General features: G+C 44.1%; 1 protein-coding gene across 1 annotated transcript; it reads left to right on the forward strand.

Moving 5' to 3' along the window:
- Nucleotides 1–75,403: 75,403 nt before the first annotated feature.
- On the forward strand, nt 75,404–105,782 carry PRDM1 (PR/SET domain 1). Its single transcript, XM_074150729.1, has 7 exons — nt 75,404–75,463; nt 84,904–85,152; nt 91,865–91,984; nt 95,151–95,403; nt 102,413–103,521; nt 103,831–103,959; nt 104,372–105,782. The coding sequence occupies exons 1-7, from the start codon at nt 75,404–75,406 to the stop codon at nt 104,945–104,947; spliced, it is 2,496 nt and encodes an 831-aa protein (XP_074006830.1). The 3' UTR covers nt 104,948–105,782.
- The last annotated feature ends 28,856 nt before the right edge of the window (nt 105,783–134,638 follow it).

Consider the following 134,638-nt stretch of genomic DNA (forward strand, 5'->3'; position numbering starts at 1 on the left):
TGAGAGATTGTTTTCCTCCAGAAAGTAACCTTGCAAGATGCTGAGGTTATTGACTTTGGAGTGGGGAAGGAGGTGTCTGATAATCAGTTCACTCTCTATCTCCCTTAGATTTATAGATCAGGGCCTCCCTGTCACTCCTGAAAATATAATCATGCTGGCAATAAACCCTGAGGGAAGAATGAGACAGCAAGTGTTTATTCTCGGAGCTAACGCAGTGACCTTTGAGTTACACATTTAAACGAGCCGTGATGTTATAGCAAGCCCAGCACAGGTTTATTTGGTTGCCCTGTCTTGGCTAAGCTGCCCGAGAAGGTGCCAGAGCCGTCCCGGCTCATACAGGGCTGGCAGCGCTTCCCACACAGCCAACGCACGGTGCCTTCCTCTGGGTCAGAAACTGCTGCCACCAGGCACAGGGCTGGTTTTGAGATCCGTAGTTTGGGAAGGGGGAGAGGTATCAGCTTCACTTTGTTTCACCAGATGGGAAAACTGCACCAGAGGGACTGCTTTTTTTTTTCTTTTTTCTTTTTTTTATTATTATTTAGGTTTGTGTTGGGGTTTTTTTTGACAGAAACATTTCCTGTCTTCTTTGCAAAAATGTATTTTATGACCATTTTGTTGAGCAGACTTCTCCCTCTCTGGACATTGCACAGAGTAATGCAACACCTTCAATCTGTGGAGCAGATACCTCATGTTTTCTTTATCTCAGGACATGCCTTTGTCTCTCTTCGACCTGTTCTTGCTCTTCAGTGAAAACTCACCTTTTTACAAGCTGTCAAACGTAACACTAACAGCTGAGCATTCCTTGGGAGAAAAAAAAACCCAACATATTTACTTAAAAATCACTTAGTATTTATGGCTCCTTGATTTTTTATTAGCCTTTTAACAATGTCTCTCACTTTAACACTAATCCAGAGGGAAGGGGCTCTCTCCTGTGCCTGTAGCAGATATACCCAAACAGAGAAGGGGAAAAGAACTGTTTAATCACTTCTAGTGTTTCTGATATTTAAGGCCATTTTGGAACAAGCCAAAGACCCCGCTTCAGTGTGCCCTCTGTTAAAAAAAAACCTACTGTATCCAAATTCCATGGTCTAGCTGGTGATAAGCAGGATTCAAACAAATAGCACAAAAAGCTGCAAATGCAACTGGTCCTACAACCCGATTCCGCAGAGGAGGCACCATTTCCCAAGGGACCTCCATTTAACGAGGAAGAATGTAATCAGAAGATGAAAGTTTGGCCCTTTGACAGAAAGATGGCTCAGGCTTCCAAGCTCTCCTTCACTTTCTTTCCTAAACTCAGCTGAGTAACCCCCCTGACTGCCCACAGTCTGGCAGAGGAAAGGAGGCTAAGTGCAACTAAGTGGTATCCATCTTAAATGCGGCAAAGTGGTTACTTTGGCCAAATGCTTGACAGACCGAGGGGCATTTCAGAGAGGCCTGAGGCAGCCATGAGCATGGGTAAGAGCTTGGCAAATGTTAAACAGCAGACACAAGATTCAAAAAACACCTTGGCTGAATTGCCTCTCAATTTGCTGTAGCGACTCGGGATGAAAATCTGGACATCACTGTGGATAACACAGTGAAAACCTCTGGTCAAAGGGCAGCAACAGCAAAGGAAGCTAATTAAATATTGGCTTGCAAAGGAAAGGGGAGGCAGGCGTGGGAGAAAGATTTACATGAGCTTTGTCATCATGTAGATCAGCAGGAAGCCCCTGCCAGGAATAGGATCTCAAAAAGAAAAGAGCAGAAATAAAATGGCTCAGGGAAAAGCACCGCAAATTGTCAGTGAAACAGACAACACTGATATTTGAAAAGACCACAGCTGCTTTGGAGAATACGGGATAATCAGAGGGTAAGATGAATAAGACCGATATGTAAAATATAATGGGTGTAATATAAGGTAGGAACTTCTTGGCCATCCTCATGACTTTTATGAGTAATACATAAACAAGACAAGAGGAAATGGAAAAGAGATCTTAGGAATGTTCTGCACAAGGCATAGTTAACTTGTGGAACGCACTGTCATAAGATACCATTAAACGCAAGGTCTTGATGGAATTCAAAGAAAAAATATATATGGATAATGAAAGTTATATTACTAATGAAGACAATAATATTTTTGCATTATCACATTTAGAAGCAATGCAAATCGTCATCTTTAAGTCTAAATAATGGGATATTGGAAGAAACATGATTAATCTATAAATGCTTTTTTTGGGGGGGGCAGGTTTTGCAGCTTCCTCTGAAGTAGCCACCAGCAGCCATAATTTGAGGTTGAATTCTGGATACACCTTGGACTGAGCTAATATAAACATTCCCACATTTTTACATCTCTCCTGGAGCAGCTTTCTTTCCTGGACAGCTTTTAGCCCTGCTTGCTAACACCAAGTCTGGAACCGAATTCACGAAAGTGCCGAATACGACACCAAAATATTAAGTAGAACAAATCAAATAATGTTCCATCCTTTTCTCCATGTTCTTACGGCACCTATGTGAATTAGAATGTCTCATTGACTATAAAGACATTCAGTCTCCAGATTTTTGCAGATGGGACTGGAGAGCTTTTGAATCATTATCCACTGCCTAAATAATAATAATGCGTAAAGTATGAACTGTTTCCTCCTTGACCTATTCAAAATAAGAATCGTGACCATTTATCTGATTCTTCACATGTGGCAGAGTCAGTTTGACTTTCCCTTCCAATTCAAGTAATTGCTACAGGAAATCTTTATATTTGTGTTCTAATTGTGGGACTTAGATTTGTTTTTAGTGGAACTAGAAAAGAGTACAAGCATGCAATGTAAAATTTCTTTAAAACTACAAAGAGAAAAGTTCCACTCTTATTTTTGTTCCTTAACTTTTAATAACTTTAATTTAACACATCTGGACAGCTTGCAGACTATCAGATAGTGCCTGCATATCTGGTGTTCTAAGTACCCTGGACAAATACAGTGACTTAACAAATTAAAAAAAAAAAATCTCTCAAATTAAATAAACCCAAGAACAACCACTGACACTCATCAAATATCATTACTGACCTGCAACACTATTTATTTGCCCTGCCAAAACCCCATCTATTCTAGGCAAGGGGAAAAGAGTAGGGGGGTTGTACCCTGAAAGAAAATACCTTCAGTAAATTCAAGCTGTTTGAGGCCTAGAATGAAAATAAGCAGCAAATTTCCGGGACTCTAATATAGTGATTTCTCCCTCAGTACAGACAGAGCTTCAATACCAACACCTCTGCTGACTGAACTTTCAGAGGAAAGGAAATTTCTTAACTAGACTCCTTGCCACTTTGGATCAAGCACCTTCAACATAGGATTGCTGAAACAGGTTACAATCCTGGAAGCACCGATAGTTACTATTTCTGAGACATGGCGGACTGCTTGACAGAGAAATATTATTTACCTTGTACAGAAAAAGTAAGGCACAATGTCCTGCCTAAGGTTATAGGAAGCCTGTCTAGTTCAGGAACACAAAGCTCTCCTCTAATTCCCATAGGAAGCCCACCTTTTCCACACTGTATTTAATCCGCCCAGCCCACCTCACACAACGCCACACTTTTGTCACATTTTGTCCATACCAGTTGCCTTCATGGCCGAAGGACAAAAAAAAAAAAGGGTGTAGACTACCCCAAAGCACTTTTCCGTCAGCTCTTTTCTTCAGAACAGGATGCCGTTTAGACTCATGCATACCATTATCATAAATAACCTCAGAACTACTTAAATCACAAACAGAGTTTGCAAGCACTTGGAAACAAAAATATGTGCCAGGTACACGTTTTAACTTATCCTTCCGTCTCGTTTTTCACTTATAAACATTGGTAAATTAGAATATTGTGAAAACTATACGTAAAGGGACAGCTTTGGGTTTGCCCATCCCTCCCTTCACTGCTCAGCACCCTGGCGTGCCTTCTCTGTGTACCTGGACATGCAAACGTAGGCTTTGGTTGCCTCGGATTATTCCGCTATTGATCATTAAAATGTTTTTCAGCTGGGCAGCACTCCTCCCTGTAATTTTGAGGATGGAAAGCCTTTTAGGCAGTTGATTTAAAAATGTGTTTCACTTGTTTGAGACCACTTTTTCTGACGTTAAAAAAGCTAGCAAACAAACAAACAAAGCTCTGCAATTTACTTAAAACATCACGGGCACTTGATGGACACTTAACTTGATATTCCTTTAATTCTAGCCTTTTGTAAGCGGAGCTCTTTTAATTGCAAATATTTACATCAAAATGCCCTGAGATGAAAGTGTGATAACGAATAAGTAGGTTCATGCCTCTTTTTAAACTAAAAAAGAAAAAGTAAAGTTCCTTCCTCTCACTTTCTGTATTTTCCACCCTTTCCTTTTGTTTTCCGAGCATCCGAAGGTAATAGAGCTTGATAAAAATGCAGCGGGATGGGGCGTGGGGAAGATAACATTATTCCAGGCCCTTGCTCTGTTTTGTTAGGACAGATTTAATCTTTGGGCAGCATCAGAAGATAGGCCTGAATGACTGCCTGATCATTTCTTCACTCTCTCTTCTTTTATCTGGATTACTCTCGACTCTTTTCAGGGATGATATCTCGCTATTCTTATTTAGTAAATTAGGCTATTGTTTCCCTGTATTTCACTTATTGTAAAATATTTTCTTTCTTAACTTCAGGCCATTGTTCCTGGGTAGTGAGCATGCTGTCACTGGAGAGGGGATTCGAGGAGGGAACTATATAACTGGGGACAGATTCTGCCCTATTTTGCCAGTTAGCACTAGTTTGCTGTTCAGTGCTCTTGATTTCATGGGAGTTTCTAGCAGAAAAAAGCACAGATAAAAGGGGTCAAATTTGGCCTTGTGATCGAAGGGAAAATTAAGGAAAAATAATGAATATTATGGAATATGGAACAGTCTCAAACGACAATTTCATTTTCAAGTTAGCAAATACTCAGAATAACAGGCCATGCACTGGATGATTTTTGAGAGCATTTGTTCAGTCTGACTCGTCAGTGCTTCTCATTGCCTCATGATAAACACTAAAAAAAAGGAAGAAACACAACCAAAAATATTACGGTCATTTTTGTTCTCTCTAACAGCGAATCTCAAGGCTAATGGTTGTAGTTCAGAAGCAGAAACCTCAGGACAGAAAACTAGTATGTGTGGTGCTGGGACTTCATTTGTTGTCACTGGAATGCATATTCTGGGTGGTAATCTTTTATCTAACTGTGCTTTGAAAATAAACCCCCCCAAACAAAACCCACTGTAATTATATTTTGCTTGTTCACGCTGAGCAAAACACGCCAGACATTTGGGGAGGGCAGGCTGAGGTGCGGAGGAACCGAGCACGAGCACATGCTGGCAGCTTCACAGCGGGCGCAGCCTGATGGCTGGCACCGGCACCAGCCGAGCCTCGACAAAACCCAAGGGACTGCTGCTGTGTGCGCTTGTGACGAGGGCTTGGGTGAAGGTGGTTACAGGCCAGCTCATTACAGACGATGAACCCGTGTTGTGCCATGTTTGATGACTGTTGAGAGAAGGCCAGAGTGAAAGATCTTACATAAAAGCATTAGCAAGGACATAATGCCAGTTGACTCACTCGGCACAATGTTGTCCCTGCACAGAGCACATGAAGCCATAATTAGTGAAGTAAGTGCTGCCATGTCTTCCGGGAACTGTTGGGAGACACCAGCTCCGTTACGTGGTTAATGACCACCTGCCCACGAGCGCCATGCAAAGTGATGGGCATTTCACAGGAGGCACATGGAAAGCCTCTCCAGAGGAGGCTGCTGCTCTTTTCTGGCTCTCTCCCCTCTGGTTTGAATGGTACCAACATTTGGACCAGAGGTGCTGATGGAAAATCTCGTTCTTCATCCAGGAGGGCCATGTCCACGAGAGTGTGGTGCCTACAGAAAAAGAGGAGAGCAAGACAGTAGTCATAACTATTTAATTGCTCTTTCGAAATGAAGCAGGGAGGCAACAGCATTTAACATACTTAAACATACGCCTCCATACTTTAACATACGCCTCCCAACCCAGAAGTGTTTATTCAAAGCCCAAAGAAACCATGATGCTGGGCCAGATCCATCCCTGGCATAAAGGTGGGACATGGGACTTGCTGTTGGTGGGGTGTCCGTAGGTGTGGGTGCAGAGCCTTTTGACGGGACGTGGGAAGATGCTCAATGGAGGCACCGCCACGTCCGGTGCCAGACGCTGGAGATGGCCTGAGGCGACCAGCCCTGTGTAAGGCATGGCACCGGCTCTCCCGTGGGGTTTTCACCAGCTCCTTTAGATAAACTGACTGAAGGGATCAAGCAGGTTGAGGGGGGACAGGACGTACAGGAGATCAGTCCCACCAGAAGCTGGGGACTTCCAGAGCCTGCACCTCTGAAAGGCCCCACTCCCACCAGCCCCTGCCACAGCGTTACGTCCCCTTCCCCAGCCCGGAGCTCCCAGGGACCCGCTTATCTTTCTATTATTCTCCTTTATTTTTTCCTACTTATAAACCTGAGAGGTGGGCTGACACCGCTGGGGGGGCAGAGCCATCCCCGCCGCCCCCGCAGCGGGCCCAGGGGAGTCCCTGCACCCCGCCGGGCCTGAGGGGAAGCGGCTGACAAAGGCCGGGGGGGGGCTCCGCTCTCCCCCTCCCCAGCCCCCTCTGGAGCAGGGGCTCCCGTCCCCCGTGTCCCATCCCCCCGCCCAGGGCCAAAGTGAAAGCGAAGCGGCTCCCGAAGCCCTTCGGGGGTGGCGGCGGGCGCCATGTGACAGCCGGGAAGCGGCCCGGCCGCACGGGGCTGCGGAGGGCGATTAACGGGAGGCGGGGGTGGGAGCGTGGCTGTGTATGATTTCTAACGGCTGCGGTGCTCCCCCCGACCCCGCCCGCCCTCCCGCCGGAGCGGCCCCCCCACCGCCTCTGATCACCCTCCCCTCCTCTCCTCTCCCCGCCGTCCCGCTCCGCGGCCGGTCCCTGGGGACGACGGCGGCGGCGGCCGGGCAAGGCGGCAGGGCAGGGCGGGCGGCTCCCCCCTTCCCTCCCTGCCCCTCCCCTCCGCCGCGTCCCCCTCAGGCGGGGCAGGGCAGGAGCGCGCCCCGCAGCGCTGCCCCCGGGAGGAGGGACTCGCCGCTCCGGCATGGTCACGGCGGCTTATTAGGGTGGTCGCTTCCCCTCCCTATTTTTCTTTTAATTGCTTTTTTTTTGTTTTAAATAATTTCTCTCCTCCACCACCACCACCTCCTCCTCCTCCTCCTCCTGGCCGCCGCCGCGGCTGTCACCGCTCTCACCGTTACTCTTATCACCGCTCTTCCCGGGGCGGCCCTGCCCCTTTTGTGCCCGCCGCGATGAGGCGAGGGGCCGGCGGCCGGCGGGCGCGGCCGGCCCGGGGGCAGCGGCAGGTAAGCGGGGCGGGGGGCGGGCAGCGGCGGCGGCGAGGGACGGTCGGGGGCCAGGCAGGCCGGCCGGGAGGGCAGCCGGTGTTCACACCGGGCGAGGTGCCGGTGCGGAGGGCGCGGAGCCGGGCGGCGGTGCGGTGACACCCGATGGCCTCCTCCCCCCCCCCGCCTCCGCCCTCAGCCCGTCCGCCTCCGGAGCAGCCCGCTCCTCACTCTTCAGCCTTTGCTCCTTCCTTTGTTTTATTTAGGCTGTGTATAAAAACTTGTTATCGCCGCCACCCAAAACGACATCCCCTTCCCTTCCCTCCCCCCCCCAAGTTGAGATCTTTGGGGTCTCAGTCCGCTTTACCCCTTGCTTTAACTCTCCCTATCCCAATATTAAACCTGTCTCCTGCGTGTCTTCCCTCTCATCAGCCTGCCCGCCCTCTCCCGAGTCGTCCCCCCCTCCAAGCTTTGTGCCTGTTTTGATTTATTCCACCCCCTGCCTTCGGTTTCTAAGGGACTCCCCTCCAACCTGTCTGTAGGTATGTTTGTGTAACCAGACACTGAGAGTAGCTGTCTGCCGAGGAATTAACTCGGCAACCCCCAAAGCTTAGTTTGCATTCAATAGAGGTGTTTGTTTTTCAGGTTTAAACCTCCAGACGGGTCGAAGAAATCGCCCGAAAGAGGAACCACTTGGCAGATTTTTGTTTCCTCCCGTGAAATCCCACTGGACGTGGTGCAGGTGGGGGATCGGGAGGGGAGAGATTTTGGGGGGTGAGGGGGGGGGGATGTCGGATGGAGAGTGACCAGGGGCCGAGTGGTTTGGGAAGAGAAGGGAAAAGGACTTTAAAGTTGGGAGAGTGAAGCCGTGCTTTCCCCCATCTCTCCTCTGAGGGCAGGGAGGATAGCTCAAGGCTCTCACTCTTGTTCGTTAAAAATAAATACTACAGAAGTTGGCAAATTCTGTAGTTTTAGAGAAGTGGATTCTCTCCAGGATTAACGTAAAAAAATGTTGATGTTTGAGGAACTGCTCTTGCTCAACCCGTAAATAAAGTGGAGATGTTGACAGTTTGTCTAGCCTCTGGTAAACGAGAACAAAAAAACCCATTTCATTTCTTGAAGGGCATCAATAATTGTGAGGGTGGGAGGGAGAGGAAGGAGTTTAACTATTAACCTGTATCTGGGATCGTAAATGAGTTGAAACTCGTGTTTCTGAAGCTTCTTTTACCCATTTGCTTTTCTGTTTTCCCCCCTCCGCGTTCCTTCCCTGGAGATGGTGAAAGGTAAATGAAAACGATGATGCTTGCATTAATTGGACAAGCAGGCGATTTTATGGCTCACCAGTAAAAAATAAATGCCACGGGAAAGTTGCTGTTTGTAGCGCAAGCGGTGGGAAAGTGGTCTGGAGAGCGTGTGGGGAGGGGGGACGGCAGAGCAGCGGGGCTGGCTGCGGGTTCTGCGGTTACTTTAGGGGGTTTTGGTTTTGTGTTTCCAGATCATTCACTTGAAGACGCCGGAGGACGGTTTGTGGAAGGTAAGAGAGCCTTTTCCCCAACAATTATATCCTCTGGGGCCACGTACCTGAGTGTTTGCCCGCCGCCCAGGCCCGCAGTGCCAGCACACTCCTGCCGGGAAGTGATAAATGGGAGAATGCGGAGCTGTTGCTGGCCATGGCGTGGATATTGGGAAGCACAGCATTTTTTTAGCAAACAAATAAGCTGCTTTTACGCACTGAGATGCTTGTTAAGCTGATGAATTTCTCCTTTCCAAAAAAGGGATACCCTTTCTTTTCTTAGTCGGGACATAGTTAGGAAAACAGGAGATGAAGAGTACAATGAAAAAGTTTCTGTTGCGACTGTTTTCTACACGTGGAAGTAATATGCCGAACTTAACATGTAGGTTGTTTCCAACAAAGATGTTAGTATTCATTTCGGTATGAATTGGGGAAAAAAAAAATCCTTGTACCTTCTTAATTTCAGCTTTCCCAAATGTGTTGTTATGTTACTTTGTGGCATGATTCCTGTCTGAAGTGAAATAAAATGACTCTTACTACTTCTGAAAATAAACTCTGTCCAGCCATCACAACTTTTCTCCTTCCTACAGGCTTAATGAAGTGAAAGCAGGAGATCTTGGGGAGGAGGCAAGGGTGGGAGAGATACAGGATCATAAAATTTGTCAGAGCAAGTGATTTGGGGGGGGGATATCTTTGTTAGTTTGTCGGCATTGCAGTTAAAAGCAAAATATGGTGTTCCAGTAAATGCAAATTCAAGTAATTTCAAATGAAAATTACAAAAATGTTTCCCCGTTATTTTTTTTTTTCCTTAGGAAGAGCAGCGTCTTTCACTTGATTGTCATTGTTTTGTCATTCTCTTGTCTAGGAATCAAAAATACAAAGACTGAATAATACTGCTTATTGCTTATGAGTTACTGTAGAAATCTGTACAGCACACTCAGTTCTGAGGGAGTTCCTCTTCCCCCCTTTTAAATGAGTCCCTGCCAGCAACAAGTGTGTTGATATACTGATCTGAAGGACTTGGGCACAATGCCAACTCAAGCAATTTAAATGACATGGTTAATGGTGTCTCTACTGTCCTTATCACACAGTAGTTGTCTTTAATAAACTCAGTGAACTTCCAAGTGATAATCGTGGATGACAAATTAACTCAAGTCCTAGCTCTCCTGTTCAGAAGAACTCTCTTTTGCTGTGATTGATAAATACCAAATGCTAATTTCAGATGAACTGTAAGAATTTGCAAAATACACCTCTCTCCTCTAAATATGTGGTTTCTTTCAGGCAAATAAGAGCCAATTAGATTATCTGAAGTAATTTTTTTGTTAAGTTTTTCTGTAGTAATAAATTTATGTGGGACACTGCATCCTTCAAATGAATACTTATAAAACATTTCAAAAGAGGAAATAATTTTGCATAAAGTAGGTAAGCCAGTATAATATGTCTATCAAATTCAGACACAGTGTAATTCCTGTAAAGCATTTTGGATGGAAGTGAAAATGATCGTTCCATCAATTTCAATTTGAAATAGGTAACCTTTAAAAAGCAGCTAATAGAATTTCAGAAGTACGCACACTGGCAAACAGTAAGCTGTTTCACAGTGGGAGTTTTTTGGGTACCTCCAGTTCTCTTACTGACTTTTCCCCTTGTAGAATTAAAAAATTACAACAAAATATGAAACTACAGAAGAAGAGTCAGAGTAGTACAATTGACAGTTTAACTGCAAATTGCATGTATGATTGCTGAGATGAAGACTTTTATTTTTTGATATATTTGATCCTAAAAATATCTTTGCTAGATCTCATTTTCCTGATTTCCAAACCTGCTAAATCTTGCCAAAAGCCGTAGTAACGCTCATGTTCTCAGCAGCTGTTAAGAGCTTGCTACAGCACTTAATAATGATGTGTTTCATGTCTTGTGGCTGTGATTGAAATGCAGTGCTTTGTGCTTAACCAGTAAGTTTGGAAATGCTGCTCTTAATGGCCAAGATTGTATTTTTGAAAATTAATACATGAATGCAGATTGTCTAATATTTCAGGTTTGATTTCTTGTGGCTTTGTTTGCAAAATTCATTCCTTTGAGACTAGTGAAAACTAACTAGATTATACCTATTTCTTAAAAGTGACAATAGATAAACAATAAAAATTGTCAATTACTTTCCTAAAACCTTGGTACAAATGAAGAAGCCCGACAGATATTTTTTTTTTTTTTTTTCCACTTTGTCTCACCAATTGTATTATAGCCACAACTACAATTATTAAGTGTTAGCTTTTGTAAAAGTGAAAGACCCAACCTGAAATAGTACTGAAATCTTATCATGAAACTGCTATGGCCCAGAGAATGGGGCAAAGAAGGGAATATGCCTTGATGTATATATTCACTATATATTAGACAGTTAATTTCAGTCATTCCTTGACAGTATGGATCTGCCCTATTTATTAAAACTAAATATTTTTTGGTTCCATGTAACATTTGGAAAGATACTCGATGATGTGAAGGCACGGTATATCTAGAAGGACTTTTTGATAGCTGATAGGTTACTCCTCCTTTTTGGATGCTCTGAGGTTATGATAGCGGCTTTCCGATATTCAGGATGTGAAGTTAAAAGTGATCTTCATTGTTAAGCCTTGTAATTTATGAGGTTTCTTCCCTGCAGCCCTCCTCAAACCTGATAGCTCTTTCAGTTTCACAGTTGGTCTCATGTTCCACTTTTCTTTTTGCTTTGAAGGCTGGGCGGAAGGCTTGTCAGGGTGTGCAGTTGTACTGTTCCGTGCGGGGCTGGGTGGCTGGGCTTGAAACCATATGGGTGTTGCTCTTCAAGAACTGTTGCCACCGTTCCCGATTCCTCTTTCTTATTAAAGCCAATGCTAAAAATCTCTTAATTAGCAGTGTATCACATTAGAAGCCACACGCTAAACATCATGTACTTGCATAATGACATTTTGAGAGATAAGGCTGTGAAGACTTGGGTGGGGGGGTTTGGTGAAAAGTGGGCAAGTTAAATGCACAAAAAAAGTGTTCAGGTTCAGAAAGATTTACAGATGTAGTATGTTTGAACCATTTCTCTGTAAAACATCTTTTTCTTTTATCCTCTCTTGTTTGCCGTGTTCAGCACTTAAGACCTGAAATTGCTAACGTGCATAATAAGCACAATCTTACTACTGTGAGGAATGCCACTGAACTAATTGGAATAATTTTTGGTGAAGCAGTGCCCTGTGTCTGCAGAACGGACTAGCCCTTGTCTTGTAAGCTCCGCAGGGCAGGGAATTGTCTTCGAAGTATTTTCTCTAAAGTGCCTGGCATGTCTGTGTGTGCCAAAAAATGATAAATAATAACAAACAGTAGTTGACAATTCATGTAGACTTTTTTTTTTTTTTGTTTTAGTTATTATTTTGGAATTTGCCTATAGGGTGCTTTCTAGCAAAAAGAAAAATACCAGAGTGGCTTCCAGCTGGGGCAAGATGTGCTCTGACAGCGAGAGCAGCTTTTAATCAAAATAGAACACACATTTGATCGATAGTATCTTCTGTGAAGCCATCAGGCCAAAACATCAACTGGTGTAAATCAGTGCATCTCCACTGAAGTCTGTAGAAACATGGCTGACTTACACCAGATGATGTGAGTGTCCTTTTTGGCTTTAACAGTTTTCCTTTAATCTTCTTGCCACTTAAACTTTTACTATGATCTGCCCACATTCCAGAAGTGTGGAATGAAGATGGGATAACGTTTCCTTACTTTCCTCCTCCTTTAAGCCTTTGGTGGCTTTTCTTCTGTATGATGTATGCTTTATCAGTTATATATGCTCTAGTCTCCCCTTCAAGCCTGTGAAGGTCGCTGTCCTCCTCAAAACTACTCCTGAAAAGGAGTGTCATTATTTTCAGAAACACTCCAGTCTTGTTTGGCTTGCCAGGTGCAGGTGTATTATAAATAGCTTCCGGATCATACTGTATTTGTTACCAAAGGTTCCTAAATACTGTTGTTAGTAACCCTCTTATTAGCAATTTGTGTCATGTGAAGAAGTTTAGAAACATTGCCCCCCACATCTATTTCCCAGAATAATATTATTGTGTCTGCCAAGTGTCTTAATGTTTTTAGTTACTAAACTACATCATCCATATGAAGTAATTGAAAATGCTGAGTGCGTACAGCTTGTGTGGTGGGAAGACTCAAATGAAATTTGGGCAGTAAAGAGGAGAAATAAGTGCTTTTTCTTTATCTTCCAAGCCTCTAATAAACAGTTTTGAATGCAGTGTTAGTAAACTAGTCCTTGTTAGACATGGGAAAACTGTGAGTAGAGCCGCTCACTTTCAAAAGTTCAAGCTAAATCTTGTTCTTTCCTATTGAAGTATTCTGCCATTTTTAAAATTTCAGAATAAATATTTTTAACAAAACTTGTTTTGTTAAGTACTGCAGAAAAGTAATCAAGTTTGTAAGATGATTGCCCAAAATTGATGGTTTTGAAGAAAGACAAGATACTTGTGAGAGAGAGTGTGTGTGTGTGTGTGTGTGCGCGTGTTCAGGTTTGGAAGCGAGAGAGAAATCATAAATCCTAACACATACACAGAGCAGCTACGAGGAGAACGTGATTAACTGCCTAATCATATATTTTTGCTCAAACGTCTTCTCACCCTATGCCCAGTTTTTTCCTGAGCTTTATAAACTAATAATATCTTCAGGGAAAAAAAAAAAAGTAATAAGATGAAAATATTGTGCCCAGATGCTGCACTGCAGAAGGTTACATAGAAATGTCTGTAGAGCCTGATAAAGAGTGGATTCTGCAAGTGGAAATGAGCATACTCCATTTCCTTTGAACTGACTGGAAAGTTACTTTCCTCTTTCCAGCTTGCCAGTTCTTCCAGAGCTATAAAGGATCGTAGTAACTAAACCTTTCAGCAACATTTTATTAAAGCAGGAAATATATGTAATTACAACATTTCAAGTGCCTCAATAAAGATACATAGAAAACCAATAATATATGCAATAATTTTAGTTCTTACAGGCACTCAGATGTCGATTTTCTTTTTTGTTTGTAGTTAGGAAAAACTTTGGATGGAAACGGGGCTGCAAAAGGGCAAGAGTTGATGCCAGAAAAGTAAAGCACGTTTCAGAGCCTGCCTTGTTTTTATTTTCTGTTGGTGACAGAGTCTTTGCAGAAAGTGAAAATATTCTAACAAACCTCTGAACTTGACTGTAAGGCTGTAAGAGCTGTTTTCAAAAATGCGTGTCTCTTCAGTAGACTTCCAAATTGTGCACGAAGACGTGTTTTCAGTCTTTTTTTTTTTTTTAATTTTATCTATTTTATTGTCAGAAACACTTTGCAGGTCTTAAATTAGTCCTAGTGGGACATCAGCTCCAGTTGAGTTATGACAGTTTATAGCAGCTGAGGAGCTGATATAATACCGACTTGAGAGCCTGGTCCTGCTAATAATGTAACATTCAATGAAGTCAGATTTCATAGATAGCATGTTATGGTAAGGAAAATTGAACTTCTACATTTTTATCCAAAAATTTCCTAAAAATATACATTTATAAGCTGCTTTCATAGGAGAGGGAAGTCCTGTTATTTCACCATTTTTAATGGTTTTCTTAAACGCCAGCTAATGATGAAGAATCAAATGCCATAAACTTGCATTGTAGTTTGCTATGTCTAATGGTGATTTTAGGGTTGCAAATACTTCACTGGCATTTAATTTATAGCTAAAATAAAATAATTTCTCTGTTCAGTTCCTTAAGATTGTAACAGCAGTTTATGAATTGGAGAATGATTTCATTGAAATATTTTTAAGTAACTTTTTTTTTTCCCACCTTTTTAATGAAATTGCAGAAAGGTACAAAACAGGGGGTAGATGTTGGGAAGTGATTTAGAGAAATTAAAAAAATAAAATAATTTTTTAAGTGAAGATCAGTAAAGCTAGAAATGATTGCTTTTGTATGAACTTTCTTCCTAAAGAGAAAAACACCCCTGAAAAGATTTTTTTTTTAAAGTTTTATAAATATTGTAAAACTGTGGAAGAAATTATATATTATGGTTTCCTTTTGTCTGTAGCGAGGATTTTTTAAAGCTAGATCTCAGAGGATTTTATATATTAACTACAGATCACTCCCAGCCAGTCACAACTCTGCATGATGCCTACTCTTGTAAGGTTTTTGTTTTGAAATCAAACTTTTTTTTTTTTTTTCTTCTGCATTATAAACAATTTGAGTAATGTATTGGACACTCTACATTGAATAGCAGAACACCCAAAAGTTTAGCGGATGAGGGATTTTTATCCTTCCACCCTTGCTCTGCAGTCGTGTTGGCGCAAGTTACGTGTCCAGTTGTGTGAATGTGCCGGCAGCGGGAGGGGAACACGGGGGACCGGGCGGACCGAAAGTTGTTCCTGTGGGAGTGTTGGCAGGATCAGAGCCTTGTACTGTAAACTGGCCCTCGTGATTTCAAAATGAAAGCATATTAACCTATAAGCTTAAAAATAGTTACCCTTAATTTTAATATGCATTGGCAGAATCCTAAAGCCTCCTAAGTGCTCTTCTGCTGTGACTTTGTATGCCGAGTTATCTATTATAGAACTTACTAATGAAATTTAAAAAACAAAAAATAAATAAAAAAAACCACAGAAAAATATATCTGATCAAAGCAATCGTTAGAAATGACACTATTTGATAAGATCATCTACTGAAAATAAAGGGGGAAATGAGATCTGACTGAGGTAAAACCAGGTAAATAGCTTTCAGCTCTGCTTTTGTTATTCAAGAAGAAAGAGAAACAATAGGTGCTGTTTAGAGTCAGGAGCTGCCCTTCTAACCTCTGCTGCTCTTAAAATGCCTGAAGGTTATTGCATGGTTCATGATGGCTTTTATGCTTGCAGTTCAACTTTTAATTTTCTAACAAAAGGGGATGCGGTACTGCTGATAAACACGGCTCAAAACAATCGGGGAGAAAAATGGAAAAATTCCTCATGCTTTTTTTCTCCTTTCCAGTTAGTGAAGTATACTGGCAGATTTTTAACAGAAAGAGAAGAGCACTGCCTTCTGTGTTAAGCTGCCAGAGCCGGAGACTGGTTTTTAAGAAGTATTTTCCACATTTATTTCTACAAGGATAGGATGTGCTTTTACATTCAGTAGCTCCATCCCAAACAAACGATCTGTTGCATGCTGTTATGGGGAGTGATCTGAACCTCCACAGGGGCCGTATCTATTTCAACAAGATGTCTGATTCTTGCCGCACTGGCAAAATCAAGTCGCTTTAGCCTTAAATCCAGCCATCTAAACTCCAGCTGCCTGGCTCAGAAGCGGTCCTGCTGAGCACCAGAAGCACCCTTTCCCTGCGAGCTGTAAAGCAGGGCATGGTATAAGTAACGTGGACAAATCTCAGCCCAGCACTTCGTCCCTGTACCTTATATGTGCTGCCTGGGTTTGTCAGGGTGATCATCACCCGTGTTCAGAATACCATGCTGGCAGCGACGCTTTGTACTCGGATACCGGTGCGATCAGAGGAGAGAAGGGGTCAACTTCTGAAGGTATTGTTTTCCAGCACAGCTGAAAGTAATGGAATGTAACAGTTTTAGGAATGTACACCTGTGAGTATATAATAAGAGAGTATCTGTTTGTGTATTTTCACTCTGACATTCAGATCAAAGGTTGTTGTAGTAAGAAAAAGGGAAAGGGGCCACATGTTTTGCCAACTCTGACCTGTTGTCTTGCTCGTTGTTTGCAAGTTTTCACTAGAAAATCAGTCGTGAGCCTGCTTCGATGAGGTGACTTACTTTCAGGGGTTCACTTGGTGCATATGGATATCCAGTTAAAACAAGCGGCAGATTCAGGTCTCAGTGATTAAAAGAAGAAATACTATCGGCAAGTGCTGCCAATTAAATATCAAAACTGATGCCCACTCTTGCATTGGACAGCACTGGGATATTGTCACCAGGACTTAAAAAAACCCCCACCATTGTGTTCTGAGGCAGTGAGTGTTACTCCTGGATGACTGATGCCAGAAAGACTGACAAGTAAGCTGAGAAACATCTTCAACTCTTTACGAACACATGCCAGCTTAAGCATCTTCGACCCTTTACAACTACATGCCAGCTAAAACAAAAAGCTGAGGAGGAGTCTGCCTCTTGCCTTCCAGCTTGCTTACAGCTAAAGGAAATGTATCCCAAATGGAGGGGGATCCCCCAGGCCCTGGAAGTTGTTTAATTAATCATCACTTTCAGCCTGCTCATTAAATGGCTTTTCTTTTCTCACATGGGCAAATGAAAAAGATTATTACACCTGGGAGAAACAATGACACCTGTTAAATCTTCCTCGGTTGTTAAGCAGAGTTTAAAAAAAAAAAAAAAATTTAGATTTAATTTTAGATATGCAGAATAAGTGGAACTATGCTTGCTTTATTTTTATGTAGGTTATGTGGGATTTGTACTGGCACACATTTGTCTCATAATAATGTATGCTACTACACCTGGCAGTGATTCTCATCTTCTTCAACTGAATTTGCTTAAATCAGAAATACTAGCTTTTTTTATTTAATTATTAAGGTAGAGACACTTTTACTGTCAAATTTTTGCTTGCTTCCATGACGCATCTGACTTGATTTCTGTAAAACAAAGGTGTTTTACATGAGAGTCAAAACTACCCTCAGCAGAGCCTTCAGTGGTTTTCTGCTTCTGTTGCATTAACATTTTGGTCATGATAGACGTCTTGGCAGCTTATGATGTAATTTATCATGTTGCTTCAGCGCTGGGGCTTTGTCAGCAACAGGGAATTTCAGGAAGAATTTTCCATTGGCTCAACAAAGCCCGCAGCAGCACTGTGAGAATTTTACATGGAAATCTTGAGTGTAGACATGGCCTAAGGGAAACGTACTTGTGTGTCTGATTTTGGGACACGTTTGGTAAGTACTAGGCCAGAGGTGTTGGGTAACTGTGGCCATCAAGAGCTTAGCTTGCTGTCCGTGCTCAATGTGCGTAAGATCTCTTGCAATCTTTTCTCAACATGTTGTGGAAAGTTATTAGTGCTTTGATAATACACATTTTTCTCTTTCCCTGTGGGCTCTGCAGCTCCGGTTTGCTCTGGATGAATTCCTGGGGCGCATTGTTTGCTTACTGTGCTGGGGCCTGGGAAATCAGTGTCTTACTAGGCGATAAAGACTGTTGTTCGGACAGTGATTTAAGATACTCTTTCCAAGATAGCAAGTCAGATCGAGTCCTCATTTTGCTTCATCCGGATTTATTCCACAGAAAATCACAAGCTGGGTATAATTTGCAAATGTTTGCTTTAGTTGCAGTTTTCACAGTGTGTTCTCCCAGTTTAAGGGTGGGGAAAATATGCAGTAAGGCCTGTGACACCATTTCACACAACCCTCGGCCACATGGTTTTATTTTATTTCTTGCTTTCTGTTGGCAGGCACTAAAGGGGGTGTTAATTCGTGGCCTGCTAATTTTGCTTAGAAGTTCTGTTCAGCCATCGGCACAAACAAAGGGTTACCAGCCTTGCTGTTGCCCATGGCAGCTGTGGTGCAACAGCAGCACGTGCTGCTGGGATCACAAGGCTGGACTACTGTCATTCCCTTGCACTAAAGCCACCAGCCCGGCTTCTCCTTCACTTGTCCACTGCTTCTTCAGAAGGTAGCAGCGTGGTTGCTTGTCAACCAGTGGTACTGTGCGCTTGCTGTGTCAGCCCTCTATTATTTTGGTTTGGCAAGTTATGAAGTGGTGACCTGACTTTAAGGTGGTGCTGCTGTATGTATTTCAGAGCTCCGTGGTAGGACCTAGTTACCTTAAAGATTGCTTCCTGGAGCGATGTCTGAAGGGTGTTTGCCTTCAGATGCTAGCCTGTTTAGCTTTCCCACCATTACATTGGCTGCGAGCAGGCGTGGTGAAATGTTTGCCTACTGGTCTTTGCCCTAGCCCATCAGGTTTATATCTGGTCCATCTTTGGTCGTTTGGCCTAAGTGGCATTGTTCCAAAAAGTTCAGGTCCGCAACAGCTTAAGCTCTCCCTTTCCATCCAGTTCCTGCCTTCTCCCTCGCTCTAGAGCTGGCTCACCTCTGATCCCATACGAGCCACCTTACAGCCGTGAATCTGCAGACTAAGCCACAGAAAATCAAGTAGCTTTCTGTAGGGTTATCTCCCCAGACTGGCTTTTCACCCGAGCAGCCACGCTCCGCCACCAGTAGCGAAGATGCGGTGGGAGCAGACAGCCTGGAGAAGGGGGAATGGTAGCACAGCCCTCACACTGGCACATTTTAGTCACCTCGTGTTGTAAAAATGCATCTCTTTCCTAGCGCTGCGGTTATTACACATATTTCGAAGCAGGAAAGCCTTTTCATTGTTTTATCACGTGTCTGTGCACATGAGAGAGCAAGACAAAAGCTAGGGACATTTTATGCATCACTGTTAAAGGGCCTGGGGGGTGGTGTTTATTTTAAATGTTATCAAAATCCTTGTGGCTGGCAGTGATTGAGAGCTGGTCTGTGTTGTCATATTATTTTTCTTTATGTTTGGAGATAGTATATCAGCATAACAATTTCCAAACTAGGAAACTACACCAATTTAAGTTAAACCCAAGGAACAAGCTCTATGCTTCTAATTCCTGCTTTCTGCAGAAGACTTGGCAATACCATGGCAGGCATTTTTGGCTGAGGCAAGGAGTCTATTTGCAGTATTTACGTAAATATTTTTTTTTCTGGAGGAAATGCCACTCACTGTACTTCATACTTAAGGTGATCAGCCAGTGGGAGAAAATGAGTTTGTTGCTGTTTAGCTTGCTAAAGAAGATAAAACACTTTCTGCCTTTTTTTTTTAACCTTTTAAATATCAGAAATTTTTATCTTCCCTGTTTGGTTTTTGTTTATTTTTTTTTTCTAAAACAAGGCTAAAGAACTAAAGTATGAGCTGTCTGAATCTGGAATTGGGAATGATAAATCTTTTATTAAATTTATTTTCTTGTTTTGCTTATCAGCTGAAAAAATTTGTTGAAAAAAATCAAAACCCCAAAACCTGAGTGTATGACATGCATAACTTAAAAAAAACAACAAAAGTCTGATTAAAATACCTTGCCCTGCCAATTGCTTAAGTTTTTATCTCTTGATATATGTGATGTTAAAACACAGCAAAAATAGCTAGTGAGGTGGAGAGTTCTAGGAGAGGAGAAAAAAAAGAAGAGAGAGAAAGGTGGATTTTGATACAAAAATAAACGCAGCACAAGCATAATGCCCTTCTGTCCTCAGAATAATGTTAAAATGGGTTTGTTTAAGTTTCATCCCCGGAGGGGCTTTGTTGTGTTCCAGTGACTTATAGGATGAAGTGATTTTTATGTCTTTTTCACTTAAATGTAAGTGGGATTTCTCTCAGGTAAACAAAGTAACACACACTCGAAGACTCTTTCTGCCCCATTTAAACACCCCGCCTTATCAAAACTCCATTTCCATGAGTGATGGATCTTGGCTCTGGATGGGAGAATGAAGTATTCAATTACCTTATTTTCATGTGCTAATGAAGCAGAATGTGGCTTTAGGGGGTTTCTTTTCAGCAAGGTAGCCTGTTTGGTTATGCACATGCCGCCTTCTTGTGTTTCCTTCCACGTCGCTGTCTACACTCAAGCGGTGGTCTTCATGGGCAACAGTGGCTAATCCGCCTGCCTGACAACAAGCCTTGGCCGCCTCCAGCCCAGCAGGAGCAGCCCTGGCCTGTAATTAGCGGAGCCATCAAACCAGCTGTTTGGCTCGAAATTATTTCTTTTGGCACCTCTTGCAACAACTTTATATGCTGAAAATCCGTGAAGGGGGGTGGTGGTTGGTTTTTTTGGTTTTTTTTTTTTTGTCTTTGCCTCACATAGTGCTGATGTGAGCTCTGCAGTCCCTCAGCCGGAGCGGCAGCGGATTTGTGCTCCCAAAACTCTGGCTGTCCTCAAAATGGGAAGCGCACGGTTTAAATATTTGCTGTAATTTGTTCATCTGAGCTTAAAAGTGCAGGTGCATTTGTGACTGAGTGTCACATGGTAAAGGCAAGTATTTTTTTATGGCAATGTCACGCTGCTGGCGGCGGCATCAGGCGCACGAGTGCCTCTTCAGTACTCACACCCCCTCCTCTGGCATCCCCAGCATAACTTCTGTCAGAGGTACTGGTTTAATGGGTGGGATCGTACATACTCTTGAAGCTATAATATACTTTAGGTGATAGCCCCTTAGCCGCAGTTGCACATCCTTTTAGCGCTGTATAATGAAAATTAACACATGGTGGGGGTTTTCCTAGCAACTGTATGCTAGGAATTACTGTGTCAGCTTCTCCACAATAGATGCTGGAGGGAAATAACCATCCAGGAGTTACTCACTGCCAGTTATGAAGTTGAGGAATTGGAAAAAGGCAACAAATTTCCCCTTTTTCCTTCCCCCAAAGAATAAAATTAGAAGGCTTTACAAAGCGCATTGAAACAAGTATCCAAGTTTGGATTTTTTATTATTTTTTTTTTCTTTCTGCGGAGACTTCTAAAGAAAGTGAAGAGCAACTTAAATGGCTGTGGTAGGTGTAAAGCAGTCACCTTCATTTCTCCTGTTAAAGCATTAACACAGAGAGGAATAGACTTTTAATATAATGTAAGTTACACTTTTTTCCCCTAAGATTCGTAAAGAATATTCCTAAGAATTATTCAGCATCATAATGAATCTCTGCTCCTGCTAATTAATGATAACTAGTAAGTAAAAGGAAAAAGTTAGTAGACAGTGGTAGCATGGGTTTTGTAAGGTGCCTCATGCTGCTGGGCATTCTCAATTCTCCTGAAGGAAAAATAGGGGAAAAGACACATATGAAAACAAAAATTGAAGCCCTCAGATGTTCTTTTAAGGTAATCTTTCATAAAGGTACTAAAGTAAGTGTAGTGGTAAAGTCCTGTCATGAATTAAAACAGGTGAAAAAAATAGGAGGCAAGCGATAATAGTCCTCAGCTCTCAACCTGGAGGAGACTGACATTTAAGTGGAGCTTTAAAAAACTGGTATTGGGAGGGGTGTGTATTCAGGCAGAGAGAGATGAAGACGCAGCCATGATCAGTGGGGTTACCTGGACAGTGGTTTGAAGTTCTGTATGTTAAGGCTGCTGGGGGAAGATAGCTCGAGAAGTACACGAGAAAATTAATAACACACATTATTAACTGTTGTGGTTGTAACTTAATAACACACGTTGTGATTGAAGTACATTACAAACCAGAGCTGCTGGATGCAGTGATGTTACCAGTTCCCCTTCGCAGAAATAAGGCTGATGCCGTGTTCTGCTGCAGCCATTGAATACGGCTTCCGTGGCAATGCCCCCGCCTGCGTGGCTCCCAGGAAATTCATCTCGTCTGAAGGAAATTCCCAGCATGCTTCCCCTCCCTCCAGCCTTCCTCCCCTTGGGGGGGAATTTCCCTGCCTCTCCCGGATCCTATCTCCAAAGTGATCTGGGGAAAACAAGGTGTAGCTGGAGCTCTGCAGAGCACCGGCTGCCTTTGGCAACCAGAGAAGCGCGCTGAGATCTGAACCAAGTTGCAGCAGCTCTTCTGTCCCTTAAATTTGGGGAAACAGTCCTGTGCTCTTCAGCTAAAGTAGGATAAAAGAGGTTTTCGTGACTAATATTTTGTATGCCAAAATGCGCTGTTCTGGAAAGGAAAGCAGTTAACTTGGTTGGTTATGAGTTCAATTTGTTGTTCTGGTTACGAGTTGGAGAGTTTTCAAGTTGAAACTTTTTAAAGTTTTTAATTTTTTTTAATCGTTCTCAAAGCTCAGCATCTCAGAGCGTCCTTTTCAAAATAAAGCATGGGTGATTTTTTTTTTTATATACCCAAATTTTCTTTGGGAACCGTTGAAGAGACATGTTTTATTTCACATTGCTTAACATTATTCAATTGTCCCAAAACAAAACTTTTTCACTGTGCAGAAAAAAAACCACCCTCCTGCCTTCTTAACTAGTTTTGAGACAACTCTCCTCCTCCTCCCTTCCACCCCCTTTTATATGTTCCTTTCTTGGATCTGAGTAGTAGGGCATCTGGTGTCTTAGTGTGGCTTGAAGTTACTGAAGCAAACTTTCCAGAGTTTTGAAAAAAATAAAGGGAAGCAATGTTGCAGAATGTCTCCTGACTTGGAAAAAGTAAACTTGTTTATACTGCTGCACTTGGCACTGGTCAGCTTGGCAAGGACACACACTTAACGTGCTTTTGGAGCTGGTAGTAAATTAAAGTTAATAGTAAACTGCGTATCTTTTACAAAAGTGTATTTCTTCTCAGAATAAAAAGAAGTTTGTTACTTCTTTAGTTACTTAGGTTTTTAGCTCATTTCCCGGGTGTTTCTCAATTGAGAACATCTCACTAAGGTTGTTCATTTTAACTTCTGTCTCACTTTCTGGTCCTCATACACCAGCATCTTGCTGCACCGCTTACACTGGAAACATAGCAGAGGTGTTTGTTTCTAGGAGCATGTTTACTGAACGTTTTAGAAGTTTGTAAACTGTTGTGTTTTGGAAGACTCTTCTCAGAAAAACTAAAATTTTCATCACTTTCCATTCTAGAATGGTGACATTGACAGGAAAGAGAAAAAACATTTTATGGTGGTAAAGGTAATATCTTCTGCATTATTTTATATCGAGGAGAAATGTTGAGTTCACTTTACAGTGAGATGTGTCTTGGGGACCATGGTACAGCTTTGTATATTTAAATATGCATAATTCCTAGGTATGAATTTTGTGTGAGAAGCAGTTATCTTACTGCATCTGATCTCACTGTAGAGGGAACTGTGAAAAATGTATGATCATACGGTGTACCTTTTGTATATAATAGGTATACACAGCATAACCACCAAATTCAGAGTACTGAATTGCAGTATTCAGTGCCTAACAGTTTATAAGAGATTCATGTGTTTATTACTTCAGAGATGAGCAGACTAGCAGCCCTCCTTCTGCTTGATTAATGTTAAATTTATCTTTACTAAGAAATATGAAGTCAACAGTCTCAATAACCGAGCAAAACCAGGACAAATTGAAAGAAGAGTACAAAAATAGCAAAAGTCATCTCAAGAAGGGAAGTCTCCCTTCCCAGTGAATTGATTGCCAACTGAAGATTAGCATTTAGATCATGCTGCTTCTTGCATACCAGTAATCTTATGCAGACATGGAGTGCCATTGATTTCTATTGCGGCAGTTTAGGCAGACGTGTCTTGGGGAAACTGAAAGCATCTACAGTTAAAAACCCATACCACTGCATTAAAGTCAACCTGCAAACCTCCATGCATAAGTAATCGTAGAGCCAGGCTTAAGGCTGTTGTGTGTTGGATTTCACTTCAGCTTCTGAGTGATCTCAAGGACCAGAGCAAGTAAAGCCACGACAACAGGCTGTTCTTGAGGTGACCAGAATATGGTAAATGTCAGAAATCCACATCTGAAATAAGAGGTCGCATGCTCTTTACCAAGCGCAGACAAAGAAAAAAGGCTCTTTGATGTGGCTCTAGCGTAGTATCAGCTTTGTCTCTAACAAGACCTCTGCGCTGCAAACTTGATTTGTGTATAAAAGGCTGTTCTGTTGGGTGGAAGGGCCGATACAGGCTTATCCTTCCTGTCGTCTCCACCCCCACCCACCTTCTGCACCTCTCCGTGATCTCTGTTTGGCTGGCTCGAGTCTCAGCCAGCTAGTCGTCATCCCAGCCCAATCACCTAAAAACCCCGGATAATCCCATTCCGGTGCATAAACCAGAGCAGCCATAACAGCGATAAACAGTTGCATAGCAGCTGCTTATTGCAGACGTACACCCACCGGAGATGCTTGGGGAGGCAGGGGGACCTCAGGTGCTGCTGCCCAGAGAGTAGCGCCTCAGGTGGCAAATGATGCCTCGGTGTCTCCCGCTGGTTCCCGGTGCACGTGGCGGTTCCTGTACCTACAGCAATTCATGCTTTTGCTAAATGTATAACCCCCTTTCTTAATATTAACATTGCCTTTCACCTCGCTGCTACTCCTGCCCCTTTCTGTGCCTGGGGCAATACCTACACAGTAAGTACCTAAGGGGCCCTCTTCTGTGCTTTGCTCTTGCACAGCCCGGGCATTTTGTCCCCGTAGAGGAGCTAATTTTGATATACCTGGTCTGGCAGCATAAAACAGGACAGTGCCCCTCTTTTCACTTATAATTATTTACGTATTAGATTTCTGTACATGGAGATGTGAATACGGTAAGCTTTCCAGGACTGTCTGTTGTAGACAGTGGATGTGGTAGGAAAATGGTGAAGGACGAAATAACTTCCAGTGGGGCAACTTCACTGCCCTTCTGCTTTACTCTTTTCACTGCCTTTTAAGTAGCTTTTTGTTTTAGAGAAAAGGGGTTAGGTGTTCTGCTAGGTATGAAATGTCCTTCCAGTCATATTAATGTAATTTACACGCTGCCTTACAAAACCCAGCACAGCATGCTTGAGCTCCTAGTGTAAACGAGTGAAAAGCAGCTATGAGGAGCACCTTCCAACAGGGGTTTCTTATAAATCAGAATTATGAACTTGAGATACCCGTGGTGCCCAGACCCCCATCACTCTCCTTGGCTGTGAGCGGAGCAACACAGGCCTCCTCCCCGCCTCGTCATTTGCTCAGCAAATGGAGAGAGGAGACCCCAGTGGAAAAGGTGACCAGCCTGGTTGCCGCAGTGGCACGTGGGCAGCCTGTGTGCTGCCAGTGCCTGCCTGCCCGCAGCTGGGGCTGAGAGCTGTCGCAGCCACCGACACGGGACGGGCTGAGGGAATTCAGACGGCAGTCTCTTCATTTGTGTCCCCTGGACTTCTCCCATCCCCGATGAGGGCTGTGTTCAGGGAAACAGGGCTGTTTATCAGGCCTCAGGTGGCACTTGTCAGCCAAGCGGTTGGGTTTTCCTAAATATTCCTTGGAGAGCAACATGTAACGTACAGTGAAGGAGGCTGTTTTCCCGTTTGTTTTTTTTTTTTAGTGTAAAAAGGCAATTAGTAATTTTAGAAGAGGTATCAATCAAAGGGGATTCATACCTCCTAGAAAATTAATCCACCCTGTAATCTTGTACTTTTGGTTACACAGTTTAATATCTTCGTATGGTGGAGCATTAGCTGTTTCACATGTTCACATCCCAAATCAGTCTGGTCAGTTCTGTGTCTGCTGTACACGCTCTTCAGATCACAGCTCACATGAAGGACTGCTCCTCCAGGTATCCTCCTGGGAATTGCTCCTCCATGCATCAGAAATCTGGCTTTTCTCTTACCTGGGTAAGGAACAAAAGAGGAGCTGATAGAAGTCTCTCTTCGCTGTTAGCCATGAGCAGCCGTGACCTTGTTTGTTTTGTGCTAGTTTTCGGTTGAAGAAAGCACTGACATTTCTTTCCCCTCCTTTTAGATTGATGGGTGGAAGCAGTCCTTGGGATTTGGCTATTTTCAAAACAAAATATTTGACCTGAGAGGTAATATTTATAGCAGGCAGCTAATAGAAAACACGCTTGCCCTCTCTCTGTCTCTCTTGTGTATGCGTGTGTGCACACCACGGGTTCCCTCCTGGTCCTGACCTCTGCCGCGCGCGCTGCGGCTCCATTGACTTCACCTTCTGTTCCCTTCTCTGGAGAAATGAATCACGGGCAGCAGCGGGGCTCGGTATGTGGGGAAGCGGGGTGCAGGAAGTTCACGGCAGTCCCGTGCCATTCTGACCCTCCGCAAATGCCCCCTCCTGACGGGAGTGATGGATGGCGCGGGGCTTCTGCGTCCCTCACTTGTGAACTCCGAAGGTTACCCGGGAGAGCGTTATTCTCCCTTCGGAAAGAGACCCTGGAGGGATGTTGATTTAGTGACATCTAGCAAGGACTGACCCTGTCAGTCAGTGCAGTAGTGTCGTAGCAGGGAATGGTGTTAGCGTTGGGTCACTGGACCTGAAGCAGGAGGAAATGATAGCTGGACCCCGTAAAAGCCCTCCTCCCAGGTCACTGATTGGATCTGGCAGGTGGGAAGGGGCTATTTTGGATGAGGTATCTGGCTGATGGAGCAACTGCAGTCCAGCTCCCTGGCGGCAGCAAGTGCTTTGCATTTAAGCGAGGGCTGGGTGAAGCCGCCTCGTTTGCTTCCAAACAGGCGCTCTCCCTTTTTTTCCTCAAGGAAGAAATGTCTTGTCAGCAGGGACAGTGGGATCTCTGGAGAGCTTAAAAATGTCCATATAAATAGAAATAGTGCCTGAAGTTTTTTAGGCTCCAGCTTCCTAGGAAGTTTGGATTTGAACAAACTTAACATGTTTGGACCCCTGTGCATCTCCGTAAATCCATTACTGTTCAGTGAGGATTTGCTGCGAGGGGAGGTGGCTCAGTGGACACGGAACAGGCAGTGAGGTGCCTACACCACTAAAATGAATATGGAGGGGTGGAAGCAAACCAGTTACAAAAGCGGCATTCGGGGTGAGGTGGGAAGAACCTGGGCTGAAACAAATACAATTCTGGTCTCCCTTCCCTGTTTCCCACAGTGCAGATCAGTACTTGTAGTCAGAAAACAGCCCCTACCCGAGGTACAGTGCCGATGGGCCTACCATCGAGGCATTCGCAATGCCACTGTATATAGTCTGGCCATAGCTGTGGACTTTTACCATATATTTCAAAACACATCATATTTTTTCCTGCCAAAATTGCTGATATACCAAACAGCAGTGGCTTCACAACAAACGTGAAGCTGGAGACCCAACATGAAAATCCAGCATTTCCCAAACATTATGAAGTTCCAGTTTTCAGTTCAGCCACTATGGGTTCGGAAACAGGGATCATACTCTAAACAAGTTGGAATTTGAGTGAATTTAAGCTGAGTATTTATTAAAGCTCTATTTAGACTGGGCCGTGATGAGGCTGGATTGCAGAGCTATAGGCTGCGATCAACACTCAGCAGGAGGTTATTTAGATTAAATACCAGCTGCGTTGGAATGGTGGGAAAAGTTTCAGACAGAAGTTTTATTTACTGTTTTTTGGGACAAAGTTGTGGGCTTGCAGTAATATTTCAGGAATTCCGCTGGACAGATAGTTTTCCTCCTTGAAGAAATGTTCTTTTTGCATTGCAGTGTTCTTGAATTCAGCTATTCCCTTGCATATCCTCTGATGAATACAGTTTATATCCAATTTGCTCCCCTCCCTTATCTCCTTACCGTGAGACTGTAATCATCTTTTTGCTTTCTTTTAGTCTGCCTTTTTTTTTTTCCCCCCTGGGAGAAAAACAAGACAAGGGAGAACTTTTGTTTGCGGGGGGGGGGGGAGGGAGAACAAAAGCTTCACAATTTTCTCAGTTTTCTTGAGGTTTTTCTCCCTTTTGCCTCTTCCCTTTTCCATTTTTCATGTTGACCTTCCCTCTCACCTTTCCTTTTCCTGTGTCCTAGCTAAAGGGTGGGCTCGCTCCTCCCTTCTCATCTACTCTTTTATTTTTGAAAATAAGAATGATGACTGATTGTTTTTCCCCCTCATCGTTTATCTACTTGTCCACACCTGTTTCTTTCACTCTGGTTTCCTTCAAGTTTTAGCACGTATTCTCTCTTGTTCTGCCTTTTGCTTTTCGTTTCTCCTCTGTGATTACGCCAGATCCCCTGGTCCCCCCTCTCCTCCTTTCCGAGCCCTGGGCTTGCTTCCTCCTCCCCAGCCAGGACAGAGGACTTTGCAGCCCCCGCTGCTGTTGTGGTGCCACGGACGCACTCCTGCCCTCCCATTTCTCCCAGTACAGTGGCATTCGGTTTGAGCACTAATGTGATTCGCACAGTTTTATTTCAGGGTCAGCCCTTTCAATAACTAAGGCACGTAGGAAGCACCGTAATGACTATGCTGCAGTGCTAGGCTTGAACTGCATAAAGCAGGGTCCACTGACTTACTTTCAGAATGAGTGCACAGTGTATAAAAATCACAGAGAGGAAAAATGATACTCATGCAGCTAATGTCCCTGTAAACAGAATGAGTGATTACGTAAACAAATGTGGCAAGCACCTCCCTAAAATTAAGAAAAACGCATGTTTCCTGTAATACTGCTTCGTGTTTATACGGGGTCTCTTGTCTATTTCTGGCTGCATAAAGTGAGCAATACAAAATACTGGAAATTATAGTTAGACTACTAAAGGTCTCCAGCCTTTCTCACTTAGGCAAGTAAGTGAGATTTCCTGTTTCTCATTGTCATCTGGCTATATGACGGAGGTATTCTGTACAATTGCTAATTTTATTTAAAAGGGTTTTTTTGTTTGTTTATTTTTTTTTAAGACGTTCTCAATTGCCACGAAGTTTTCCTGAAATTAGTTTTACTAATTGGTGTATTTCTTTTGCCTCAGTTACTTTTCTTGTATTGGAGCTTGGAGGTTCCAGGTGAGACGGTGCCTACCAAAACAGTCAATGGAGGTACACAGTCCTTGTCACACAGCACTGTGAAATAAATCACCCCACAAAGGGCTTTTAGCCCGTAATGGGGCTAAAAGCAGCTGCTCTCCGAAAGCCACAGGCACAGGCGTGCACTGCACACCAGCAGGGAACTGATTGGAAGGTGGAGGTCTTGCAAGCACAAGCTAATCAGAAAGAGTCAAATGCTAGAACAAAAAGACCCGGCCCCATGGCCAGTGCTTAGCAGATGGATTGGAGAGAGGTACAAAGGCTGAAGTGTTTTATCTGTGGAGGCGCAGTCTGAAAGGCTGGTGTGTGAAGCGTGGTACTGCCCAGCAGAAGCTGAGGAAGCCCAGGCGATCTCAATCACCAAGTGAACCCTACACATCCTTGTGTGAGCCCTGTGGGACAGGCTTGGCAGCTGGCATTCACTCACCCTGTTGTAAAAGTGACACAGGATTTGTACAATACAGATACTTTTCATGAATAATTTCAATAAAAGTCAAAATAGAAAAATTATAAAATTTGTTAAAACTGAAAATACTGAAAGCCTTTGATCAGAATCTACTCAAGCCCAAACTGAAACTGTCTTGTTTGATTTTTCCAGTGTCACAGTGAAACCAAATGCTCATTAAATCACTGTAACAGTATTTAACATCCTCGTGTCTTTTAAGTAGTCTGAAGAAGTTTTTGTTTCCAGCAAAATAATTTCATCAAAGTCACATTTATCACCTGAACTTTGCTAAGTAGGTTAATCAAATTGTAATTTAATATCCGAACCACAAACAACGTGTCAGTTGTGCAAAGCTCTCTGGTTACACTTTCAGGTCATATCATAGAATCACAGAATGGTTAGAGTTGGAAGGGACCTTAAAGATCATCTAGTTCCAAGCCCCCCTCCTGTCGGCAGGGACACCTCCCACTAGACCAGGTTGCTCAAAGCTCCATCCAGCCTGGCCTCGGGTCTTACATCCTAATTATCCTTACATCCTAATTATCCTTACATCCTAATCTCTTGGTCTTACATCCTAATTATTCCTCTTCGATCCTGCCCAACAAAGAAATGTTGTAATGCTTTAAAAGCTTATAGCTCTTAACCAGAAACTATAGGTGAACAATCTTGAGACACGTAGCACACTTTTAAATAGTGTCTCCTGCAGACCCGTGTAGTGCTTAAACACGGACTATTTCTTACAGCACCTGTCTCATATAAGCTTTTGGGGAGGGTACCATATGTAAGCAGGTTCATCTTCATATCCTGACAATGAAGAAACTGGAAACACCCATGCTATTTAGTTTTAAAAAGATGTCAACAGACATTGGAAATTTAAGATCGTTAAAAGGGGAAAAAAACATGAGTGAAAAAAGCTTCACAGGTCCTCAGCTCGTGCAGCACTCTAGTATCACAGGCGGCGGGACTGCAAAGTAGATGGCAGTGAGCTTCTCATGAGTCGCGTTCTGCAGGATAGAGAGAGACTGATCCTTGGCTGGTGTGCATTGACTTGCACAGTTTCCTCTTTCCCTGCAGAAGCTGTGACCAAAATGGCAAGCCATCTCAGGCGGTGCTAGATAAGATTACGGTGATTTAGGAATGACGCCTGGTGTTGGCCAAGCAGTAGCCACCACGGGAATGTGTACCATGGCAGCTCGGGTTTGTCAGCAGTGGGGCCCACGTTTGCAGGAGGTCCCAGTTAGTGCACTTCTGTTTGAAAATGTTTAAACAAAATTTGAAAGTAGTTTGGGACTTTGTGCCATGGTCTGTGAGCACCCCTCCGCCTGCCCCATCAAAATTTCCCATGAGAAAGGCCACTTTAGGAAGTGTGCTCTTCTACTGTTGTAACATCTCTACTTTCCAGAGAATTCAGCGTAAGACTATAATTTATATGATTATTAAAATTTAGGCACACAGCTCAGTTGCTAAAATGATTGCACATCACCAATAAAAAAAATAAATCCCTATACAATAAATACCATTTTCTCTTTTGCTAATCTAAAGAGAAACAGTCTTGTTCTTCATGTAAACAAGGCAGCTGTAGTTACCTTCCTATTTTGGATTTCATCAGTACGTCACAGTTTATTTTCCAAAATCTAATAAAACGGATGGGAAAAATTCTTTGGAACTCATTAAAATGAACCCTAATATATATCATTTAAAATGTGGTTTCTCCGCTTCTACAAGCTGTTTGCACGCTATGCTATACTACTGGTTTAAGATCTCTTAGATGAGGAAAAAGTGATGAATAGCAAAGCTGCAGCTTTCCCCAGCGTAGGGGTGACTGCAGGAGCAGAGATTTCTACCAACACAAAGAGAATTCCTGAGACGGCATAAGGCTGCTATTTGTTGTGGTAGCCTCTGAGCCTAAATAATAACTCTGCAAATTGAACGTAGAGGTCCCAAATTGCCACCTCATACCAATTCCCAGGAGGATATTTCACGTTTCAGCTGAAAACAAAACTCCAAAGTTTTCTTTTCCATGGGTTTCTGCAAATAATGTATCCAGTTGTGTCCGTGTCCTCACTTACAAATTTGGTCTTAGGCTCTGGCTCTGCACCCATGGCAAAATCGGGAAAGATAGAGTTTTAACTTGGCTTTGCACTGAGTCCATGAATTTTATTTTCAGTCATGAGATTTCAAGGCAAGATGAATTAATGCAAATTTTTAAGCTATCAACAATTTCACAGCACACACAAAAATCACGCAAAGGCGATTTATAGCTTATCACTTGCAGCATTGTCAAGAAAGTTTTATGTGGGCCTGAATTTGTTTCCTGTGCTCACAGTAAGCTCTGAACAGCGCAGCCTCCAACATTAAGCATCACAGAAGAAAGAAAATGTACATTTCTCTGTCACTATTAATTTGACACAGAGCTGTGATAGATTTATGAAAGAAGCTATATGTAAGAAGCACTATTTTTTTCTATATGGGTTACTGCAGGAAATGTAAAAGAAATGCTGTGGGGTTAGCACACTTTAGAAAAAAGTATGGGTTCAATGTATTGCACATATAAAGCATTATTTTCTTCTATTTTTTTTCCCCCCTCTAGATTAATATATTGTGTTTAGATGACAGGGAGATTATAAGTAAGGCTCCAGTTCTGCAAACATTCAATAGGATTGCCCATGGCAGCAAACCTAAGTATACTCATTTGTCAGATAGGCAATTTAGAGAGGTAGTAGGATTCATAACCGAGTGTTTTGTTTGCTTCCATGCTCATAAATGGTTTATTTTGGGCTGATCTTAGGTTGGCTGTGTGCAGAGAGCATCAAGCCATGTTCTGAGGCAAACCTGCTTTGTTACATTTGGAAAAAATGGTTTGGGTTACGGTTTTCCCTCAAATTATTAACAAGCACAAATGGTGTTTGATTTCACTTGCCTTTTATTTACATAATGATCAATGATAGGGCAATGTCTGAATTAGCTTGGAAATCATACAACTGTTTTTATTTGACCTGGTTTCTACGTTTGGATGAGTTTCCTTTTCCTGCATATAAATATCCATAAAAACATGTTGAAAATTTCAGGTCTCACCTAGTTACTCACTTTGTTGTGGCTACTGCTATCTTTATGAGTTTGATTCTACAAACACTTATGTACCGATGTTCCACTTGATGGCCTGTTAACACACATTGTGCAAATAAAAACCCCTCGGTTTCATCTAATTTTAATGTAATATTCTTCTCAGAGAATCACAGAAATAAGAGACAGAAAGGTGAATTTGTGCAAACTATTTGGCTGTGTAAGACTGTTCCCCAGTTCCTGACTCTCATCTAATGTTTCTTTTTGATTATTTTTATTACTTACCAGTTGTCATCTGTTGCTTAATAGATGGCCAGATACCACACGTTACTTAGGTCGAAGGCTTCCTTTGCCCCTGAAGCTCGAGCAGTTAGTCATGTTATTATTATCCACAGAACATTGTTTTTCCTATGGAAAGACTGGTAGCTGCGCTGTTTATAAGCTGGCTACTCAGAAGGCGTAAAACCCCATACAGTTCTGACTGTTCCTCTATACATGGAAAGTACAAAATAATTTAAGAACTGTGTTTCTCTTTTTTACTCAGGCGATGTTCCGAGTAAGATTTCAGCAGAATTGCTTTTGTGATGCAGCAAAAATAATAATAAAAAAAAAAAACCTGTCCAAGGACTCCACTGTTTGTCCTCTTTCTCTGTCTTTCTCTTTTTTACGCCCTGCAAACAGACCTCGCCATTACCCAAATTAACCTCTTCTGAGTTTGGCTTCCCCCCTCCCTGTATTTGGATTGGGCTTCCCTCTCTCTGGGTGGGGCGAAAAGTGAACTCTCCTAACATACAGTACAAATTAGGTCTTTTTAAAAACAAAGACTTCTCTTAAGAATAGCTGTATTTTATTTCTGACAAAAGAAGGGAAAACACAAGTGTGCACACTAAATCAAGAAGTCAAATGTGTGTAATCTGATGCCAAGTGTAAACATGTATGGACTTTACAAGGCTTGCCGACACTAGATACTCTGATTTTCTTTCATTTGAAAAAGTGCCTTTGAGTTTTCACAGTAGTGCTTGCAAGAGGCAGTCAAAATCGCAAAGTGAATAAGAGCAGGTCTACACAGCAGCTCATGCTGAATTGAGTAGTTTTTAATTTTTTATGGACATAGTATTTTCTGCTTAGAGTAGCTAATATAAATTTGGTAGATCTAGCTCCATGTGCAGCTGGCTTTTTGGCATAGTTTCTTAAGTGAATACTATAAAAATCTGCTAAAGAGTCAAAATATAGTCCCTCACATACTAACAAAACTGATTTCAAGGGAGGTTAAGGCACCTTACAACCTCGGGGTACTGGCCCTAAAGACCACCTGAATTCTCCTCCAGCACTGAAGGGCCTGAATACCTTTCTGTGTTCACTGAAGGAAAAATGGAGCGCAGAAGTTAGCAGTTTAACAAAGAAAGATGTTGTCTTGTCTTCACTGCTATATTCTATCAGGCGGCTGCTGTAACAAATCACGGTATTACTCCATCTGTGCAGAAGTACTGCTGTAAAACTGTAAATTTTCAGGCTGCTTAACATTTGTACTGAACGGTTCAAGCTGTGTTAATTATATATCTGTAAGCACTCTGGTACTGAACGTTGGTTGGGTAGATCCCAGAGGTCTGCCAAGGAATTTTTCACATAATCTTAATGTTAACAGTATTTTTGTAGCTGGGTATTTATTTTAAACGTATCACAGGGGTTTCTAGGCACTAAAAAAAATGGTGTTTGCAGTTATTGAGTGGGACTTCTGTTCTTCCGCCTTACCTCTAATTACACCACATGACTGTGAGAAAGGGTGTTTCATTTTCGCTTGTTCATGCTTTAGAGCAGTTACCAGATTGCTCCGATACTGTTGTGGGGAGGCAAATTACTTTAGCTCTTTACGTTTCTTCTGAAGACGGTGAGGCCTGTGATGATGGTCCTTATTTCTAGCGAAGAGGGAGATACTGATCAAAACGCAGTTAAAAGAGCTTTTCTGTGCTGAGAGACGGCGTGCCCCACAGTGGATGCTCCCAGCCTCTGCTGTCCCGGCACGCAGGGAAAGTGAAAGATCAAGGAGATGTTAACATCACCTTTCTTCCTTCCCTCCCTCCTCTTCCTCACTTGGCGGTGGCTGAGGGCTGGTTCAGCCTACCATGCCAGGTACAGCAGCCATAGGACCCGACCTACCTAAGCCACTTGGGACTTCTGAAAAATTGGGCACCAGAAGCCAACTGGAAGAGTTGATGAGTTGCAGCTCTGGAGAAGGAGCTGCTCTGGTAGCTCAGGATCGCCATACTAAACCAGTGCTCTTAATGATGGGCGTACCCTACGTAGGCCTTTAGACAGAAGGGGCCACAAGGTGCTGGCTTTACACCACCTGGGAGACACTCCGTGGCAGGCAAACTCCCACCTGCCCCACTCTGGACATGGAAGCAAATATAGCACTAGCCAAGTCCCCAGCCCTAAAAATGTCTAGGGAGGGCGGTGTGACTAATTCCTTAGGAAAGACTGACAAGAAGACATGGGATGGTGTGCTGCTGTCTGCTCTGCCTGTGCCACCATGCCTGAGGGACACCTTCTGAAGAATGATCTAGAAAAGCCTAGATGGACTCATACAGTGCTGCTTTTTCCCTCCCCTCCTCCCTCAAGCTTTTTCCATGTAAAAAAACCCAGAGAACTGGCTCCTAAAAGTCACTTGGATGAATATAAACTCTTGAAAGTGTCACGTAGCCCTTGGAATAATTCCAAATAAACCCCGGCTTATTTGGAAAAATTGCTCCTTGAAAGAAATGCACAAACATTGGTCTTGATCCAAAGCCATGAAATCAACAGGGAGACTCTCATTACAGAGGGCTTTGGATCTGGCCCGTTGGTGGCTATGACCAGAATGATGGTCTGTTACAATAAATCATTTTTAGATTCCTGTTTTACAAAGGCCTGCAAAGTTTTGGTGAGAGAAAAGAGAAAAGAACAACCTTCAGTTGCCTTCCAGTGAAATCTTCTCTTTTCCAAACTCTTTAAAACTATAATTTATGGACTGTCTTATTATTCTACTTCGAATCCAGTACCTTTTCTTCTCTCTTTTTACAAAGATTAGAGAGATATGTAACCATTTAGAATGAAGAGTGTATTAGCCAAGGACTTCTAATGCTCTTTATTTTCTTTTTGTGTTTTCCTTAACTGCTCAGTTTGTTGGATTATCTGAATCCATAGGTCATCTTATGTGAGCCAAATATCCATGACACAGAAGAAGAGAAAAGAGAGAACAGCAGGAACTGAAAGAAAAATTCTGTTTGTCCTAATTAATGTGTTATATATTGAGTTCTTCAGTGTGCTTTAGCAGAACAGAAGGTTGAAACTGCTTATTTGTTAGTATCATTTGCTTTGCATCCAGTTTTTTATCACTTGCGTCTGGGTTTTTTTTTACTGAGAACAGTGGGCACAGAGTACACTTGCTTTGTCAGAAAACCACAAGCTTCGCTAGAAGAGAGTCGCTAAATGCAATGAAGAGCAAAGCATTGGTCTAGAGGTTGGAGAAAGGAGTTTATTATGAGTTAGGGTATCAAGACAGAATTTTTTACCTGCAGAAATGCCAAGAAAAAAATTTAATTCGGTGGAGAAAATATGGGGTCTTTAGATTATAACTTGTAATATAATCAAACTGCAGCTTCTAAGAACTGTAAGTCAGGCTCTGAGGTCATGAAGTTGGCTTAAAAATCACAGGTTATGAAAGTAATATTTTGAGTTCTTTAATTAGCCTTCTGGGTTTGGTGCTATTAGATTTCGGTTTCAAGCCTTTCTTTGTCACCAAGAAGACTAGACACTTAATTTCTTTCTCTCATGAAGGCTGAGATTCCCACAAAATCACATTATTTTTTTAATATAAGGCTTTAAAAAAAAAGCCTGTCTTGTAAGACTCACAGTAGAATTCTTAAAAAGCTCACAGAACTGGTCTTGCGTAAAGTACGAGCTGATGGTAGATAAGCAGGGTCTCCAGATTGACTCCAATAAATACATTCTGTTCCTCATCTCATCTCATAGATATCATCTTAACATCCTTAAATATTGTGCTCATAAACTCTTAAGGAGCACCTGCTATCTTTAACTGTACAGGATAGTCTCTGCTGTGCCTGCAGTGGCAGAGTTTCTTCATCTCCCACACCAGGTTGGCAGCTCCAGGTGTGTCCTCTTCTCTGCTTTGTACTGAGAAAGGAGAAAGCAAGGGGCAAGAAGGTGCAAAGTGAGCTATGTCTGTCTCTCTAATTAGCAGCTCTAATTAGTTGTCTTTTCCCAGAAGCCGTGGAGGTGGTGGAGGGGTGCCAGTAATAATAGGTTTTCCTATTGACAAGTCTGGAAATTGAATAGAGACTGAAATTTTTCAGGTCATCCAGAGGAACGGGCAATAGTGGATCTGCGAAATTGATGCACTGGCAGAGAAGCAGCCCAGGACGCTCAGGTGGGTTTCATTGACTGGCCTGCTAGGGTTAAAAGTATGGCTGTATGGTGTTTAAGAGTTCCAGAGAGATGAATCAAATTCCACTCTTCTGTTAGACTCACAGTGAAGACAGCAATGTTCTGGAAATAGGATCAGATTTACAAATAAGTGCTACAGGCTTGTATCTTGGTCCAAACTTTGGGACTTATGTGACAGCAAGACCTCACAAGTGGCCTCTTGTTGCTCTTTTTGGAGGAGGTAAAAAAGCAGAAGAGAGAAGGTGATCCATATTTCTGCCCTTAATTTTGAAAAGAAATGACCATTTCAAGTAGAAAAGAGTTACAGCTGGGGTTGGGGCACCTGGGATAGGATGAGATTCTTACTTAGTCCCAAGTGAAGGAGGCTTGGCAGCCCTGAGCAAGAGACACACAGGTGATTTGAATGGCTGGGCCGTGACCTCCCTTTTCCATCAGTTTTTGTGGCTGGAGCAGGATAATAGCACAGTGCTGTGCAAAGGTGACATACTAATTCCTGATTTTGCTCGTGAGTACATCTTAGCATCTCCTTTTCCTGAGTGCATGAAGAAGTTGTGGCACTGAGATGGGGACTGATGTATGGGAGGTAAAAGGCTTCTTGGTCCCCTCTAACCAAGAAAATCCATACTGGGCCCCACTTGTGCAAGTTACTACCTCTGGTGTGAAGAAATGGTTGAACCAATGTGCATTGGTTTGGTTTGGTTGTTGATGTTTCAGGGGGGCTAGGGTGTTACACTTTTGAGAAGGTCTTCTTAATGCTGAATGTCCAGAGTCTACATGCTGTCATATACAGAAGTTGATGTGTTTTCTTTAATATTCTGCGTTCCTGCAAATACAGGATTATTTGCTTCCTGGCTTTTGAATGGATCAGTAGTATGTATATATATGTGTAGATGTGTTCACTTACAGTAAATGTGGAAATAGCGGAGACCTGAGAAGGATAAAAACGAAGAGTCAAAGTGAATTTCAGAGGAGATAAGTGGTGAAAATGGGTAAACAGAAGACTCCACTTCTGTGGGAAAACATGGAGGAACAAAACCACAAACAGGAGAGGAAACAGCCAAATCTAAACAATGAATTGCAGCAGCAAGCTGCAGCAAATGTGATTTTAAAGAACAGAGTGTTCACCACAGACATGCGTCACTGGTGAAGATCAAGTATGTGAGCACTGCTTTCCTGCTTCCCCATCCCCAGTACCTCCATGGAAAGCTCAGCCTCTCCTGTCCACCTTATTTGTTCAGTAGTGGACTTCATACGACTGATTCAGTTCTCATTAAACTGATTTACTGGGCTCGCTGGCTCTGCTCAGCTTCAGTTTATTCCTACTTTGTTTAAAATTCGGGAAGTGCTGGGGGAGGGGACAGGACACTAATGGCCGTTCTCGTGCAAGTGGAGTGGTAGCTGATTTATTGCAAAGGTTATAAAGGAAAAGTATTAAGTGTGTTCCATTCTGCTTGGCAAAGCCATCCTGCACAATGTCCAACAAAACCCTGAGAGCGCTGGTTTGTACCAAAAAAAAAAAAAGGAGGAGGGGTATGCGTGTGTGTGGAGGGGGGACGCTCCACCAAAGATGTGCTCTTCTTCTTTTGAGCATTAATTAAGACTGTAAATCACAGGCAACATGAAACAACTGTATTCGACGGAACGTGGACAGTTCTGGAGTTCTGCTGTGCTTGCACGATCAGTTTGAATACCTACACTGAAATGCTAATGGGAGAGCAAACTTCAAAGAGAAATTTTGGCATGAAGAAGCGGTCTGCAGGACCATTACACGGATAAAGTTGTAAAAGAGACTCCTCCGTGCAAACTGGGAAGGGAGGTGGAATGAAAGTTTGAAAGGTTTATAGGAGCTCAGGCTTCTTTTCCTATCATGCACAAAGTCAGTCCCACATTAATTTGTTCTTGTCTTGAAATAGGCTTGTGTATTTGTGTTGTGAATAAAAGGGGGGAGAGGAGGGTGACAGCAAGAAAAAATTGTACTTGGGTAATGAAAAGCTCAGTTAATAGTCTTTAATTTTCTTTTTCTAATAAATAGTTGAGGGATCTCTTTTGTCACATCATAAGTAATGGTGAGTCACATTCCCAGGATTATAAAATTTAAAGCCTAAATTTGTTATGATCAGGTAGTTTTATCTTCAGCAGAACATCAGTTATAGAAATTCACCCAGTAATTCCTGCACAGATTTCATGTCCTAAATGAATGTGCTAAAACTTGTTTTTAGGAAGCCACCTAATCTTGATTTAAAGGCATTAAGTAATTTTCAGATGCCCACACACACCCTCATGTCGGATTGTTTACTTTGTTATTATTTATTTAATATAAAACGTAATCTTTAAAATTCCACTTTATTTCTCTGTGACTTCACCTAGTTGCAGTTTCTTTCTAACGTGTCTGTACTGGGGTGCAGTGGAGCTGCTCTAGTGTAGTTGAGATGATTTTCACCCACTGTAGAATATGGTCCATTTGTTCCTCATTTTACTTTGGTCTAAAGCTACTGAATGCAAGTAACATCTTGATGAAAAATGGTCTGTCCTGAATAGTTAATTCACAAGCATCTTATTTCCCAGCAGAACATATTTACGTAATTATAAGTAGACTTCTGTCCAACTACTTGTCCGGGATTCCTCAAAGCATTTTTGGTTTGCCAAGTGTGGTTTGAGATGCAATTCATAACGTGGGGGATTCCAGAATGGCTGATGAGGTTCATTTTTTTGAGGTTCATTTTCCGTCTTGTAGAATATGATCTTGTAATAGAGATGCTCGCTTCAGATATGCAAGATGTTAAAAAAAATTGTAAAGAACAACTTTGGGAAAAAAATCTGGAGTTATTTATATTTAGTATATAGGAATCAGGAGCCCTGTTTGCAGCAATAGTCCCCATGCTTGCCATAAAGCTGCTTCTTCCACTGACCTTGTTAATTTTATGCCATCAAAGTATAACGGTCTGATGTCATGATGCTACTCTGAAGACTGTTCATTAATATAGATACACTATTTCTATATTTAAACATAGTATAAATGTTTATGCAATAAGCACAGAAAAGGAATTTGTTCTATTACAGGAATGTGCATGCTAGAGGGTTTATGGAATGAGAATTTGAGTGCCTTAAACCAAAGGTAGGGTTCAGAGTAATTGGTCTTGTTGTAACTTGCAGAAAGAGCCAATTTATCTTATGTTGTCAGAGAAAGTACTTGATGTAAAGCACAGTGTGTCCACTGCTTTGCCATGTACTAGTACTTCAAACCAGCAACTCTCCTTTCCTTAATGACAGAAAAAACACATTAACTGACCTTCTATTACATTTAAGACAGCATCTTTTTTCTTAATTGGGAACCAGGATTGTGCTGGCTTAGTGTGCGATGCCTTTCAGAGGTACTCGGATGGTCTCAAAACAAGAGTAAATGAATGCTGTTTGCTAAAATGTGTTGAACCATAGCACTGTCATGTGTTTGAAAAGGCTGACATGTATGTATAGCTTATGCTTGCGTGTCCAGATGTAAATAGTTTAAAGGGTGTGCAGTCTTGAACTGCACCTATGCTGGAAAAAAATAGCCTTGTCAAGAAGGCTGAGATAACAGCAGACACCTCGATTATTTACCCGCTGTTCTCTCTCTACCAAAGAAGGAGACCCAGCACAAATGAATGCTGCATTAATAATTCTTTTTTAAAAAATGAGATTTCAGTGTTATTACAGAAATTTATACAAAAGGCACGTTCTCGGCTTGCCGAACTTGGTGCATTGCTGTGGACCTAAACCAGTGTTTCTTACCCCCAGCCAGAGTGGCTGCATGCAGCTGCTAAGGATGTCATGTGCAGCCCCCATGCAAAAGCATACTTTCGTTATTCAGTTGTCTTTCTGGCGATGCTGTGGCTAGTTTACATTGGCTGCAGCTAAATATGTGGTTACAGGAAAAAACATGCATAAAAACTTCTGACCTGAAACGATTGGCAGACGCAAAGGATCTGTCCCAGGCTCTTTTAAAATGAGTGTACTATAACCTTGGTTCCCTAGTTGGCCTGCTGAATATATTCCTGCCAATTGTTGGATCATCCAGGAAGAATGCCTATCTATAGCCCAGGGGTTTATGTCAATTCACAGATACTTTATATGTACCGGGGAAGCAGACAAACATTTCTGAATGAGAGGTGATAAAGGGAAGAAAGAACTAAGGAAAGTGCTGGGGTTTCCATTTCTTGTTGACTTCAGATCAAGATCCAGTGGGTTCCTGGGAAATACACTCCATGCAAATGAAGTGGATGGAAGTACCAGCCAAGTGAGAAACACATAGTGCTATGTAAATGAATGGTCTTTCTGCCCATGACGGTGGAATCCATGATAGCAGAACAGCTGAGCAAACGCCCTTCCACAGCACCAATGTGGTTGCTCTTCCACAGGGATTTTGTATCTGTCTGTACACACAGGTAAGCGGGCTTTGAGTCTCATCCTGTGGCAGGCATATTGACTTGGAAGAGAGAAGATCCAAACTCAGTTTCATGGTCTGGGAGCTGGGGTGGCATATTTTTCACCCAGCTTCACATGCCTGAAATTGAGTCAGTTCTCTCAGAGCTGCCTTTACTCTCCATGGAGAAACAGCCAACAGTTTCAACACATTTATCAATCTCTTTCAGACATCTGCAACAGAGAGGTTTACGTTTAGTCAGATGAAACCAATGCTTAGCACCAGACTTTAAAATGCATTAAGATGTTCAGTGATGCAGAAGGAAACACACTGGATATACCAAAAGATGGTGGACATCGCTCTAGGCTGTTCTCTGTTCCCCAGAGAGACAAAATACCTGTAACAATCAGTCTCTGAGCCCCTGGGTTAATGATGCTAGCCTACTGGGCATAGGAGCCCTAAGTGCTGGAAATCTGTGCTACTAACTGGTGGGGGTGGTTGCTAGCAGTTTTGGTTGGGATGGTTGCTAGCAGTTTTGGCCTGACTCAACCAACACTCTTTTGGACAATTCCTGGGCACGGTTCGGGTGTTAAAGACGGAGCAGGGGTTGTTGCATGTGAGTGGGTTGGATGCAGCCCTGTTGTAGAGGCTAAAAGGTGCTGGTAGGGTGGACATAGACCCTTGTGGTCGAGCAGTCTGCAGTGCGTGGTTGCCACCATGGCTGTAGCCTGTGTGTCCCTGTTGCTTGTTTATTAAATCATGGCCATAGCGTTCCCTGTCTCGGAGTTGTTCATGAGAGTAAGTTGAAGCTCATGGCAGAGCACCCAGCCAGGGTAGTTTACAGCCGGAGCAGTTCCTTGATCCATTTTGCACACAGCTGTAGAGATGCTTGTGTCTTTATCTCTGGGGAAGGCTGGGGTGGGGGAAGGTAAATGTGTCTGCAGGTAGAAAGAGGGGGGTGGCAGCCACTGCTTTAAACCGGCATTGCTGCGAGAAACTTGTTCTTCAAATGACCCCCTGTCGACTTCACCTGCCAATCAGCGATCGTTTGCATAGTTCAGTATATTGGCTTCGGGAAGCCCCGGAACAAAGGCTATCCTTAAAAAACTCAGACCTTACTCAGAGAAAACTCCCACTCATGCCCCAGGGAGTTTTGCATGACGAAGGATTACGGGATGGTGTCTCAGCTTTGCAGTGTGTACTGCTTGTAGCTGCTTTTTACTTTTGTGGATGAGTAAGACTGTGCCCATTTAGAGGCAAACTTGATTTCCGTTTGCTCCCGCTCAGTTTGCTGGAAACAATGTAGGAATGGTAAAAGAGGTGGGGGTTTTGTGGAACCTACAGGTGAAGAGGAAGAGCACCCATCAGAAGGTGGGTGAATGTGGGGAAGGAGAGGGCTTTGAAGATCGTAGCAGGCATTTGAGTTTCCTAAATTGCCTATATTCCCACCCACGTGGGCCCCAAGGTTTTGGAGGCGAGGAGATGCTCAGCCCTGGCAGGACTGCTGTTAAGCCCCAGCTCAGCCCGTGAGTCTGTTCAGTGTCTGGGGATCCCGAGATGCTTTTTCCCCCCTCCTTTCCTGGTGTGGCAGGTATGCTGCATCATGCCTTTAGTGTCACTGATTCTGTGATTACTCATTGTTATTTTGTGTGAGCAAAGCAGGCAGATGTTACAAGACCTTCCTCGTCAGCATGTCCTGCAGTTTCTGTTTCTGTGGATGAAGCAGTAAAGCAGTCACTTCAGGGCCAGAGAACTGGGCCTTATTTCGTCAGCTGGAAGGTGACTAGTTAAAATCTAACTAGCAGTCTCACACCCAGTGCCTGACAGGAACAGTCTTTGAAGACTATTAAGAAAATAAAAATTCCCTGCTCTGTCATATAATGGAAATGAGTATACTTTAACAGCCATCCGCTCTAATCTGTTAGCCAGCCCTTAGCAGCTTACCAAGCCTGTATTTAACCTATTTCCCTAATGGCAATTAAGAAATGTTTTCATTTCCCAGGGAGAGGATTGCCAATGAAATCCCCCCCCTTCTCCCCCCCCCATCCCCATCCTGCGGCTCCGCTCTCTCCCTCCTCTTCCCCACACCCCAGCTCCTTCTTCCTTAGCCCAAGGCATCCAAAGCATTCCCCCTGTGTTTGGGTAGCATGCAGTGAGGAAGAAATGATTAAGCAGCTGAATGTTTGAAATCCAGCTAAATGCACCGATTATTATCTGCTTAGGGCTTTCTTATCTCGAACTGTGTGGTGCTTAATGGCAGGCCCATTGTTTTCAGCTCAAAGGTATTAATGAAGGAATCAGGGCAGCAGGCTGATGTCATAGGTGGCTGAAAGGTGACTTGCTGCACTGATTTCCCTTACTCCACCCCTTCGAGAGTCCCTTCCAACTAGTTCAGGAGAAGGGGTTAGTATTTTTAGAGTGGAGGGGGGGAAAAAAAAAAAAAAGCAGCCAGGTTGCATTTGTGTGTCTGGTAAAGGGATTGCAGAGGCTCCTAAATATCCTGCTTAAAAGATGTACTCTCTTAGCTTCTGCTCTACTTTCTCACTTGATAAAGGCTCTGAACTGCTGGCGTGGGTCTCAGTGTGAAAGCGGCCGGCCAGCCCCAGTTCACACCAGCCACTGGCCAGCAGACTACCTACCCTTCATGCTCTGACCCATAGCCAAGGTGAGGTTTTCGATGCGAAGAAAGAAGAGCTGTGAGTAAGTAGCTGCCACGAAGGGTCACTTCTTGAGGTGGACGCAGCGCCCAAGATGATGGACAACTTAAGGAAGTGCTTATGTAGTCTAGTGTCAGTTGTATTTTTTGTCACTCTTCTGAGTTAAATTACTTTTCTTTTTTTTTTTTAAAATGTACATAGTTATTAGGTGCAAAATAGCGGATGTAGAGTGAAGAGAAACTTCTTTCTCTGGGGTGGGATACTGTGAGTTCAGTTTTCTGTTACACAGCACAAGCAGGGAAAGAGGTGAATCTTCAGAGTAGATTAGATTTCATTGTCATTTGTGTTTTAATCATACATTGTTATTTCTGTAACATTTTGTGACAGATTTAATCTGACGTTCCCTTCTTTTTTATCATAGACTTGAAAAACATGCTGCTTTCTTTGACTTAAAGTTTAAGAATTAATAGTATAGCTCTACACCATAGAACTTGGCATCACACTGCCTACAGGAATGGTAAACACAAATAAGATTTCATCAAGTCGGTGGGTTTTTTTTATGGACCCAGCTAAGAATTTGAAGAAAGATCTGTTGCCGGAAACTGACTTGAGGAGCTTTTGTGATTTATGGAACAATAAAAAAAAAAAAAAAAGGCTTTTAGACAGTGGTGTCATAAGGTAGTAAGTAAAGAGTTCTTGTGTGCGTACATATCCAGGCAGGTCTCAGAGAAGAATAAAAAATACTGCTTTTTGTGTAATATGTCATTTAATAAGAGTCTTTGTGACTGCAGTTAATGTCTTTGCTGGCTTGTGATTAGTAAGTTAGGTTTTCTGTCTTAGCTAAAAGATTGAGTGAAGAGTTTACTCTTTTTTCTTATTTTTTTTTTCTTTTTTAATTTTTCTCCATTTCAGTTTAGTTTTAGTCTGGTGAATCAATAGTAGCTTTCACTGTTCAATAGAGTATTTTGTGCCTGCTGAAGGAGCTGTCTAAATAGCCCACTAGCAAAGGCTCAACCTCAGAAGAGAAACCAGAGGCAGAAAAAGCGTGGCACTGAATACCTGTACATGCATCAAAGCTGGCTGCTGTCTTGATGACTGAGATTAGCTTAACAGCAAATCATCAAACATGGAAATGTTGCCTTCAAATTTGTTTTTTTTCTAAGGAAAAAAACAAAACCCCAAACCTATATACCACTAGATTTATTTCTTCTTTTTTTTTTTTTTTTTCAACTTATTTGCTCATGGTTGTTGTGGGGTTTTTTGCTCTTGAAAATGAAATCAGCTAGCGAAGGAAAAACTGGAGAAATTTTAAAAGATGTTAGCTGAGGAGCTCCAAAAGGGTTGAGTGAACTGACCGGCACTTCCAGTCCTGTCCTCTCCCGTCCCCTCCCGTCCCCCCTCCCCATTTCTGTAGGTTCAGCAGTAAAAACCTATTGAAATGTGAGATTACCCAACTGAAGCAATCAGTCTGAAATGATTAAGGAAAACGACTATTCTGTTCTTCAGATGACCAAAAGTCATCTTGTTCAGAGTTTCTTATCTTCGATGTGCCATTTCACAACTGTTTCTGTCTTTCTAAGCTTGTATTTCCTGTTAAAATCTGGGAGTGCTTTACCTCATATGTAAGTTTGCATTAGAAACCATCACTAGTACTTACAAAAAGTGGGGTCTGCCTTACCCCTAAGAATAATTTGAGATTTTTTTTAAAGGAAAAAGTGTTTGTTTATTTCTTCAGTAATTTAGCAGATTATGTGTCAAGCCCAGGGTGAAATTTTGTTTGCTGAACTTATCTTAAACCTCAGGAGGGGAGGAAGGTTCCGTTTAAAGGTCAAAGTGTTTCAGGGTTTCAATTCAGTATATTTTTTACCTTTTAAAGTTTTCCCTTACCCCACCCAGACCTTGGACCTTAGAAGCTTTTTAGATGTCTTACATGCGTTCATCTTATATTGAAATTTTTGAAACAACTCTACGTTAAATCCCAGAATAGTTAAATATCCACGTAGGTATTACCATCCACTGTGCACAAACACTCGCTCTGGGAAGAAATTCGGTGTTTGAGGTTTGGGGAGAATGCTGGAGCTGACAAAATTCAGATGCTAATGATAATTAATTTATGTAGTGGCAAAGATAGGTGCACTGCCAGGTGCTTTACTGGCAGATAAGATCTGGTTTCTGCTTCAGTGAGTTTACAATCTGAGGCCCCGGTTTTGCAAATAGTTATGCACATGAGTTATGCCACCGAGTGCAGTGACACTACTCATGCATGTGAAGTTACTCACCTGCAGCGAGCGTATCTGTGTACAGTTTCAACTACGTTAGCTTTTCAATTGATTTCATGGTGAGTCAGTAATTGTCTGGTGTAATAATTGAAGTTATTAAATAAGCTCTCCAAGCCAGAAGTTAAAAGAAAATACAGGAGTCACCTTTCCATAAGGGAATTGAAAACTGAGATTTTTCTGGGAAGTTTTTTAGGATGCAAACAATCCATGTTAGATCTGGCACTTCCATGTCACACTGGCTTAAATTATGTCTATTTGCTTACAAATCACACAGGAGAAAAAAAAAAAAATCACCAGATAATTGGAAGGGAAAAGTGTTATTCTCCTTCCTCATTTGTCGTGATGCTGATCTTGGGGCCACATTAAGAGTGTTTCCAGTGAAATTACTTTCAAGTCTGGGAAAATTTAATCAGCAGAGGCCTTGGTAGCTGTAAATTTGTGGCAGCAGTCCCTAATTCATCTTGTAATTCTATGACAGGCTCTGAATTGCCCGTATTTGGCCAGGGATCACCTCAGTGGACAGTTAATGAAAGAGTAGAGGGAACTTGAAGGTCAGTCACACTGAATTCTTTTATCTTCCTGGATGTATCTTTTTTATTGCAACCTTTCTTCGTATAATTTATAAAACAAAGCCCTTTCTTTGTTTCCTGCAAAGGCAAATCTATTCCTCTTTGTTTATCTGCCTTCTTTCCTCGAAGCATTTGTAAAATAGCCCAAAATGTCTCAGAATAGATGTTTCTGTTGAAATTACTAGACAGAATTACATTCTAGCCAAGTGATGTGTATAGCATAACAGACTTACTGAAAATAAAATGGGAAAAATAAAAACAAAGAGAGGGGCATGGAATAAACAGCCTTTTCTTCTTTCTTATTTAATAAAGTGTGTGCCTATTTTCTGTTTTTCAGGATCTTTTCTTTCTTTTGAGGACATCAGCCTTACTTCTGGTTTTATTTCATTCACTGTTTCCCTCAGAGAACCTTGTGTCTTAATTTTCTCTCTCTAGCTTATTGCTCCACCCTTTTGCCTCCTTTTTCTGTCTGTTTCCTATTGCTTTTTTTTTTTCCTTCCTTAATTTTGACTTCTATTTCAAACGCATTTATCTTCCCACCTCAGAGTTCCCTTCCCCTGTTCAGCCTGTGTCAGAAGAAAATTTGGTGGGCTCACCATCATTTGACACTTGAAGATCAAGTGTTTTGAATGACCGCTCTGGCTTCAGAGGGAAAGGAAGTGTTGGTAGATGAAGTAGTGGTTTTTCAACACCTGAGCTCTTAGCATCCTTTCAGTCGCATCCTGCTGCTACCCCTCAGGTAGAATTCAAAATCCTTTGTAACTCTTGGGAAGCTTCATTTACTATTAAATTAAACCTACAAAGTGGGGAGAAACAGGAGGTATGAAAAGTGGGTAGAGAAGTCCACTTTTTATCTGGTATTAAAAAAAAAAAAAAAAAGATTTAGAGGTGAGTTTATTTTTCAAAGTACATTTAATTTAAACTAGCTATAAGAATTACCTGCGTTTTTATGGTTACCATCTAGTCAAGGATGCCCTTACTGTAAGTACAGTATAACAAGCTCTTCTATTTGTAAACTTAGGATTTCATGTCACTTGTTAATAGGCTTCTGAAGCCCAGGTCCATTTGAGTAGCTGTGACACAGCAGTGGTCATTACTCGCTGCAGGACCTGCTGCTTAGCGTGCACTAGCTGTGCCAGTCTCGGGTGGTGGGACATCTCTTGTGCACGGTGTGACTGTGACCACTGCTTGTCATTTACCAGCACCAGGGGATTTCCAGTCTCAGCGCTTTTGCAGATCACAGATGTGCTATGGGAGGCATGATGATGCCTTGGTCATGCTGTTGTGTCTGTGCAGACACGAGGGGGTTTTGCCCGGATTGAACCCTTTCAAAATGATGCCAACACAACGTCAGTCAAGTCCTGTGGAACAAAAATGGTCTTTGTTCTTGGACAAGACAATGTAGGGAGCAAGGTGGCCTCTCACATTGTAAGGAACACTGCATTTCTATACGTGCTGAGTTTCCAATATTTGTGCAAGAAACCACTGTGAGAAGGTTGATTAGAAGTGATCAGGATTGTTTTCCGTCTTGATTTTGTGTATTTCTGTTTAAATCAGAGTAAGTGGTCATATTTGAAATGCTGGAGTTGGCAGTAACTGCAGAGTAATGAAATTGCTTGAAGGAAGACATGAAAATCTTTTGTTTGTAGAAGGATATTGTTAATTTAATATAATTGGGTGTCTGCCTTCAAAAACCATCATATGCTATGTCTTTATAAAGTACTTTTCTTTAATGGTGTAAAAAATCCAGTAACAACCTAAAACTTCTCATTGTGAGAGGAGAAAAATATTAGTGCCTTTCCTGACAGGGCTTCTTTTCACGAGGGATTCCTCTATGGAGCACTAATCAAGTCCATTCAGAAAGGCCTTAATTAATTTAATTAAAATCTGTCAGATCAAACTGATTAGCCTGACATCCAGCCTGGCGGGAGGAAGGAGGCCGGTACACGCGCGTTGTAGCTGTGTCGAGGTGGGCTTGCTGTCTGCAATCAGAGGCGTACGGCCGCTGCCGTGATCAAAGCCGTCTTTCATTGTCCTCGGAATAAACACTGTGGCTCCCCCAGGCAAGTGATCCAGTTTCTTTTTTGTTAGAAAATATTTTATACCTGCGCATCCCCGGCGGCTGAGGAGGGGACGGCAGGTGCCTGGCAATGCGTGTGATTGAAGGGGAGCGCCAGGTCACCCCTCCTACCCTTCTGACAACGGGAATACAGATTAAACGTTGTTTTATCCCTCCGCCGTCCTCTGTCGTAGCCATTTGCCATGACCACTGCCACACTGGCGGGAGAGAGACAAGGGCCATGTTGAGGGGGTGGCTGTGGGTGTGGATGCTGAGCGTGGGTATCACCACAGCAGAGCCTTCCAAGGAATGCTGTGTCCATGCAGGGCATCTTCCTTTCGAGGACTGAAGTGGAAGCTGAGAATCTGCACCCTCTGCTATCTGTCTGTGCTCCTCCGAAACATGAGGAACTACCTCAACCACGTAGGCTTCTTAATCCTACAGCTGCTAATAATGATGCGCGGTTTCTATGGCAAACATAAGGGCAGCCAATGCAATCTGTGTCTCTAGCCCTTTCCACTTCCCCTACCCCACACATGTCCTTACGGAGTATCTCTCATCTTCAAAGCTTTTTTTATAAACACTTTTATCCATCGTTATAGTGGGGTGGATCCATCAAAACGGTAATAGCTAGTAAATGCTCAGGTTTTTAGGCCTCAATCCTGCAGGCGCTTAGGCATATGTTTTAGCTTTATGTACCGTAATTCAGGCTTCAGTGGAACCATTCACAGTGCATGAAGTTAAGCATATGTGTAAGTTAGGAACTGCAAAGATTAAACAGCATTCCTGTTTGCTAGAAATCAAAAGCTAGATGAAAACAGTGACCCCAGCTACAGAGGAACACCAGTTCCTGAAGGAAGATAAGCAGCAGCAGCAGCAGCTGACATGAAAGACTTGCCAACAGAAGACCTGCCAGTGGCATGTAAGTGTTCGGTCTTTGTGAGAAGGACGCTTGTCTTGGCAAAATGCTAACGGGCCAGTTTCTCCAAGGGAGGAAGGCACCTGGGGCATCCAGTCCCAGTTGCTTGAGCAGACACATGGTGAAAGCATCTTTCTACAGTTTAGCAGCACGTATCCAATTTTAGTACTTGGCCTTGACCAAACGTTTTGCCAGTGAGATGACAGAGATGCGTTGTTGGAAGAAATAGAATGCAAGTTTCATCTGCTGATATTTTTCCTGACTTTTATGTTCCCAATATTTTCTGCCAGTTGAATTGATACTGATATCCTTGAAACAGGGAAGGTAGCTTTAGTTTGAACCCTGAACCTGCAGAAAAAAGTGTATGTTTGGTCAGTTTAGGATCTTACCACTGGAGAAGCATGCTTTATGGAATGATTCAGGGTCATAAAGGTAGGGCAGGCAAATGCATAAGAAAATAAGCCACTAGGGAATACATTTGTCTTTTATGAAATTATGTAATATTTTGCCTTCTCTGCCATATAATCCTAAGGTTAGATGCGTGGACACATTTTCCCCTACCTGCCAAGGCATTCTTTGATCCTGATCTTGTATTATTTCTATGCTGGCCCAAGGACCCACCCATGATGAGATTTTTTTTGCAAGTGAATGTATTACTCGGTGTCTGCATGATCTCTGTTGATGGTGACTCAACTCTTAACAGTTTCTTCCTAGTGGAGTATCAGAGTCCATATTTTTTCACCATGGGTCCCTTCCCTGGCATCTTCTCAATTTCTCCATGATTTTTGTCTTAAGATAATACAAAACTGAGTTCTTTTCCACTGTGCTCATTAAATTGGATTCTGCTCTAAATTTTATTTTATACTTAATCATCAGGTACCTAGCTTGAAAAACTTTTTAAGATTACCACCATGTAACTGAGAGTGAGTGGTTGGCTCAACACATTGTGATAATGCATGTTTGTAGACATAAATAGGTAGAAAGGAGGAATTTTTATTAATAGGATTTTATAAAGTTTGTCTCTTCATGTAAAATAACTGTAGTAATTCTATGTACTGTTTGAATCAAAGTGATTTTTGTATTTTCTTCATCTTGCCCTTTCAGCAGCCTAATATTTGTGAGGAAATAACACTGGACACTATTGATCTATTTTTTTCTTTTTCATCCTGGCTCCTAGGTCACAGTTTAGGCCCTAGTTCAGCAAAGTACTTAAGAAGAGGCTTATCTTTAAGCACATGTTCAAGTCTCAGCAGAGTAAATGAGAATTAAGCAAATACTTAAGTACTTTACTGAATAGGGATAGAATTAAGCACGTAGTTGAATGTTTTGCTGAATCAGGGCCTTAAAATTAAAAATTAATCTTATTTGTGCTACAAAGACTGGAAAGCTAGGCACTAGATTTGGATCCTGAATTAATATAAACCAGGAAGAGGGTAGCACCAAATGTCACAAGAAGATGGGTATATAGGTGTAAAAATGGGGTAAAGCTGGGGTTGTTAAAATCGTGGGTAGGACATAGGAGAGATGTGCGTTCAGTTCCTATGTCTGTTTTAGACTAAATTGCTGGAGACTGACAATACCTGGTGCTTCAGTCCTGGCAGTGGTGAGCCTTGGCACATGTAGAAAGCCCTGTAACGTTCATAGCTGCCGTGCTCAGTCTGAAGTTGCAGGAGAAGGAGCTTAGTCTTTCTAAGCCTCGATACATACTCTCTCCGTCCTGTGAAGTGAAGGGAATGCCACTTCCCTTCTTTCTCGTTGTGTCTGCCTTCTCTGTCTGATTGCAAACTCTTTGAGGTGGTGAGGTTTCTTTCTACACATTTATGTGATGCCTGGCACAGTGCTTTTGCTTGTGGCTTTGAGATTTTTGTAATAAAAGCCCATAATAATAAATCTTGTGCTTTGGGCTTGACAAAATAATTTATGTGATGTGACTGAGTATCATTACAGCTAAATTTTTTGTCAAGATTTAGGTTAGTGCAAAATAATGGCAGCACTAAGTAGCTTTTTGACCAGCACGAGTAACTTGTGAGACTCTAGGAAAAAAGGTTTGAAGAAGTGTGGTGACTCTCCACTGTTTTTTAAGAAGACAGCTGCTGTTTTCAGCCTCTACAGTTGAGCTGCTCATGGAAGGAGGTATGGGAACAAAACCTCTTTTGCGCGGACTTGTAGGGACATTTGTTAAATCTGCAGACCTCTCGTGTGAGTTTTTAGTGCCTGTGAATTCCTTCTGGCAGTTTTTGGTACCAGTGATACACGATTGAGTTGTGTAAGTGAGGTAGTTGGCAACCATTCTACAAGCGTGGGGCTTGTGCCCAAGGCTGGCTCAGCGTCCATCAAGATGTTCTGTATTGGGGCAGCTGGTTGGTGATGCTTAGAGAAGACTGACTGACCCAAGTGCTCTTCTTAAATTCATTTAGGGATACGTTGACAAGCATGCCTGGTGAGTGCAATACAATCTGTAATGGGTCCTGGCTAATGGTTAACGGGCTCTGTTGAACCTGTGCTCCTTAAACAAACGCGGTGGGTGCGGGATGAGTTGTCTTATTTCTGCAGACAGGCGCAGTGCAGCTTGGAGACTGACGCTTTCTTCTTAAGAGTAGAAGCCAGCAGGAGGGCTTTCACTGCCTGCTCAAACAGGGAGGGAAGGCAGGCATCACGTTACTAGAGCTGCTATTTTCAAATAAAGACTGGAGGAATGAGGGTAGTGGGGTCCCTGAGCATGTCCTGAAGTTCATAGGGTGGCTGACCTCGAATCAGCTGTTACTTTGCTTTTTTAACTGGCTGCTGTCAGAACAGGTGCTCGATGCAGTATAAAGCTTCCCAGGATAGTTGGCGTAACTTTGCTTTCACGCTTTGAGAAAGGGGAGAGAAACAGGCAAGATCTGTGGGAGGTTGCTGTGTGGAGATACTCTGTTCGGTGGATGGAGGGGCAAGATAGTGCTGAAACTTTGAGCTTTCTGTACAAGGCAAAAACCTAATAGATCAGGTGAGTCAAAACTCTGTGGATCTTGCTTATGTACTGGGGGCTTTGAAAACTTTGTGGAAATTGCTTGTCATAAGGCATATGGGATAGCAATCTTCTTTTCTGAACTTTCACCAAGGCAAAAATTTATGTTTTGTATATGGAGAGACCTCTCACCCAAGCACAGTTCTTGCAGCGATAGCATTGCGTGGTCTGCTTGGTTAATCATCTTGGCTTATAAATGGGTTGAGTTAGTATCTTTAATCTGAACGGTTCTTGAGCTGTTAGAAAAACGCCCAGAACTCAGTGTGGAAGGCTTCAAAAGCACATCTAGACCAAAACCAATGTATTTTGTTTTTTCAGAGTTACGGACGGAGTAAGTTGGTATTTCAGTTTTTTAACAATGGGTAGTAGGAGATATACTAAGTACCTGAGAAATTGTCTCTTTGTGATCATTTTTTCAGACTAACTTTTCCCTTCTTGATGAATTAAGTGACCTACCTCTACAAACAAATGAAATTGTTAGCTTTGAATAAAGTCATGGATTTATAACTCTGTAGTATCTACTGTTCACAGTAGAAGCTTCTGTTCAGGACAGGAGTTTAGAATTTGATGCATTTAAGGTATTTTTATTGACCAGATAAAAATTCTTTGTTAAAACCTTGTTGGGCATTCAACACCTTCTTCATTTAGGTTATCATTGCACTGGTGTAAGTACATTTAATTCAATGAAGTTCCCTGTGACTTAGAGCATTAAATATGTGATGAACAAATTTATGAGAGAATTAAAAGATAACTCTTTCTTTTTTATTTTTGTGTTGTTTATTAACAGTATGCTTCATTTGACTTTGGTTGCACAAAGGCTCTGTCAATTAAGTTAATAGTAAATGTCACTTTCTAGTTAACATGTTATGAAAGCCTCTAGAGTGTGTAATGATTATTTTAGGAATCTTTCATTCACAAAATAAAATACATAGCCATAAATCTTTCCTTATTTAGTTTTTTTAAATGACTATCAAAGAACAAAACCTTAATTTGTAGCCTGAAGTTATTTTACTAAAATAAGTTTTTCTTGACAGACTTATTCATGCATGAGTATAGTTTGATACGATAACTGAATTGAAATTTAATGGAGAATGAAACAAAAGTGAAGATATTTTAAATAGATCAATGAAATATTGACAGGCCTGAAACACAGATGGTTTTGTTTTGTGAATTCCCCAGTCACTTTTTCCTTAGGCAGAAAAATCACACTTGGAGCATTTCTGTGAATTATTCTGTTAACCACAGAAAGTTTAAGATTATAAATCAAAATTTTTGAAGTGAATCTGAAATTATGAATCTGGAATGAGAGGCTGGTTTTGGACTCAATGCATTTTTGTTTAACAAACATGATCTATTTTGCTGGGAAATTCCTCTTTTAAGCATAGCAAAGTTATAAATATTTATCTCCTTAATAGCTTTTCGGATTATAGTAATAAAGTCTAAAATGATTTTATGAATGCAAGTTTCAGGGTTTTTGTTTTGTTTTGTTTTACTAACATCCATTTTATGGAGACTTTATGAGTTCCATTGCACCTTCCAAACATTGACAGTGCCCGGGCTGGATGGAAAGTTCAGACCAAATCTTGAACCTCCTCCGTGTTGGTTCTACAGACTGTCTGGAGTCCAAAGGTTACGAACTGCTTGTAAACTATCTCCAGAATAAAAGCCTGTCTGCCAGGACATCAGTGCTGGTATTGTGTTCTCTATTCTTTTCCTAATTTGCAGTTTCTCCCCACCCTGCTCCCGTGGATTCTCAATGGCCTGAATGGCTTCAGTCTATTTAATTCACTGAGGCTATGCTAATCGATGTCAACTGAAAGCCTGACCTGAGACCCTGAGACTTTTCAGAGATGTTAATTCACTTAATACTACAAAACTAAAAAAAAAAAAAAAGAGTGGTTCTAAATTGTAAATTGTCCACTCCTGAGGCACAGATACTAACCTTCTGGATTCAGCAAGCTCTTTAAGTGAGTTCACAGCTGTAATGACACTGACTTTACAGAACTATTTTCTTTAAGCTTTTTCTCTTTTTTTCCCCTCTGTTGGGTCTGGCAACATAAAGTTTAAAATTTGTGTTCAAAATACCCTGTACAAAATTAACCCAGTGATTTCTGAAGTCAACAGAAGTCTTCCTATAAATCCAAATTGAAGAGTTTGCTTTGCTTAGGTCTGCAAGACGAGCATGCTAACTCAAATAAGACCATCCGTATCCTTAAATGCAAGGCAGTAACACACTGCTCAACCTACAGGTTTCCCAGAGCAGATCTGGATCCTTGTGGTAGGTACCTGGGGGAGAATCTTCAAGCTCAAGTTAGGTGCTGAGGCTCCTAAGTGAGGTGGCCCACTGTGAGAAGACAGTGGTCAGGAGAGGACTCCCAGGAGCCAGGAAGCTCAGCCAGAAGCATCCTGAGTTCAGTTCAACAGCACGATTTGTGCGTTTTTGCAAAGTGGAGGATGAGACATAGTCCAACCCCATCCTTTCCCAATAAACTGAATTGCCTGTCTGTGCTTTGAAATCCTTTGAGGATCCAGGCTCAACCTCTCAGGCAGAAGTGCAAAATGGTAGATTTCCTCAATGCTATTAAAACAATGTGTTCTAAATGAACATTTCTGCCTAAAGCCCTTTTCCAAATAAAGACTTTTGCTAGAGAGACAGGGAGCGATCACTTACAGCTTTCCACAGGCAAACACTATGTATTTTACTCCCAACTGTGATAAATTTACCCTGGTTTTAGTTCATTAAGAAAACTTCAGCAGGGAAATGCAATTTCTCCTCATTACGTGTAAACATAACAAATAGTACTTATCTCCTTTGACTGGTTGTTTTTCGGATGTGAAGTTCCTCGTAAATGGATCTAATTAATATAAAAATTTAATGCATTTTTTTCCCCCTGCATCAGTGTGTGGATTTTAGTTAGTAGCCGAGTATGTAGAATCAGTGGTTCATCAAAGTGATCCAAGGTCCAATGAAGTCAACTTAGTGAGTCTTTAACTCTGAATTGATCCTTGGTGATCAACTTAAACTGTCGCTTTATTCACCAGAAATAACTTTTTTTCGTTGTTGTTCTTCTTTTGTAAAACACAAAAAACTTTTTTCTGGTATGAGAATTTTTTAATGTTACGGTAGCATATGCCTCATGGGTATTCTCTAAATACTCTTCGTGGCCCGCAGTGATCTCGATGATAAATCATTTTACGAGGCTTTGAATGTTCTTAACTCCAGTGAGATAATCCCGAATTTAGTGCATTAAATATTTTCAAGAAATGGGCCTGCTGGCTTGTAGTCTGCAGCTCTGATTCGTACAGCATGAAGTTTCCGGGTGCTCAGCATCTCTCCTGCAGCGGAACCCCAATCCTGTGTGGGGCTATCTAATCTTGCGGCAGGTGAGAAGCTGTAATCTGCAGAGGGCATCTTATCGAAATATAGAAAACTGATGAGTGATTGAGCCCTGTTTGGCCCGTACAGCCTTAATTCAGGTTTTGGTTTGGGTTTTTTTTGTTTGGTGTTTTTTTTTTTTTTTTTTCTAAACAGGCAGCAATGAATAATCCCCAGAGCTGTTGAAGCATTGGGGGGTGGGTGGTGCGGCGGCAGGCGAGGAGCTGCACGGGGCACCAGCGCCCCTCGCTCGCCAAGATCTGTTTGTCCAGTGATGCAAGAGTTTGCTAATTAAACAGTTCCCAGCGGTGTTTGGGGCAGAACCTGTGGACATTTAACCAATTGAACAATTTATTGCTGTAATTGAAGGGGTTAGCTGGTGTTTATTAACTAGCCTTCCTGTCACGTTCGAATGGATGGACTAACCCTTGGTCCCTGACTTGTTTTCAAGCGTCCCACCGGTGGTGTTGGCGCTGCGGTTGTCACTCTTCAGGCTGCTGCTTCAAGGCCAGAACTTTACTTATCCCCCTTTCGCAAATTCAGCAACATTATTGGGATATTTTTTTTTTCCCATTCCAGTAGCGAGTGTTTTATTGCAAACAAAGTGCTATCCCTTTAGAGCAAAAACCAAAATTTTATCTTAGACCAAAAAAAAATTGGGGTAATTAGGAAATTTCAGCAAACCACTTCTGTCTTGAAAATGGGAGTTGGGCTTTGTAATCCCAGCTAGGGCTAGTTTATTTTCCTTTTACGATCGTGGCCACCTCCATCGTCATTAAGGCGGGTTGGGGGCTCGGATAAAGGCGTGGTGGCAGTGGGGTGCAGCAGGGCTCCCAGTCACTCTGCGGGGGCACACCCAGTTTGGGGGACACATCTATTCAGGGGAACAATGAGTCCTGATGGTGATAACAGGCTGCTTCTCCCCTGTTACCCATGAAAGCTTCTATAACTAGAACTAATTGGCCGTTCCTAAAGTGTAATTAGCAGGGATATTAATCTAGGCCTGACAGGTGTGAAAATGTGTTTCTTTGAGTCCATTCAAAAGGCACCCTATCTGATCAACCATAGGGGGAGCCTGAAGCGATTGTCTCTATAAACTGGCAAGGCTTTAGTTTGTCGGAACTGAGCAGCCCACTTTGCTTTTGTTAATCGCGTTTGAGTCAGAGGACATTAACTCAACAGAAATGGACGTGAGGAAGTTCACTTAATACTAACATAATATTTGGTATGACTTCCATCATCAGGAAAGGAAGTGTGTGCTTCTGTCTTCGTTTGGGTACGGGAAGGAAAGGGAAGACTTTTTCAAAAAATATATTTTAATTAGAAAGATCTGATTTATTTTGCATTAAGGATCATTCAGTGTTTTGGTTTTTTTTTTCCCCCCAGTTCACTTCTAGTGCAGCTTGATAATCTCCATTTGCAGTGTTTGCTACTTTCCTTACTTAATGGTTCTTCATCCCACTGAGCACAGCACACAGCAGTGACATTAAAAGGTGATGCCACCAAGGGTGGCATTCTCATCGGCTGTGCAGGTATTAACTAGTCCCAATGTAACAGTCTGCGATGGGGTTTCAGGACTTGTTTTAGGAACTTGGGCCACGTGCATCGCTACTACCTCAGCTTCTTCACGGCTGGTGTAAACAGACACAGCTCAGTGGAGCGGCGCTGATGTATACATGTCTGAAGGTCCTGAATTCAACCAGCAGACTTAGTGTGGGATGCTGAAAGGGTTCCAGCTGAATCTGCAGATGGGTGCTTGTGCTAGTGGGCTTCGAGCTTGGAAATGGACGAGGAAATTCGTATTTTCCATTTTAATTAAAAGGGACGTTCACAATATAAGACTAAATGACAAAGCCCACCCCAAAGATCTGCATCTGTTTTACATAAAATAAATGCATTATAAGAGTGAGAAATAGTTGAAGATGGTCTTGATATTGGAAATAGTGTGTGTTCATGGGCATGCACATGCATATGTACTGCTCAGCCAGCTAGAATTTTCTTCAAAGGTAGAAAACTGTTTTGTTGTGTATAATGTATGGTCTGTTCTGAAAAATGTATGCATAATGCTTTACTAGTTCATTGTTCTGGAAGAATCTGAATGTCTAGACCACCATGATATTTCTTAGAAATATCTTGGAAGATTTCCTAGAAAAGGTGAGTCTAGAGGAGGTCTCCCTGGTCACCCTGCCCAGTCTCCTGATGGGAGAGGCAGCTTCATTAAAAAAACTGTTGTACTAATGAACAAGGGCTGTCTTACGAAGGCTGGGATTTTTTGGCTCATCACTGTGATGAAAGAGCTCCTCTCAGACTAAAGAGCTTCTGGCCTGAGTTCAGGTCAGTTTTGTTCTTGTGTGAAAATCTTCAGCTGAAATAGCTCAAGAAGCAGCTCCTTGCTCTTCACCCCATGACATATCTATAGAACACAGCCGTATCCCTTCTCAACCTTGGCAAGGCCAGAGAGCAAGAAAGTTCGTGCTTGCATTGCATAATGGCACAAGGTTCAGTGGCCTTCCAGAGCATGAAGAGTGATTGAGGTAGCCTTAGAAACAGTGCAAGTAGAATCATAGAATCATAGAATGGTTAGAGTTGGAAGGGACCTTACAGATCATTGAGTTCCAACCCCCCTGCCGTGGGCAGGGACACCTCCACTAGACCAGGTTGCTCAAAGCCCCATCCAGCCTGGCCTTAAAGTATGTCCCTGGACTTAAAATTGTGTGCCTTCCTGAGCAGTGAGGGCTTATTAACTTAGCTGCTAATGTATTGCTCTCTTGATACCCCTCAAACATTACACCATTCCACAGTCAGCAGGCTTAGGTCTGGCTCTGTGGGCATCACAGCAGAGTGTGCTGCATCACACAGATGTGCCCTTTTGCATCTTTTCTAAGAAAAGTTCTCCATTTTCTAACCTATTGCCGTCTAAATTGATCTTGATTCAACCCGGGTGACCAGCACAGGACGTGACACCCTCCTTCCGGGGCAAGAGAGAGATTTGTCATTTCTTTGGAACCCGTTGCCCTCCGTCAAGTCTTCTGAATTTTCTAGGTGATGCATAGGTTTAGTATCCAATTCCTGATTTAGAAGAGCAAGGCAGTCTTTTTCTTGATTACCCTAGATAGTGCAAAACATACAAGGGGAAGGAGTGTCTTGTGATTGAGACGATGGGCTGTGATTCAAGATGTGTGGGTTCAGCTCCTGTCCCCACAGTCTGCTTTCAGTGAAACCTTGGCGAAGTCTTTCAATCTCTTCCTTTTATGCAAAATCTCTGGCTCTTTCTCTCTTTTCAATTGAGCTGAGAGATTCTGGTCACTGGCTGCGCATTTGTATGCCTTCCCCTTCCCCACCATCGGTGTCCACTAATGCAAGCTGGACAGCCTGCCTTCTCACGTTTAGGGAGGAGGGTTCAAGTATGAGAGTTTTGGGGTGCGTTGTTAGAATAGAGAATGTGATCCCACACCCAAATCTGCTACCAGCACTCCTGCTTGCCTTTCCATGTCTCCCCCAATTCTCTCTCCCCCCCCACCCTCTCCCCCCTTTTCTCCACCGTCCCTCCTGAACCACCCAGATGTGGAGAGGAAGAAAAGGGCTAGCTTTCTCCCTCCCCACTGTGAAGCCAAAATACATTATTATCAGTCTCCTCTTAACCAGATGTGGGAACAAGATTACTCAAATCGATGTCAACTGAGTACAAGTTACGCAGTTTTGCAAGTTGCTGACTAAAATGATTGGAATTACCCAGAGCTAAATGATTTGTTATAGCTGGAAATTGGAGAGCCTCTGGTGTTTACAGCACTGACTGTGGTGGAAAGGGTACATCCTGCTGCTTCACCTCTTCACGCTTTTTATAGACAAAAAGGGTGCACGGTGAAGATGTTTGTTCGTACTTGCTTGACCTCAAATGGTTTGGACAGTTACTTTCTTCATACCTCAGTTATATTTCCATTCCTATTCACAGTTTTCATTAGCAAGTTATTTGGCAGCTGCCCAGAGTGACTTTTAATTGAGATGTTTCTCTCTTAGAAATCCAAACTGTGTTAACTCAGTAAAACCTGCTTTTGCTGCAGAGATAGCTGAGCAGGAAAAAAAATATAAAAATCAGCGATTAAAATAACGTCTGGATGAGCACTGATGCGGTGTTTATTGATAGAAAGCTGCAGCTCCTCGCTGCGCGGCTGGTAAGAAACAAGAGAATGAATAATAGCTACCAGTGTCCCAAGTTTGAAAAGTCAGAGGAAATGGCAGCAAGAAAAAGCAAATGAAGATGGATGAAACCCCAGAAGGGTGAAGGGAGACGTCTTCCACGCTGGACGGGGCTGGGGGGCTGACTCCTGGGTCACCTCAGCTGTTGCTTTTTGGAGGGGTGTTTTGAAAGGGCCCTGTTTGGGAGAAGTGCTTCCTGGCTGCCACCGCCGCCCTCCGCTTGCAGATGCTGCCGGTGGGTCAGGGGGAGGTCACCGCCAGTTAACTCAACACCTCCAGCGAGGAGAAAGCTCTTGGGGATAAAATACCTTACCCTCACTGTCTAACCCGCACCGAGAGAACTCCCAGATGTTTTGCTTGCCCCATTGCCTCATCCCGACGTACGTTTTCTTGGGCATCTTTAGCGCTGCCAACCAACACCTCTCCCCTTGCCCAATACCGTGGGTTCAGCATCGGTTCCTCCAGCCTGGTGGGTTGGCTTTTCTCCTGGCAGGTCCCTCTCCCCATGCTACGGCCAGGGCCAGATTGCCCTCCAGTGCCTTACTGGCACTGGGGTGAAGCTGCCAGGGACCAAGCGAGACCTCGGGGTCTGCCAGGGCAGCATCATCCCACACAGGCGTAGGTATCCCCAGGGTTTGCCATGTGTCCTGGGGAATGCCTCATGGTTCCCTGGGATCTAAAACTCATTTAGGTCAAGCTCCTCCTTGCCGTGGCACTCGCAGCTCTATGGCTCTGCCACCTCTGCCAGTACTCTGTCAGTGGGGACATCAAGGGGGACATCAAGAGGGGATAGACTGGACAGTGTTTGCTTACGAAGTGCAAAGTTCAGCAAACTGCACTGAGTCCCGCAGCTCTCCAGCAGTAGAGCAGTTGCATTTAAATCATTATGTTTTAAAAGGATTAAAGAAGCAAATAAACGGCACAAGTAGTGCAGGATCCCATTTCTGACATATACACAGAGGTACACGAGAAATCGGGGTCCTTTACATTGCTCCCACTTTTTTACTTCTGACAGCCGTTAGAGAGCCCTGCTCCCAGGTGAGTCTGCGTGCAGGCGCTCCCCGGTTCTTACTTCCCTGGGTGAGAGAGTTGGTGGGGCTTTCTCGAGCATCCACACGGATTCTGGGCAAAAGTCTGGAAAAGGTAAAATGCTGAGGCAAGGGGGCTGAACTCTGCAAAACCTCCGCAGGTTGCAGACTGCTGTGTTCTTGTCCATAAAAGAATTTAGTAGGCATATATTTTATGTGTGTGGGTACATCAGTAGATGCGTAAAAATACATATGTCTGTTTTCAATAAAAGCATTCCGTGATCTAAACATCTTAAAAATCTTAGGCTTCACATTTTCTTGAACAGGCTTGTTCGGGGAAACAAAAGAGGGTGCTTGACAAGATTATGGTGTTGCTTCTATACATTTCCTTTATTCTTGTGGCTAAAAGGAAATTACAATGTGTTGTTAAGTCAAAGTGTGGTCTGTGGAGCTGAACCAAAAAACCTTTAAATGGACTAAAATTCCCCTTCTGATAAAAGGGAAAACTACACAGCAGAGAGACAGGATATCTTTAATTTAAATAGTGGGTTTAGGTATATTAATTTGAGTTCAAAGCATCTTTCAAAGGGTATGATGCCCACATTTTTAATTTTACCTAATACTGAGCATCTGGTGTGGACTGGTTTGTGGTACTGAGAGCAAAAGGAAGTACATTACTCATAGATGAAAGGAGTGAGGGGGAATCACTGTCCTGACTAAAAATAGCCTTTTTTCCACCAGTTAATATCAGCTGGAGGTTTGATTAAATAGTAATTGTCTAGAAAAAGACAATAATTGAGTGTGACTGTTTCCTTTCAGGGGCCAGGCCCAGGTGGTGAAAGTTAAGTATTGTCCTTCAGATAAGGTCCTGAAAGCAGTTTTCCTGGATGTCCACCGAGCCCTTCTGCAAAATGTCCTTTCTGGGTGCTGAGCTGCAGACAGACAAAATCCAGGCCTTTTCGCAGGGCAGGGGCAGCAGCTTTCGGGGATGTAGCGCCGGAGGATTTTATGGCTGCATTGCAGATACGAGCTGGCTCACCTCTTTGGCTGGAACTCTAACCCAGAGGCGCAGAGATCACAAGAGACAAATGTCTTGAATTAAGAAATGGGGTTGACATCTATAAAAGTCAGAGCGCATCTAGTAGGCAACATGTGTAATAAGACTATAACATTATATCTAATAGGGAGATTGGAAAGCTGTCTAAAAAACCGCAGCTTCCATTCAGATCCGCATGTTCAAAACCAAAATACTCCAGATTAATGTTTTTGGGGGTTTTTTGCCCCTTAATTTATTGATCTGAGTCCCTATCATCTTCTCCTAAAGTGATGATACTGCTAACAACTTTGCCTAGCTTTGTTGGATTCCATAGTGTAGAAACATGTATTTCTGTGAGGTTAACAGTATTTTTCTCTAGATTTCTGTAAGGTTATTCTCTCTGAATGACCCCTCTATGCTTTGTAACGTTAACACTTATCACTTGTCTGGGACTTTGCATATTATGAATCTCTAAGCATTATTTAATTAACCTTTGCAAGTGTCCAGCGAGCCAGAGAGCCATGAGATAGAGCCCTGCAGGAAATGCTTTTCCTGCCTTGTGAAAGTTTTCAAATTGCTACTTATTCTGAGTGGAACAGACTCAAAACTTTGGGGAGTTTTTTCGCGGTGGAAAAGTGGAGGAGGAGAGAGCGTGAGAGACCAACTGGTCTGCTGCGAAATGGCCAGAAGTTACAGCGTGCTCCCTGGGGAAGGGGAAAGCTATCCTTTTAGCCCTTTGTCCCACTTGGTGAAGATTTGGGACTTTAGCCTTACGCCTCCACATGCTGAATCCAGACCATAACGGCTGGGCCAGAGTCGGGCCAGCTCTGCTGGGTGGCCTGGGGACAAGCGCTCGGAGAGGTGAGGTGGTCGCCATGGCTTGCTGGCGAGAGCAGCTCCCAAAAGCTTTGCCTGCCGTAGCTTGGACCATCTTTTCTCTTGTGCTCCAGGTAAGTGATCTCACTGCAAGGTGAGGCTGAGCTTTCATCCAGCCAGAAATACCACTCACTTGAAAAGCAGCACCCACCTTCTGCCTGGGTTTTGGCCAGTCAACATTTTCCAGGGGAAGCTGACCCCTTGGGTAGGTGAGGGTAGTTGCTTCAAAGCCACAGCAGAAATTGATACCGTATGCAGTTTAAGAATTCGGATGTCTTGATGCTGTGGTTTAAACCACTAGACCACACTCTTTCTGAAATAGGTAGGAATATTTGCATTTTTATATAAGGAAACTGAGGCACGGAGTCGGTACAAGGCATGCCAGAAGCCACGTAAGAAGCCTGTGGCAAAGCTAAGAACAGAACCCAGGTTTCCTGATACCAGCACCTGTGATTCAGCTACTGCACCCTGCGAGGGCAGGACAGGAAGGAACAAAGAGATAAAAATTGAATTTCTTCTGAAAGCGAAGACTCATCTTGCTTCAGTTAGTGTTTTCCATTATACCCAGAGCAAAGATGAAGTCAGATTCGTTGCTGCATCCCTACAATCTAATTTTTCTTTTCTTTAACATTTGGGTTTTAACAATGAATATCGCTTTGGCACCAACCTCGGGAAACTGCTGGCCTTCTGCTAACCACAGATTGGTAGGCTAAAGTAAGAGGCTGCCCATTGAAAATAATCCTGGTCTGCAGGGGGGCACAGATTTCTTCACCTCTGGGAGGCAGCCTGTAGTTTAAAGTAACTGGGGCCTGAAACTGCGTTTAGGTAGAGCACAGCGTGCTGAAAACTAACATGAAATTTACAGAGGGGGAGAGCTGTCTTTATCTGATGAGAAGGGCGACGAGTTTGTTTGTGCCAACTCTAAATACGTAGAAAATACGTACGAAATTTTAAAGGGCATGTTACCCATGAGTTTGGGAAAGCAGGTATTTTCCTGTCTTCCTTCATTGCAAATATTGAAAAACAATATAATTCTGTCTAGATTTACCAATGTGTTTTAGTAGAAAAAAAAAATGGGGTCAATAAGTCCTCTGAAAAGAGGCTAAAATGAAGGAAGATTGAGAGTTCATCGCTTCCATATTTTGAGCCTGCGACTTCCAAAATCAAAGGCCTAGTAATCCTAATGGATTGACTTCCAAAATTCCTTGGATTTGTATTGCTGGACTTGTCTCTCTCCAGGGCTTAGCTGGATCCCTGCAGATAGATTTTCAGGTTTATATGCTGTAATTCCACTTAGTCCAGCTGTAAACTTGTGGTGGCTGAATTAATACATTATAGGGAGGGGAAAAAAAAGAGAAGAGTATACCTACCAAACCCCTAGCTTGTATATCAAATCCTGAGGGGGGAAAACTGGGCATTTCAATTAGTTGGTTGTGTGGCCTGATTGAAGAACAGCCCCGTGGCTAACAAAGCTTTGTCTGTAGTATCAGCTTGCTCCTCATCCACCAGGACAAATAGAGTGGTTGGTCATTAACGGGCTAGCCATCGGGTAGGGGTTTTGTTCTTAAATGGGGGCTTTGTCTTATCCCTGCTGTTTAAGCCCTCTCCAAGCACTCCTCACCTGTCATATCTGTCATACATTTAATTCATCACGCTCTCTGGTCAAAAGCTACACTGATAGTATCAAAAGAAGAGGAGGGGGCTTCTTATAACTTTAGCGATCAAAGGAGATTACCAAGCAAATAAGATTTTAATGAAGATGGCAGGTTTGGAAAGGAGAATTTACTGCATTGCAAATCGCTAACACAGAAAGGTTCGTTTTATCTGTATAGTATTTGAGTGTGGAATCCCGAACTATTACAGAAAAAAGGAGGAATACATGTGTTGGTTCGTGGTTTTAATTAAAAACAGAGGAAGGAGATGGGGGTGGGGGGAAGAGAGCCCTTTTATTTCATTTATAAGGGTCATATTTTTAATCTGTAGATACGATAAGTGTAGCAGAAACAACAGGTTTGTTGCAATTATGACAAATACATCCAGCAATCTGCCACTGAACGGGTACTGTCGGACACCCAAGGGGCAGAGCGGGCAGGCAGTTCCCAGGCGCGGACACACGGATATTCCTGTACGTGACGGAGGCCAGAGATACCTGGAATGCACCTTTTGTGCGTTTTCCAGGACGGCAGCCCTGTGCCAGGGGAGCAGGGATCACCCAGCACCTTCGCTTACAGGTTTGCGTAGAAAAATCGTGTGCTGCCCCATGGGGCTTCATTGCTGTGGAATGCGAGCCTGCGGCACCCGCACTTTAATTCACAATTATTTTTCTATTAAACCTTCACTCTTTCCACAGAGGAATTAGCCCATTTAGGCCTTTCAGTCCAGAACACTTACTCAGTTTTCTGATAAAGTGGAAACAACCTGGTGGGGAATTATCTGTCGCAATAGTCAAGTGCTGCACGTCCAGTCGTTCGGAGATTCAATTAGCGGCAGAGATGCTCTATGGGAAACATAAAGCCACATTCAGCCACTGGCTGGCATCCGTGCAGCGTATAGAGCCAAAGCTGCCCTGTTAGCAGCAGAACTAGGCAGCTTTTATTTTTGGAGTTTTTTTCCTTGTCATGAAAAGAAAGCCTCTGCAATTGCTGAAGCCTTTGATAAAGGAAGGGGTAGTTGTATTATTAGCATGGATGTTAACATCTTTACTTAAAAGATAGGGGGGGAAGTGGCTGCCTGGGTTTCTTTAAATTGAATTAAGAACGTGGGGTCCAGGAAGGAGCTCAAAAAAACATGTCTGAGCTTGTCAGCCTTTACAGGTTTGGGTGGAAAACTCCAGTTCTCACTTTCCGCTGAGTAATATTGAGAGCTGATTATTTGTGTGGTTTTCAACCTGGCTATGAATTATGAATGATTTATTTAAGAAGTGATAAACTATGGGCCTGCCCTTCAGTTATGAGGAGGTCCCTACAGCTGAGGTGTTTTACGTTCAGCAAGGAGATGGGCCTCACCACCCTTCCCACATTGGAGTGAATAACTTGTATTTTCAATTGAGGGCTGGTATCCACCCCTTTAGTTGCTTTTCTGTAGTCCCCAGGATCTCCTGGTATGCAAGGCACAATGAACTAGTTTCACTGAAAGACAGATGAAAAATCGCACGCTGTCATCTGGTGGCATGAGTTTAGCTGAACCAAAGTCAGACCCAGATTTATTTGCCAGCGAAGACAGGATAAAGATACAGCCAGCACCAGTTCAGAAACTCTGCTTGAACCTTGCTTTGAGTAAGTGTGTCAACAAATAACTTCTAAACTGATTTGCTTGAATCAGTAATGATAAAACCCCTGTGTGAATAGGGTCTATATTTGTCTGGTACTGGGATGAGAGGGCACAGCAGAGGCAGCTGCAGCAGGGCTCTCCCCGGCGCTCACACCAGTTCAGTGGATGGGTGCTGGTGGCACTGGGAGTTGTTCTCCCCTGTAAACAGGGTTGGCATGTGTGCCAGACACAAACGCTTGCATTTACTGTTGGTTTAAGGGCCTCCGTGCTTTTATTCAGCTGGAAACTGTGGGGTTTTTTTCTTCCCTCTGTAAATTAAGGGGGGCAGAGGATAACTTACAATGTCATCTTTCCCTTCACAAATTAGAAACTCTGGGAAGGTGCGTGGGTTACGTGAGGTATAGACCAACCGTCCTGAATAATGAGTTCTGGTTATAGATCTTAAGAGGTATTTGCAGGACCAAACTACTTATGTAAAGAAGTGTTTTTTAAAATAACGTAAGTCCACATGACAGCGTATAGAAGTCAAATGACAGAGCAACTTGTGGGTTATTGTTACAAAACTAACCTTTCAAACAAGCTCCTAAAATGCTCTGTGATTGGAGTTTCACTTAAGGAATTTACTTTTAAGCCACTTTCTCCAAGTTTAAATCTGTCTGCAGAAAACTTCAAAAACTTTTTTTTTTTTCCTAAGGAAAAGAGAGAAAGAAAAATAGCATGCTTTTTTTTCTGCTTTAAAGTGAATGCTTTTGAAACATACCACCCCATACCTGACTGGAATAAAAAAAAAAATAATTAATTTACCTTCAGAAACTGGGCATCAGTTTTCTTAGACAGAACAAAAGCCACCATGCCAACACTTAGGAAGGCAACACATCAACTGCTCTTATAGCTCATACTTTATTCTCTGCATCAAAGCTCTGGTGGGGGGGGAGAAAAAACAGAGAGTGAGAGAGCGAGAGAGTCAAGCTCTTCAGAGCCTCTAATGACGCGTGCCAAACACGTGGAAGGTAAATCCCCTAATTCAGTCTATTCTTTCAGCATTCCCTGGCCGGCGGCCAAGCTAAATATTTCTGCCGGATAAAAAATGCACCCTCGTATGCGGCACTTTCTTAACAGGATGGCTCTCCGGCTTTAGCGGAGGGGGCTTCTCTGGGGGAAAGCCAACATGTGTGTTCTCTTATCTATTTATTTATTTTATTAAAAAGGGGCTTTATGGGCTGTGATTGGATTAACTTAGTGAACCCTGGAGGAAGAGGAAAAACAAATTGGGAAGCTGGTTTAGCACCCCCACCTTTTTGTCATCTTCTTTTGGGATTTCCTGGCTGGCTGCCACCTTGAGCCTGTTGAATGTTCTTTAGATCAATCAATTAAAAAGGCTTTAATATTTGGGTGATTGGAACGCAACATATGGGCTGCCGGTGCGGATGTCATGTGGTGCGTGGAGTTAATTGAAATGATTAATAGAGGTGTTAGTTTCTTCAAGACTAATTGAAGAAAGAATATAATTGGAAGCATGGACTAACCATTATTGTTGACTTTTTTTTTAACATATTGTGTCCCTTAAACACTTTTACATGTTTATCACCATGCAGATGGATTTTGTTTAGATTTCTTCGACACGGTGATTTGCAAAAATCACATCTACCGTACAAAAGTAAAATCTATTTTTATGTAAATTAACCTGCAAAAATACTTCCGTGTGCCTTCTCTGTTTCAGTAACCGGTGCACACACAGAATTTTTGGTACCTGCTTTTCTTTAGATACTCGCTAGACATAAATCAATTTACCCTGCCTCACTGTTACCTGTGGGGTTGCAGCATTCATCCTCAGACACTGATCAGGAGCCTTCGAAGGTCCGTTAGGGCACTTTTCTCTCTGCGCAATGAGTTGTAATAATTTACGCTCTTCTGGTGTCCTAGCACACTGCAAGTGTGCCAGGTATTTCAGGGAAATAGCGTCTTAATCATAGTGTCCCACAACTTGTCGGCTTGACCATATTTCAGAGGGGTCCAGTTACCTATATGCAGGACTGGCAAAAGCCTGGCTTTGACAGCCAGAAAGAAACGTGAAATGAGAGAAATTCGGAGGATTTAACTGTGATCAGATCTTTTGGCCTCTCTACCTTCTTTTAAGAATCATACATACTTTTTTTCAGTAGTAGTAGCAGCAGTCTGTGAGTTTTACCAAAATTGTTAAACTATTGCGAAATACAGAAGGAAAGCCCTGAGCTGGCTGCAGAGGACATCTGGCAGCAAGGAGAGGGTACAAAGGATGCGTGTCTGAAAAATCATCCCACTGCACAGGGTCGCTCTCAGGTTAGACATGGGGAAACTGAGCAACCCTGACAGTCTCTGGTCTGCAGTCAGCAAGCAGGGGCTGGCCGCCTGAGCAAGAGCAGTGCCGCGTCCTGCTCGCTGCTGGGCTGTGGTTACGAGTGCCGGAGCAAACTTTCAGCTGGGGATTTCTTAAGATTGAAGACCATGGCTTAAATATCTTGTGAATCTGCTAGAGGGCAAGCGGTTACCTTTGGGAGACGAGAATCTGGCAAGATGGTAATGAAAGGTTGATCAGAAGGTAAGTCGGTTCGGATTTAGGAAGACAGGCTGCATTTTGAAGCGCAGTATTTTCACACCAGTCTCCTTTTTGCCTGCTTTTGGTAATAGAGGAAAAGCTTAGGCATAATTCTAATGTTCTGGAGGAGAACTGTCTTTATGGAATGGATTTTCTCTGTTGTTTTCCTTTGTACGTGTGCTGCAGCTTATGTATTTATGCATCTTTTTTCAGTAGTCAGAAGGTTTATTCTTAAGCCCAGAATAAACCGAACAGAGAAGTGATAGATAAGTTTAGAGGGGGTTTGTTGCTGGCTCAGAAGAAAAAAAGTATAGAGGATGGTTTTAATATTTTAGAGTCTTCCCACACAGATTTCCAGTGATGCTTTGAAGGCAACTGTGCGTCTGCAAAGACTTTGAGCCTCCCCGGAAGATGTGGCCTGTCTTGTGTACAGATCTGAGCGAAGCGTTTGTAGAAAGGAAGTGGCTGCCCTGTACTGGGGGCTGAGAGGAAGGGAAGACATTAGGTCTGATTGCAAGCTTCCCTCACTCCCTGCCGCCTGATTTGTGTGCACGTAGTGCTGATCATTCTAGATAAGGGGTGTGCCGGGACAGACTGGTGCAAATTAATATTTCAAAAAAAAATTTTTATTAGTATTATTTGGTGACCAGATCAGTCACTTAAGGATCTGGTTTTATTACAGCAAGCTACTGCAATAAGATAGTCACTTGTTTATTTTTTTAATCTTAACAGTGATGAAAAATAGTAGCATTAGCATTTTTGTTGTCGCCATAGCCCTTTAGGATTTATTATATGAGAAGAAGCATTTTATGTAAACTTGTTGGAACAGGAGCATCCTCTCTGTCTTTATCAAACCTTGCCGTGTTGCATAATTAATACAATTCTGGTGCATTGACCTAAGCCACTGAAAGAGGAATAGCAAGCTAAGGAAACAAGGTTTAAATCTATGCACGTCCTCTGTATGTGATTTGCGTGTTATGATCATACTCTCATTGTCACGTAAAGGAGAATGTTCAATAACATTCCCCTAAAATTAATCGCAGGAAACTAATCTCTAGTATAAGCAGGGCTGGTAGCATCACCTGTCGCTAAGACCATTTGCATTAGGAGATCCCACTTTTAGGTGCTCATAAACCTACTAAATTCTGAACGTGTGGCTCACTTGTATCTTATATTTTACTTTCCTCAGGCTGTATTTTTCCCCAAAACCTAATCTGCCATTTCCGTGAATTTGGCTATGGAAAAAAATTGTGTTGCTAACATCAAAAGTGTGATGACTTTTCTTTTGAAAAGTAATCTCTGCCATGATAGCCCCCATCTTTTGAAGCAGAAGTTTGAATGACAGGTTCAGTGGCGAGGGGAAGGACAGCGTATGTGGCAGGGGAGGATGGTGGCCAATGTTGCCAGGGATGCTCAAATACCATCCTTCTGCTGGGAGCGCTTCCTGGTTCCTGGATCTGCCCATGTGTAAGTCCCACTTACGCTGGGACTCTGTCAGAGCAAGACTAGGACACACAGCAGTCGGGCCCCCAATCCTGGACTCCCACGCCCAGGAGAATTGCTTTTGAGGTAGAAGCCACCTAGATGACTGACAGGAGCACCCCAGGGAGCTGTAGGAGGCCGTCATGGCTCGCTTCAATGAGTAAACGCTGTTGGGTCTAAAACCGAGCACCTGAACAGAGAGCAGAAGAGTGCGTGTTCAGCGTGTACTTACTGCAAAGCGTCCTGAGGCCAGAGAGTCATCAAAAGGAGCTGTTTTTAAAAGCCTGTGGACAAGAGCTGAACCTGGCGGGGATTATGAAGGAGGAGAGACTGCGCCTGGAGATCAGCAGTGTCAGGGAGGAGGGAAACCGAGAGTAAGGTTGGTACAAGACCGAGGGATTTATCTTTATGGGTTATTGTAGACGAAGACGAGCAAGCTCGGTGTTAAAAGCGGGTGGGATGTAAGCCAGCTCTGATCCAAAAGCTGCCTGACTGCATTAGCACGGTGCTAAGCCCAAGCTAATATATCCGGCTTCTCACCAGGGCTTATTAGCTCGGGCTCAGTGCCATACTAACATAGTCACAGGACTTCCAGTTGGCTTGACACCACGTCTGCTCAAAGTGTGAACTGAGCTCACCACTACGTGCCTGCAGAGGAGCACCAGGAGATGCCTGGAGACTTGACCACACCACGCTGGTCTTCAGGCTGTGGAGGCCAGGCCTGCTTGTCAGTGGGAAGGGGCACGTGGGGATGGAGAGTCAACGCTGTTTGCTTAGATCAGGAGGGGAAAGAACTGCCGTGGAGATGAGGAACCTGGAGGTACTGAAACTGGCTGGATGAGAAGACCTGGCACAAGGAACCTGGGTGTGGGAGAGGAAAACGGGAGTGACTGGAGAGGGAAACTACAAGAGGGGAACAAACTCCATACCAAACCTGGCATGAAACCAAGATGCCTGAAAGCAGTCATTCCTTTACTTCCAGCACGTCACCTGAGGGAACGCACCAGCAGAAACGTCCTGTCCCTTCCAGTGCTTGTGCTGACCGTGCCAAAACCAACCGTATGGTTGCTCTGAGCCAGGTCTTAGCTGCCCTGCGGAGACCTGCCTGTGGCAGATCAGAATATCCCAGCTCCACTGATGATCCATGTGGGTGTTGGTGTGATGCCAGGTCATGGCATTTCTGCTTTTTCTATTTGCAGTTTCAAAAACTGGCACAGAAACTGTTGAAGAACATTACTAAAATTGCAAACTCAAGTTCTGTAGAGTTTAGGTTGTTTGCCTAACCCCAATTTGATCCTCGTATGCGTTGTGATACAGTCTTTAATTACTCATTTAATTACTGTTTTTTCTACTGGGTACTTGCCTCATTCAGGCATCAGACAAGGGGGATGAATCGGGGTGGTGTAATAAAACGTTATCTTTAAGACACCTCTCCCCCCGTCTCATTCACTGCAGTGTGAGCCGTGATAGGAAGGAGTGTTGCTCTTCTCAGGGCAGGTGAGCTCTGCTTGAGGAACCAAGTCTTATTTCTGCTTCTGAATAAGATTCACGCCTGTTCACCTTAGCAGAGCCTTTCGCAGGTGGTCATTAACTTTAACATCTTCTGGGTGTCTGATGTGAAACAGGGTACCTCTGCAAACACAGAGCCATCACAGATGCCAGGAGGAGAAATACTTTGAATATAAAAAGTAATATGCCGTGCTCAGTATATCGGCAGCTCTGCATCCCAAAATTAATGTACACTTTTGATGTTCAGGTCATTGTGTCTCCATACCTCTTCTGCAAACGAGAACAGCAATAGTACCTTCATCAGCATATGGGGGAGGTATTGTGAAAATCAGATTAGTCATTATTTGATATTTGTGAGGCATTCAGGTGCTGCTGTTGTGATGAGCAAAGTGGAAAAATACGAGACAAAATTGGTTTGTCTTCCATTTGAATGGTCTGTGGTAAAAGTAGGGCACTGGGAAGGAGAAAGAAGAGAAAAATCTGGAAAAATGGCTTTTTTAGTCAGCACTCTTCTCTCTAAACACTGAATGAGGAAGAGATCTGGTGGAAAAAAAAAAGATGGTGCATCGTATGCCAGGAGTGCAGACCTGAGATTCTGTACGCAGTCCTACATCCGGCATCTCCTACCATTGGAGAGAGTGCCCGATTTTACACTATAATAGTCTCTGGTTACTGCCATTTTGGAGCGTTTGTCTCACAGCAAAGTGTGGCTTTTTTATGTGATGCTGTTGTCTTGCAAATCACTGTAGGTTTTTACAGAACTTTGACTCAGCTTCAGGGAAGGAGGAATGAAGAAGCAGAAGAGTGAACTTCTGGAAGCTGAAACCCTCCTTTCCCTGTGTTTGAGCAATCTGCGCTCTTATGAAACCTTTTGAAATCTCATTTGCTGATGTCTTTCTGACCCCCAAAATTATTCTTGTGCAAATGTTGACACCCAGCAGAGATGAAATCATTGACTTAGGAAAACATATCTAGCTTATCAGAAATTGCAGGGTTCCAACAATACGCTAGCAACACCAGCCTTTCTGCTTTTCTTTTTTTTTATTTAAATTGTTTGTGGTTAGTTGGCAGATGGTATTGTGAATCAGGTTATACATATCTGAGGAAGCAGAATATTTTTTCAGTTCATAGGAACCTGAGTCCATGTCATGGACCAAACTGGTTTTCATTTTCTAGTCTTCTCGTCTGCTCATGAATTTTCTGTGCACTTATAATTTTGATATGTTTGCTAATGTTATGTTGACAGTTTTAATTACGTGCTCCCAGAGTGCATAAGCAGAACAAGAACTAGATTATGTTTTCCAATTGAATTCAGGCTGCGTGTAAATTTTCTGTGTGGGTTGAACCCATAGCTCACTGAAATCAAAGGACATCAAAGTTTCTCCACTGACCGCCTGAAATCAGTTAGTCCTCAGTTGTTGTTTTTGTGATTATTCTGACACTAATTTCCTTTTATTTGATTGCTGAAGGAAAGTGAACTGAAAGTGGCTAGGCAAAACATCAGAAGAATTTTGAGGCTTTGGCCTCCCATATCATGCCATTAGACACCAGGCAAGGAAAAAGGAACAGTTACAGTCCAGTGACTTGTGGATGCCTGTAAAGCCAGAAGAGGCATTTAAACTTGATTTTACATCTTAGAATTTTTAGGGTCACTAGGTAATTTCAAAAAGAAAAATATGCTTCTACGGAATTTGCTGTGCATACGAGGAGGAATCTGCAAAAACCCAGTGTACTCTCATTGGTCCAAAAGTGACAATTTTGAGTTCTGCTGTTCAGACATGAGTTTTGTTTTTTCTGCTTCAGATTAAAGGCGTGGCTGAATGTTCATTGTCCCTATGATAAAAGCAGTAAAAATAGGTGCAAAATGGCCCTTGTGCAATGTGGTAATTTACCTTTATTTTAAACTGGCTTACACATCTTAATACATTATGACAATCAGAATTATCAGGCCACCAGGCGGAGAGGAGTTTGTTTTGTTAATTGCTCTTGTTAAGCCTAATTACAGAACGGGGTGGAGTGGATGCGAGGGGAGGGAGGAATCTGCTAGCAAGAGGAAATTCTAAAATCCTCAGAGCGGTTCCAGGCAGTGCGTGTTGAGGAGCGAGAGCACGGGTGCGGTGTGCATGTACGGGGGTGCGAGCGTGTGTGTGTGTGTGCGTGCGTGCGTGTGTGTGTGCGCATGTGTCAGGGTGCCATAGTGAATGACAGACTTCCCATATGGACTAAAATCCTGAGATGCATGAGCTGGAGGTGGGGAACCTGTGCTGTGCAGACACATGAAGGTACAGCTGAACAAAGAAATGTGCTGTATAACTCCTTTTTCTTTTTATTTGGGGGTTGGGGGGGGGCGGGGGGATGATGATGCAGATTACTTACTTTGCTCTTAATTTTTGAATTTCGGGGTTGGGTTGAGTGTTAGAATGGTTTGCTGATGTGACGTGCCATCCTTTGATATTAGGGCGTTGCGGGCACAAGGTGTGTTTACGTGGCTGTGGGCTGGTACCCGGGATCCCTTCCAACCGTTTCCCTTTTTCCCGGTGACTGCAGCGGAGCGGTGCTGCCCGCAATCTGTGTTATTTGTGCAGACTTTCACTATGGAAAGCATAGGTCCGAAGAGCCCTCCTGCCCTGCATTATTCCAGTTTGTTTGTGTGCCCCACATTACGCTGCTGGCGACTCGCTGTGCCTGACCCGCATTGTCAGCCCCCTCCGATGCCGCCCCGGGAGCCTCCAGGACAGAAGTTTTTGATAAGGCAGTTTTGAGCAAGCCAGACACAAAGTAAATGATTATATAGCAAATCTGTGCGCTTCTCCGGGGTATGTTACCTGACTTGTTTGCTGCCAAGGTGGTTTTATTGTTTTGGCTACTGGGTGGAGGGAGGAGACTTAGAGCAGCAGAGGAGTCACGCTTTTGTTTTGCTTAATTACAATGTATGCTTTTAATAAAACCTTTTAGTGCCATGAATTAAATGGCATTGCAATCGTGCACAGGAAGAAAAATGCTGCTGCTGTTGCAGCTGACAGCTGAGTGGTTAGATGGCCAGCGCGGGTCTGAGGCTCAGAAGCCTTTTCTTTGCTGGCTGGAGATACCGCTGGGTAAATGTGTTTACTTTTTCCTTAGTATTTATACTAGTTAATGTGTCGCACTAGATAAATCTACTTCCTGAGTCCATCCTTCAGCTTGCTCTCTTCCCTCCCAATTGACAAATGGTTTGAGTTTGACACCGTTTTATCAGTTGAGCCCCTGCTGGGTGCTGCATGCCTGCTTGTTTCTGCTTTATCGTGAAAAGTGAATTATCTGCAATATTTTGTTACCATCTAACTAGCAGTTGGCAGGCTTTCCTATATGAACTGATTTAGATTTCAGCAAGGGGAGGCTGTTGTCTCTTTCTCTGCGAAGCCCCGTTGTTGCGCTCCAGGAAAACAAAAGATCCCAGGGCTTTCTGCACCGCAATCTGCTGCTGTCCCACTTTCAAGGAGGTGTTTTGTTTGTTGCGGCAGCTTCCTATCTTAAAATGATAAATTGAGCGGACATGTGCGCTGCTTTAAACCTCTGTCTCCAGGGCTTTGTGTATCACTTAGGATAAAATACATTATTTTGTGGTAGGCTGTGGTGCGATTTACACTTGGTTTAAAGATTACAAAGCAAAAGGGAAAGCATCAACATCTTTAGCAGTGGTAGTTTGATGAGGAATAGCTGTCAGAAGAACTCTACTGACTTACCTCAAGTGGGTTGCAAATGCATTAGGGATTCATTAATATTAATAGTAGAATAGACATTTCCTGCATTCGTTTGACATCTTCCACGCTCTCTTTTTTTTTTCTTTGCTTTTTTTCTTTTTTAAGAGCAACTTGGAGTGCAGTTTTAACACTTATTCAAGTTAATACAAGGATGATAAGCTAAAGTTAAACAGAAGGAGACCCCTGAGTGTGTGGGGTCGGTCTCTAGGAGTCCTGGAATTTGGTGCTGTGCTTTAAAGATTGTGGTAAACTCTTGGGTGAGGCTTCCAGAGCAGTTTGCAAAATAGGTCCACTAGGTACGATTGTAACCAGAAGAAATTATTGTCAGAAGAAATTGTTCTATGAGGGTGATGGGAAGGTCACTGTCAAAATGGCATGTAAGGGTTAATAACTTTGTGGATTTCTAAAGTGGACACAGTAGTGACTTGTTCACCTACTGGTGAAAAAAAGAAAATGCAAATCAGTCTTCAAATGTTTTGTGAGGTTGGCTGAACAGTTCAGTTTGAAAAATAAATAGATGCAAGGTAATTTCTACCTTTTTTCTCTTTTAAGTCTTGTGATGCATATTTTGATGCTTCTGCTTTGTTACCGGTAGGCTTCCAAGTGTTCCTCAAAAAAAAAACACAAGTCATTTGAGAAAAACACCAAATATCTTTGAGATGTAAAATAAAACCAAGAATATTGTCAGCACCAGGGGGGAACATGTAATTGCAATGATCGTTTTTCAGTGTCCTGTGCAGCACATCACAATTTTGCCCGCTGAGCCCTTTGACTAGGAGTGCTCATGGTAGTAAAGCCAGGCAGGGACTTATGGAAATAAAGCTATGGAAAACGCAGCTAAGAGTCACAGTCCATAAAATGTCAAAAGGAGAAGATAAGCCCCTGCAAAGCGCCTGGTCTGGCAAGACTGGTGATGCAGCAACTACAAACGCCGAAGTGCACGCGAGTTTGGCAGCTCTTACTGATAGGGCAGTTTGAATTGTCAGTGTGCGTCTGCTCTACTTGTTGAGCCTAATGAAAAGTACAGTTTAATCACTGGTGTGCCAAATTGACCATGATTAGCTGTTATTGCAGATTAGTGCATTGTCTGGGGCTCCAGAATTATTGATCCGGGTGCTGTGCTCTGGTGTTTTCTGTGCCCTCTATCGTAACCTCTTCTTAATGCTTAGGGGAGGGAAGCAGGAAAGGAGAGTAGGAGGGAAGAAGTCCAGATGGGAAGAAAACAGGTCCTGAAAAGACCACATAGGAACTAGGTCAGGTACTCTGGAGATTAAAGAAGCATGCTTCATCCCTGGACGCAGGAGGCAGGGACAAGTAGCATACAATTACGAGGAATTAGAACGGCAACAAGTAGTGCAGATTTATCAGCTTTAATTGTCTATTGTCAGGACAGAGCCCTTCTTGTAGATCAGGCGCTGCCAATGCTTTAATACCTCTAATGGACTCTCTATTGTGGGATTATCTTTCCTAAGGACAATGTCTTTCTTAAAACTAGTTGTTTTGGGAGAGGGAGAAAAAAAAAAGGGGGGGGGGGGAAGTAGTAGCTGCAGCCCTCGTTTTTTTTTCTCTCTCTGGTTTGTCACATTCTGCAGGAAGTAGCTGAGAGCCCAGTGTTGCCCTTCTGTCAGCAGCGCTATTCCTTCAGGGGAACTGATAGATACCTATTGAACATTAACCCCCTTTGCTCCACCTTCCCCAACGAGCTCCTCCAGAAACAATAGCTGGTTGATAAAGAGCAGATAAGCAAGGACACCCGGCTTAAGAATCTCTTTGCTATCTTTATTTTAAAAGCTTTCCTGGGTTTTGCAAAGTAAACATTACAACATTTAAAGAAGGATAAGGTGTCAACTATTTAATGAGAAGTTGTGTTTAATAGCAGAGGAATTCTTCCCTCCCCCAGCCAACACACAGGTATGAAAAGACTGTTATTTCACCACTGTGGGGTAGGAAAGGTGGAGAAACGGCAACTGTACTCTGAGAAGCTTAAAAAGTGGTCCTTCAGCCCATCCCTGCCAGATTTCCCTAAATCAGCTCTAAATGTACAGTCACTATTTTGAATCCTTTGGTCCTAGGTGCCACGGTAGTTGTGTTGCTGGATCTGTGATAATCTGTGGGTAAATATTTTTGTTTCTACCATATGCGCTTTGTCATGGTGTGTAGCTGTTGCTTTTGTTAATCTGTTTTGAAATGCGCTCTGTGGCCAGTTCTTTGTCTGAGAAAAGTGGCGTGGTTCCACCCATGGATCTCACCCTCCTTCTGCTGTGTTCATCAGCTTCACGAGACTGGGCAGCCTGGTGAGTTATCTGAAATGAAAAATGAATTGCGCAGGAACAGAGTCTGAAATTTCACTGTGGTTCAACTCACTGTGACTTACCAGGCAGGCTGTGGAGAGAATACCCCAAAAAGTGTCATGACTGCCAAGTTGGGAAGAGACATGGAAGCTGAAGCAATTAATTCTGAGTTCTTGTTTTGAAACAAGCTCTTGGTTTGAGTTTGTTTGTGGGGGTGATATCTTTGAAATAGTCACAGGAGTGGGCCTGCTAATGTATGTATATTCTCCCATCCCTCCTCCATAACAATCTGGAAACCAGCTTATTTTAAAGGAGAATTACCCAAAAGCACACCCTTTCCTCATCTGACAGTCCTCTGTCACTAGTAAGGTTGGAAAGGGGTTGGAATGGCTTGGCCTGTTTTCATTCATTTTTCCTCAGACTCAGTTGCTATGGTCAGAATCTTCAAAAGTCCGTGTTTAGGGTGTGGAAGGTTGTTTTTTTGTGCTCAGTTTTTCTTGTCTGGTATAAACTTGGGTTGGTAGAAACATGCAAAGACAATACAAGCATTGTTGTATGGGCTCCTGGCTATCATCCCTACCTTTTCCAAGACCACCATTGCTCAGAAGTGTGATGGGAAGGCTGATGGTAACCAAGAGGGGAAGATCTGTGGTCTTTGCTTTGAGGCATTTCCCTTCTCTTAAGGGACAAAGAGATGGCTCCTTACGTTTAGTCCAGACCCTAAACTCTGCTTTCTTCTTCCACACTGGAAAAAAAGTGCAGTGATAAAGCCGCTGCTGCTTTCTCAATACCTTCACCCCAGCTTGCTTCCTGGGAAACAAGAGTGAGTGGCTTCAGACTGTTTCGTCTTTGCTGCTCTGCTGCGTTGGCAGTGAGGAGAAGCCCAGCTTCTCACAGTGACTTCTGGCCCTCCTGACAGGAGGCCCAGACAGCCTGGGCTCCTTCTTCTCGAGCTTGAGCCTCAACAAGAGGAAATGGCTGAAGCTTAGTTCTTGCTTCTGTGTGCTGCAAGAATGTTTTTTCCATTGGAGAAGGGTTGTTTTGGCTTATTCGTAAGTCATCTGAGCAGTATTTTAATAAGGCCTAGCTGGAAACAAAAAGGGATATGGTATTTTAGTTAGAATCCTTTTTTCTCTTTTTAAGGAAAATTTCTTGAGAGGATAAAACAACAAAAATCAAAAGAGATGTTAAGGCTTGCACTAGGCAGTAGCTGAGAGTGCAGCCAAAAGATCTGCACTTGGTATTGCACAGCCGAGACAAAAATAAACGTGAAGGCATTTGGAAACGCTACGAGGCAATGACCAGGGTGCTCTGTAATTAAAGGCAGTCCCTGAAAGCAGTGTGTGTTAATTCAAAAGCCTCCTGGCTACAACATACACCACCCCAAATGCCCTTGCAAAAACCTTCATGTAGATTCAAGTGCAATTTTAATTTCTCTCTTTATAGGCAATACCATGCTGAAGTAGTCTAGGGCATACAAAGCCTCTGAGATGGTATCTGAAGCCTATAGGCTGTGTTTTGTAAAGGTCAGGACAGTCTGTGAGAAGGCGGCTTTAACTTTTGCTGTTGCACAGGGCGCTGTGTCTCTCTTTTTCCCTCGAATCTGACAGCAACCACGTTTTCAGAAACGTGGCCCCAAAACATGGGTGTATCTCGGCAGAACTTGAAAGCAAGTTCTTTGAGTTTGATTTCTCGGTTGGCTTTAAAAGCTGTGCAGTCGTGCAACTACATCATGTACCTTCTCCGAGTAATGACCACAACTGGTCCCCAAATGTTTACCAGCACAAGGATGCCTACATGCAGGAAGTGGGAAATGGGGGTGGGTCTGGTAGTTACTCTTGATGTGGTCAATCTGCCACTGACCTTGTTTGGGTAAGGGGAAGAGGAGGATGTGAAAATGAGACTCCGCTTTAATCTCTTGTGTGCATTTTATCTCCCCCCCCCAACTTTCTAAAGAAGTTTCATCTATTAGAGCCAGCTCCCTTCCCTCCTTCTTCCCCTTACGATTGCAGCTCTCGCAGGCGCAGGGAGAACAGCAGCAGCGGCAGCCGAGTGGCGCAGGCTTGTTGTTGAGCTGAAGTGGTGATAGCATCAAAGGAAATGGATGGGGATTTCTGAGATCAGAGCTGTTAGGGCCATTCATGATTTGTTGCCAGGCTGAAAGCTGCTGCAGAGAGAGCTGCCTGAGAAATGCTGATTAATACGGTAATTGAGGTTTTCTATGAGCGAGAAGGAAAAAATGAAAATATGACTAAAAATGTTCTTTTTGAAATGAACAATATTTTGAGATTGCACATTCCAGACAATAGCGGCTACTGGTATGAAAGATTTCTATAAAAGAGCAGAAAACTGCTGGTTGAACAGGGCGTCTTTTTATGTTTCTCTATTAAGGAGGAAGGTCAGAAGGTCAGTCTATATATTTCTTTAATGGCAGAGTTTCCTTTGTGATTCTTACTTCAGTACACATTCTTAACAATTTGTTTCTGTCTCTTCTTTCTTGATAAACTTAGTTTTATTCCAGATCAGGCACCATTAGGCTAGACCTGCACACCAGTGAAATCCCTTCTCCTGTGCTACAGTAGTTGTGGGCTCAGCTTCACTGAGACACCTGGAGCTAATTTCAGGATAGCCTCGGAGTGTGCCACGGAGTTATTTGAAGTCTGTAGGCTTCATAGTCTGTACTCAGCTCCCCAGGCTCTGGGAAGGGAGCCGCACTGACCTGGGATATTGGCATCCTCTTCTCGTCCTGACGAATATTTCACTTCATCTGATCTGATCTAATCTCTGCTTCCTCTTCTTCTCCTGCCCAAAAGCATTCTCAGTTCGTATAAAGGCAGATTTGCTTTTCTCCTGCCCTCCTTCACATTAAGATCAGCCCCTGAAGGAAACACATTAACCCTTTTTTTTTGCCCCCCTCCCCCCCTTTTTTTTTTTTCTTTCAAGCTAACAGGGAAGTGAAAAGCTCTGAAACAGCTGCCTCTCAGAGTGAGACTATTTTTCGGTAAAATAATCACCTTCAGTATGACTACATTGTTTTTCTGTTCTGTGTGGTGTGACTCAGCATCAGTTAATTAACCCAATCAAGTAGGCCGGATTTCTCTCCTTTAATGAATGGTTCTTCCTACTTCAGAGCCTTCCTAGACCTCATTTTGGATGTGCCTCGGTTTTACCGGGTATATCCAATTACACTTATATCCTTCAGCCCAGTGCTCGGGCCACCTCTCTTGTGGAATTACGCCGTGGTGGAAGTTAAGCCAGGACGCTCACTTGCAAGCAGTTGCCCTACTTATGTCGGCTGCCACGAGCCCTCCTGTGTTAGCGCATACGGAAGGTCTTTACACAGATATACTATTCTCAGCATCGCAGACCGAAAATGGCAAGTAATCGTTTCCACACGTCTTTTTATCAGAGGGAGGAGGAGCAGGTTAAGGGAAAGGGACATGTGTACACCCATCAGAGAGACAGACAGGCACCCGACTGCATAAAACGTGCTTTTTTTTCCCTCTTTCTCCCTTTTTTCCTGTGAAGAAGTATGTAACACCCAGATCACCCCAAAATATAAGTATGCATGTGTTTAAAAGAGGAATGTGAAACTAGCTGCCACGTAAAGTGCCGGGAAAGTGATGAGAAATACACTCACAGCCGGGTGAGAAGAAGGAAAAGTGCAGTAGAGTTGCCTGGCAGTGCAGCAGCTCGCGTTCACAGTGGGCTGTCGATGGCTATAAATGGAATTGTGCATCACCGTTCCTCAGAGCCCGAGGACGCCTCACTGAAGAGACAGGACCACTGAAGGAAGTAAGGCATCTGGTTGTTTGGTAATGAGAAGCAGGAATGCTCTTAATAATAAACAAACAGGACATTGTATGCCATCATCACAGGATGTCCTTCCTTCAGCCAGCACGCTGACTTGGATTGGGGGGGGGGGGGGGGGGGAATAAAAAGGGGGGGATGCAGGGTCTGCTAATTGATTAATTGCTCTACCAATCCTCTTTCCATCCCCAGCCTGCTCCCGGGCGGTCGCTTACCTGTCGCTCCGCGCAAGGTGACAGCTCGTTTTCTTGCCTCTCGGTGAAAGAGGCGTCGAGGCTGGGTACGCCGCCGGCCTTGCCCCGCTCCTGCCATGTCGGCTTCCCGGCAGCCGCTGAGGGAGGGGGAGACTGTTCCTGAAGGAAGAAACGGAAATGTTTTTCCTAATTCCTTTTACAAGCGTTGATTAGAGAGAGATGCTGGGAAGGGATAAAATCAGAACCCTGAAACTCCCAAACTGGTCATATCAAGTGAAGCACTGTACGTGTTAAGGTTTAAATCGGGTTTTAGGTGGTATTCGGAACCTGGGAATCGTTTTAATTGGTTTGGTTTGTTTTTTTTTAATAGAGTTCTATCTAGACAAATCGAGGGAGAACGAAGTGGGTACATGTTGACCTCCGGAGCTTAAAAACAGCAGAGAAAAACAGATTTTTAGTGAAAACGGGCTCACGCTCGCTTCCCGCCAAGCCCAGAGGTGCCCGCCCGACCCAGGTCTCCCCACTTACGCGGGGGGGGGGGGGGGGGAGCCTCCCCGTCTGTCGCCTCTTGGTCGAAAAGGGAGGAAAAAAAGTATAAAATAAAACAATTAGTAATAATGATAATAATTTCAGCAGGGCGGCAGGTAGAGCCCCACCTCCCCGCCCCGTGAGGGAGAAGGGAGGGGCCGGGCCGGGCGGTGCGCGCGGGGCCGGGCGGTGCGCGCGGCTGTGGCAGGCGGCCCCCCAGCGTTCCCCGGCGGCAAGAGCAGCAGCGGCGGCGGCGGCGGCACCTGTCTGACAGCGGGGGGGGGAGGAGCGGGAGGTGTGAGTCAGTCTCCCGGGGAGCCGGCCGCTGGAAGGAAGGAGGAATGTTTACTCTGTAGAGATGAGCCAGGGTTGCCGCCGACGGTGGGCTTCGCTGTGGAGAGGCGCGCGGACGCTGCCCCGGTAAGGAAAGGAGCGCGATGCCTTTCCCCCCCTCCCACCTCCCCCCACCCCCTCTTCCCTTCACCCCCCCTCCTCCGCCGCCCCGGCTCCTTCTTTCTCGCCGGCGCCCGCAGGACGGAGGGAAAGTTTCCTTCTCGTCGCCTCTCCCGGGCCGGGAGCGCTCCGCTGATCAGCATTAACCCTTTCGCTCCGCCGCGCAACTGTCACACACACACACACACGCCCCCCCGCGCCCCGAGTTTCGCTATTAACCTCCTTCTCCCCCTTTTAACGCCGAGAGCCGGCAACCATAGCACCGCCCGCCTCGGCTCGCAGTCGGGACGGGACGCGGGGCTTGTCCCCCGGCGGCCCTGGGGGAGAGCCGCCCGCCCGCCGCCACCCCCCGCCTCAGCCGGGCCGGCCGGGCCTCCCCGGGGCGGGAGAGGCGGGCCCGGGGGTCTGCACTCAACCCGGAGTCGGTCAGCCCTTAACCTCTGCCTTGGGGGATCGTGCGCTTCCAGTCTTGGCGTTTTCGTTGTTCCCGGAGGAGGGGTGTGAGTCTCAGCGTAGCTGCCTGTCCGAAAAGGAAGAAACGAAGGGATTTTACACCGGGCTCGAGCGTCATTCCCGGCTACCGGCGTAGGCACAGATTTTTGTCCCTGATGAACCTTACGGAAAGAGCCCGACCTAGGACCTGTTTGGGGATAGGTTTGATAACAGTGTCCTAAATAGACAGAGAGGCTGAAGGACTTGGTGGAATTGTCCGGCGAGACTCCCATCCAGGGCTTTGCGATAGTAATTCTCAGAGGTACCGTCAAAGTTAATAAGGATAGAAAAACTTTTTTAAATTATTTACTTTATTTATTTCCCCTGCTCCTTTTCTTCTCCCCCCCCACGCCCCCGGGAACGTGTTGCAGTGCTTTGTGCAGGGCTGCTGCTGCTGCTGCAGTGATGCTGGCAGGATGTCGGCTTTCTCAGCCTTCCATGCCAAAGGATAAGGGGACGTCGGGAGGAGGCGGGGGGGCCAGGTTGTTTTGAAAGTTGTTTGTGTGTTGAAAGCCGGTGGGAAAGTTCAGGCTTCCCCATTTGGAAGAGGCAAGGCTGGGTTCCGCTCTTCCAACGTGCACTTTCCATTTTTAGCTTCATTCAGACGCAGACAGCAGCTCCTTTCCTCTTCCTCTCCTTGTTTGTGACACTTTTTTGAGGCAGCTTTTCCACAGGCGACTAAGTGGTCTTGCGGCCATGACCCCACGTTTTCTGCAGCATGGAATATTTTTTTTCTCTCTGAGGCATTAAGGAAAGGGTCTGAAAAAGGTAAAGCGGTTGTCAGCCTAGGGATTTTTTCCTCTTTGTTTTTGTTCCCTCCTCATTATTACCAAGGCTGGCGTTTTGAGGTGCTTGCTTCAGTCAGAGAAGCTTCGTTTACACTGCTTTTTGGCTATTACTCAACTGTACCAACTATCCTGCATACGCTTTTAAAGTGTCACAGACTACTGTATTAGTCACGCTGTCTCAACGGAAACCACAACACTGAAGGACAATGAGGATTAAAGGCTGTTTTCTTATTTTCCAGGCTGCTACACAGTGTAGCTCGGACGCTGTGAGTTTCAAGAATCTGGTGAAAGGGAGAGAGTGGACAATGAAAATGGACATGGAGGATGCTGACATGACTCTGTGGACAGAAGCTGATTTTGAAGAGAAGTGCACGTACATTGTAAATGATCACCCGTTGGATCCCAGTGCCGACGGAGGCACCCTAACTCAGGCAGAGGCTTCCTTGCCAAGGAACTTGACTTTCAAATATGCATCTAACTGCAAAGAGGTAAGCGGCAATGCTCTCGGGAAGGTTGGAGTCAGACAAGCCAAATCACAGCGCTTTGGAAAGTGTGTGCTCACCCTGGCTTCCATTCTTTAACACGCACACCCCACACCACCATCAGCAACAAAGGCTGTCTGCTGGCTTTTAAGATGGGACCCTAATGAGTCTTGTAAGAAACTGTGAGCTGGTCATCTATCATGTAGTATTTTCACTGGAAATCGCAGCCAGCCTATCCCTGAAACTGGTTCTGTACCAATTCGCAAACAGTTAAATTTTCACACAATTTGAACAGCATCTGAATAAGCATATTTAAACTGTGTGGTGGTTGTCTGTGCCAATTTCTAGACTGCTGTTTGCCAGGACCATTCATTGCCTCTGGCTCAGAGATTAAAGTGCCTCGGTTGTCCAATAAATAGCTTTAAAAAAAAGTAGAGGGAAAAAAAAAAATTCCTGGAAATGTGTTTAATTATTTCTTTTTGTTTTCCCTTTGGTTATGAAATTGCTTTATTCTTTTCGTGAGCTTACCGTATTCTCAACTTCCTAAATTCTTACAAACTCCAGTGTATCGGTTAAGGAAGTGATGGTAGAACTGTAGCGAACTTGACAGAAGGGTGGACATAGCTTAAAGTAACTTTTGTTTATCTGGGGCAGTATCTTCACTGGTAGCTAGCCGTGCGAGTCTGTCCTATCCTTGTCCCTGGAGTGGGTACATTCTTTGTTGTTGTTTCAGAAGGGCTGGATAGAAATGAGCCCGGATGAGCAATTTGGGTTTGTGTTTACTCCTTCATACAGAGTAGCTATTATAGCTAGGTGTGATGTTCGTCGGGGTAATAACCCAAGGGACAACCCTTCATTTCTCCTTGTGCTGAGACTTGTGGTATAGCAGCTATTACCTGTGCTTCTACTTGGCTAAACACACTGACCACAGAGCTGAAAAGAAGAGGTACACTCATCCGTGCCTATCAAATATTTCCTTCCAGAGTAGGTACTTGTTTAGTCCTGCGTAGAGAAAGAGGGCCGGACCCCCAGCTGGAGGGTATTGGCACTGTGGAATTTAGCTTGGCAGTGCCTAATGCAGTGCCTAGTAGGTTTGGTAAGAGGTTAAAGCTAAATTCTTCTGTAAAATCACTTCTCTTCCCGTCTGCCCTGCCCTGCCCTGAAGAACTTTGGCAGAGAAAGGACACACTCCAGAAAAAAAAAGTGCAAAAGCTTGTTTTGTGTTATTGCATCGTTAGATAGGTCTTACTTTTTGGGGGGAGATAAAGCTGCAACTCCACTGAGTGATACAGGAGGATTTCTTGGTTGAAGGATGAGCTTGCAGCGTGACAGCTCGGGCAGATCCTCGGCAGCCAGCTGGTGACTGACTGGCTGCTCAGGCTGCTCGCTCTCTCTGCCTCCGTGGCAGGAGACGTCCGAGGAGCTTTCAAAATTCCCAGTGCTGTGTTTGGAAACACCAAGATGTAATTTCCTTACGCTATAGCTCAGGTCAGTGAATCAGGGTAGGAGGATTGCTGCCGTCTCTGTGTAAGACATGGGGGGAGAGAGAAGTCGTTGAAAGATTCCTGGTTCTGCCTTGTAAAATGTGACCCGTGCAGCTCCCTGCTAGTGGGAGTCTGAATATAGGACATCCTCCTTTTGTTCTCCAGAGTTCCCCCTGGTCTTTTATTTGCGCTGAATAGCACCTACCATAAGAAGCAATAGGATCTTTCAAACCCTGACTATTTCTAAGGTAACTCTGAAAAAAAGGGCCGATCTGATCCTTTTTTTCCCCCGCCTTCTGGGAAACCTACAGTCCAGTGAATGTCTGGACAGGTCACTCGTTTGCTACTTGTCTGCAGGGTGAAATAGTTGTAAATGGCATAATCTCCTTGCATTCTAGCAACTTCTGATGTGAAATATTATTTTTTTCTGTCTGCCTTCCAAGTTTGATTTTGTTCATTGGGGTCAGGATTGGGTGCGTGTTGCTTTCGCACATCAGTGTTTGTGGGGTCAGCGAGGGAGCCTGATTCTGGTTTTGACCTTATGGAAAACCACTGGAGTCCTGACAGCTCCAATAGGGTGGGTTTTTTTCACTTGCGAAAGGATGAGGTAAGACTTCAGGGGATGCATGCGTGCGTGTTTGCCAGTGGGTTTCAGATGTGAGCTGTCTTCATTGTTAACTTTGGGGAGAGCTGTGGCTTCATCTGGTCGAGAGTTTGAAATGCTGAGTCAGTTTATTGACAAAAACATATAAAATACATCGCTTGTGAAATGCTAATACTGTCACGATTAGATCATGAAATCCTGGTGTTGTCATGATTAGTATTATATCTCCGCTTGAAGTAGGAAAAGTACTGCGTGCCTGCTTAGGAGGGAGGAAGTACAACGGCTGTTGTTTGGGGAGGGTTGCTTTTCGTGTTTCTTTTCCTTGCATGCTTTGTGAAGTGAGTAGCTCCTTTTTAAAGGTTTATTGAATTTGCGAGGGAGTCCATGACGCGTCATATTCTTGTTTATTTTTGGATCTTGATCAGGGATTTTTCTGAAGGACACATTTTTCGGTATGAGTTCACAGTATGTGTCAGCATTTTAAAAAATGAATTACTACTGCTCGTAACATTTTAGGCTGCTAGATTTGCATGAAGTCATTTATTTATTTCTATGCGTGAATTATTTATCCTTTGCTCCAGTTTTAGCAATTGACAAAAAACGATGAAACGCAGTGCCAAAATCATGCTCTAGAAGGCCATATGTGAATGATCTTTTTCATGCAGACATTTAAAAACACTTTTTTCAATATTTTTTTCCCTGTGGTCTCAGTCCTTAAAGCCCGAACAGCCCTTCTTGATATAAAGTGCCAGTTGTTCTGCTGTCTTCAGTATTACTAGTGCCTCCTGGTCCATGAGCTTGACAGAGGGAAACATATCTCAGCAAACCCATAACTTACTGTATTTCTCTGATAAGTCTGTTTCTTAAGAGACAGACCCTCAATCAGTGATTTTGATGAAAGCAGTGTTTTAGAACTATTACAAAGTGTCCCTTGCTGACCTCAGACACTTGCTCTTCCCTATTGCTTTTATTTTATTATTTCCTTTATATGAGATCACCCAGGAAGCGATCTGAAAGCATTTTGTTCCATGGCATCTCTTTTAGAAAACCGGTCACTGTACAAAGGGGTATAATTTACTCAGGCTTATGTAACTGTAAAACTAGTAGTTAAAAAAAATAATAAATCAATGTTATTCCGGGATGGCCTTCCCTGTGTGCGTCTGGGGAATAGTGTTATTTCACTGAAGCCAATAAGAGTTTGTTCGGTGTTTGTTTTTTTATTTTTCAGAGCAGTTTAGTGGTCCTGTTGCAAAATACCCTCCTTTTGCAGCATTGTCAGGGGTCGTTGTTTACTTCCAGCGCAAAGGAAGATGTAGGAGCCTTGGTCTTCCAAAGCGCCTTTTAATATCAAATGTTGGATCCGGAGCCCACACGTCTCTCTCCCGGGGGCTGCGGGGCTCTGCCACCCGGCCTGCTGGCCAGGCCCGCCGGGCTCCATCCCTGCCCCTGCCCGCCGCCCCGCTGCCGGCCGCCGGCCCCCGCCGCCGCATTAGGACCCTGGTCAGTTCCAGGCCCGCCGCCGCCGCCGCCCGGGGCTGCTACCGGCCCCGGCCCCGGCCCCGGGGCTCCCCCCGCCGGGCCGCCCCGCAGCGGCCGGGCTCTCCCCCGCCAACCCGCTCGGCCGCCGCAGCGCCTCCAGGTCGGAGCCGGGGCCCGCTCGCCAGCCCGGCTCCGCTCGGCGCATCCCGTCCCGCTGGGAGCCAGGGGAGAGCGGGTTAGCTCAGCCCGGCCTCGGCAGGAGCAGCAGCTGCCCGCAGCGCTGGAACCGGCCCTACGGCTTCAGGCTAACGTTTGGCCTCGTCTTCCTGCTAGAAATGCTGTTTTGCTGAAAGGGAAAATGTGGTAGCGGCTCGCTTGCAAGAGTGTTGAAAGTTCGGAGCTTTGAAGGGAGAGAGGGGGTAAGTGTCTGTAGAGAGGAAATTGTTCTGAAAATAGCGCGTTGCTCCCACACGGCATGGTGCAGACCCAGAAGGCTGCACAAGGGCAGTAGGCTTTTATTTGTGGGGAGCGAGCTCAGGTCATGCTCCCCTGTGGTTCCTTGCCACGAGGCTGTTTCGGAAGGTCTCGTCGCCGAGAGGCAGCAATGTGCCGAAGGACACCTGGTGGACACAAGTCTGAAATGCCTCTCTGCCACAGCTTTTCGGCAGCCGGGAGACGGCTTCCCCTCCGCTCAGGATGTGGAGTTTCTTCTCTGTTTTGCCTAGAAGCCCTCGGCAGCTCTGTACTTCGTGGCCTCTTGTAAAGCCCACCCCCCGCCCCCCACTAAGCTGCATCAGGGCAGGAGCCCGTTTTGGCAGCAGCAGGGGGGCTGCTGGCAGCCTGGAGCCAGCCTGTCCCATCACTGCCGGCACCCCTGTCCTGGGGGGTACCCCTCATTGACCACAGCAGCTGAGCTTGTTGGGGGCACAGTGGAGGCCAAGAATTGCTGACCAGAAAGCCACCTTTGGTTAAAAGTTGTCTGGACAGCTTTAATCTGGTTTAGCAAAAGGGATGTGCAGAACATCCTCTGCCAAAATAACCTTCTGATGGGCACAGGGTAAGAAATCATCTTCATGTTCAGCTGCACCAGGGGAGAAGCAAAGACTGCTTGTAAGGTGGATATCAAAAAGTATCTGCTGTGTCAGAGACGCCAGTTCAGTGAGTGTTTCAAGTTGACTAGTTCGAGGACTGATTTCTAGAGATTCTGAGAATTTCATTAAAGCTGTTTTAATTAAGGCCAAGATATTTTAAAACCGTGAAAAAACTCAAGCTACCATGCAGTAAAACTGGTAGGGTGTGCTGTATCTTGGTTGTGAACTTTTCTTGAGAGGGCAGATGGATGTAAATGAAGATATATGGGGAAGATGAGAAGAACATCTGCCTTTTTCAGCTCTCTATGAGAAATGTACAAGCAAGACAAAAATAAAACTGAGCCACTGAGCTTGTTTCAGCTTGTGGTAGGTGTAGGAAAATTTCTGGAAGTCCCTTTTCTCTCTCTCCAGTCCAGATGCACAGATCAATGGAGCATTTAACTACCTCTACTGTTGATGTTTAATTTTTTTGTGGTGTGCTGAAACACATGTTGAAACACAGACAAGCACAAACAGTCACCACGTACACCCAGCAATCTGTTTCCGGGTGGATTACCTCCTTGATTCCTTGGCTGCTATTTGTCACCTCTGTTTTGACATTTAACGTGAAATTATGCTAGGTGTTAGTTGTTTACTGCGATTTTTAATCTTGACCAATACACAGGCAAGTACTTCTCCCTCTGTTTTTCTCCCTTTCTCACACCAAGGGTGATACAACAGAAGAAAATGCAGCATGAGAAAATCACAAGTCTTAGCTGATTTGTGAAGTGCTGTCTGCAGTCCAGGGTTTTTACTGTCCTTTGCTGTGAAGGACTGTTACAAAGAAAATGAAATGCTCGCTGGAGTGAGCTATCTGCAGGCTCTGATGAGTGCTAACCTGCTTTGGTAGAAAGGTTGATGCCTTGCGGGGTACAGGCAGCAGTAATCCCAACTCCCGGTTGGAAGCAGCCACTTCTGCTGTTCCTGCCTTGATCTGAAAGGGGCGCGATGTGTGAAGGGGATACGATTAATACATTTTGCTGTGAAGGCTTGGTTGTAATACCAAATTAATGGGCTTTTCACCTTCCTTTTTTTCCCCACTATCTGAGCAGCAGCATCAATCTTGAAAAGGCTTGGGGTTTTGGTTTACAAAATTGTTGGTTTTCTAACATTGTTTGGATACATTAAATTTAAGAAGACTGGTGAGGAACAGAGAGAGACAAAACCAATAACTCAGCAGTGTTTTGCAAAGGGTTACTCCAAGGCACGTTCTTCTGAATAATGATGAATTGCTTCCTGATTTGTGGTCAGTGACTTTTTTTGGTATAATTACTGTCAAGAAGGAAGCTGAACAACTAGACTACATTTCTTAGACCTAGCATAGTGGAGCATTTTCATCAAAACCCTTACGCCTTTTTGACCAAACCCACTTGACATGTTACCGGAACTGCTGCCTCCTTTTTATAAAAGAGGGTGATCTGTGAGTACATGGCCCAGAGCCATTTCATACTCTGTTTTGTATGCCACTGTATGCTGGTGAGAGAATTGTAGGTTGTCTTTTTTTTTGGTTCTCCTTTTAGCTATCAGGACGGGTACAGAGCGAAGAGGGTAGGGATGGGGAGGATGTTTCATTTTGATCTGGAGGAGCAGTCATTCCAGTTCCTAACTTATTAGAAAAGCGAGCTCTGTAGCAGTGAAGTGATTGATAGCTATTGAATAGTTGTGTTTACTGGAACTAGGTTTTTGGAGGTTGCCTTTGATAGGAGAAATAACTTTTGAAGGTACCTGACAGTCTCTGTACATTTCGCTTACTGTTTCTTCTTGTAAATGTATTTCCACAAAACACATTTTTCAGGCGGTGTTCATCTTTGGCTTCCATATGTCTCGGTAAGATGCTAGTATCTAACAAAACTGGTCATACTATATCCAACACAATTGTTAACTTATTTCTGTTTTGTTGACCTATCACTAAAAATTTCTTGCATTGGTTGCTTTACCTTCTTAAGTTCAGGGGACAGGGGAGAGGAAGACTTTTTGATTTCTACAGGCACTGAACTGATCCTGTGCTGCTCTTCTTGTAGGTCACTGGAGTTATAAGCAAAGAGTACATCCCAAAAGGAACGCGCTTTGGACCCCTGGTAGGAGAGATCTATACCAGCGATACGGTTCCCAAGAATGCGAACAGAAAATACTTTTGGCGGGTAAGCAGGAAAAAACAGCACCATGTTGTTGCAGTAAGCAGATCACTAAATGAGTAGAGCTGAGAAGCTGGGTCACTTCCTGCTTCAGACCTGTGTGTGAATACAGGGGGCAACTTCTGTGCGCTGCCAGGCACGAACAGAGCCAATGGGCTGAACTAAGCCAAGTAAAAGCCTGGCTGTCTTGGATGTAGGGACTGTGTGGGTGGAGAGAGCAGGGGAGATCCACAGCCCTTCCCAGCTCTGTCTTCTGAAACACATCAGTACTTGATTGTGTAAAGAAATAGTTGTGCTTGCTGAAGGGGCAGGTTATTTTGCATTTCTTCACCAAGGAAAGTCATTCTTGTTTATGTAAATACCACGTATCCTTGATTTTTCTAGCTGTGAAGAAGCTGTGAAAGTACTGCATAATCTTTTACTCTGGAATTATGATACATTTTGTGGCGTTTTCCCTGGGTTTTGAATAGAACTGCTATAACTAACACAGTGGTGGTGGTGTTCAGCATATATCATTCAAGTCATAAGCTTTTCTGGTCCGCTTCAGAAAGTGTTAAAAGAGCAGCCCACAGACCTTAGTGAAGAGAAAAATCCATTAAACGGCAGACAAACACTAGAGGTGATGCCTAATTTGTACTCTGTAGTATAAGCTGGAAGGGAACACCAGCCAATTTGTTTTGCCTTGGGAAGTCTATGCTGGGGAATATGCTTCCAGTTTATCAGTTGACATAATCCTCAATCTCCTTTACAGACCCATTATTAATTGTTAGAGAACATTCCTTCAGCCCCATCTCCTTCCATGGATTTGTTTTGCTGCCTTCTGGCCATTTAGGTTGTGTCTAAATCGGTGGATTTGGGAGTATATCCAAGCCTCTGTGCCCAGGTGCTTGCCTGCCTTAGCAATATCCCGACCTCTCATCCAGGTGAAACCCAGGGCAAGCACCGGTGTTCCCCACACCCCTTTCTTCCTACCTAATTGCATCATTTTGGTTTTCTCAGGTTGTCTTTGTGCAACGTAATATAGCATTGCACAGGCAGTTATTTGCATCGGTGTTTTTACAAAGCAGGCAGCTGTTTTGACGTTCGTAAGGCTACAAAATGTTTCTTACAGCCGAGTTTTTCGGGAGCTTGCTTCTGGCGTAGGAAGGGAGTTGTATGCCAGGCCTAGCCCTGCCAGTTGCAAATCAGACGGCAAACATTGGGAAGAGGGGCTGCTAACCATCTTGCAGGACTTCATTCATATATTGGAGCGAGAAAGATGACATCATTCTCATGATGTGATTTTAAGCCTTAACGCAGAGGGATCTTCGGAAATAATATCCTAGGAGCCATCTAAGCATCGTTAAATTCCCTGTTATAATCTCTTGATTCGTTCAAGACACACTGCTGCACCGAAAATGAATTCCTTCCTCGAGGTCTGAAACAGGCTTGCATATGCAAAGGAAATTGTGGGAGATAACTTCCCACATGTTATTAAAGGCATCCTGGGCTCGCTGGCAGGAGCGGGAACATCTGCTGCGCGCGCGGGGGGACGCTGCCTGCGCCTTGCCCGCGCGAGGGGAGCGGGGCCGCCCGGGGCCGACGTCATTTCTGGGAACCGCGCCGTGACTCAGCACATCTGGTCTTGCCTTCCCCAGAATAGGTGGGCGCCCGGTGGGGCGCAACCAGAGCAGGGTGACCGGCAGCATCCGCGGCCCTGCCGAGGGAGCCGTGGAGGGCCGGTTTGGGAAGCGGCGGCAGGCGTCGAGCGCCGGAGCCCCGCGTTCCTGGAAGTTTGCGAGCCGAGGTGAGCAGAGAAACCCGAAGGCTCCTCTTGATACAGCACAACTCGCCCGGCTCCCTTCCATTTTCTCATAACAAACACACCGCAAAATCTCTCGCAAGCTGCTTTGATGAGGCCACATGTATTTCCCCCTTCTCAGTTTACAGGAAGTTACTCTTAAAGAAAGTGATTCTGGTGTTTACGGTCCACATTAAAGGGCCAGGCTGCCTTGCCCCTCTCCGCAGGCAGCTCTCTCCGGGAGAAGAGGAGAGGTCCTGGCTGGTCGGCAGCACGCTTGCCCGGCCAGGTAGGTAGGAAAGACAATGGTGTGAACGCAAAGGCAGGAAAACACCTTGGAGTGTTTTCCCCCCGAGATAAGCTCCGTCTCCCCTTCGGAAAGGCATTTCCTGCTCAGCGAGGTGCGCTGCTGGTGCAAGCTGCTCCTGCTTCAAGGTCTGGCTTTCGCCTGGTCATCTGTTTCGCAAAACCCAGGAACCCCATCTCGTCCAGCACAGAGCTAGTTCCCCCCAAGAGTAAGGGATATGAATTTAACTAACATGCCTCCTGGATTTTTCTTGATTTTTTTTTTTTTTTTTTTTTAATATAAAATAATTCTCCTGTTCTTACCACTTCAAGAAACAGTAGCTTCTCTCAGTGATTGGGACTTCTTTCCCCCCAAGTCGCTGAAAAGTTTTTAGATTCACGTTTTCTTTCCCCTCTGCGGACAAGCCAGAACGTGTCCCTCGATAGGAAAAGTGACTTCTCATCAGTTGGCTCCTCTCCAGGTCTTCGTTAAGTTATGGCAGGTGAAGTTCATCTTTGCCTCGCCCAGCCTTTCTACAAAAGGGCTACAGTCCAACTATGAGCAAGTGTTGCTTTAGGACTCTGGGGGGGTGGAGGATGTTTGCATAGTTTAAACCTTTGGGCGGAGGTGGTAGGAAACTGCAAGTACAGAGGCCATAGAAAAAGGCGAGAAAGACTCTGACGTAGCACAGCCAGTCAGTCTTATACACAGGTGACTCAAAGCATTAATGCAAGCATGCACTCAGACCTGCAATCATTAGCATTACCCACTTGTTGATCATAGCACCAGGAAAAGGACTCTCAGGTAGACTGCACGCAGGGAGAGTACTCTGCGTTTCAGATTTGGGTATGATTTGTCCATACTTACAGAGGCTAAGCAGAAACGGAAAGGTGACTGTGGACTTGCCTTTGAATAAGCATCTCTTTTCCTAACGCAGAGGATATCATAGTTGGAAAGGGGGGGGACTCGGCTTGAATTCTTATTTCAGTAATATCTTCTTGTTTACAAAAAAAAAAAAAGCTTATCATTTTGCCTCTCTGGACTCTGTGCACACGTGTTGTGTATTGTGCATATATATATTCATAGGCACTTCCTGTCTATTCCAGATCTATTCAGGTGGTGAGCTTCACCACTTCATTGATGGATTTAACGAGGACAAGAGCAACTGGATGCGTTATGTAAACCCTGGCTACTCCATTCAAGAACAGAACTTGGCTGCTTGTCAGAATGGAATGAACATCTACTTCTACACCATCAAGCCCATCCCTGCCAATCAAGAGCTGCTTGTGTGGTATTGCCGAGACTTTGCGGAGAGGCTGCACTATCCCTCCTCCAGAGAGCTGACAATGATGAACCTCAGTAAGTGGATTACAGTATAAAAAAGGAATGCCAGTAATGTCTCTTCTGCCTATATGATCTAATAATAAGTTTTATAATTACACAGCTGCATCATCTGTTGTGTCACAGTAGGTAGCTCGGAGTAGAAAAGGGGAATTAAAAAACCCAACGCAACAGAATGAGTTCCCTGTGCCTGTTCAAATGTTAAACAGATTATAAAAAATCTGAACAGTTATTGGTTTACAATCTGAGCCTTATCTGATGAAATCCTGCACAAACAACCTGAAAATACCCTCTGCCTTCAGAACCGTAGATGTTGGTTCACTCTCAGACTTTCCAAGTCCAGATCTCTTAGTGCGTTGCGCAAAAGCCTGCTTTGATAGCATATACTAAAGGCCGTCCAGTCATGCTCCCAAAGGGCTGCCCTCACCCTACGAGGAAGTGTGGCCATATGCCATGACTCTGTTTAGGTGTCTGACAAAATACGTGTTGACTGCATAATGCTCTTCGAGCCTTGCATCTACGCTTACTTGTCTTACGGGAGCAAACCTCCTGTGGTCTTCTCATCTGGTTACTTGTTTTTTAAGCTCAGTGTATTTTGTCCCCGTTTCTTGGCTGTATATCGCAGCTTTCGTTTTCTGTTCAGAAATAATAGCACTGGTAGCAGGGGGGAGAGGTATTTCCAGGAGTTTATCTCTCTGTTCCTTTGTGGTTTCTGACTATTTCCAGCCACAGCACTTTACTCATAGCTTAATCACTGCCTAGCACCTCATCCAGAGCCCCTTGAAGAGAGGGAGAGACTCTTGCTGACTTTCATTCGACTCTTAGGCTGCCTCCCCCCCTGCTAGCTGCTCTGAGACAGAGCAGAGCATTCTTTTGTGCTTCTGCCAACACCTACACTGAAATTTGAAGGAAAACCTGCAAACTTTTTTTTTTATAAAAAGGGCTATTTGCTGTTATTTGGCAATGAATCGTGGGTTATAAAATATCAGTGTTACTTTGGGGGGTCATTGGAGCTAAAATGTAACCCTGCATCATGAAAATGATGTCACACGTTCAGATTAATCAGAAGTACATCTGTCCTCCACGGATGTTGTCCTTTCACCAGGTTTTGGTCTTTCCCTATAAAGTATAGAAGAAAGTTTGCTTTCTCTTAATGGCAGAGGGAAGGAGGCGGGGTGGGGGGGAGGATGTGGTATGCTGCTATATTCCCTATTCAAAAAAGTATCTCACTGATTCTGTCGTCTTTGCACATATGTCATTTCATCACTCGCTGTGCAGTTTTATTTCCTGATATGATGAACTGTTGGGTTTTCAGTGGGACCTGCAGGTGGGAAGAGACAGCAGCATTAAGGGTTCCTGTGGGTAAGGAGTTTGCAGAGATCCAGACAGACACATTTGACCACTAGCTAGGAGGCTACACAAACACAACCTCAGTTTCCTGCATCTGCTGGCATCTTAGGTTGCCTTCCAGAAGCAGCGAGGAACGTATTTGTAAAGTGTCAACTAATTACCTGGTTACTCTTACTAAGATCAAAATTAGGGGTGTCTGGACATGTGCAGAATAGTTCATTTTAGTAAAAGTAAGTTCAATAAGTGGGTTTAAAGAGATGGGATCTTAAGCAACAGTTGTGTAGTTCAGCCTTAGCATTTGAAAGAGCGATCTCCCAGCTCCTGGCTGCTGGTTTTGGCACCCTCTGAAGAAGAGGGAGGCAAAGTCGAGGTCCAGGTCCCACCTCAGGCTGCAGTCGGGGGTTCCTTACTCATGGCTGTGGTGTGTTGCACCCAGCTCCCTCCCTGTACCACATCTTGGGCGTGCAGAGCGTGCCGGTGCCCGCGGGAGGCTTAGGAATAGCCGTCCCTTGGCTGGTTGCCCAGCCCGGCACAGGAGAGGCCACCTGGGACACACACCTACAGAGAGCTTCCAGTGCAGCCTCAGTCTTGCCAACTTAAAATATAGACAGCTGCTTTAGGTGCCTCAGGGGTCTGGGGATCACGGTCTTGAAGTTCAGCACCTCAGTTCCTTTTTAAGCACCCGAGCAGGATAGGCCTCTGGGGAAAAATGTATCAGAGAGAATTTCTCTGGCTTTATTTCCTGTAATTAGTGGCCTCAAAAATGAGAGAATCACCACTTTAGAGAATAAATATTTTTACACATCCATATATAACATCTACTTGTCTCTGTAACAGCAAACTTTCAAATTAAAGGTAACTTCTCCAGCGTTATTTCATTTGTGCCGTAGAAGGAAAGCATCCAGATTAAAGACAGCAATTAGGCACGTACTTAGTTATGGGTTTAACCCTGTCCTCTGTGTTTTCTTGAACTGGGGCCTTTGACCCAGTCCTTCAGACGCTGAAGCACACACCTACCCTTCACAGCCGTGATTAGCTCTGAGTGGAGCTGCGTAACTTGGAGTGGATGCTGAAGTGCCTGCAGAGGAGTTGCACAACAGTGGCAGAGTCAAGACTCTGCATTATCCCAGCAGTGGAAACTCAGTCTTGTTTCAAATTATCCCCTTCTCCTTCCTGCCTGTTTTGAGGCCACTGATGTTGTTTTCTATCAAGGTTTGAGATGCGTCACCTTCAGATGGTGCCGTTGTCTGGTAAATGGTTTTCAGTGCGATGGCACAGGATTTCTGTATTCTGCTGGCCAAAAAATCAGTTTTCGGTAATTTGTTAAATGTGCTTAACCTCATTCAGCTGGGCCCTCAGGTTGTCTTTTAGTCTGCCATATTTTATTTTTGGACAGTCGAACAGACTGAGAAAATTTATTTCAAGGGTCCCACACAGCATTTAGGATTTCACTCCTGCCTCATCATAGGAGGATTATTTTGGGACGGAGGGTGGAGAGGGTGACAGTTTGGTTTTTTTTAAAAAAAATATTTAAAAAAACCCAAACAATTGCATTGACTCAGGACATGACTATTCGATAATAATGTTCATGTATTGCAATCATATGATGCAACTTCCTGCTGCTCATGTCTGTGTTTGTCTCCTCAGTCAAGTACGGGCAGGTGACATCTTTTGGTCAAGCTTCAGAAAAAAAACCTTGAGTTGGGGGGAAGACAATTTGCATTTTTACAAAACATTTGGCAATCTTTTTGTTTCATTAACAGGTTTAATGAGGCGCTATTTAAAATCTTTTTGATTCTATGAAGATTAACTCTTTAATGCTGTTTATTAAATGTAAATTATTCTTTTTTTCTTCCTGCTGGCCCTGCCACGCTGGCCGTTAGCTAAGCCCTGCCACTCGCTTTCCCTTTTGTTTATGGACAGTTTCACTTTCTGGTTTTGAAGCTTTTCTGTTTGGGTTGAGAGGAAACATCTGCACTTGCTTAAAAAAAAAAACCTCCTGGAATCTTCAAAAGGGCTGAGGAAAATGATTTTGAAATTATATGAAAGGTTGTCTTCACTAAACCAGAATTTGGGGGCTAAAGTTGACTTAATATTGATTATTTGAGGGCTCCCTTAAAGACCTTCTCTGAGCAGAATGTTTTCAAAGACATGTCACCTTGCCTTGGACACATTTAGAAAACAAATGATCAAATTATATACTGCTAAATGTTGGTCGCCATTCTCATTTTGAGTGGAGACACTCTTTGTTTTGCCTGCTTCACAACTTCGAGGTTCTCTTTCTACTAGCAAAAGAGGTGCTTAATTTAGATCGAAAATGTGAATCGGCATAATTAAGCTCCACCACTCGAAGCGTTCAGTACCATCTCACTCCTGAAATTACTATTGAAATTACTGCCTGCCTACAACCGTTTTTCAAGTTTTTAGAAAAAACAGATCATTGTTTTTATGAAGTCTTTCTCAGGCTACAGCTTGGAGCCCGAGAAATGAGAGGAAAGCCTACGGCTATGCAGCAGTCTGTAGCTGGAACACCCACATTGGAGTGACTTCAGGCAGCTCCTCCACTCAAGTTTTATTAATACTTAAAAGTAACAGGAGTTTTGTCCCTTTTCCCCTTGCACGCACTCACTAATCTCAGATCTGAGCAAATAATCTGTTGACCTCGCTGAGAAGTGGATCAGGCTCCTAAAGAGGCACGTCTGGGTTTTTTTCTTTCGTTTTTTCTCCCCCTCCCCTTGGATCTGTAACTTAGAAATGCAGCTGCACTGTTCTTGTTTTGTCATGAACCTCTTTTCTCTGTGACCACAGAAACTCGACAGATCTTGGAAGAGTATGTGCCTATATTTAGTGTATATACATGTATATGGGAGTGGGAGGGAAAAATGCATTTGAAGAGCGAGCGGGAGACATTGTGATCGTTAAGAACTTAAATCTAAAATCACAAGTTTAAAAAAAAAACAGCGTAAGAAATGTATCTCTTTAACTTTGAAGTATGGCTCCTTTCAGACCAACAGGAAAGGTTGTAAACCTCTCAATCAGTTTCAGCCCTGGTTTAAATCCATGTTCAGTATAAAACGTAAGAACCTCTCCTTGGCCCCTTCTCTTATTTTACACTGTGCTGACACGCTGGTTTATGTTTTGATCTCTCTGGTGTTCCCGAGTGTCCCTTGTGCTCAGGTAATAAGGGAAAAAGCCAAGAAGGGATTTATGGACCAAAGATAGCTTGCACACTAAAGAGAGCTGTCACAGTTAGACTTGAAAAATAATCTTTAAACATCGCGACTTCTGTCTACTCATGCATATTAGGAGGGGAGGCTTTACCGGGAACTTTGAAGGGAAGGAAAGAACAATTATCTTTAGTCTGTCAAGTGGGGACATGGGGCTGTTGCACAATGAAAGTTACATTCTCGCTGTAAGCTTCCTTTCTGTCACTCGTGGACTTGCTCTGGCCCCTAAGGCACGTACATCCCCACCCTGATGCTTAACCTTGTGACAGCAGGAGCCGTTCCTCCAGCTGAAGCGGCCCCAGTTTCTCTATTGCTTTTCCAGCAGCGCCAGCACTTCTCCTTCCTCTTTCCCTCCCCCGAGGTTTTTTTTTTTTTTTTCTTTAAAAGAGAAAAGTGTCAATTTGAACTTCCTCCTCGACAGACCCCACTGAGAAACTGATACGGGCCTGATAAGGTGATATTTATTTATTTTTTCTGCTGCAAGACTTCACAAGTCCTGCTTCCCTCTACCCCCCACCCCCCCGCCCAGCTTTCAATACTTCCCGGTCTCGCGTCACCAGGAATGTCTGCTCTGAGATGCTGGCGTGGTGACAGGCAACTGATAAGTAGACATAGATAATATTGTCCACAGTGCCTTTGTGGAGCTTCTTGAGCCTAGTAGGACCTCTGTGTTTTACCCAAAAATTTGGGTGGACGTTTAGAAAACGGGTTACCAGTCCACGAGTACAGACAAAATGACAAAAGAGAGCAGATGATTTTTAATGCCAGCCAACGCAACAGGCTATTAATTTATTTTTGAAACAGCTCTGCATTAAACTTTAACATTGAGAGAAGCAATGGGGAAGCTGTGTGTATTGCACTTGCTGTGCAACACGCCTTATGTTTTATCATAAATATTTAAATTGAACATAACTGTGTTCAATTGTGTTTCATTGCAACGTTAAAACACACAAACTTCCCACATATCTCAAACTAAATTTGCTTGCTACTAGTCTAATGCCATTTGAAAAAGGATGCTGCTGTAGAACTGAGGTGCTGTGAGTAGGAGCATGCTTTGAAAACAGCTGTTTTCTTGGATACATTTAATAAATGTCTGTTCCGTTGCCTTATAGGGCAATGTTGCCAAATGACACGTTCCCTCGGAGTAGTAAATAGTGAAGCAAAGAATCCGCGTTGAAAGTGGCGTGGTCATTGCCTCTTCCCATCTTCCTCATTGGGTTTAGCCGGTCCCCCAAAAATCAGAAATAACTGTTTTTCAGCCCAGTTAGTGAAATAAGAACAGTCAGTCACAAAAGTAGAAATTTGGCTAAAGGGCTATGATACTTTCGCGTGATGTACCTGTCAGTGTTGACTTGTGCCTCCTGATGGAAAACCTTGCACATAACTAACCATGAATATGAAACCTTCTTGTAGTTTTCCCCCTATAATAAAATATTTTACAAGTCATCATTTCAAGATTATATAACTATTAACTCTGGGAGATTAGATAAAAGCAGACTTCCTTTTCTAGTGAAGGCATCTTTCAGTGTCCTGTTTGTATGATTGTTATGTCAAGATAAACAAGGTAGAGTCTTTGAATGCAATGAAGCAGTGTATGCGCTGAACTGATTCAAATGGTTGCTAGCTTCTATTTCCTTCTAAATGCATATTTCTTTTGCTTTTTTTTTTTTTTTTTTTTGGTTAAAGTACTTTTCAACTTAAGCTGGAGCCAACCAGTCTTGCTTTCTTTTGCTTTGCTTCAGCATTTTATTTTATAAAGTACAGCTGTAAGCAGAGGAGTTTTGCATAGACTGAATGCCACAGAAATCTGCAGTAAATAGTCTGCTTTGTTGTAGATGTTCCTAAGCAGTATATTTAATGAGTAATGATCTGTTTACTGATGGAGAATACCTTCTCTTTGAAGAAGGCTTTCATCCTGGCCAGCCATGGGTTTTTTGGTACTGTAAGTAATTGAACTGGCTGGTGAAGTGACTGCTGCGGTTTGGCAAAAGCCGATTTGTCATGCCTTGTTATTTTACTGAGGAACATTTCTGGGAGCTTGCCTTCTGCAAAGTCCTTCTGTTAAACCTGTATTGTGAACAAATGCTTGTTACCGCATTTATTAGAAATACTGCTTAAGTAGACATTCAACAGCAAAGCTAGTCAAATTTAAGGGGAAAGAAAGGTGAAATCAGTTTGCAAAGTGGAGACTAGCACTCTGCAAATGAATCGTCATCCAGATCTGTATGTACAGGCTGGTATCCCTTAAATTAACAATGCTTTTTATTAACACTTACTACCAGCAGGGCGTTTCTTCACACAGAAATTAGGTTTTTGGCAAGTTAAATGATTCCTCATCTCCGAGAGTGGCCCTTCCTTCCCACTAAACTTGTAGGTTTTAGATTGTGTTTTGAAAAGAGATAATGATGGTGACATATCTAAATAATCATTACCTTGTCTTTGTATTTCAGCACAAACCCACGTTAATCCAAAGCAGCACAGCGCTGATAAAGATGAGCTCTGTCAGAAAAGCATTCCAAAGAAGGAGCACAGTGTGAAAGAAATCCTGAAAATGGAATCCAATCCTCCGAAAGGAAAAGACTTTTTCCAGACCAACATTTCACCAGTTACTCCAGAAAAAGACTTGGATGATTTGCGTAAGAACTATAGTCCGGAGAGGTGTTTCTTCCCTCGAGTTGTCTACCCAATCCGACCTCACATTACAGAAGACTATCTGAAAGCTTCCTTAGCATATGGGATGGACAGACCCAGCTACATTACTCACTCGCCCATCCAGACATCTACTACACCGAGTCCTTCAGGGAGGAGCAGCCCAGACCAAAGCTTAAAAAGTTCAAGCCCTCACAGCAGTCCAGGGGTCACAGTTTCGCCTCTGGCACCTACTTCCCAAGAGCACAGAGAGCCGTACTCTTACTTGAATGGATCGTATGGCTCAGAAGGATTGGGGTCTTATCCTGGATACGCACCCCCTGGCCACCTCCCACCTGCCTTTCTACCATCCTATAACCCCCACTACCCCAAATTCCTGTTACCTCCATTCAATATGAGCTGTAATAACCTGAGCGCTTTGAACAATATCAATGGCATCAACAATTTCAATCTCTTCCCAAGGATGTATCCTCTTTACGGCAACCTGCTCAGCGGAGGTAGCCTTTCTCACCACATGCTGAACCCCACCACGCTCCCCAGTTCATTGCCCAGTGAAGGAGGCCGTCGATTGCTGCAGCCTGATCATCCGAGAGACTTCCTCATACCAGCACCCAACAGTGCCTTCTCTATCACGGGCGCTGCTGCCAGCATGAAGGACAAGCCATGCAGCCCCACCAGCGGGTCACCCACAGCTGGTACAGCAGCCAGTTCGGAACACATAATGCAACCTAAACCTACCTCAGTGGTGTTGGCTGCCACCGGCGGTGAAGAAGCCATGAATCTCATTAAAAGTAAGAGGAATGTGACCGGTTACAAAACCCTCCCATACCCACTGAAGAAGCAGAACGGGAAGATCAAGTATGAATGCAACGTTTGCTCCAAGACCTTTGGCCAGCTCTCCAATCTGAAGGTAGGCAGTGGAGAGTAAGACACGGGCCTTCTTGGAAGGCTCTGGTTTCTCCCTGTAGGTTATCTAGGAAAAGTAGGGACAGGCCTCCTTTCCTTGTTAGGCCATTTATCAGTCTGGGATTAATACGGCACCCCCCAGCAAGAAAGCATAGTTGTAAAGACAGTGTTTTAATACTGACGCCACCTAATTAACTAGATAACATTGTATTTTGGCAACGGGAGCCTTCCGCTAACTTGAGGAAACATCTGAAAGTACTTTTGTTACAGCGCTGGAAACTGCAAATTGTTAATTGCTTTTGCTTCTCCCTAGGTGCACCTCCGAGTACACAGCGGAGAGAGACCCTTTAAATGCCAGACTTGCAATAAAGGCTTCACGCAGCTGGCTCACCTCCAGAAGCACTATCTGGTACACACGGGAGAAAAACCCCACGAGTGTCAGGTATGTAACACACCACAGAGACAGCTCCACCGCCCCGGGAGGCCGGTGGCACGGCAGGGCTCGTGCGCAGCCCCTGCGGCGGCGCCCAGGGAGGGCTGTGCAGCAAACCCCCGGCTGCTCGGGGCTGGGGTGCGTATCGCAGCCCTGGTGAGCAGCGTCTGTGGGACAGCAGGGTTGCCTCTAGCCTGCTAGAGCAGCATCTGCCCCATACGGCTTTGCCACCCACCATACTCGAAATACCGTTCAGTGATATTTAAATAAAAAAGGTGGGGATTTTTTTCCCCTTTATGAGAAAGTGTGAAGATATAAAAAGCTGCTGCTTCATCCTGCCGTCTCCTCCTAGGTGTCTGTGATTTAAACCATAAAATCCCCTCCCACTCATTTACTGTTTCTCTGCCACCCCCCGCATTAGGTTTGTCACAAGCGGTTCAGCAGCACCAGCAATCTCAAAACCCACCTGCGACTCCACTCTGGAGAGAAGCCTTACCAGTGCAAGCTCTGCCCCGCCAAATTCACCCAGTTTGTGCACCTGAAGCTGCACAAGCGTCTCCACACCCGGGAACGTCCCCATAAATGTATCCACTGCCACAAGAGCTACATTCACCTCTGCAGCCTCCAGGTCCACCTGAAGGGCAACTGCCCCGTCGCTCCTGCCTCCGGCCTCTCCATGGAGGACCTGAATCGGATCAACGAGGAGATCGAGAAGTTTGACATCAGTGACAATGCTGACAAGTTGGAAGAAGTGGAGGACAATATCGACTTGACGTCAATCGTGGAGAAGGATATACTGACCATGCTCAGGAGGGAAATGGAAGGAGCTAATCTGAAAGCATCTCTGCAGAGGAACCTGGGAAACGGACTTATCTCCTCAGGATGCAACCTTTACGAGTCGTCAGATATGTCAATTATGAAGTTGCCTCACAGTCACCCACTACCTCTGTTACCTGTAAAGGTCAAGCAAGAAACAGTTGAACCAATGGACCCTTAAGACTTTTTGGCAAAGTGATTTTTTTTTTTTTTTTTTTTTTTATTTATGACTTGGCAAGTCAGGGTGCCTGTAGCAGTTGCTTGTACATAGTTTCAATGCTGCAAAGCAATCTTGGCTTACAGTAGTTTCCCTACGCTCTCCAGCTGAAAGAAGGAACTCCAAAGTTACTGTTTTCTCAGGGCATAAAAAGGGGCAAAGGACTGTGCGTTGCCTCGCCAGTTACTAAAAGACAATCATCTATCCATAATTATTTTTTCAATGATAGTACTTCATAATTTATTATGCAATTAATCATTCTAAAAGCAATAATTAGGAAAATGTTTACAATGACTGGAAAATTCATTGTAATTTTTACTTTAAATGTTTTTATTTTTTGTTTTATGGCCATTCTTTGTAGATATTTTTTTCTGCACATCTGTTTTAAGAACCTAAGATGGGGGTTTCAGTAAATGTGTTTTATGTACCAATGTCTTTTAAACAAATGCGGTTTTTCGTATTGCCAAAGTTGGACATTTGACACACAGAATCCTAGGTCCGTTGGTTTGAAAAAAAAAAACAAAAAATGCTGTGTACTTTTACGTGTAAATCACCCCACTGGGAATTGAAAAAAAAAATAAACCAAACCCAGAGCAGCAGGAAGCAGGGGAAGAAACTGCTGCCCCTGCCTCTCTGAGGACAGGAGAGAGATTCTTCCGCCTGCAGCGCTGCCTGGCAGGGACGTGGCGCAGCGCCCACCTGCCTGCCACGGACAGGCCTTTAGGAAACAGCCGTAGCCCCACAGACTGTCACGTATCTCGATGACCAAAGGAATGCATCAGCTTAAAGTGGCTCTTCCAAAAGAAAAAATCTCACTTACGTTCTTGTATTTCTAAAAAGCAGTTTAAAAGCAAACACACAAATATTCTTAATATTCTGCCTGAAAGGGAGTTTTTGGCAGACTTCTTTCTTCTCTCTTTTTTTTTTTTTTTTTTTTCCATGGCCAGAGCCTTCCAGGGATAAAAAAAAATAAATGGTCAGATTCCCTGAGAAAGAAGGGGTTTGGTTTTACTTGTATTTTCCTCTCCCACTTTGCCTGGGTAGAAGTGGGGAACAAAGTCCTTTCCTGGCACATACTTTTTTTTTTTTTCTTCCTGTACGACTCAGATTTTTTTCTCAGTATTTGTGTTTGTACATTTTGTGGTTAATTTAATTAAAGAAAAAAAAGGGCATTGCAAAGTTGTTGAACAACAATTACCTCAGTGCTTGTGTCCAGTGGTGCAGACAATGCTGTTTTATCTAAATGCTTTGCTACTTTAGAGAAGAAACCAAAATGTGCACAGGGAAAGATAGAATGCACGTCCTTTTATCTTTTTGTTTTGCTAAGCCCAAAGATGATATGGTGACGTTTGAGGTGTAGCAAAGAATACATGTATATTTATAGATATATTTATACCACTATACTATATATGTATATGTATATATATTTATACCACTTAAGTTGTGAGCCAAACCATGTAATAAAACCTATTTTTCATCTAAGTGTGAAAAGCAAATGTTATCCAGTTCTACACGTTACCAATGACCTCAAACCCAGAAGGTTGTACCGAGGCATTTGTCGCTGGCCAGCGGGCACAGGCTGCCCGGGTGACGCCTCAACGTGCAAACACCTTGCGTGGGTAACGTCACCCACGCTCGGCGTCTGGGCGAAGTGGGTGGGAATCGCCCTCTTTGCAGGACGGGGTCAGGGCTCCCCTGCTCGCTGCTCCCAGCAGTGGTACCGGGGGAGGGAGGAGGCGGGTGGTCAGTGAACAAACAGCCAGAAAATGTAACTGAAAGAACTTGAAAAGAAGCCAAATACGACCCGTGCATGGTGTGTTCACGTAACACAGCGACGGGCAGGGTGGAAGTTAGTTGGGATGAGCCCCTCGGCTCGTTTCGCCCTGCCGTTAACGAGTTGCACGGTCAACGCGCATAAATACAAGTAGCATTATTACACACCTCCTCTCCATGTATATCTTTTTGTCTGGGTTAGATTCTTACCAATTTTAACATAGCCCACTTCGGCAATCCAGGATTCGGTGACCTTTTCCTTCAGCAAACTTCATTTTAATGCCTTCTGTTAAAAACCAAAACGATCCTGAAAGACAAGTCTCTCAACACAGGTTTTGAAGGACTACAGTTCATTACATTTCCACTCCTGCAAATTGTGAGGCTGACATCTTTTAAATGTAGCAATAGTTCATAAATATAGTACTTACTTGTAGGATAAACCAAAGTATCACTACTCTGTCACTGGACACACACTTTTCCTGTTATTTGCCTGTAGTGCTTTCTTGTATTTGATACAAATTTTACAAGAATTTATATGCATCAGCTTTAAGAATTGTTACTTCTCTTTACTGTTCCCCCTTCCCTTAGAAGTTTTACATGTGAATGTAGCAACAATCAACAGTGTTTTGGGGTTTGTTTTTTTTTTTTGTCTCTCTTGAGAAAGACTCTGACCAAAGTTAACAGGCTTTTTACTTTGCTAGAACAACAAACTATCATATGTTTACGTATTGGTTTACATCATTATTTATGTGCAAATTGTCAAATGTAAATTAAATATAAGTGTTCATTGCTTTACTGACGCTTCCCTTGTCTTCAATCTCTCTGCACTGACTGTGTCCTTCCCCTCCCAGCCGCCGAGGGCGAGGATGGCTCCCGCCGTGCCAGCTTCTGCCGTTGTGGGCTCTGATTTTCCATGATTGATCATTACCCCAGCTTTGTTAATTATGGCGCTCTCTTCACTTTTAGCTAATACCTAAAAAAAAAAAAAAAACACAACACAAAAACACCCAAGGAATTTTTTTTAAAAAAAAAAACAACAAGAATTTTCAGTGTTTCGATGGAACTGCTCAAATGGTATCTGCCTTGCAGATATGTGACCAGGGTTCTCATTTACATATTTCCAAATGATTGTCATTTCTGGCCTGAAACCCTAACCACTGGGACCACAATGACACACTCAAAATGTCAGTGTGAGACCACTTAGTCCTGTGTCAGCATGGTGGGAACTGCATTCAAAACAAACGTGGATCTGTTCTCATTGCTCGCAACCCAGACGTGAACACGAACCAAAGCCGGGAGAAGGTCCAAGCGTCCGCTCCCCCTCACCACCACCACCTCCTCGGCCAAAAAGTAACAGTCGGCCAGGATGCCCCAGAAAAAGCTAATTCAACATTTGCTACTTCCATCATTTAGCGTGAGATCTAAACCAGAGAAGCCATGTGCTGCCCTGCCCTACCTGAACGTTGGAGAAATAATGTTCCTGCTCATATTGAGACACTCAGCGCCGTATGATGTTTTAAAAGTATTTCACTGTCCTCTTAAAAAATTCATTTAAACATCTGTCTCAAGAATTTGAAATACTGCCAGCACCGAACTGTGGAGTTAAGAAAACCAGAGCACTGTTGTCATAAACGTGCCAAATGCAGCATGTTATATTCCTATAGTCGACAGAGCTATTGCTGTAATAATTTTTTTAAAAAAACATAGGATAACCGTTGCCGCCATAAATCATACTTCATTACTTGGCAAAGCGTTATGTTGCGCTGGAGAGTTATGTCCTGGGGACACTTGTAAGCTTTAGAAGATGTTTAATAAAACACATTACATAAAAAGACAATGCACGTTATAGATCACAGCCCCGCGAGGCCGAGCCCGGCAGCTGCTGCCTTGGTTTCTGGCAGCCCCCGTGCGCTGAAGGCCCGCGTTGCCACCAGAAAGACAGGGGGTTTCAGCCATGGCAACACCACCACCCCCAGGCCGGCTCACCGCGGCGGCCTTAGCAAGGGGCAGGGGCGGGGAGAAAGCTCATCGTTTTGGGTGCAGCCATAAAACACAGCCCTGCGGGGCCGTGTGCCCCCAGCACAGAGCCGTGGGTGGCCTGTGGGGCAGGTGGGCTCGGTGCCCAACGTGCTGCCCTCTGCGTGAAAATGTTGGGGGGACCAAGAGTGATGGGGCATGGAAGGCGACGTGCCCTTTCCTTCCATGGCTTCGCCAGCTGCGTTGCCAAGGGACGGGGCGAAGTACAGCTAAGATAGACTCAAACACAGATTTAAGGGGGATCCTGCCCTTCTGGCTGGTTTATAGAGGCAGGTGTCTCTCAGCTGGGTGCTGGGGGAGGCACCGCTAATTCCCAGTGTGGGCAATTACAACCTCGAGGTCAAAAACTGAAAGAAAAATGACTCACCGAGGGGCTATGAGCCCTTTGGGTTCAAATCAGCGGCTGCCGGTGCACGGCTGTGCCCCAACACGTGCTGGGACCACGCTCCGCGCGGGATGCAGCCCAAAACCTTTGCTGTCATTCAGAGGCATTACATTAGAGCGAGGGAAATAGTTGTGGCTGTAATTAAAGGCAGCCAGGAAACACTTGGCTAATTACTGCGTGAGCCAGGGCTGAGTGGATGCGGTGGGGCCGAGGAATGCGCCTGTCACCAGGCAGGTATCTGCAAAACACAAGCCGTCACAGCATCATAGAATCGTCCGGGTTGGAAGGGACCTTTAAGATCGAGTCCAACCATCAACCGAACACTGTCAAAACCACCACTAAACCACGTCCCTCAGCACCACGTCTACCCATCTTTTAAATACCTCCAGGGATGGTGATTCATCCACTTCCCTGGGCAGCCTGTTCCAATGCTTGACAACCCTTTCCGTGAAGAAATTTTTCCTAATATCATGGTGGCTTAAGAAAAAACTCAGCGATGGCATCAAGGTAGCCATCCCAGTATCAAGACATAGGGTCAGGGTGGGCTGGCAGGGAAAAGGCAGCTGCCTGGGCTGGGACGTGGCGGGGCACAGATGGAAATTTTGGCAACTTCACCACTAACCAGTTCCTGCCTGAACAGTGGGAAAACTTGACTTTTTGCCAAAGTTGCGACACTTCCCCAAAACACAGGGAGTTAATTTCTCATTAGATGCTGAAAACGGGCCATCCTGCAACCCAGCACGGCCGCTGCCAGTCCCTTTCTCACCAGCAGCACGTGGAAGTGCCGGCAAATAGCACATTTGCACACCCATCAAGGCCACCTTTGCACCGAGAGGTTCTACCAACCTGTGTGACTACGCTTTCGCTCATTTTCGAAAGAGGTTGGGGAAGATTTCCCAGAGATTCACAGTGGTGACCGAAGGGAAGAGGAGCCACTAATCCTCACCGAGCCCCGGCTGCCTCGGTGCCTACTTGGGATGCAAAGCTGTATTCTTGTCCTGTCCTAGAGGGGCCACATGTTGATTACTTAGAGACACAAGCAAAGCAGACATCCCCTTCTGCTCCAAAGCCAAGCCTCCTGACTTCCACTATGACAGCTTGCAGCTTGGCACGAGTTGAATGGAGCTCTGTGCAGGAAAATCTGGTGCAGAGAAGATTCGATGCTGCTTTCCACCTCCCGGCACCACCTCTGCAAACTTCAGCCTGCACAAGCTCACCTGGGAAAGGCACACAGCCTGGGCTCCTGCAGTGTTGTCTCTCACCCCATGCTGATGTTGTCCTACCACTCGCTCTATAGTTCTCCCTGGCATCCTCTCCCAGGGCAGGGTGATGCAGCCCTGTGCGACAGCCAAAGCCCAGCGCCTGAACATCTGTCTCCTGGCAGTTCAGAGGCACCCTCCAGCCATCACATCTGGCTACAAACTGCTTTGTGGAGCTGGGGGTTCAGCAGACTGGCTGCCACCAGAGGGAAGCTAAGACCCCAAGCAGGCAGCCAGCAGCAAGGCAAGGAGCTGTGGTCACTGGGTGGGTGGCACACACCCCTGGGAGAAGACCCTCCCCAGCAGGGACCCCTGCGGCGGGCAGGGGAGAAACTCCTGCACAGCACACGTGTGAACTTTTTGATGCCAGGGCTTGGGGCAGGAACCTGTGACCAGAGCACAGAGAAGGGCGGCACTGGCATGCGTGTTGGGCAGAGATCTCTGAAGAGAGATGTCCAGCCCTCTGGTAAAGGGAGATGGGCACTTGGAGCTCTCCCTGCCCCACCAGCTGGTGGCCAGGCACCTCCGTGGCATGCGGGCACAGTGGCCCTTCCCTCCTCCTCCTCCCCGGCCTGCACGCAGGGGGATGGTTGGGATGCCAAACCGCTTAGGTAGGTGTGACCAAATAGCCCTATTGAAGGGAGCCAAACCAGTATGACTTCCTTATTGTGCAATGATTAATAAAGGCCTTCAGCTCTTTTTTTTTCCCCCATTAATTGTGAATAGACAAGTCCTTGGTCATTTCCTTATCCAAGAACCGAGTGAGATTCCTTACAGCATTCCTGCCCCAAAGTGGCCGCACCGCACTGGGAAGAGAAGCGATTCCTGCCATATTGAAAGCACGCACAGTGAAACCAAAGGCTGGAAACCTCTTTCCCAGTTCACTCATGCTGAGGACTTGGCTGTCACAGCCTGATACCAGGCTTAGGGATGGGGAGACCCTAATGTTTCTGCCTTTACCACTTGAGTTTTACATGGTAAATCCTAACTGAAATGAGTGAAGCAGAGAGTAGCTTTGGGGCAGGGAGAAGAGGGCAGCAGGCAGCAGTCTCTATAGGATTTCTTGGATATTACAGTCTTGATTCCCAGCTTCCCTACAGCTTTCCTATGGCAAAACATTCTACATGAGGACTGTCACGCTCCAAACCACAGGAAACATTTGCTTTCACCTGTCCTTAATCTACCTTGTGTTTTCAGATGGCCTTTTTATTTTACAGGACAGGTCCTGCGCATCTTTACAGACAAGATCTGCTCTTCTTGTCAGCCTCAAAGCCCCATGCAGAAATTCTTTAGTATGCGGGGAAGGTTTGGTTTCCTCTGGCCACGCTGGGGCGATGTCCTCAGGCGGGGACCCAGTTCACCAGGCTGGGCGGCGTGCCCGAGAGGTCTCACTTTACTCAGTCATGAAAAAAACAAGAGTTAAAAATGTTGTAGAAACTGCAACCAGGTGCGAAAGGGAGCAAGGATACATGAAAAGTGAAAATTTGCCTTTTTAATAAGCCGTTGCAGGTTAGCTGGGTGTTTAGGAGGGAACACGCACTGGTGCTCATAGTCATTCAGAGAAGATTCTCTGTGTGTGTGCATGTGTGTTTTTAATGAGACTAGAAGGTGCAGAACGGGGCTCCTTTTCTAACCTATATCGCAGCAATTTGTGCATGTCTGTAGCTGTGGGTGTTATGTGCTTTCTACTCTGAGTGGTAAGTTTCAGTTTGATTCTGCTCTCGAGAGCTGTGGGGACAGTTTGCACTTGCCTTATCAACGCAGAATCCAAATAGCTTCACGGTGTGCCCGGCCCCCTGACACTGCAAACTGAGAAAATACACTTTAAGCACAGAAGAGCGGGTGAGGTGACAACCAGAGGACTTTTTCTCACCAGAGCATCCCAATCTGCCAAACCCCTCGTGCCCCAATCAGCAGGGCAATAAGGCACCTCGAGAGCCGCAACCTCGGCATCACCCTGAGAGGCCCTGGCTGGGACCCCGGGGAGCAGAGCCAGGACCTCGGGGAGCAGAGCTGGGATGCTGGGGCTGGGGCTCTTTTCCTACATCCCCACTGCCCTAAAATCCCGCAGCACCTCCTCCAGCCCCTTGCACCAATGCCCAAGCACTGGGGGCCCCCTGCAAATTAGGCAGCTGCAGGAGGCACTGGCCTGTCCCCATTCCTCCCTGGGCTGGCCCTGAGCAAGCCTGGCTGTGAGCCACTGACCAAAACTGTGCCCATGATTAGAGACAGCAGCAAGGGAAGGGCAGGGCAGGTACTTCCATGGTCCTTGGGAAGCAGCTGTAGTTTGGCTCCACAGACTCGTGGTCTCAACAGTAATCCCTGTGCCCAGCCATGCAGCTGATTTCCAAAAGAGCATTGCTAGCTTTGCATCTGTTTGCTAAAAATGCCTATCTTCTAGACTACATACCAGTGTCCATGCTGCCTGTCCTGCTGTTCCCACATGGGCTGTGACCATGATGATGATGATGACGATGACATCCATGATGAGGTGCCCCACGTTCTCCACCCCTGCACCTCCTGTCTGGGGGTCCTGTGTGGCCACTGGCCCCATGGCAGCAGCCCCGGTGTTCCATCATCCTCGAGAAAAGCCTGATCCCTGCAGAGAGAGACCCCACAGCAACCTCAGCAGTTGCTGCCGAAATCTGTGGAAAAATACCCCCCTGAATCTGGAGCCATTCGGGAGTAGGTCAGCACAGTTCCCCTGGGACGCCCGGGTTCCTCTCACCCTCCTTGGGTGCCACATGCCGCAATTCACTGGGGGCCTTGTTCATAAAATACTTGAGTGTTACTACCTACATAGCAGCTAAGAGCAACCTGCAGATTTCCTCTCTCCCTCAGATCTGCTTGAGGTTTTTAATTGCACCCCCCAGATACAACACTCAGGAATGACTGTGTTGTTCGCCACACAGCCACCTGTCTTGCTTGAGCTCAAAAAGGAGCCTGGGAGACGAGGTGGAACAGCGGCTGCAGGTACAGCTCCCTCTGCCCTGTCAGGCACAAGTGGTCCAGGCTCCTCCAGGGCAGGGGCAACGCAGCACCGGCCCTTCTGCTGTCGCAGGCAGGATTAACCTTATTCTGCTAGTGAGCACCTGACAGAGAGGTAGGCTGAGGAGCAAAGGGTGCCAACCACACTGGAGGCATAGTGCGCTCTGATTTCCTTCAAAATCTCAGCTACTTATCCAAATTAAGGAGGCCAGAGAAGAAGGGCCTTCCCTGACCATCAAACCCATTCTTTTGAAGCAGCACACACCCCTGCAGAATACTCTAAGAACCTTGTTAGACATGAACATCCTACAGTTCTCTGCCACTGGCCTCCCCCCCCCCCCCGCCTCCCTCTGTGCCCATTACCCACAAGGGAACACCTCAACCCCATGTGAATCTGACTCCAAAACTACATTCAGGGATGGATCCAGCCAGAGAGGTCAGCCACAGGTTCTTATTTCCCCCAGATTTGGGGTATTTAAGACTGGGAATGCCTGTTGATGTCATTCCTAATGCATTTTTGGGTTTTTTTAATGAATTTTCAATGTAATTGTTTAGACCAATCTAAACACTAAGGCAGTGATTTGCATCTACGCAGGGGAATGTATCCAAGTTTAAGCTCATCTAACAATGGAGATCTAAAGACAGACTTTTTATCTAGAAATTTCAGTACTTCAAGGCTAGCACTGTTTTGCAGCAAGGACAGGGACCCAGGAGCCAAGATGGGTGGATTCTGCTTTTGGTACCTCCACTAACTGGCAGTGAGGTCTGGAACAAGTCAGTTGACCTTCCCATACAACGCCCGACTCATTTGTAGAATAGGCACAAGACCTGTGCAAGCTGTGGTGTAAGACTGATATTTGTACCTTGTTTTGAGATCCTCCGATATATAACGGCATGTATTTTTGTTGTTCGTAGAGAGAACAAGTTGCTTATAGTAGTGTCTGCAATATCATAATATTTAGAAGTCCTCACTTACGGACTACGACTACCCTGAACGCAACAAAAACTCTCTCTGCCCCAAGGAGCTTACAAACGAAGCACTATTAAAAACCCCCAAAACCACAGTGGCTAGGTGCAGAGCTTAAATTTCCATTTTCTCTCAGCATTTTCCCACGAGGGGATTGCATGTGAGAGCACACAACAGAGAGTCAGATCACACCCGGTTCGGTTGCTCTGGCATGCCATTTGGCAATACAAGAATGACATAAATTAAAGTGAAACCCTTCACCTCAGCCTAAGTGAAAATGTGAAGAGCGAGGGGGGTGAGGAGGAAGGGGGGATATTGATCCGTATCTACTCAACAGTCAGACCAGTGGTGTGGTGGCAACAAAAGACATGCCTTTGCTTTTTCAGTAACTAATAATCTATAGAGAACCATTTCCTTTTCTGCTGTTAAGATAACACATTCGCCACCTCAGCTGCATGCAAATAATTCGTGCCTCTGCTTAACTAATTTACCTCTCTGGTGCAGACAGAAGGGCAGAAACTTCCCACCAGTGTCGACTGGTGTGCAACACTGAAAGAGGAGCCAGCTCACCCAGAACTTTCTGAAATGTTTAAATCATTAGAGGACAATTGCACCAAACGCTCTGCAGGAGAGACATGGCTTCGTGAGATTAAATGGGTTATTTTTGCTGGTATTCGGCCCTGCCTCTGCCCCACATGTGGGTTGCAGGCTGGAACTGACATTATCCAAAGAAAAGCATTTGATATCTCTGCACATAGACCACAGCTGGTCAACAACTCATCCCAGATTTAAACACAGTATATTAGCTCTCATCTGGTGCCAGAAATTTTACATACTATTAAAAGCCGGGGCCCCCAGAAGTGTGCTGAAACTGAGTGGGCCTTCACTTCACATTGCTTAGAAGCAAACGGGTATCGAGTTGGACATGTGTCTGTATCTGACGAAAACCTTGTTCTAATCAAAACGCTGATGCTACTTTCACTTGCTTGCATATGCACACGTCTCACCCCACATTAACACAACGTGAGCAAGGTTGCGATGTCAAGCACCAAAAAGTTATGAAATGCCAGAAATAATTAAGCTTGTCCACACGGAAGCATCAGGAACAGCCCTTGCTTGCAGGATCCCGTGCTGGTTTTCCCATAGGACTTCTACCTTGCTCAGCACGCAAGATGCTCACCCTGTGCGGGACGGGGCAGGGATGCCCTCCCTCTCCTCTTGTCTCCATCACTGGCCACATGGCTCTGGCCCCCGTGCTCCTGCACTGCTTTTCAGCCAGTGCTGGTTGCTCCTTGGTGCTTTTGGTGGGCCCATCAGGAGGACAGCTGAAGGCTTCACCTGTGTCACTCAATGTCCACATGGGAGAGGAAGGTGGTATCCCTACGCACAGCAGAAAAAGAAACAAAATACAGGGTTGCAAGTCAAATATTCTCTTTGGGTGCCTGGACTTTCCAGGGCAGTTTGTCCCAACTGAAGTGTTATTTGACTGTAGCATAGCTCATCCTAACTTCAGGGGTCACTGGGAATCCTCAAAGCCTTCAAAACAAGCACCTAAAACCAGAGAGTTTGATACTTCACAGCCTGTGAAAATTCAGGTTAAGTGACTTGCTCCATGCTATGCAAAACTCTTTGGGTAACAGCCAGTGAAAAGCGTGTTTCTCCCAGATAGCACCCAGCTCTCTGGTGGAGATGGCGCCTCCATCTACCCCACCCCTTTCAATGGAGACCACCACCAAAGTGTGGGGTTTACAGATAAGAGCCTCCTCTGATTCCCAATGGCAAAGACCATTGGGAAAGGTAATGCTCATCCTGAAAAGACCACATCATTATGCACATCCATAGAAGCTTGATTCAGCCTTAATTCTGGCTTTTCTCAAGCTTGCTGCCTCCGTGCTGTTCCCACAGGCTGCCTGGGCAAGCTCTCAGGTCACGGAAAGCACATGCACCAGCGAGATTTGTCCCGTTCCATGGCTGGCCTGAGGTATGTCAGTACAGCACAACAAGACTGGCATTTTTCCATGAATCCAGCCACCAGCTCTGCTGGCAGTGGCACTGCTGCCAGGAGCAGCCTGTCACCCATTATGTAGACTAGCACAGGCGGGTGGTGAGCCCCACACTCTTTCTCTCCATCCTTCTCATCCTCCCTTTCCCTGCACCCAGACCCATTCTCTCGCCTTCTCTGCAAGCATCCCCAGGGCTCCCTGCTCTCTGCCTGTGCTGCCAGCCCTGGCAGCACACTGACCACCAGGGGAAGGTGGCCACCAGCTTCTGTCTCCCCAGCCACCACCCAGTGGAGGGAAGCAGTGAAGCGCCACCTTTTCTATGGAAAACCCGGTGCCTCCTAAGTGAGGGGACCCATGCAACTGAGGGCAAGGGTGAGATGAAACATTAAGAGAGAAAAAAAGAAAAAAGGAAGAACATCTTTTCACAGTCCGTAGATGCAAAGTGAAACTATTTTGTTAGATTCTGCTCTCCCACGTTGAAAAGCCCAGTTTCTCATCTCTGACTTTACTCTGAGGCATGAAATTTCACCCATGACTTGACAAACTATAACATCCACAACGCTTTGTGGCTCCTCAGAAGCCTGCTACCACCCTGCCAAAGCTCACCTTCAGCATTTTGCTGGGATGATATTGCCAAATTACTCCCTTTTTTAGGCTTTTCCTTATTTTGACACATTTTGCTTTGCTAATACTACTCCCTGGAGCTGAAAACCCAGTGAGGTGTGGAGCTGATGCTCTTGTTACTGCACTGACATCTCCATGGCTGAGTACAGGCAGCCAGCAAAGCAAATAACTGGGCCCACACTAGCACAGTGTCCCCTTTACTGGAAAGTAATAACAACCAGCTTTCCCGTGGATGCTGAAAAAATTACTAACCTGCTAAGCAAGAGCCATTTGCCTTCAGGCTCCTCACAGGGACTCACATAGCTCACAGAGGGCAGATCCCGCTTGGCAGCCTGATTTTGGACAGTCTTCATCTACAACCCACATAGTGGACATTTAAATCAAGACCGATTTATGCAGAAACATTTTAAATAGAGAGAACTGTGTTTAAGCCCAATTTTATGAAAGCTCAGCCATGTGCTTGGCTTACCAAAGTTAGCTCAAAGGAATAATAATTCTATATACTGCCTTTGAAAAGATGCAGTGTTTTTGCTCTATTCTGGTTTAGTAAAAGAACAATCTAATCACAGAGATGAAGAAATTGGTAAATGTTTCGGTCTGGACTGAGCATGTTTCAAAAGGAAATGGTCTATCTCAATGAAATTGCAGAGGGGTTCAAAGGAGTGGACGACACTCATTATTTTGTATCATACAAGGAAACAATCAAGGATTAAAAAAATCTATTATTCTGGTCTTACTAGATGATTTTTCCTCCTAGTATTATGAAAGGTTTCTGTTTCCCTGTTGACAGATCATCTTCCACAATGTTGTCTAAATATGTACTACCTCAGCCACTCACTGTCCCCATTGTCGCACCCTTTGATTCAGAGGAGATAAGAAGATAGGTCAAAAAAAGAGGTAGCAGGTGATTGTACCACCCGTGAAATATTCATTCCTAATATGTTGTTTGCTAGACCTGATGCTCAGGTACTTAAGATATGTTTCCCGCTACTTCTCCTTCTCCCTGGAGACAATTTCTTCTTTATAATTTCTGTATCATCTTGGTCAGTTTTGGCATTGGCACATGTAGGAGCCTATACATACTCTGCCCTGCTTCAGGGATCACTAACATTCCTCTGATTTTAAAAAGCCAAGAATGGGGGAGAACAAAAACAAAAGACAAGTTTGAGGGTCTGGATACCTTTTGTCCTAGTACACATGGGAATTAAATTGTGTTTGTCTTCTCCTCCTGCTCTAAAGACAGAGGTGGCATTAATAATGCAGAGGGCATCTCTCTTCAAGCTCTCTTGCAGCTTTTAAAACATAGAGAGCAAATAGCAAACTTAATTTTCAAAAGGAGATGAAAGGTAAGTTAGGCCTTATTGGTAAGAAGTGAAATTAAACTGGTTGTTGCTGTTTAACTTCTCTGTGCTATTTCCTCACATGAATTAGTCATGATCAACTCTGCTTGGCAGTTGTCCTTACAAAAAAACAGAACAGAGAGAAGTGTTAAGCACTCCCATACAATTTACCCAATAAATTTGTCATACCCCTTATATAGAGTTGTCCCTCCAGTTCTGCCTGTTCCCTAACATATCTGGCAGTTTGAACAATGTTGGCAATATTTGAGCAATTAGGCATTCCAAGTGGAAAGGTTACTATACCTTAGCCTCAAACGCAGGGTGTGTTTTGTCTTGTGCCTTCAGCCATCCTTGATGAGCATTGGTTGCACAACAGCCGTGAAGTAGGAAGACCGTCTTTCAATTTCAGTATGGCCTAGATTGTTTTGGTTTAGCAAAAGGCCAATAGTCCAATGGCGAGTACAGGACAAATGCACCTTGACTCAAATGCTAGCGAGACAGATCACAAAGAGGGAACTTCACTGCTGTTACTATTTTAGAAGTGTTAAAGCCTTTGGTCATACCGGCACTGGGGCAAAAACATGTAAAAGATAACCCATACAAGAAAAATCCCTCTGATGGAGCTCAGAGTAGGACTGGTCAAGAAGATGTGAGATTTTTGGTATATTTCCCCCTCTTTTGGTTGAGCAGCATCAGGATCTTGGTTTCTTTTTTGGCCTCTTTATTTGCAGTCCAAGTCCGTTGGGAAGCTCTGGACAGGAGCGGACATAGCCAGAGAAGTCCCATAGCCTCAACCAGGTGGGACCTGCAGACCACAGTCCATGAGGACAGGGACAAAACCACCTCCCAAACCAGCCAGCCCAGGAGACAACATCCTCAGCCCAAACCGTCACTGAGGTTGGAGAACAAGTGTGAGTTGCAAACGACAGCCCCGCAGAGGAGTGCCCCAGGTCGCAGGGAGGCCACCAGCCACCGGACTGGCTGCCACAGCCCTCCTCTGCGGGCAGCAGGGCACACCCAGTGGCCAGCCTGCCTGCCCTGCCCAGCAGGGATGCTTGGCTGAGTAGTCAGGACCTGGCTTAAGCCAGAAAAAAACAAATCTAAGCAGTAGAGAAGGAAGTTTTGCAGGTCGCAGCCACCACCAGTGCTGCCCATCCAACCCTGAGCCTTCATGGGAGGTCCGGAGCACTGGATGTAGGAGGTCATGTCTGAGATGCCTGGCTGCCCTCTCCTAAGGGGACCTGAATGGATTTGAATGACCTTACCTGTGCTGGGGTGCTCCCATGGGGCCCCCCACACCTCACCAGTGTCTCTCATGGGGCAGCTCCGTACTGGTAAAAACTGCTGAGAACTGGGCACTTGGCCTCTCCACTTGTAGCTGGTGGTATTTCCCTGGCTGGGGTAATGTTGATGTTCCTAATGAAGCTTTGGCAGAGAGAGAGAGACATGTTGTAACCATTAGCAGACTTTGTATTTAGAATTTATCTTAGAAAGGGACAAAGGATAACTCAGCTCAATGGGGGTCTTGTGCAAATGCAGGTCTACACTTTTCATTGTAATACCAGTCCTGGTCTTCACCATTGTCTTCCTCTGACCCAGAAAAACTTGATGGTGAAAATAATGTTAGTTAGAAAATAATGGAACTGATAAGTCATTGCAGGCACATGTGTGTCTCATTATACATCAGTTCGGTTTCACTATATATTTTACACTATGTAACATAAATTTCACTATGCGCCACAAGTATTTCAATATGTGATAGTCAGAAAGTGGCAGTTTACACTAAAAGTTTCAGTATGTGGTAGGATATTTCAAATACTATAAATTCTCCTTTTAAACGAAATGCATTGCGTAGATTAGTAAGAAATGCAGTTGTTTTAGTTTACCCAATGTGGTTTTCTTTCAGAACAGTATTTAGCACTGTGCTGTTCAATTGCCATGTTTATTTTTATCATACACATTAATGGATGATTAAGTGAAAATTCATTAAACATACACCACACAGGACTCAGGCAACCCGAGTTCCATTTCTTAGATCTTTTACCTCAGCTCAACTTACACCATATTAATAAACACACTATATTTATGAAGACCATATTAATGAAAAAAATAAACTTCCCATGTGAGGCTTGTGATTGACCTGGTTTGTTGTTTTGTTTTTTTTTCTAAATGAATTCTCTTTGAGCAAGTAAAATTTGAGGGATCTGACATCCCCTATAAGGGTGAACTGTTAAAGCAATGAGCAGGTATACCAAGGGTCTGCACTGAATCCCCATTTATTGCAGATGATCACCGTTTCAGTTGCAACCAGCAGGAGAAGAATCTGCACTGCCAGCACTGCGCTGCTGATCATGGTTTTGAATGTGTTGACCAGTTGGCCATACAAGTATCGCGTTAATCAGGCCTTTGGCTAGCAAACCCCATAACAGTACTGCACCAAAAAGCTCTGTCATATATTAGAGTTACCAGGTCATCATATTTTCATACGTGACGTCCTTCAGCGCCACAGGGTACAGATTACCTTTGAAAGATACTTGCCGTGAACCAAGAGCATATAAAAAGCAATCACGTGGCTTAGTAAAGCCAAGGCACATCTGCAGCAAGGATCATCTCCTGCAACCTTGGTCAAAGCCATGATAATGCTTCCAGACCGGTGCAGCAAAGCAATTTTCTTACATCCAGTACCTACCATCAGAAATGCAGAAAGAAGAAAAAACATTATGCTAAATTTTGATTATGAGTTCTCCCTCATTCTCATCTCCTCTAAACACAAGCTACACCAAGAACACCTCCATGCAATAGAGCTCCATGTTCTACTTTATTCAAAAAACCAGCCTCAGAAGACAGCATGGGGCAATGCTGAAGTCTAGCTAAAGAGAGAAACATCAGTTACCTCTGCTCTGGCTTTTGCCCCTCAAGATATAATCAGACAGATAATTTTCCAGCAATTTCAATGGATAATTTCAAAATGCTAATGATCCGTACTGAAGTTCAGGGTTTAGAAGAACTGCAGGCCTCAGCTGCCCTGTCTCGCAGTCAGAAGACAAGACTGACCCTGCACCGAAGTGACTCTGGACAAGCCACTTAGAGAGTTACAAAGGCCCTAGATTAATTAGAAACTAGGTCCTTTAATGTAACTCCTTGCCCCATCGCAGGCCTAGCAGACCTCGTTGGCTCCCTGCCAAATAGTTCAAGCACCTATTAACCAAGGAAAAGGTAAAGAGCTTGGGTTGTAATGTGCTGGATTTCAGCCCAGTGGTTTCAAATCTCCTGACCTGCAAGAGCAGCTTATCTGTGCTTGGAGGTCAAAGACCTCAGCAAAGCCATGTTAACAGGTCCGCACTGGCACCAACTCAAACATTTGGCTCTTCAGATTACAGTGATTCCTTGGTTTCTTACAAGTGGGGCAAAAAGGGCCACCAAAGCGGCCAGTGACGGACTCGGGGCTGGCCTGAGTCTGCTTACACTAACTTTTTTAGCAAAACACACCGCTGCAAGTGCTTCCTTGGCTCACAGGAGCTGGAACCAAACGCATCAAGTAGACAGCTCGGTTACCCTACTCTTCCAACATTCAAAACCAAGACCCACAGCATTCCTTGTTTGTAGTCTCTACCTACCATAAGAAAAAAATTCTGCCCCAGACACATCACAAAGCAAAGCTGTGTCATACATTTCCCAGTGACTGGTTTGAAGGAAACAGGAATGTTTGTGTCAGACATGAGGCACGGGGACAGTCTGGAGAGCGGTTGTTACTGCTTTTGTCCCAGATAGGGGCTGGGTGCAATGGGAGCTGCCTTCCCATGCCCAGCCTGAAACCTGGAACCATGGAGTTTCTCCACATGCCTCCTACAAGGCAGCTTGAGGGCAGCCCTGCTGTCTGCCAGAGCGTCCCTGCGTTAGACCAGGTAAAACATGGGCTCCTCTCTCCATTCAATAAGATATTTGGGATGAAATAAAAGTAATGTTTTTAAGCGTATGTCTATTTTCCAGCATGACCAAACCTGAGCTGTTCCTGTTCCTGTTGAAGAAAAGAAGAGACAACAGTGCAAACTTTCCCATATTCACTTACTCCTGTGTTAGATCTGGGCTGAGATATGTACAAAGCAACGTATTTATGCCCTAGATTCCACTGATGATACTGCCAGCAAAAGCTAAATTACAATTATTTTCCTGTAGTCAGGTTGCTAGTCCAACAAGTTTTGGAAGGAGGGAAATACATTACACACATCCTCCAAGTCCCCTCCTAAGCACTGTCAGGCTATAATTTTAGCTTACTCTTATTACTGATCATGTATAATTGACGTTGAGCCATCCTTTAGCCATCATGAAAGTTACATTATCTAAGTTGTTGCATTACTTTCACTCTCGTCCAAAGTTTTCAGTATTTGTTGACTGAAAAGGCAGAACAGCAACAGAAGTTCATAAAATACGTACCAAGTCATATACCATATCCAAACCTTTTCATTTGACCCAATTAAGTTTCACTTGTAGGCTAAAACACATGATTTCAGGAAAAAAAAATTGCAGCGTAGCTTGCAGTGTTCACTGTTATGATTTCAGAAGCAGTTGGCATTGGCTTGAAGACTACAGTTTCATGTGTACTAATAACATTTAACAAAGGACTTTTCCATCTTTGCTGACTGAAGAAGTAGGACCATTTGTAGCGTGTAATTAAGCTGTTGAGTTTCCGTTGTTTTGAATGTGACCTACCTTTTTTCCTCTTTACTCAGCTATGGCTGAAGCTAATATCAGTTCGTCAAAATCCTTCTGTTTTGAATCAACGTGTCTCCATCTATGCAAATCTGAAAGGAGAAATGCTCACAACGCAGTTCATATTCCTGATAGCTGAAACATTCCTGTGGAACATCTCTGCCACATTCATGCTTTACGGACATTTCTCTGTTTGAAGTCAACTTCTACAGGTTTTCACACAGAAAATTTTCATCAGCCTCATTTCCTCCAGCTTTAGCAGCAAAACATAACGATCGGCACGCAATAGGCAAGAACTTTGCAAAGCGACACCTTAAAGAAAAGGTTGTCTGGGTACGGTGTGAAAATTTTCCATATCGGCAGCCTCCTGCGTTCTTTTCCATTGATTTTCTTCATATCAGCCTTTCTTACTTTAAAAAAAAAAAAAAAGCATTGGTGCTTCTTTTAGCTCTGATTCATAACAACTGAAGATTTCAACAACATACTGTGGCAAATAGTATTCTGCTGATCTTACGGAAGGAAAAAGACCTGTTAGACCAAACCTTCTTATTCATTCATTGCTGTAAGTCCCTACCTCTAACCAATGTTCTCTTCAGGACAGAAGGGAGCAGCTTGAGAGGGGTTTTTTTAAGATTGCTTGAGAGTTTTGATGGGAAAAAGGCCTTCCATCAGTGTTCATACTCTTGCTTTTCTACTGCGAGACATAAAACAACTGCAAAATTCAGCATCTGTTGACTTCTGCCTAGGTGGACAGGGAGGCATTTCCCTGTTCTGGAATTGGGGGTTGCAATATTGTTTACAAGGACAGCAACTCTCCCCCAGCTTTCATTTGCAAAATGCTCCACAAATACAGACAGAAGCCACAAAAGAGACTCAGTAGTCACTTTTGTATCTTATCTTTTGTATCTTATCTCCTGCTTCAGCAGGGGAGTTGGACTAGATGATCTTTATGGTCCCTTCCAACTCTAAAAATTCAGTGAAATTCAGTGAAATTAAGCAAGACGGCCAAATTAAAATGAACAGCTTGTTGATTCAAAGGAGCACCCTGAGAACTCCTCTGCAGCAGCACAATGTGTTTTAACCTCTGGATAACTACATAAAATGAACAAATGGCTTGTTTAATGCTGGATTTCTATACCTAGATATTTGCTGGTGCCCATTTCCCATAAGCATAGGGTAAAACAGGATAACACAAATTTCACTCTACCATAGTAACAGAAAACAGTCAAAAAGAGGGCAGCACAGAAAGGCATACTGTAATTAGCAGTTGTCTTCTCAGGTTGGCATATCTAATCATTGCCTCGTATTTTTTTTTTTTTTAATTTTTAAATTTTAACATTCTATTGTTTCTGCAGAGGTGGCAAACAGTTGGAGAGGAACAGACCAAATCCAAATAACTTCTCACACGCAAAAGCATCAGAGGATGCTGCAATCCCAGAAGGTGTTTAGGAAACTCAAGAGCTGGGGGAGGTTTCTGTTATGTGAGGGTTGTGCCTGGGATGAGGCACAGCCTTTGGAAGGGACATCGTGCAAATGGCACAAACCAACAGTGGCGTAAAGGAACCTCACTGGTCTGGATAAACCCTGAAACAGCACAGCCCATGCTAAAACCAAACATTAAAAGTAAGAGTACTCTGAACTCATTCTCAACAAGTGCCACCACAGAACAGATTCACACCTTACAATGAAATAATGAAAAACACCAAAATGAAACTCAGGAATCCACCCAGATCCTCTTTGCACTCCAATTAGGCATATCCTAAACCCTGGGTGGAGGGAGAGGGAAGCAGCGCTGTCTTTTTCTTGTTCAGACAGCAATACCCCAGAGCACACTGAAAGCAATTATTTCCATCCGCCACACACAGCCTAGAAACCTGAAAATTGTTCTGCTAGTAGAAATCTAATCCATCCACCAGTGAGTAACCAGAAGCAACCTACTGCTTTCTTTCGTGAATGGTCACAATGTTCTGAAGATGCCACAAGTCCAGTTCACTGTTTCGCTACACCTGGTAGGGTGGATGTTTAGTACTGGTCTCCAGACTGAGCAGTAATCAAGCAGCAGGTGAAAGACAACAAAAGTACATAAAATGCTGACCCATTCCAGAAATTACTCTTTCCTTTCAGTCTGCATTTGAAAAGTATCAGACTAGTCAATTTTTCCCCTTCTTTTGAGGAAAAGCTGGTAATGACCCAATTAACTACTTGCTGAAAGACAACTGCTTTGAGATTATGAAGTTCTTTGTGTAAACAGCTGCTGTTTGTAATAAAAAGCAATTTCAGGATAAATGTGTAGGACTTCAGCAGGTACAAACACCAATTTAAGTAGTGCAGTTGCCATAGTTCAGCCCATAAAATCCGCAGACATTTAGCTGGTCACTGATACTGAGATTATTGACCACCATCAACGAGAGCAGAGATGTCACTCCACCAATGCACCAGCACCGCCCCTCATTTCTGTACACGTGACTTTTAAGCTGCTGCATCCTCACGTCTGCACTATCCACCCCACTTTTGCAACAGGAGCACAGCATTGGGTGGGGAGGAGAAGGGAAAGGGAAACTAGCTGTCAGCATTTCTGTAGCCATTTAAGCCCTAACTATTTGTTAAAACAAAGACCAGCCCAGTCTCTTTGTGCAAAACACTCCAGGAAAAGCAAAGTGTTATTATCTGAAGGCACAACTTAACCTTTAAACAGCGTGTCAGTTTTCTTCTCAACCAGGAATATAGTACTATATACACCCATCTCTCTGTCTTCCATAGCTTGGTCAATAGCTATAAGCATTGTACCTCGATCAAAAGAACAAGGACAGCTAAGCAGATTCCAAGTCAACACAAACTACTGAGAAATAAGCGTGGTAAAGAGGGAAACAGATGACCTTTCTCCAAATGACACGGATGAAGTCTGGTACCTCAACTCTGTACCCAGGCATAGACTCTGGACGCACCCAAGTTGTCAGTCACCCAAGCTACGTGACGTGACCAGCCAGTCCTCAGCAGTTACGGCTCAGTCCCATGCACAGAATACAAGCTCAGATTGAGTTACCTGGAAGAAAGCAAGTTGCTGGTTTAGCAGGACTAGTAGAATTTTAAATTCAACATGAGATCACATACTTTTTTTTAAGAGCAGAGTCTCAGTAGCAAATGCACAAAGCAAAACTCTCATGCTTGCTTGAAAAGAGATTTTAACTGATGAAAAATCTGCAGTTACTAAACTTGTCACAGTACTCCCCATGAATTTCTCAATCACTGAGAAGTGGACTGGCTAGAAGCAGACAGGCTAGGCAGCCACTCTCCCATTGTTAAAATAATTGGGATTTCTCAAGATTCTCAATTAAGATAACAAACTAACTCTTGTGGTCTGATCTTGTTGAAATATTTTGGATATTCTCTGTTTCCGACACTACAAGGAATTCTATTATTTTGTTTGACAAAAAGAGGCAAAACCAGTAGATCTGCATGATGAATCCCCACATAATCACCCTCCGAGTCAGATCAAAGAGAAACTCTGTCTCAGACTGCAATATTCATCCCCCTTTTATTATTTATTAGGAGATGGATTTGCCAGACACAGTATTTTCCAGAAGGGAAAGTAAGATCCAGAATCTAAAATAGTAGTAATGCCGCCTTCCCCTAACCATACATACTAACCTCAGCTTTATCAAAGCAGTTGAGAAAATCTGAGGGTGCTGCATTGCACTGGTTCAAATTAAACAAGCCAAGCAAAAGATTTTTTAAATTTTATTTATGAGATGTGAAAAAGTTGCCTTCTACTCTCCAAACCATAGTGCTAAATACCAAAGACACTGTGAAAGGGGCGCCTCTATTATTCAAAAAATATTTGTGTGCTTTTTGGTAGATTAATTGCATTTAACATTCTGGTTAAACACACAAACAAGCACAGCTTTTTGTTGTTGCTTCAAATGAAGCCAGAAAGAGAACAAAAGGCATTCAACTGAACCAATTTAGGTTTATAAACATATTAATTTTAAGAGCGCTATGTGTACACTTAAAATGAATTTAAAGCAGTCAACCTTTGCAGTATGATGCCCAGTTTCGCTGTATCCAAATAATCCATAAATCCAGATGCAAGTTGTCACAGACACTTCTTTGGAGAGCTCGCAAAGTTAAAAGTCAATGTTTCCTATTAATTAATAATTGTTTTCAGCTGTTTTGGCAAGTGATTAAAACAAAGTGTCTGCCTTTAATGTTACAGTATAAAAGTTTTCTTCTTTAGAGGCCTAAGCGCCAAGCGGGAATTACCTCATTTGCAGGAAGGTGTCATACTTGATTGCTTGGAACATTTGTAAGCAAATAAGATGGACTGATATTGTACCTGCTGGTGCAATGATTTCCGTACCACATCCATTAAAACTACCCATCGAGCAGTTCCAGAGAACCATCAGCTGAGATAATTAAAACAGTACTTCTCATGTTAATGGAGTACCACGCCATGAAAGGCTCGTCCCATAAAGAAACTGTATGGGCTGTGCATCATTTACCAAACTGTGCCACCTTGTGAATTCAACCACAGGCCCTTTAGACTTTGCACGGCAAAGCATGGCAGCACCTGACCCTTCTGTGCTCCAAACCATCTCTGAGATATCACTGACAGGCTTGCTCGATGTATCAGCAAACGGTTCAATACGACCGCAGTTCTGACCAGCACTGGCTCCACAGCAGGATTAGACTCAGCTTTGAGAAGGACCTTCTGCCACAAGTAGCCTTCTAAATATCATCTTTTATTCCCAAGCTGCTGCCAATTCATTCTGCCAGTAAAACTGAAATAACAATTCTCCTGGAAGCCGAATTTCCACATCCCTGCAGAGGAAAGACAGCAGATTTCATGGCACAAGCTGGGAAACTCTGCTTGCAACGTGGAAGGTACTGACATTAACATAAGCAGCAGTAAGATCCCTATTTACCTTCCCTGTCTGAACATCGGACAACTCATGGAGAAACCTTTCTCTTCTGCTGCATCGAGAAGCTCGTGAAGTGATGAAAAGTGCAGGATTTGAGCTCTTCTCTTTCTGGTACATGACGGGAATCACTGCTAGCTCCTCCTAGCTCTTGGCTTCTGCCTCTGGTTTTAAAAACTTTCAAGGTATTCTTCATTTGTTGAGGTAGGGTTTTTTTAGACTAAATAGCACGCTTTATCTCTGCAAGGCAATGAATCCAGATAAAGCTGCAGACTCTGCTGAGCAAGCAACAACGTGGCTGTGCTCCGGGAGTGTATTGGTGACAGAATTCAGAACCACCACATTCTGGTTTAGGTCGGCCCTTATTTTAGGGAAAGAGATTTTTTCCACTGGTACAACACCATTACTACAGGATCTGAATGGGAGAGGGATACCTCAGTGCTCCAGGCAAACACTGACCCACCAAAACACTCAACAGAAAGACATACAAGCCGGAGCATTCTCTTGTTCCTGTCATCCTATTTGCCACTGCAAAATGATTTCAAATAATTGTCAAGAATCTTCCAGCCACACCATTCACACTTAATCATATATCATTGCACAGTGAAATTAAATAAAAATCCCAGCCACTGTTTTGCTTCAAATAGTTAACACCAACGATAGTCAACGAAATGATCCCTGAAAACCCTGTTTGATATAAATAACAAAATCACTCAGAAGAAATCCTGCAGGTAGAGATGAACCTTGAGATTCATTACTATGCAGATGTGGTTACAAAGCATCCAGCAAATCCACAGTAATTATTCATCCTCATGTTCTCCCTCCCTGCCCAGTGCCAGAGAAAGCACCCTGCTGCTCTCACAGACACCAGCAACCTGTTTACCCTGGGACATGAAGAGATAAAAGTTCCCTGTCTTGAGGCAGCTCTGAAAAGCTCACACCCTTGTTTATTATGTGGCAACTGCGGCACATGCCCATACGTTAAGATGTTAAGGATCTTCTCCTTTCCTGATGGTATCCGAATCCATTTCAGCGTAGCGCCTCACAACCCATGAGGATCAAAGCAGAGCACCTAAATACGATACAGTTCATTTCAAGCATATATTAAAGATGAATGCATTTTTATCCCATCCAGACAATACCTTGCAGCAAAGATCTACTTGCTCATGCTGCACACCCCATGCCTTTGATTATTTCAGCATCTTCTAATGATGAAGAATAAACTCCCTTTAAAAAATAAACATTTTTTTTTCTTGAACTCTCAAGCCTCCTGATACCATCAAATGGTGTTTTGGAATAGGAGCCGCATGTGGTTTTGAAGCACTGTTAATTGCCTGCAGTGACACAAGCAAGGATTGATTTGGGTGCAGGCAGGGGGGGAAATTGTGCAAGAGGCCTCTTCCATACGCCATCACACGACCTCAATCAGATTTGCTTTCTGAAAGTGTACAGAAAGCTGATTACACAGAGACAGCAAAACAAGTGTGAACGAAGGTAGGTATCAGCCTTTGTGGATAATCCCACTTCACTGAGCGCCAATTTTCAAAGAGAATTTTATTTACATCTTGAGTGACTACCCCAGACCAAGTCTCTGCTAGAGGTGTGGCTCAAAAACCTCAAAGGACCTAAATTTCAGAGCCCCCTGAAATGATAGTTGAAGAATGAATCGTTATGCTCGGTAGCTGTAATTCACCTGCTTCATTGTTCAAAGCATGCCACAAAAATTGGAAAGGCTGCATTGTGGAAAATTGTGGCATCTAATTTGGGGAAGGAAGGAGGGAAGAGTGCAAGTAAGTAGGCTTCAGAGGACCGAAATATTTTTCCCCAAAAGACACCGAACCCAACATTATTTATGGAGGCCAGAGGGGACGCAACTCCTGCTGCACCTCCCTGAGGAAGGCAATTGCAGCAGAACCCTTCAATGCATTCAAGTTTCAGTAAGAGATAAAATAAAGGCCAAACAGTTCCTCTTATTGGTATATTAATTAAAAAGACACAATATATTTCAAGAAAATGGTAAGCTGACCCGTTAGGACTGTGCCCTCTTACCACTGAAATAATTGAATGCACGATCAGCAATAGGACATCACTTATTTCACTAAAATTTGACATTATGATTTCTTAGCGAAGGATATTTGAGCAATAAATTAAGCTGACTTTTTTTTTATTATTATTATTGCCATTATGGTTATTGATCCAGCAATTTCTTCAACAGCTGTCAAGTACAAATTTATACACAGTAAAACAAAACTGGATGGCTTCCATAAGGGAGCAGATCGCCCAAACTGGTGAAGAAACTTCCTGGGTGGTTAAGCAAAAACACACCCCAGCAGAAAGGTAAAAGTCCTTGTGTGTCTTCCTATCAAAGGGTGTCAAGATGTAAGGTGCAGAAAAGCTGATGATTAAGAATGACACGTCCTCTTTCTACTGCCTATACAGCCTGATTATGAATATCGACATATTTTTCTACAACTAAGCCCGATACAATGGAATCTTATTCTGACTGGAAAACGAAACAGAAAAGGCTTGTGACCAAAACTGGGTTTGGTATTTATCACAAACGTTGAAAATGCTGCTCTGTATGAAACATTCATAACAGTATAAATTAAAACTTCAGAACCATGAAATTTTCATGACACAGAGGTCCTCGAGTGACCCCATCAGCCGTTCCCTGGATAAAAAAGCAATGCCAACGGCTCAGCTCTCCACAAAGCAAGGTGCGAGCACAGCAACAAGAGGTGCCTGTGCAAACCCCGCCACCATTTTGTGCAGGGCCTCCCGTCTCCCGCAGGCCCAGGCCTAGGAGCTGCTGCAGAGGAGGGAGCTCTGAAACAAATTCTGTAAATAAAGGCCTCCTGGAGCATCTCTCTTATGAGGGAAGGCTGAGGGACTTAGGTCTTTTTAGTCTGGAAAAGAGAAGGCTGAGGAGGGATCTGATCAACGCCTATTAAAGGGTGGGTGTCTAGAGGAAGGGCCCAGTCTTTTCTCAGTGGTGCCCAGTGACAGGACAAGAGGTAATGGGCACAAGCTTCAACATAGGAAGTTCCACCTAAACATGAGGAGGAACTTTACTTTGAGGGTGGCAGAGCACTGGAACAGACTGCCCAGAGAGGTGGTGGAGTCTCCGTCTCTGGCGACATTCAAAACCCACCTGGACATGTTCCTGTGCGGCCTGCTCTAGGTGGACCTGCTTTGGCAGGGGGGGTTGCACTAGATGATCTCCAGAGGTCCCTTCCAACTCCATATCATTCTGTGATTCTGCGATTCTGAGGCAATGTGCTCAAAGAACAAAGGCAAACAGACCCTCTCAAGCACAGTGGCTGACTCCAAGGAGAAGGCAGTGATGGCAGGCTGTGATGCCGGAGGTGCCAGACGTTTCGCCTCGCAGGTGAAAGCCGGTGCACCACCCCGTTCATGGAAAGGACGGAAAGGAAAGCACAGGGTGGGAGCTGCAAGATGATGAGTGAATGAGAAACCTGGGTGAGATCAAGAATCCAGCTCTGTCATTTCACTCCCCACGAAGTGTTTCTTTCTCTCGAGCCCCACCTTCACTGTTTCCCTCTGCCCTCCCTCCTCCACACCTCGCTCTCACTGTTTTCCTACAGGGCTACCCAGTTTGTGGTCACCAACTCACGTCTCGCATGTCAAAGGAGAAGCCGTGCCAGAAGGGTCAGGGAGTGCTCCAGCGGCGGGGACATTAGTCACCCTCACTGGAAGGGCGAGACAGACGCCGGAGGGCCCAGAGGGGCAGGTCCAGCCTCACCTCCCGTCAGCTGAGGCCAAGGATCAGCTGAAAAAAGAGAAGCGGCAAATTAAAGTGCAGTTTGCAAAGTAAGGGACAGGACTCGTAAGATAAAATTGTGGTGGTGGAAACAGTGAACAAGCCGTACAGAACTTCCTGGGTCACGGCCAGCACTTCAGGGCACGAGGGCCTCTCCCACCGCCCGATCTCTGCCTCCCATTTGCCTTGTACGGACTTGGATAAACTTTAAAATGAAGGAACACCAGCTCATTTCGCTAATTTTGAACTGTGGAAAAAAAAGTAATCCAGTGAGGGTGCGTGTACCTATGACTGATGGAAATCAAACCTCTGAAGTGCAGATGACTTTAATTACAGCTAGAAGAGCATGTAAGGTGCAAGTTTCAGACAGATAGTTTCCATTCTGATCTGTAATTCCGCAGTGATGAAAATAACCTCTCTCTAGCTGAAAAAAATTACAAATTGTCTTTTTTTATGGCAGCGGGGACACTAGTGACCCTCAGCAACAAAATCTCAATACACACAAGGAGAAATTATAGACGTATTCTGTGTGAAATAAGACATCACCAGCTTTTGCATGTACACCCTCCCCGCACACCTCTCACTGTGGGGGCACCAACTGGAGGGAGAGGGTTAGTGAACAACTTAACTATGGATTCCCCACCCTCTCCCCACAGCTTGGTTTTCTTTGAAAGCGGACCCGACTTCTAGGAGCTTTTAAGACGTGCACGTGAACTTGCGAAATGCATTTGACGAAGCCTAGCAAGTGATCCTCTGCGAATTCTGGCAGACGCAAACTGCATCACATACCGGCTTTACCCTTCCCACTGTGCAATACTCAGAGTTACTGCGAATGCTAAGACGAGAATATAACGTGCATTGGTAGTAACTAGATCACATGTTTGTTCCCACAACTTATTCATTTTATGGTATCTGTTGACCTATATTAGTGAAATGATGCGAGGACTAAGGCTTTAAACATCTTCAGTGGAAAGTGCTGTTTTAAAATCTGACGCATTTTAGCAGTTTCAAGTGCAGTGAAGTCAAGCTCCTTCAACACTAACGCGGTGTTTGACTGCCTCTCTTTCTACCCAAAGTGTTTTTTATCCATAGAAATACTATTAAAAACATGTGGAAAGTCATACCTTTAAACTTCAAGCAATTCCCGAGTTTTTTATATGTATGAAAACCTGAACTACACAGAACTGCTCTTCGTGTACCTGTTTGCATAGAAGTTTTGGATTCTTTTGTGTTCTTTAATCTATTGTTTAGAGAAACTGGTGTTTCATTTCACAGTTAGAAGAACTTAATTACTCGAATCATGGAGACATGAAAAGCAAGGGAAGGAAAGAAAACATCTCATTTTAAACTCTTCTTCCACAAGCTAATTTGATAGTATAACTTAAAAGTACAGAAATCTGAAATCTACTTCTGAGCATTTGAAACTTCACATCTTTTTACCTCTGTCTCAAGAGATATTACTCAGGTTTAATGTGACATTTTGAAATGTCACCATCCCTGTCTCAAAACCAGAAGTTTTAACGCAGAATAGACACCTACCTACTTTAATTCAGAAATCTATTCTACATGCGTTGTCTATATTCTAAGAACCTCTGTGCGTGCCCTTTCTCATCCTAAGGAAGGGAAAAAAAACCAATTCAGGAATCTCTTTCCTGCCCAAATAAATGGGGACTGCTAAAATCAATGGCTGATGTCACTTGCCAAAAGCCTTGCTATTCTGATACAGCCACAAATTTTGAATTAAAAATACTTTTTGTGGGGGAACATTTTCCCCTGAAATACACTTTTGCCACATCAAGAAAATAGCATTACTTCATCAGTAAAGACAGAGTTATTTTTGCTGGAAGGCTGAAGTTGGAAGCAGTAGTACTTGCCAGAGATCCTCTCAGTCTCCACATTTTATCCATTTGCAGCACCGGAACAAAGGCACCCACGGGAGTCCTCATGATCACTAATGCAGTTTTCTTTCTGGCATAATTTGATAATCATCAATATCAATATTAGATTTATACAAGTATGTAATCAGTTTTAACACCTACATATAATAGCAGATGAATAAATGCATACTGTAAGCTACCGCTGAATTTGGAAGCAAACTAACATCCAGGTTTCTTTGGAGAGTTTAAAATTATTACACATAAAAATGTTCAATTTGGAAAGTGCCTATAAAAGGAATTAATCCATCCTTTTCTTGTCTGGTCCCATGGTTTGGCAAATTATCACTGGCAAGCTGTGAAATTTGCTTATTATACAGGATACAAATAACACTGGAAGTGATGATCGAGAGTCTTTGTCAGCTGATTGGTATCTGGCTGCCAGAGCAAAACACGCAGGAACACAGGACTGAAAAGACTTTCCCAGTCACTGAGTCCAACGACTTCTATCACAGGCGACCAGCTCTTTCCTTTCCATAACTTACCCCGGGCACCAGCGTGCTCCACAGCTCCCAAAACTCTTAGCGGAAAATTAACTTAAAGTAGCTCAACAGTTGTCCTTTCCATACCTTTATTAATGGCTGGTACATACTGCATTTTTCCCTTGCCTAATATGACCTTAAGATTTAGTATTTCATCACATTTCTGCAAGATTTCCCAATGATGCTGACACACATTCCCAGTGGTATTTACATTTCACCCACTAGGGCAGCACAGTCCCCATCCCAGCCCGAATCTCTCCTTTCTGTGCAGGAAAAGATCTTTCCCCAATATTCCATGTGAGAACTGCTGCCCGTGCAGGCAAACAATTCCCCCCCCCCTTCCCTGAATTTTCTCTACCTAATGGGAACCCAGGATTACACGTGCTTTAACCGCATAACGCACCATTGTAGGAGTTCTATTTATTCCCCAGTGGAAATCCTTCTCCTCAGTCCCTG

Source organism: Numenius arquata, chromosome 7 (genome assembly GCF_964106895.1).
Source record: "Numenius arquata chromosome 7, bNumArq3.hap1.1, whole genome shotgun sequence".
In the NCBI taxonomy this organism is placed as follows: Eukaryota; Metazoa; Chordata; class Aves; order Charadriiformes; family Scolopacidae; genus Numenius; species Numenius arquata.

What these genes read in the sequence shown, in the direction of transcription:
- PRDM1 (XM_074150729.1), top strand. Translation starts at nt 75,404, where the DNA reads ATGGCCAGCGCGGGTCTGAGGCTCAGAAGCCTTTTCTTTGCTGGCTGG. An exon ending in ATGCATCTAACTGCAAAGAG is followed by an intron (nt 85,153 to 91,864) that starts GTAAGCGGCAAT and finishes CTCTTCTTGTAG; the next exon opens with GTCACTGGAGTTATAAGCAA. An exon ending in GCTGACAATGATGAACCTCA is followed by an intron (nt 95,404 to 102,412) that starts GTAAGTGGATTA and finishes TTTGTATTTCAG; the next exon opens with CACAAACCCACGTTAATCCA.